The 137,376-nt window shown below is 51.2% G+C and overlaps 10 protein-coding genes and 1 pseudogene across 15 annotated transcripts; 10 read left to right on the forward strand and 1 right to left on the reverse strand.

Annotated features, from left to right (window-relative positions):
- The first annotated feature begins 7,583 nt into the window (after positions 1–7,583).
- On the forward strand, positions 7,584–11,382 carry LOC146758197 (uncharacterized). Its single transcript, XM_085517391.1, has 6 exons — positions 7,584–7,634; positions 7,937–8,540; positions 8,741–8,826; positions 9,321–9,445; positions 9,908–10,019; positions 10,220–11,382. Exons 2-6 carry the CDS (start codon positions 8,211–8,213, stop codon positions 10,953–10,955), a joined length of 1,389 nt encoding a protein of 462 aa, XP_085373517.1. The 5' UTR covers positions 7,584–7,634; positions 7,937–8,210; the 3' UTR covers positions 10,956–11,382.
- A 941-nt stretch (positions 11,383–12,323) lies between these two features.
- Positions 12,324–21,274, forward strand: LOC146758198 (uncharacterized). 4 transcript variants are annotated; one of them, XM_085517392.1, is made up of 5 exons: positions 13,582–14,702; positions 18,093–19,949; positions 20,326–20,479; positions 20,673–20,890; positions 21,091–21,274. In XM_085517392.1, exons 2-5 carry the CDS (start codon positions 19,926–19,928, stop codon positions 21,118–21,120), a joined length of 426 nt encoding a protein of 141 aa, XP_085373518.1. In that variant the 5' UTR covers positions 13,582–14,702; positions 18,093–19,925; the 3' UTR covers positions 21,121–21,274. The 4 variants fall into 4 exon arrangements, 2 of the variants coding, with proteins under 2 accessions (XP_085373518.1, XP_085373519.1); XM_085517393.1 differs by lacking the exon at positions 13,582–14,702 and having other exon boundaries at positions 17,152–18,276; positions 19,831–19,949; XR_014934939.1 differs by lacking the exons at positions 20,673–20,890; positions 21,091–21,274 and adding an exon at positions 12,324–13,550 and having other exon boundaries at positions 14,565–14,702; positions 18,093–18,276; positions 20,326–20,411.
- Positions 21,275–24,739: 3,465 nt separating this feature from the next.
- Positions 24,740–28,853, forward strand: LOC146758199 (uncharacterized). Its single transcript, XM_085517395.1, has 8 exons — positions 24,740–24,887; positions 25,044–25,105; positions 25,408–25,561; positions 25,755–26,011; positions 26,212–26,297; positions 26,792–26,916; positions 27,379–27,490; positions 27,691–28,853. Exons 1-8 carry the CDS (start codon positions 24,785–24,787, stop codon positions 28,424–28,426), a joined length of 1,635 nt encoding a protein of 544 aa, XP_085373521.1. The 5' UTR covers positions 24,740–24,784; the 3' UTR covers positions 28,427–28,853.
- A 432-nt stretch (positions 28,854–29,285) lies between these two features.
- LOC146758200 (uncharacterized) lies at positions 29,286–34,552 on the forward strand. The gene is made up of 2 exons (XM_085517394.1): positions 29,286–31,021; positions 32,036–34,552. The coding sequence occupies exon 1, from the start codon at positions 30,521–30,523 to the stop codon at positions 30,935–30,937; it is 417 nt and encodes a 138-aa protein (XP_085373520.1). The 5' UTR covers positions 29,286–30,520; the 3' UTR covers positions 30,938–31,021; positions 32,036–34,552.
- Positions 34,553–42,666: 8,114 nt separating this feature from the next.
- Positions 42,667–50,952, forward strand: LOC146758201 (uncharacterized). The gene is made up of 5 exons (XM_085517396.1): positions 42,667–43,045; positions 46,425–48,281; positions 48,658–48,811; positions 49,005–49,222; positions 49,423–50,952. The coding sequence occupies exons 2-5, from the start codon at positions 48,258–48,260 to the stop codon at positions 49,450–49,452; spliced, it is 426 nt and encodes a 141-aa protein (XP_085373522.1). The 5' UTR covers positions 42,667–43,045; positions 46,425–48,257; the 3' UTR covers positions 49,453–50,952.
- Positions 50,953–53,391: 2,439 nt separating this feature from the next.
- On the forward strand, positions 53,392–57,190 carry LOC146758202 (uncharacterized). Its single transcript, XM_085517397.1, has 6 exons — positions 53,392–53,442; positions 53,745–54,348; positions 54,549–54,634; positions 55,129–55,253; positions 55,716–55,827; positions 56,028–57,190. The coding sequence occupies exons 2-6, from the start codon at positions 54,019–54,021 to the stop codon at positions 56,761–56,763; spliced, it is 1,389 nt and encodes a 462-aa protein (XP_085373523.1). The 5' UTR covers positions 53,392–53,442; positions 53,745–54,018; the 3' UTR covers positions 56,764–57,190.
- A 575-nt stretch (positions 57,191–57,765) lies between these two features.
- LOC146758203 (uncharacterized) lies at positions 57,766–67,514 on the forward strand. 3 transcript variants are annotated; one of them, XM_085517399.1, is made up of 7 exons: positions 57,766–59,358; positions 60,373–60,510; positions 63,902–64,085; positions 65,640–65,758; positions 66,132–66,285; positions 66,479–66,696; positions 66,897–67,514. In XM_085517399.1, the coding sequence occupies exons 4-7, from the start codon at positions 65,735–65,737 to the stop codon at positions 66,924–66,926; spliced, it is 426 nt and encodes a 141-aa protein (XP_085373525.1). In that variant the 5' UTR covers positions 57,766–59,358; positions 60,373–60,510; positions 63,902–64,085; positions 65,640–65,734; the 3' UTR covers positions 66,927–67,514. The 3 variants fall into 3 exon arrangements, 2 of the variants coding, with proteins under 2 accessions (XP_085373525.1, XP_085373524.1); XM_085517398.1 differs by lacking the exon at positions 57,766–59,358 and having other exon boundaries at positions 59,385–60,510; XR_014934940.1 differs by lacking the exons at positions 57,766–59,358; positions 60,373–60,510; positions 65,640–65,758; positions 66,479–66,696; positions 66,897–67,514 and having other exon boundaries at positions 60,678–64,085; positions 66,132–66,217.
- A 3,087-nt stretch (positions 67,515–70,601) lies between these two features.
- On the forward strand, positions 70,602–74,665 carry LOC146758204 (uncharacterized). Its single transcript, XM_085517400.1, has 8 exons — positions 70,602–70,705; positions 70,862–70,923; positions 71,220–71,373; positions 71,567–71,823; positions 72,024–72,109; positions 72,604–72,728; positions 73,191–73,302; positions 73,503–74,665. The coding sequence occupies exons 1-8, from the start codon at positions 70,603–70,605 to the stop codon at positions 74,236–74,238; spliced, it is 1,635 nt and encodes a 544-aa protein (XP_085373526.1). The 5' UTR covers position 70,602; the 3' UTR covers positions 74,239–74,665.
- A 1,661-nt stretch (positions 74,666–76,326) lies between these two features.
- LOC146758205 (uncharacterized) lies at positions 76,327–84,236 on the forward strand. The gene is made up of 3 exons (XM_085517275.1): positions 76,327–76,519; positions 80,151–80,705; positions 81,720–84,236. The coding sequence occupies exons 1-2, from the start codon at positions 76,327–76,329 to the stop codon at positions 80,702–80,704; spliced, it is 747 nt and encodes a 248-aa protein (XP_085373401.1). The 3' UTR covers position 80,705; positions 81,720–84,236.
- A 24,643-nt stretch (positions 84,237–108,879) lies between these two features.
- Positions 108,880–109,992, forward strand: LOC107307342 (olfactory receptor 14J1-like). The gene has a single exon (XM_015850841.3). The coding sequence runs from the start codon at positions 108,880–108,882 to the stop codon at positions 109,813–109,815; it is 936 nt and encodes a 311-aa protein (XP_015706327.2). The 3' UTR covers positions 109,816–109,992.
- Positions 109,993–115,559: 5,567 nt separating this feature from the next.
- LOC146758206 (syncytin-1-like) lies at positions 115,560–118,687 on the reverse strand (annotated as a pseudogene).
- Between the last annotated feature and the right edge of the window lie 18,689 nt (positions 118,688–137,376).

The following is a 137,376-nucleotide window of genomic DNA, read 5'->3' on the forward strand; positions in this document are numbered from 1 at the left end:
CTTTCACTGCCCCACCACCCCGTGTGGCTTCCCCCCATCCCAGCAGATCCCCCTCACATCACTTCTGTACCTTCACAAGTTTTCTTTTTCTGGCTTTCTCATTCACCCCTACACGCCAACGGAACATTGCACCAACATTCTGCAACCATTCATGTGGGCTCTTATCCAACCAGAGCCGCCATCCATTCTTTCTTCTCCTCGAGGTGTCCTTGGTTCTTGTGCTGTTTATCTTGCTCCGCAGCTGCTGCTCCGTGCAGTCCTTCTTGTGTTCCCACAGTAAGGACTGCCAGGAAAGAAACCATTTGCCAAACCTCTGCGCCACAGACTGCCAAGGAACTCCATACGTTCCCAGGAATGGCAGGAGGGTGCTGACTATGGATACACGGCTACGGACTCCAGACAGCCTGATGAAATGAGTACGGGATGGCCATGGTGCCTGAGGGCGGTGGCTGCTCTGATGCTCGATATTCAAAAAGCCCATAAATCTACACTGGGCCAAAGGATCCCGGTTTTAATATCTCCTACATTGTTGACTGTATTGGAGGCAAAGCGGGACATTGGCTCTCACCCCAAAGAAATAATTGTTCCTAATATTGTCAACCCAGTATCTTTCCTTAGCAGACCTCATGGAGAATCAGTATTACGTGACTGCTTTGAAACAACTGAAGCTGCACGTTGCTGCCGGTCCGTCGGACCTGAAGGATGAACCCTTAGAAGATGCAGAAGTTCCTGGTTTCCCGACAGCTGCAGTTTTGTGAGACAAGGAGGCTGCAAGGCAGGATATGCAGTAACTGTTACTGAGCAGGTAATGGAAGCACTACCATCAGCTGTGGGGACTTCCCCTCAGAAGGCTGGAATAACTGCCTTGACAAGAGCCTTAATTATATCGACCGATGCTAATTATGTCTTTGGGGTGCCACACGCTCATAGTGCCATCTGAAAATGGCAAGGATTGCTCACACACAAGGAAAACAGTATGATGTAAATCTACCAATGGTTATTATACGCTGTAAAGGACATCAGAAAGGCAACACTGTACAGGAAATAGGGAATAAGATGATGGGTCAGGTGGCAGAACAGGCAGTTGAAGAAGGTTTCAGTTCCAGACGGTAAACTTAAAATCTCTGAACCTGAGTCAAAACCTGTAAAATATTCTAAAGAGGACAGGAGTGCAATTAATGATTTAAAAGGGAAGAGAGCAAGCTGAAAGGTGGGTGCATGCCCAGATGGTCGCATTCTTCTGCCCCTTAGTATTTTATGGACACTGGTTATAAGGGAAGGTAAGGGGATACACTGGGCAAATGGACTCTACAAAGTACGATCCCAGTGCCAGGAACAGGGCACAAGTGGGCCTAATGGGAAAGGGTACCTTCCAGGGCAACAGTGGCAAATTGAGTTCTCAGAGCTACCAAGAAAAGGGGGGTATCGCTGTATGTTGGTACCTTTTTTAGTGGCCGGAGGCTTCCCTTGTAGAACTGTTCAGGCACGTGCAGTCATTAAAGTATTTTGACAGGAGATGATTCCAAGATGCTGAGGAACTACTTGGTCTGTCAAGGAAAGTGCTCCATGGAAAGTTAAACATAAAGAAATGACGAGTCGGTCACTAATTTGCTTTGCAGTGTAATTAGTAGCTTTCCAAAAACATAATACTTCCTTGATTGCTGGGTCTGTACACGATTACCAAAGGCAGGGACGGAAGCACCGTGATCTGGGACCCTGTGACTAAATTCATCTGCTCAGTACAGATATAAAAGCGGTCAAAGGGAGTCCATTTACTGAGGGGCAGGTGCCATATTAAACAGTGGCCGCTATGAAGGGAAGTAATAAGACTCTGATTAATGGGCATGAGTATCAAAACGGAAGTAATAGAATGAGCAAGTGTTGTTCGGGTAAAGGCTTTGGGTGGCTGTGGGGAGATGGGAGAGCTCAAACTCCCACCTGGCATAGTGAGGACTATGTGGAGCCAGTATAAAAATGCAAGGTGGGCTAAGAAGGGTGAATAAGCCATTGGTAAGGTGTAATACGGGATGCCATAGCTTTGTGAGAGCTCTTATCCTGGTCTTAAAAGTAGCACCGCTGTGAAGGGCTATAGTGAGCGTCTCTGCAGCTTGAGAAATGCCTGAGAATGCAGGTGCCCTGTGGGCAGTCCAAGAGGAGATATCCCCTTTATCCAAAGTTGTATTGCAACGTGAAGTAGGCAGGCATAACACTGATTGGGGAATGGCTTTCTCTGGACTATGGGATAAATTACTAGTTGCCAATTTTAGGATGGTTCAAACAGCTTTTCTTAGTTTGCATCACCTTGCTACTCTTGTGTTCGACTTGTGTGGGAAGGTGGTGCTCTTTGTGTCTGTGCCAGGATGCCATAAGGGAATACGAGGTATGGGAGAGGCGTGAGCTAAGAGAAAAGGTGGAGAGCGGGGCTTATTTCAGAACACATCAAGAAAGAATCAAATGATCCAGCAGGTGGAAGTCCTGGTAGGTGAAAGAAAAGGGGGGAACTGAAGGGTGATAGAAGGGCCCCACAGTGAGGGAGAGAAAGAAAGTGTCACAGAAACTGGGACAGGGGAGTGGAAAGATGGTTTCTGTCAAAGTTGTTAGAAGAATGGGGAGTGCAGACAGTGAGTGTGGAAAAACAAGGGGGATGAAGGCCATAAAGATAAGGGTGGAACAGCCCGAGAACAGTGGAGTGATTAGATGTCCACAGGGCAGCTGGAACCATTTTGGAGGGTGCCCCTCCTGCAGGGTTGAAAGTTTACAGCAAGGAAGATGACAAGGCTTAGTGAGGAAGATGATGAGCCTTCATCCAGCCAGCCCGTAATGCTTCCGCCTTTCCTTTCTCTTCCACTCGCAGGGGGTCTGGATTCCCACCTTTGGCTCCTTTGACACCATCTCCAAGGACATCGGTACTGAGGACAGGACAGTGACTCTGTGCTGGCCCGTGTTTCACCTGGCCAGCAACCTCATAGCTATGCACCACCTCAAGGCCCGCAGGGGGTCCCTGCCAGGTAGGAGGGGGGATTAAATCTCTGCTGGCTTCGTGGACAGGGCAAACAGGGCCACCGCCTCCCTTCTCAGAAGCAGACCTCCCCTTCTGGGGAGCCTGTCCAAACGCGGGGCCGTTCTGGATGATGTCCCTTAGAAGCAGTTCTAGGTGGAACAGCAACCGTATCATCAACCCTGTATCTGGTATTTTCTCAGCCCCCAGGAAGGTGGAGCACCTGAAGTACAGCCAGGTAGCTACAGCTGCTTTTGTGAGCTGGCAGACAGCGCAGTCGTGCATCCAAAGCACGGTGTTGCTGCTCTCCGGCCGCCTGCAAAATGGGGAGAACGTGGCCATGGTCCTGAAGGACGTCGGAGTGCTCCTCATTGACGGGCTGACGTTCCAAATGAAGTTCTATTCACAGCATTGCCAACAGGTGAGGCTGGAGGCTGTGGGCTGAGATGTGCGTGGGGGTGACCGAACGAGAGCCCATTCCCTAACGCTAAAGTGTCGCTGCTTGTTTGTGGGCATCTGAGAGTGCTGGGATGGGGACGGCAGGATCCCCCCAGTTCACAGGGCTGGCCCCTCTCCACATCTCAGCCACTCAGGTGGACCTCTCCTGCTCTGTCCTTTCAGTGTTCTGCCACCCATCCGGGCAGTGCCTGAAGCCCCAGAGCAGCCAATGAGCTGCCAGCTGCAGGGCCTGGAGGGAACAGAGAGCCGAGAAGAGCTGGGCCGAACAAGATGCATCAAGTTCCTCGATGAAGAAGGAGGACCAGAGGAAGCCCAGCGTGAGGGTGCGCTGCCCGAGCTGCAGGAAGCCAAGGCCTCATGCAGCCAAGAGCCAGCATCGTCCTCTGGGTCCACGTCCAGCCTATCCACGGAGATCCCAGGCAAACCATCCATGCTGGCGCTTTGGGCATTCGAGTCAGTGAAACTTCTCAGGCAGAGGGCTAAGAAGATCAGCGAAGCGCAGGAGCAACCAAAGTAAATGGCAGCAGCAACATCTTGTGGTGAGACCTGCCTGCCCGAGCAGTCCTCCCACAGCAGATCTAGATTGCTGCCACCCATAACGGAAAAAACAGGGTCTCCCACTGAAAAGGCGGCAGCAGAAACATCTCACGTAGATCCCAGCCTGCCCAAGGAGCCCTCTGTTGTCAGATCTGGGTTGCTGCCACCCATTAAGGAAGGAGCGGGGTCTCCCGCTGAAGAGATGGCAGGAGCGGCTTCTCATGGCGAGACCAGCCATGAGTCCCCCGCCATCACATGCACATTTCTGCCACCCATAAGGAAAGAAACAGGGTCTCCCAGGAGTCAGACTCCAAATACCACAGCCCCACTCCGCAGGAAGGGCACACATTCCCACGCTGATGTGGGTGTGTTGTGCCCAGGACAGTCAGAGCTCCACTAGAGGCTGCAAAACAGCTGCTGAGTCCCACTTATTCCATTGAGACCCATTTGTGTCATTCCTGCATGCCACCTCCTTGAAGAAAATCAAAGGAACAAGGAGACTGAGTGTGGACTCTTCCAAGACCTCTTGCCTCTTTAGGAGCAAAACCCTATAGCTGGAAGTGTTCGAGGCAAGGGGTAAAGAATGGCATGGCTTAGTAATATTGCTATTCTATAGCAACATTATTGCTATACCTATATTATTATAAATCTATATATCTGTATCTATTATATCTATCTATATCTATATCTATTATATATCTATATTAACTATATAATGTTGTATTCTCTTTCTATTCTACAGCACTACATCATAGCTAATATAAACATCTAAATACAAATAAACAATAATCAAAACACAATATGCACGTGTGTCTGTATACATATATATAGCCAGAGTTACTGACTGCACTGCCCTAGAATCAAATTCCCTTACGGTACACATCGAACATCCCGCCTAAGCCCAAGCCCAACCCCAAGCCTACGCCTACGCTATTCCTAACTTCTCCCTTGTTCTGCTTTCCAAGCCCCTGGATTGGCACACTGCTTTTTGGCCTGGCAGGGCACCTGGCAGGCTGGATTTTGGCCTTGGAGGTCTTCCTTTGCAATGTGCTATGGGGAAGGGAAGGGGATCCAGTATGTTTAGTGCAGAGTCGGGGAGATTGTGAACCTGAAGTACTCAGCCAATGAGGAACTGGGGGAGAAAGTGATCAGCTTGGAGTAACTGGGCCTAAAAGTTGCAACGCTGCTTTCTGCATGCTCTCCTGCTTGAAGGGGACCTGCCGTTGCAATTGCCAATCAATTGCCATCCTGATAAGTGATCTAGATATTTCTTCACTGGGCACCAGAGGGCAGCACTGGTCATCAGAGCCTCATTATCTGACTCAGTTCTTTCTGGGGTGCCACGTAGCCACAAGAATTTTTTCTTGAGACCTAATATGGTGTTTAGAGGACAGTACTGCATGATGGGATACTGCATATGTTTCAAGCCGCCCAGCGGTTGCCTCCACCATGGTAAGCACATAATGATCGGGACAGGCTGGATGGCTGGGCTGAACCCATTGGGATGAGGTTCAACAAGACCAAGAGCCGGATCCTGCGCTTTGACCACATCATCCCCAGGCAAATCTTCAGGTGTGGGGCAGAGTGGCTGGAAGGCTGCGTAGAGGACCTGGACCTGGGGGCAGTGATCGATGCTTGGCTGAACTTGAGCCATTGGTGTGCCCAGCAGGCCAAGAAGGCCAACAGCATCCTGGCTTGTATCAGAAACAGCATTGGCAGCAGGAGCGGGGCAGTGATTGTCCCCTTATACTCATCTCTGATGAGGCCGCACCTCCCGTGCTGTGTCCACTTTTGGGCCCCTCACTGCAAGGAAGACATCACAACCTTGGAGCGTGTCCAGAGGAAATGACTGTGGTCATCTGAAGGCTTTGTTGGTTGTCAGAGGGCTCCACTGGTTGTCAGAGATGTTCATTGACCATCAGAAGGCTTCAGTGATCGAGAAGGGGTGTCACTGGTCATCAGAGGGCTTCGTTGGTCATCGGGAGATTGGAGGTGTCTGTGGGAGGGGATATGCGGACTTTGGGTAATGGGGTTGGGGCTCTGACACAAGAGGCATAAAGCAGACCCAAAGGAGGGCCAAGTGTCTGCAATAAGAGAGCGGCTAAAAGGAGGGTGACGTGGTCACACTGTGTCCATGCAGAGGTGGATCAAAGTGTAACAGGTTTGGGAGGAACTGTATGGAGGCGCTGAGAGAGAGCAGAGGGAGGTTATTGGGGCTGCTTGGCAGCATGAGGAGCTCCATCCTTTAGGACTTTGGAGCAGGTGATGCGACAGGGTGGGGAAGGCCACAGGGGTGCAGGACATGGTGTGCATGGCATGGAGCTGGGGAAGGCTCCCGGCACTTTGAGGTGGCCACAGCCAGGCAAGGACAGATCCCAGCTGTCCCTGCTGAGCATGAGAACAAGGACACAGACACGCAGCGTGTAGCTTTGCTGAGGGATTTATTGATCATCATGGGATGTCACTGATTATCAGGGTCTTCACTGGGCACCAGAGGATGTCAGAGGGCAGCACTGGCAAGGAGGAGCCTTGTCCCTGCAGGGTTTGTCCCCAGGGACTCAGGGCAGGAGAAGGACTGGCAGCAGCCAAGAGACCCAGGGCAGGACGTTGAGTCCCCTGGGGACAGAAGCCACAGCCCCTGTCCCACCTTAATGATGAATCTGGGCCATCCATAGGGCCTGCCCCCTCCAGATCCGTTCCTCTGCACAGCTTCATGGAGTGCAAGGGAAGGGCTGGAGGTGACAGTGCCCAGGTCCCCTGGAACAGGCCACAGACAGTCATCAATTAATGCCATCATGACTATGCCATCAATTAATTCCCAGCCCCTGATGCCCGGTCCTCAGGGCTGCGGAGACACCCAGCGTCCCCCAAGTGCCCTGTGGTGCAGGGGCCCATTGTGAGCGCTAGAACAACGTGGCCAAGTCACGGTCCTGTAGCCTGCTCAGCCCCAACTGCCCCCCATTGCCTCCTTCCCCTGCCCATTGCCCACCAATATCAGGAGGGAGCCCAACAACAGCCCCCGCGGTGTCCCCAAGGCCCATGGAACTGAGAGAACAGCCACACATCCCAGCCCCGTCCTCGCCCCAGGGTCACCCCTCAACTCACAGCTCCAGGAGAGGGAGAAAGCAGAGATGGGTCAGCACTGTCAGGCGGGGCAGGCAGCAGTGCCAGCATCATAATGGGCAGCTGGCCATGATGTCACCACGTTGCCGTGGTGACGTTTGTGACACGGCCACCCTGGAGGGGGGTGAAGGCAGAGCACGGAGGAGGGTCCTGCATCCTGAAGGAGCATCTGGTACAGAGCAGACGCATCTGAAGGATGAGCTCCAGCATGGCCGGTGCCGAGAAGGAGCAACCCGGGATGAGTGAGAACGGCCCCAGGGCGGGCCTTGCCTCTGGACAAACATGCGCTAATACCAAAGGTACACGGGCCCGCAGCCACCACGGGAGCGGTGCTGCAGCCAGTCTTGGGATGGAGATGGCACTTTACATCTGCCACCTCCCTCCTGCCCAGCAGTGGGAGGGGTGCCGGGAAGCGGCAGGTGCAGAGTGTGACCTGCTTTTCCTTTGATCTGCAGAGCGAGTTGCGGTCTGGGATGCGGTGGCCGCCTTGGTACACGAGAGTCTCCTGGTGCACAAGGTGCGTTTGTTGGCTGCCGGGTTCCTCCTCGCCCTGTCCGGCTCAGCCTGGACTTCCTCTGAGTCTTCCCCTGCACACACAGCAGGAAGCTTACCCCGTGTTTCCCTGCTGAGCTGCATTTGGGAGGGAGGGCGAGGGGAAGGAGAGGGCTGTGCAGCCCCAAAGCCGTCCCCGCTGCCCTGGCTTGTGCCTCTGAACAGCAGGAGGGGGCTCCTGAGATCTGTCCCCGCAAAGGACCACCTCCAGCTCTTCCTCCAGCCAGCCCGTAACGCGTCCTCCCTCTCTTCCTCCTCCACTCGCAGGGGGTCTGGATTCCCACCTTCGGCACCTTTGACATCATCTCCAGGGAGATCAGGATGGAGGACGGGACTGTGACCCTGTGCTGGCCCGTGTTTCACCTGGCCAGCAACCTCATAGCTATGCACCACCTCAAGGCCCGCAGGGGGTCCCTGCCAGGTAGGAGGGGGGATTAAACCCTTGCTGGCTTCGTGGACAGGGCAAACAGGGCCACCGCCTCCCTTCTCAGAAGCAGACCTCCCCTTCTGGGGAGCCTGTCCAAACGCGGGGCCAATCTGGATGATGTCCCTTAGAAGCAGTTCTAGGTGGAACAGCAACCGTATCATCAACCCTGTATCTGGTATTTTCTCAGTCGAAAGGAAGGTGGAGCCCCTGCACTGCAGCCAGGTGGCTGCAGCCGCCTCTGTGAGCTGGCAGACAGTGAAGTCGTGCATCCAAAGCACGGTGTCGCTGCTCTCCAGTTGCCTGCAGAATGGGGAGAACGTGGCCATGGTCCTGAAGGATGTCGGAGTGCTCCTTATTGACGGGCTGACTTTCCAAATGAAGTTCTATTATGACTTCCTGGAGAAGCTGTTGGGGAAAGAGAACTTCAGGGGAGCCGTTCGCAAGGTGAGCCGTAGGTTTCTCCATAGCCTGGGCAGTACCATCAGCCTCACTCAGCCCGCACACGGCTCACCAGGACCTGGGCAGCTGCTCGAGCTGTGCAGGTGTGGCGGTGCTGTCAGCTCTCCCTGCCTCGGGCTCCTCGTGTCCCCAGTGCCTCAGCCATGACCAGGACATCCCACAACCTCCCTGTTCCTCCCTTGCAGGCCCCCTCGCTGATGGACATGGGGGTGTCCCGTGTGAAACCAGTGGCTTCCCTGGTGTTCTCAAAATGCCTTGTCGTCTTACCCAAGTGAGTATTTTTCTGCTGCTTGATGCAGCTGCTCAGCTCTCATTCTGTAGCGCTTGTGCCTCGTGTCCGTCAGTGTCCTGCCCAGGAGGATGTGCCAGAGAATCACAGAACGATTGGAGCAGGAAGGAACCCGAAAAGGGCACCCGGTCCCACTGCCCTGCGGACAACAGGGACACCTGCCTCCAAATGAGGTTGCTCTGAGGCTGGTCCAGCCAGGCCTTGAATGCCTATCCAGGCACCCAGCACCTCTCTGGGCAAGACATCCCAGTGCCTCGCCACCCTCCAGCTAAAACCTTCTTCCTCCCATCCCAGCCAGTCTTCCCTCTTTCTGCCTGAAACTGTTTCCCCTCCTCCTATCCCAAGTGACCGTGCTAGCGGCTTTAGAAAGCCTTCATGCGGCATGAAAATGTGCCTGTGAGCAGACAAGCAGAGAGAGCAGCAAGGATTGCTGTTGCACTGCGTCACACCGCTCACTGCCTTCTCCTCGCTTACAGGTTCCAAATGGAGTTGGTCCCCAAACTGCCGCCCCTGATACAGCGCAAGTCCTCTGGGAGCTTGTCTGGGTCACAGAAGTCAACAAAAGAAGAGACTTTGCCACCTCTTACTGGGGCCAAGAAAGGTGAAGTGGCTTCCAGCTCTTTTCCACAGCACGGGCAATCAACTGGTGGTGGGCAGACCCTTGCTGACCTTCATCCCAGGGCTCTCACTTGCATCAAACCTTCCTGCTGGCTCAGCACGGCCTTTTCCCCTTAGGTTGTGGTTGGCCTGTCCAAAAGGAAGGTGCTGTGTGTGACGTACCCCCATCCCTGGCTATGGCAGGAGGATGTGGGGATCTCAGGCCCTGCCCTCCCGCAGTGGAAGGACAGGGACCTCAAAAGTCACCCTGCCACCTTCTTGTCACCAGCCAGCTCCTCTTTCCCAAAGCCAGCGTCCCTCCTGCAGCCCAAAACAGAGCTGAACTGCAGAGAGGGGGAGTAGAGACAGAGATGGTTTCAGGGCGGGTTCTGGGAACAGGCCTGAGTGCTGCTTGTGAGCGAGCCAAAGGCTTGACGGTGAATCTCCTCTTCCTTCCCAACTGCAGTGAGATTTGACAACACTCCAACATATATTAGACGCCTGAGCACTGCAACTGTTGATGGAGAGCAGTTGCGAAGGATAAAGAACAGACTGCGGAGGGAGAGCATTGCCAACAGGTGAGGCTGGAGGCTGTGGGCTGGGATGTGCGTGGGGGTGACCCAACGAGAGCCCATTCCCTAACGCCAAAGGGTCGCTGCTTGTTTGTGGGCGCCCGAGAGTGCTGGGATGGGGACGCCAGGATCCCCCCAGTTCACAGGGCTGGCCCCTCTCCACATCTCAGCCACTCAGGCGGACCTCTCCCGCTCTGTCCTTTCAGTGTTCTGCCACCCATCCGGGCAGTGCCTGAAGCCCCAGAGCAGCCAATGAGCTGCCAGCTGCAGGGCCTGGAGGGAACAGAGAGCCGAGAAGGGCTGGGCCGAACAAGACGCATCAAGTTCCTCGATGAAGAAGGAGGAGCAGAGGAAGCCCAGCGTGAGGGTGCGCTGCCCAAGCTGCAGGAAGCCAAGGCCTCGTGCAGCCAAGAGCCAGCATCGTCCTCTGGGTCCGCGTCCAGCCTATCCTCAGAGACCCCAGGCAAACCATCCACGCTGGCGCTTCGGGCATGCGACTCGGTGAAACTTCTCAGGAAAAGGGCTAAGAAGATCAGCAAAGCGCAGGAGCAACCAAAGGAAATGGCAGCAGCAACATCTTGTGGTGAGACCTGCCTGCCCGAGCAGTCCTCCCACAGCAGATCTAGATTGCTGCCACCCATAACGGAAAAAACAGGGTCTCCCACTGAAAAGGTGGCAGCGGAAACATCTCACGTAGATCCCAGCCTGCCCAAGGAGCCCTCTGTTGTCAGATCTGGGTTGCTGCCACCCATTAAGGAAGGAGCGGGGTCTCCCGCTGAAGAGATGGCAGGAGCGGCTTCTCATGGCGAGACCAGCCATGAGTCCCCCGCCATCACATCCGCATTTCTGCCACCCATAAGGAAAGAAACAGGGTCTCCCAGGAGTCAGTCTCCAAATACCAAAGCCCCACTCCGCAGGAAGGGCACACCCTACCCACGCTGATGTGGGTGTGTTGTGCCCAGGACAGTCAGAGCTCCACTAGAGGCTGCAAAACAGCTGCTGAGTCCCACTTGTGCCATTGAGACCCATTTGTGTCATTCCTGCATGCCACCTCCTTGAAGAAAATCAAAGGAACAAGGAGACTGAGTGTGGACTCTTCCAAGACCCCTTGCCTCTTTAGGAGCAAAACCCTATAGCTGGAAGTGTTCGAGGCAAGGGGTAAAGAATGGCATGGCTTAGTAATATTGCTATTCTATAGCAACATTGTTGCTATACCTATATTATTATAAATCTCTCTATATATCTATATCTATTATATCTATCTATCTATATCAATTATATATCTTTATAATATTGTATTCTCTTGTTATTCTACATCACATCATACTTAATATAAACATCTAAATACAAATAAACAATCAAAACACAATATGCACATGTGTCTGTATACATATATATAGCCCGAGTTACCGACTGCACTGCCATTTGTGCCGTGTCACAGCCCCCCAGCTCCCACAAAGCGGGGAAGCAGGGGCAGCCGGGCCTGCTGTGCAGATACATAGGCAGGCATACAGATACCTCACATGGCATCGTGGCTCCTCTGCCTTGTTTGGTTCCTGGCAGGTTTGTTTTCAGACAGGCACTCAGCCAAGCCTCTACACCCAGAGCAGCCTTTACATCTGGCAGCCGGTCACAAGTGGTGTCCCCAGGGCTCGGCACTGGGGACGCTCCTAATGAACGCCTTGATCAGGGATCTCGGCCAGGGCATTGAGTGCGCCCTCAGTAAGTTCACAGACAGCACCGAGCTGGGAGGGAGTGCTGATCTGCTGGAGAGGAGAAAGGTGCTGCAGATGCAGCTGGAGAGACTGCATTGGTTCCGTGGTTGGGCTGCAGTTGGACTGCAGGACCTCGAAGCTCTTCCCCAACCTGAGCAATTTTAGGATTCCATGATTCCAAACGCATCACTGATCCAAATGCATTCCATGATCACAGAATCACAGAATCACCCGGGTTGGAAGGGACCTCAAGGATCATGTAGTTCCAACCCCCCTGCCTAGCAGGGCCACCAAACATACACATTTACTAGATCAGGTTGCCCAGGGCCCTGTCCAACCTGGTCTTGAACACCTCCAAGGACGGGGCATCCACAACCTCACTGGGCAGCCTGTTCCAGGACCTAACCACCCTTCTAGTAAAGAACTTTTCCCTAACATCCAACCTAAATCTTCCCTCCTTCAACTTAAAACCATTTCCCCTAGTCCTGCTATTATCAGCCCTTTCGAAGAGTTTACTCCCCTCCTGGGAGTAAGTTCCCTTCAGGTACTGAAAGGCTGCAATGAGGTCACCCCGCAACCTTCTCTTCTCCAGGCTGAACAAACCCAACTCCCTCAGCCTGTCCTCATAGGGGAGGTGCTCCAGCCCCCTGATCATCTTTGTGGCCCTCCTCTGGACCCTTTCCAAAATCTCCATATCTTTTTTGTACTGAGGGCTCCACACCTGGACACAGTACTCCAGATGGGGCCTCACAAGAGCAGAGTAGAGAGGGACGATCACCTCCCTATCCCTGCTGACCACCCCTCTCCTGATGGAGCCCAGGATCCCATTTGCTTTTCGGGCTGCCAGAGCGCACTGCTGGCTCATGTTAAGTTTCTCATCTATCAGGACCCCTAGGTCTTTTTCGGGGAGATTGTGATCCTGAAGTACTCAGCCAATGAGGAACTGGGGGAGAAAGTGATCAGCTTGGAGTAACTGGGCCTAAAAGTTGCAACGCTGCTTTCTGCATGCTCTCCTGCTTGAAGGGGACCTGCCGTTGCCGTTGCAATTGCCAATCAATTGCCATCCTGATAAGTGATCTAGATATTTCTTCACTGGGCACCAGAGGGCAGCACTGGTCATCAGAGCCCCATTATCTGACTCAGTTCTTTCTGGGGTGCCATGTAGCCACAAGAATTTTTTCTTGAGACCTAATATGGTGTTTAGAGGACAGTACTGCATGATGGGATACTGCATATGTTTCAAGCCGCCCAGCGGTTGCCTCCACCGTGGTAAGCACATAATGATCGGGACAGGCTGGATGGCTGGGCTGAACCCATTGGGATGAGGTTCAACAAGACCAAGAGCCGGATCCTGCGCTTTGACCACATCATCCCCAGGCAAATCTTCAGGTGTGGGGCAGAGTGGCTGAGGCTCCGCGCGCGGGAGCAGCCGTCATCTTGTGGCTCGGGGCCGCCTGGCTGTTACTTCATTCGGCTGAAGCCGCTGCCGCAGCCAGGGCCGCCCTTCACGGCAGCGCCGCTGCAGCCGCTGCGCGCCGGAGCTGTCCGGGCAGCACCGAGACGGAACCGCGGCACGACGGGAGCGGTGCTGAGGACGGCGGCGCCGGAGGTGTGCGGGAGGTCGGGTCCGGGCCAGGGCGAGGAACCGTGCGCGGCCCGAAGCGGCCCGCCCTGCCCTGCCCTCCCCTCCGGCGTGGGATGCGGGGATTTGGAGCGGTTGAAGGACTCGGGGCCTTAACGGCCGCAGCGCTGCTGCCCGCATCCGGGCGGTGCCCCCCCCCCGAGGCGTCCAGCGCTGCTCCCGGTGCCCCCCGGGGCTGAGGTGGGCTGTGGGTGTAGGGGGCAGTGAGGGAGGAGTGGGGGCACTGGGGGAGTTTAGGAGGCTGTGGGAGGACTATGGGGTAATATGGGGCTGTAGGGAGAGTGTAGGGTAATGTGGGGCTGTGGGGGGCAGTGGGATGGATATATAGGTGAATAGTGGGGGATATGGGGTTGTAGTGGGCTGTGTGGGGATACCAAGGGATATGAGGAAATGGGTAGGTGTGAGGGGAATGTGTGGTCTGCCGGTGGCTGTAGGGGGATATGGGGATGTAGGTAGCTGTTGTGGGAATATAGAAAGGTGTGAGGGGGCTGTCAGGAGAGATCTGGGGCTATAGGGAGCACTGAGGATGCTGAAGAGGGATATAGGGCTGTGCGGGGCTTATAGAGGAGGATCTGGGGCTGTAGGGTGCTAGGGGGGCTTCAGGGGTAGATGTAGGTGTATATGGGACTATGGGGAGCTTCCTAGTGGCCACAGGGGGGCTATGGGGTTCTAGAAAGTTGTGTGGAACTAATGAAGTGGTATAGGAGGCTATGGGACAGCGGGGGCTCTGGGGAGGATATAGGGGACTGTGGAGGGGGTCCAGGGCTGATTCTGTGCTTTGGGGGGCTACAGGGGATCATGGGGCTGTAGGGAGCTGGGGGGCTGGGGTGCTCTGTAGGGCTGTGGGGGAGCTCTAAGGTTCTAAGTGGGGCCTGTAGGGTGCTCTGGGTAGGCTATAGGAGGATTATGGGGGATACGTGTCTCTAGGGGGCTGTGGGTGGGCAGTAAGAAGATTCTAGTGGGATACAGGGCTATAGGGGATGTATGGGGCTATAGGGTGGGTTGTAGGGGCATGTGGGGTCAAGAAGGCTCTCCCTCGCTTCCCCATTCCCTTTGCCCCTCCCTTCCCCCTTCCATAGCAGAGTGGGTGAAATGCTAGCTCTGAAGTTTGAATCAGAATTGGAATTGTATTGGACTAGAATATGACAGTTTTGTGGTCTTGGATCTGAACTGTGTTTTCTTCTGGGGCTTCAGGTCCAGGTACTGTTTAATAATGGCTTTGGAGAAGGTTTCAGCGTCCAGTCTCCTGCTCAGGAAGAAAGAAGGAGGTTTCTGGAGGACTTGCTGACGAGTGGAGCTGCTGCTGAACCTCCCCTTCCAAGAAGGCAGCAGGTGAGGCCGTGGTGCATCTCAGCCATTCCATAGTGCAAGGTAGCAGTGATTCAGGCTGTGCTTTGCTCTGATTCTCCAGCAGCACTTGTGCTTGTATGTGAGCAGCAGGCGGCCGCTAAGGTTGTGTGCTGGCTGCAGGCTGGGCAGGCACGGGAAGCACTGCCTGCAGCAGCACCAGCTGAGCCGAGGTACCAATGGGCTGGACTGGAAGCACTGAGGTTTTGGGGGCCTGATGCACAGAGGGAGGCCAATAAAGAGACCACGAGTCCATGAGTATTTAAGGCACAAAGGAAGGCTTAGAGGGGTGATGGAGAACACGTCTGGAGGCACAGATGCCTGCAAGCTGCTCTGGAAGCATAGAGGGAGGCCTGAAGGCCTAGAGGTTGCCCAGGAGGCTTAGAGGCCTTCAGGTAAAATAGCCTGGAGAGAGGCTAAGAGCCTGGCCAAGAGGCCTTGCAGCTTAGTAGTCCTGAGGCCAAACTGAGGCATGGAGGCCAAGAAAGAGGGAGTCTAGATGAGCAGAGGCCAAGAGGAACTGGAGGTCAAGTGCCCTCCAACCTCAGGGTCTGGACAGCTACAGCCCAAGAAGGCTGATGGCCTTGAAGTTGGACTGGAGATCTTGAGACGGTCTTTGCTCCCCCTCCAGCTGGTTGTGAAGAGCCCTTCCGTTGTGGAGAGGGCTGCGGGTTGAGTTCAGCATCTCCTGATGTGTCACAGAGATCCAGGGCTTTCAAGAAGCTGCTTCTTTAAAGTGCTTTGGATGGTGGATGTTCCTAGACAGAGCGCTTGTCTCCTCCAAGCTCTGAAGCCCAAGGTTTGTTCTGCAGGTCCCGCTGATGGCACAGGCATCAAACAGCCCAGAGCTCGTGGCTGGGGAGAGGCTGCGTATTGTGTTGTGAAGGGAGAACTGGAGGAGGGCTTTGAGCAGCGCTGTGCAGGAATGCAAGCAGCTGGTAAGAGAGAGGAGGTGTGTGTGCTGAGAGCAAGGGCTGTACGGCTCATCTCTGGGTGCTGACAGGGAATGCAGGCAGAGCTCTTTGCTCTCTGTTCTTTCCTGCAAGTCTGCGGCCCTTCAGAGCGTGCTGAGTTTGGGCAGCACGATGACAAGCCAAGGGTGGCAGCAGGAGATGCAGCACAGCCCTCTCCAGCAGCCAGGTGCATTTGTTCCTCTTGCTGCTTCTTAAGAAGGTGTGTTGAGCTTCCACAGTTGGTGCCATGGTAGCCTGTTTTGAAGGCTTTTAAGCTCTTCCTCTGATGCTCGCATCTTAAGACAGCGAAGGACTTCCCTGGCTGTGTAGGAATGGTTCCTGTACAAGGGCCTGGCTGTCTGTGTCTGTTCCAGATGCTGAAGGGGATGGTGATGTGAGTGCAATGATGGAGCTGGCTTTTGAATGGCAATTGCACCCGGCTGATGTGCAGCTCTTTCTGACACAGGCAGGAGACGGGTGGTGGGACTACAGCTCCTCTGGCAGTTTTGCAGCAAAGCTGTTAAGTAGAAGATAGGGATTTCTTTACTAGGAGAGTGGTGAGGTCTTGGAACAGGCTGCCCAGGGACATTGTGGATGCCCCATCCCTGGAGGTGTCCAAGGCCAGACTGGATGGGGCCCTGGGTAACCTGATCTAGTAAACATGGAAGTTTGGTGGCCCTGCCAGGCAGGGGGGTTGGAGCTTCATGATCTTTGACGCCCCTTCCAACCTGGGTCATTCTGTGGTTCTCTGACTCTGTGATTTGAAAGAAGAAGAACTCAGCTATGTTTCCTGTTCTTCCCCTGGCTATCCCCTGGCCTCGGCCCAGATTACCATTGCATTGCAGTAGGTGTTCCTTCCATCCCCGTGGCTGCCCCTTGCTTTCCAGAAGGTTGCCCTTTCTTTCCCACGACAGCCCGCCCATAATTCCCTGAATGCCCCAATACCCGTCAGTATTTCCCATCCAAGAACCTGTAGCCACCCCGCAACCCCCACAGAGCCCCAGAACCCTTCCAGGACTTCCTCAGACCCAGTACGCCTTCCCCATTGCTAGCCTGACAGGACCCCCATCACCATTCAAGGACTCCCAGAGCCCTGCTGGGGCCCCTCTTCACCCCCGTATCCTTCCAGATCCCATCCAGCAGCACGGTGCTGGGACAGGAGGGGCTGCTGCAGGAGGGGAATGCAGTGCTGGAAAAGGTGTAGGGCACAGATGTGGCGTAGGGGGCCCGGGGGCATGTAGAGAGTGGTTTGGGGTGAGAATGGGGGATGTGGGTCAGTGTTGGAGTGCATGTATTGAGTTCTTCCTGAGAGGAAATTGGGGTTCCCTGTGGCCCAAAGGTGGAGCCCTGATCTATCACCACACATGACCCCATAACCCCATATAACTCCACGTGACCCCAAGGCTCCACATGACCCATAACCCCATAAGCCCAGATGAGGCTGTGGACAGTGCTGGGTCTGTTCCTGGGTCATTCAGGGGTACTGTAGAGTGGCTCTGGGGTTGCTGTAGAACAGCACTCTCTATATGCCCTAGACCCTCATCTCGCCCACATCCTGGGGGCAAGATGGAAGTCTAAGGGGCTATGGGGGAGTCCCGTGTGCAGGACAGATTCATCACCTGCTGCCCCACAGCAGCCCCCAGAGCCATCCTAGTGCAGCCCTGGAACAGCCCCATCACTGCCCACGGCCCGTGGCCAGCAGCAGTTCCAGCACCAGCACTGTGTTGGGTAAAGGCAGCTCCTAGGTGTGGCTCTGCCCCACAGCTTCCCCAGAGTGCCCCTTAGCCTTCCCGTAGGCATCCTTTCACTGCCCCACCACCCCGTGTGGCTTCCCCCCATCCCAGCAGATCCCCCTCACATCACTTCTGTACCTTCACAAGTTTTCTTTTTCTGGCTTTCTCATTCACCCCTACACGCCAACGGAACATTGCACCAACATTCTGCAACCATTCATGTGGGCTCTTATCCAACCAGAGCCGCCATCCATTCTTTCTTCTCCTCGAGGTGTCCTTGGTTCTTGTGCTGTTTATCTTGCTCCGCAGCTGCTGCTCCGTGCAGTCCTTCTTGTGTTCCCACAGTAAGGACTGCCAGGAAAGAAACCATTTGCCAAACCTCTGCGCCACAGACTGCCAAGGAACTCCATACGTTCCCAGGAATGGCAGGAGGGTGCTGACTATGGATACACGGCTACGGACTCCAGACAGCCTGATGAAATGAGTACGGGATGGCCATGGTGCCTGAGGGCGGTGGCTGCTCTGATGCTCGATATTCAAAAAGCCCATAAATCTACACTGGGCCAAAGGATCCCGGTTTTAATATCTCCTACATTGTTGACTGTATTGGAGGCAAAGCGGGACATTGGCTCTCACCCCAAAGAAATAATTGTTCCTAATATTGTCAACCCAGTATCTTTCCTTAGCAGACCTCATGGAGAATCAGTATTACGTGACTGCTTTGAAACAACTGAAGCTGCACGTTGCTGCCGGTCCGTCGGACCTGAAGGATGAACCCTTAGAAGATGCAGAAGTTCCTGGTTTCCCGACAGCTGCAGTTTTGTGAGACAAGGAGGCTGCAAGGCAGGATATGCAGTAACTGTTACTGAGCAGGTAATGGAAGCACTACCATCAGCTGTGGGGACTTCCCCTCAGAAGGCTGGAATAACTGCCTTGACAAGAGCCTTAATTATATCGACCGATGCTAATTATGTCTTTGGGGTGCCACACGCTCATAGTGCCATCTGAAAATGGCAAGGATTGCTCACACACAAGGAAAACAGTATGATGTAAATCTACCAATGGTTATTATACGCTGTAAAGGACATCAGAAAGGCAACACTGTACAGGAAATAGGGAATAAGATGATGGGTCAGGTGGCAGAACAGGCAGTTGAAGAAGGTTTCAGTTCCAGACGGTAAACTTAAAATCTCTGAACCTGAGTCAAAACCTGTAAAATATTCTAAAGAGGACAGGAGTGCAATTAATGATTTAAAAGGGAAGAGAGCAAGCTGAAAGGTGGGTGCATGCCCAGATGGTCGCATTCTTCTGCCCCTTAGTATTTTATGGACACTGGTTATAAGGGAAGGTAAGGGGATACACTGGGCAAATGGACTCTACAAAGTACGATCCCAGTGCCAGGAACAGGGCACAAGTGGGCCTAATGGGAAAGGGTACCTTCCAGGGCAACAGTGGCAAATTGAGTTCTCAGAGCTACCAAGAAAAGGGGGGTATCGCTGTATGTTGGTACCTTTTTTAGTGGCCGGAGGCTTCCCTTGTAGAACTGTTCAGGCACGTGCAGTCATTAAAGTATTTTGACAGGAGATGATTCCAAGATGCTGAGGAACTACTTGGTCTGTCAAGGAAAGTGCTCCATGGAAAGTTAAACATAAAGAAATGACGAGTCGGTCACTAATTTGCTTTGCAGTGTAATTAGTAGCTTTCCAAAAACATAATACTTCCTTGATTGCTGGGTCTGTACACGATTACCAAAGGCAGGGACGGAAGCACCGTGATCTGGGACCCTGTGACTAAATTCATCTGCTCAGTACAGATATAAAAGCGGTCAAAGGGAGTCCATTTACTGAGGGGCAGGTGCCATATTAAACAGTGGCCGCTATGAAGGGAAGTAATAAGACTCTGATTAATGGGCATGAGTATCAAAACGGAAGTAATAGAATGAGCAAGTGTTGTTCGGGTAAAGGCTTTGGGTGGCTGTGGGGAGATGGGAGAGCTCAAACTCCCACCTGGCATAGTGAGGACTATGTGGAGCCAGTATAAAAATGCAAGGTGGGCTAAGAAGGGTGAATAAGCCATTGGTAAGGTGTAATACGGGATGCCATAGCTTTGTGAGAGCTCTTATCCTGGTCTTAAAAGTAGCACCGCTGTGAAGGGCTATAGTGAGCGTCTCTGCAGCTTGAGAAATGCCTGAGAATGCAGGTGCCCTGTGGGCAGTCCAAGAGGAGATATCCCCTTTATCCAAAGTTGTATTGCAACGTGAAGTAGGCAGGCATAACACTGATTGGGGAATGGCTTTCTCTGGACTATGGGATAAATTACTAGTTGCCAATTTTAGGATGGTTCAAACAGCTTTTCTTAGTTTGCATCACCTTGCTACTCTTGTGTTCGACTTGTGTGGGAAGGTGGTGCTCTTTGTGTCTGTGCCAGGATGCCATAAGGGAATACGAGGTATGGGAGAGGCGTGAGCTAAGAGAAAAGGTGGAGAGCGGGGCTTATTTCAGAACACATCAAGAAAGAATCAAATGATCCAGCAGGTGGAAGTCCTGGTAGGTGAAAGAAAAGGGGGGAACTGAAGGGTGATAGAAGGGCCCCACAGTGAGGGAGAGAAAGAAAGTGTCACAGAAACTGGGACAGGGGAGTGGAAAGATGGTTTCTGTCAAAGTTGTTAGAAGAATGGGGAGTGCAGACAGTGAGTGTGGAAAAACAAGGGGGATGAAGGCCATAAAGATAAGGGTGGAACAGCCCGAGAACAGTGGAGTGATTAGATGTCCACAGGGCAGCTGGAACCATTTTGGAGGGTGCCCCTCCTGCAGGGTTGAAAGTTTACAGCAAGGAAGATGACAAGGCTTAGTGAGGAAGATGATGAGCCTTCATCCAGCCAGCCCGTAATGCTTCCGCCTTTCCTTTCTCTTCCACTCGCAGGGGGTCTGGATTCCCACCTTTGGCTCCTTTGACACCATCTCCAAGGACATCGGTACTGAGGACAGGACAGTGACTCTGTGCTGGCCCGTGTTTCACCTGGCCAGCAACCTCATAGCTATGCACCACCTCAAGGCCCGCAGGGGGTCCCTGCCAGGTAGGAGGGGGGATTAAATCTCTGCTGGCTTCGTGGACAGGGCAAACAGGGCCACCGCCTCCCTTCTCAGAAGCAGACCTCCCCTTCTGGGGAGCCTGTCCAAACGCGGGGCCGTTCTGGATGATGTCCCTTAGAAGCAGTTCTAGGTGGAACAGCAACCGTATCATCAACCCTGTATCTGGTATTTTCTCAGCCCCCAGGAAGGTGGAGCACCTGAAGTACAGCCAGGTAGCTACAGCTGCTTTTGTGAGCTGGCAGACAGCCCAGTCGTGCATCCAAAGCACGGTGTTGCTGCTCTCCGGCCGCCTGCAAAATGGGGAGAACGTGGCCATGGTCCTGAAGGACGTCGGAGTGCTCCTCATTGACGGGCTGACGTTCCAAATGAAGTTCTATTCACAGCATTGCCAACAGGTGAGGCTGGAGGCTGTGGGCTGAGATGTGCGTGGGGGTGACCGAACGAGAGCCCATTCCCTAACGCTAAAGTGTCGCTGCTTGTTTGTGGGCATCTGAGAGTGCTGGGATGGGGACGGCAGGATCCCCCCAGTTCACAGGGCTGGCCCCTCTCCACATCTCAGCCACTCAGGTGGACCTCTCCTGCTCTGTCCTTTCAGTGTTCTGCCACCCATCCGGGCAGTGCCTGAAGCCCCAGAGCAGCCAATGAGCTGCCAGCTGCAGGGCCTGGAGGGAACAGAGAGCCGAGAAGAGCTGGGCCGAACAAGATGCATCAAGTTCCTCGATGAAGAAGGAGGACCAGAGGAAGCCCAGCGTGAGGGTGCGCTGCCCGAGCTGCAGGAAGCCAAGGCCTCATGTAGCCAAGAGCCAGCATCGTCCTCTGGGTCCACGTCCAGCCTATCCACGGAGATCCCAGGCAAACCATCCATGCTGGCGCTTTGGGCATTCGAGTCAGTGAAACTTCTCAGGCAGAGGGCTAAGAAGATCAGCGAAGCGCAGGAGCAACCAAAGTAAATGGCAGCAGCAACATCTTGTGGTGAGACCTGCCTGCCCGAGCAGTCCTCCCACAGCAGATCTAGATTGCTGCCACCCATAACGGAAAAAACAGGGTCTCCCACTGAAAAGGCGGCAGCAGAAACATCTCACGTAGATCCCAGCCTGCCCAAGGAGCCCTCTGTTGTCAGATCTGGGTTGCTGCCACCCATTAAGGAAGGAGCGGGGTCTCCCGCTGAAGAGATGGCAGGAGCGGCTTCTCATGGCGAGACCAGCCATGAGTCCCCCGCCATCACATGCACATTTCTGCCACCCATAAGGAAAGAAACAGGGTCTCCCAGGAGTCAGTCTCCAAATACCACAGCCCCACTCCGCAGGAAGGGCACACATTCCCACGCTGATGTGGGTGTGTTGTGCCCAGGACAGTCAGAGCTCCACTAGAGGCTGCAAAACAGCTGCTGAGTCCCACTTGTGCCATTGAGACCCATTTGTGTCATTCCTGCATGCCACCTCCTTGAAGAAAATCAAAGGAACAAGGAGACTGAGTGTGGACTCTTCCAAGACCTCTTGCCTCTTTAGGAGCAAAACCCTATAGCTGGAAGTGTTCGAGGCAAGGGGTAAAGAATGGCATGGCTTAGTAATATTGCTATTCTATAGCAACATTATTGCTATACCTATATTATTATAAATCTATATATCTGTATCTATTATATCTATCTATATCTATATCTATTATATATCTATATTAACTATATAATGTTGTATTCTCTTTCTATTCTACAGCACTACATCATAGCTAATATAAACATCTAAATACAAATAAACAATAATCAAAACACAATATGCACGTGTGTCTGTATACATATATATAGCCAGAGTTACTGACTGCACTGCCCTAGAATCAAATTCCCTTACGGTACACATCGAACATCCCGCCTAAGCCCAAGCCCAACCCCAAGCCTACGCCTACGCTATTCCTAACTTCTCCCTTGTTCTGCTTTCCAAGCCCCTGGATTGGCACACTGCTTTTTGGCCTGGCAGGGCACCTGGCAGGCTGGATTTTGGCCTTGGAGGTCTTCCTTTGCAATGTGCTATGGGGAAGGGAAGGGGATCCAGTATGTTTAGTGCAGAGTCGGGGAGATTGTGAACCTGAAGTACTCAGCCAATGAGGAACTGGGGGAGAAAGTGATCAGCTTGGAGTAACTGGGCCTAAAAGTTGCAACGCTGCTTTCTGCATGCTCTCCTGCTTGAAGGGGACCTGCCGTTGCAATTGCCAATCAATTGCCATCCTGATAAGTGATCTAGATATTTCTTCACTGGGCACCAGAGGGCAGCACTGGTCATCAGAGCCTCATTATCTGACTCAGTTCTTTCTGGGGTGCCACGTAGCCACAAGAATTTTTTCTTGAGACCTAATATGGTGTTTAGAGGACAGTACTGCATGATGGGATACTGCATATGTTTCAAGCCGCCCAGCGGTTGCCTCCACCATGGTAAGCACATAATGATCGGGACAGGCTGGATGGCTGGGCTGAACCCATTGGGATGAGGTTCAACAAGACCAAGAGCCGGATCCTGCGCTTTGACCACATCATCCCCAGGCAAATCTTCAGGTGTGGGGCAGAGTGGCTGGAAGGCTGCGTAGAGGACCTGGACCTGGGGGCAGTGATCGATGCTTGGCTGAACTTGAGCCATTGGTGTGCCCAGCAGGCCAAGAAGGCCAACAGCATCCTGGCTTGTATCAGAAACAGCATTGGCAGCAGGAGCGGGGCAGTGATTGTCCCCTTATACTCATCTCTGATGAGGCCGCACCTCCCGTGCTGTGTCCACTTTTGGGCCCCTCACTGCAAGGAAGACATCACAACCTTGGAGCGTGTCCAGAGGAAATGACTGTGGTCATCTGAAGGCTTTGTTGGTTGTCAGAGGGCTCCACTGGTTGTCAGAGATGTTCATTGACCATCAGAAGGCTTCAGTGATCGAGAAGGGGTGTCACTGGTCATCAGAGGGCTTCGTTGGTCATCGGGAGATTGGAGGTGTCTGTGGGAGGGGATATGCGGACTTTGGGTAATGGGGTTGGGGCTCTGACACAAGAGGCATAAAGCAGACCCAAAGGAGGGCCAAGTGTCTGCAATAAGAGAGCGGCTAAAAGGAGGGTGACGTGGTCACACTGTGTCCATGCAGAGGTGGATCAAAGTGTAACAGGTTTGGGAGGAACTGTATGGAGGCGCTGAGAGAGAGCAGAGGGAGGTTATTGGGGCTGCTTGGCAGCATGAGGAGCTCCATCCTTTAGGACTTTGGAGCAGGTGATGCGACAGGGTGGGGAAGGCCACAGGGGTGCAGGACATGGTGTGCATGGCATGGAGCTGGGGAAGGCTCCCGGCACTTTGAGGTGGCCACAGCCAGGCAAGGAGAGATCCCAGCTGTCCCTGCTGAGCATGAGAACAAGGACACAGACACGCAGCGTGTAGCTTTGCTGAGGGATTTATTGATCATCATGGGATGTCACTGATTATCAGGGTCTTCACTGGGCACCAGAGGATGTCAGAGGGCAGCACTGGCAAGGAGGAGCCTTGTCCCTGCAGGGTTTGTCCCCAGGGACTGAGGGCAGGAGAAGGACTGGCAGCAGCCAAGAGACCCAGGGCAGGACGTTGAGTCCCCTGGGGACAGAAGCCACAGCCCCTGTCCCACCTTAATGATGAATCTGGGCCATCCATAGGGCCTGCCCCCTCCAGATCCGTTCCTCTGCACAGCTTCATGGAGTGCAAGGGAAGGGCTGGAGGTGACAGTGCCCAGGTCCCCTGGAACAGGCCACAGACAGTCATCAATTAATGCCATCATGACTATGCCATCAATTAATTCCCAGCCCCTGATGCCCGGTCCTCAGGGCTGCGGAGACACCCAGCGTCCCCCAAGTGCCCTGTGGTGCAGGGGCCCATTGTGAGCGCTAGAACAACGTGGCCAAGTCACGGTCCTGTAGCCTGCTCAGCCCCAACTGCCCCCCATTGCCTCCTTCCCCTGCCCATTGCCCACCAATATCAGGAGGGAGCCCAACAACAGCCCCCGCGGTGTCCCCAAGGCCCATGGAACTGAGAGAACAGCCACACATCCCAGCCCCGTCCTCGCCCCAGGGTCACCCCTCAACTCACAGCTCCAGGAGAGGGAGAAAGCAGAGATGGGTCAGCACTGTCAGGCGGGGCAGGCAGCAGTGCCAGCATCATAATGGGCAGCTGGCCATGATGTCACCACGTTGCCGTGGTGACGTTTGTGACACGGCCACCCTGGAGGGGGGTGAAGGCAGAGCACGGAGGAGGGTCCTGCATCCTGAAGGAGCATCTGGTACAGAGCAGACGCATCTGAAGGATGAGCTCCAGCATGGCCGGTGCCGAGAAGGAGCAACCCGGGATGAGTGAGAACGGCCCCAGGGCGGGCCTTGCCTCTGGACAAACATGCGCTAATACCAAAGGTACACGGGCCCGCAGCCACCACGGGAGCGGTGCTGCAGCCAGTCTTGGGATGGAGATGGCACTTTACATCTGCCACCTCCCTCCTGCCCAGCAGTGGGAGGGGTGCCGGGAAGCGGCAGGTGCAGAGTGTGACCTGCTTTTCCTTTGATCTGCAGAGCGAGTTGCCGTCTGGGATGCGGTGGCCGCCTTGGTACACGAGAGTCTCCTGGTGCACAAGGTGCGTTTGTTGGCTGCCGGGTTCCTCCTCGCCCTGTCCGGCTCAGCCTGGACTTCCTCTGAGTCTTCCCCTGCACACACAGCAGGAAGCTTACCCCGTGTTTCCCTGCTGAGCTGCATTTGGGAGGGAGGGCGAGGGGAAGGAGAGGGCTGTGCAGCCCCAAAGCCGTCCCCGCTGCCCTGGCTTGTGCCTCTGAACAGCAGGAGGGGGCTCCTGAGATCTGTCCCCGCAAAGGACCACCTCCAGCTCATCCTCCAGCCAGCCCGTAACGCGTCCTCCCTCTCTTCCTCCTCCACTCGCAGGGGGTCTGGATTCCCACCTTCGGCACCTTTGACATCATCTCCAGGGAGATCAGGATGGAGGACGGGACTGTGACCCTGTGCTGGCCCGTGTTTCACCTGGCCAGCAACCTCATAGCTATGCACCACCTCAAGGCCCGCAGGGGGTCCCTGCCAGGTAGGAGGGGGGATTAAACCCTTGCTGGCTTCGTGGACAGGGCAAACAGGGCCACCGCCTCCCTTCTCAGAAGCAGACCTCCCCTTCTGGGGAGCCTGTCCAAACGCGGGGCCAATCTGGATGATGTCCCTTAGAAGCAGTTCTAGGTGGAACAGCAACCGTATCATCAACCCTGTATCTGGTATTTTCTCAGTCGAAAGGAAGGTGGAGCCCCTGCACTGCAGCCAGGTGGCTGCAGCCGCCTCTGTGAGCTGGCAGACAGTGAAGTCGTGCATCCAAAGCACGGTGTCGCTGCTCTCCAGTTGCCTGCAGAATGGGGAGAACGTGGCCATGGTCCTGAAGGATGTCGGAGTGCTCCTTATTGACGGGCTGACTTTCCAAATGAAGTTCTATTATGACTTCCTGGAGAAGCTGTTGGGGAAAGAGAACTTCAGGGGAGCCGTTCGCAAGGTGAGCCGTAGGTTTCTCCATAGCCTGGGCAGTACCATCAGCCTCACTCAGCCCGCACACGGCTCACCAGGACCTGGGCAGCTGCTCGAGCTGTGCAGGTGTGGCGGTGCTGTCAGCTCTCCCTGCCTCGGGCTCCTCGTGTCCCCAGTGCCTCAGCCATGACCAGGACATCCCACAACCTCCCTGTTCCTCCCTTGCAGGCCCCCTCGCTGATGGACATGGGGGTGTCCCGTGTGAAACCAGTGGCTTCCCTGGTGTTCTCAAAATGCCTTGTCGTCTTACCCAAGTGAGTATTTTTCTGCTGCTTGATGCAGCTGCTCAGCTCTCATTCTGTAGCGCTTGTGCCTCGTGTCCGTCAGTGTCCTGCCCAGGAGGATGTGCCAGAGAATCACAGAACGATTGGAGCAGGAAGGAACCCGAAAAGGGCACCCGGTCCCACTGCCCTGCGGACAACAGGGACACCTGCCTCCAAATGAGGTTGCTCTGAGGCTGGTCCAGCCAGGCCTTGAATGCCTATCCAGGCACCCAGCACCTCTCTGGGCAAGACATCCCAGTGCCTCGCCACCCTCCAGCTAAAACCTTCTTCCTCCCATCCCAGCCAGTCTTCCCTCTTTCTGCCTGAAACTGTTTCCCCTCCTCCTATCCCAAGTGACCGTGCTAGCGGCTTTAGAAAGCCTTCATGCGGCATGAAAATGTGCCTGTGAGCAGACAAGCAGAGAGAGCAGCAAGGATTGCTGTTGCACTGCGTCACACCGCTCACTGCCTTCTCCTCGCTTACAGGTTCCAAATGGAGTTGGTCCCCAAACTGCCGCCCCTGATACAGCGCAAGTCCTCTGGGAGCTTGTCTGGGTCACAGAAGTCAACAAAAGAAGAGACTTTGCCACCTCTTACTGGGGCCAAGAAAGGTGAAGTGGCTTCCAGCTCTTTTCCACAGCACGGGCAATCAACTGGTGGTGGGCAGACCCTTGCTGACCTTCATCCCAGGGCTCTCACTTGCATCAAACCTTCCTGCTGGCTCAGCACGGCCTTTTCCCCTTAGGTTGTGGTTGGCCTGTCCAAAAGGAAGGTGCTGTGTGTGACGTACCCCCATCCCTGGCTATGGCAGGAGGATGTGGGGATCTCAGGCCCTGCCCTCCCGCAGTGGAAGGACAGGGACCTCAAAAGTCACCCTGCCACCTTCTTGTCACCAGCCAGCTCCTCTTTCCCAAAGCCAGCGTCCCTCCTGCAGCCCAAAACAGAGCTGAACTGCAGAGAGGGGGAGTAGAGACAGAGATGGTTTCAGGGCGGGTTCTGGGAACAGGCCTGAGTGCTGCTTGTGAGCGAGCCAAAGGCTTGACGGTGAATCTCCTCTTCCTTCCCAACTGCAGTGAGATTTGACAACACTCCAACATATATTAGACGCCTGAGCACTGCAACTGTTGATGGAGAGCAGTTGCGAAGGATAAAGAACAGACTGCGGAGGGAGAGCATTGCCAACAGGTGAGGCTGGAGGCTGTGGGCTGGGATGTGCGTGGGGGTGACCCAACGAGAGCCCATTCCCTAACGCCAAAGGGTCGCTGCTTGTTTGTGGGCGCCCGAGAGTGCTGGGATGGGGACGCCAGGATCCCCCCAGTTCACAGGGCTGGCCCCTCTCCACATCTCAGCCACTCAGGCGGACCTCTCCCGCTCTGTCCTTTCAGTGTTCTGCCACCCATCCGGGCAGTGCCTGAAGCCCCAGAGCAGCCAATGAGCTGCCAGCTGCAGGGCCTGGAGGGAACAGAGAGCCGAGAAGGGCTGGGCCGAACAAGACGCATCAAGTTCCTCGATGAAGAAGGAGGAGCAGAGGAAGCCCAGCGTGAGGGTGCGCTGCCCAAGCTGCAGGAAGCCAAGGCCTCGTGCAGCCAAGAGCCAGCATCGTCCTCTGGGTCCGCGTCCAGCCTATCCTCAGAGACCCCAGGCAAACCATCCACGCTGGCGCTTCGGGCATGCGACTCGGTGAAACTTCTCAGGAAAAGGGCTAAGAAGATCAGCAAAGCGCAGGAGCAACCAAAGGAAATGGCAGCAGCAACATCTTGTGGTGAGACCTGCCTGCCCGAGCAGTCCTCCCACAGCAGATCTAGATTGCTGCCACCCATAACGGAAAAAACAGGGTCTCCCACTGAAAAGGTGGCAGCGGAAACATCTCACGTAGATCCCAGCCTGCCCAAGGAGCCCTCTGTTGTCAGATCTGGGTTGCTGCCACCCATTAAGGAAGGAGCGGGGTCTCCCGCTGAAGAGATGGCAGGAGCGGCTTCTCATGGCGAGACCAGCCATGAGTCCCCCGCCATCACATCCGCATTTCTGCCACCCATAAGGAAAGAAACAGGGTCTCCCAGGAGTCAGTCTCCAAATACCAAAGCCCCACTCCGCAGGAAGGGCACACCCTACCCACGCTGATGTGGGTGTGTTGTGCCCAGGACAGTCAGAGCTCCACTAGAGGCTGCAAAACAGCTGCTGAGTCCCACTTGTGCCATTGAGACCCATTTGTGTCATTCCTGCATGCCACCTCCTTGAAGAAAATCAAAGGAACAAGGAGACTGAGTGTGGACTCTTCCAAGACCCCTTGCCTCTTTAGGAGCAAAACCCTATAGCTGGAAGTGTTCGAGGCAAGGGGTAAAGAATGGCATGGCTTAGTAATATTGCTATTCTATAGCAACATTGTTGCTATACCTATATTATTATAAATCTCTCTATATATCTATATCTATTATATCTATCTATCTATATCAATTATATATCTTTATAATATTGTATTCTCTTGTTATTCTACATCACATCATACTTAATATAAACATCTAAATACAAATAAACAATCAAAACACAATATGCACATGTGTCTGTATACATATATATAGCCCGAGTTACCGACTGCACTGCCATTTGTGCCGTGTCACAGCCCCCCAGCTCCCACAAAGCGGGGAAGCAGGGGCAGCCGGGCCTGCTGTGCAGATACATAGGCAGGCATACAGATACCTCACATGGCATCGTGGCTCCTCTGCCTTGTTTGGTTCCTGGCAGGTTTGTTTTCAGACAGGCACTCAGCCAAGCCTCTACACCCAGAGCAGCCTTTACATCTGGCAGCCGGTCACAAGTGGTGTCCCCAGGGCTCGGCACTGGGGACGCTCCTAATGAACGCCTTGATCAGGGATCTCGGCCAGGGCATTGAGTGCGCCCTCAGTAAGTTCACAGACAGCACCGAGCTGGGAGGGAGTGCTGATCTGCTGGAGAGGAGAAAGGTGCTGCAGATGCAGCTGGAGAGACTGCATTGGTTCCGTGGTTGGGCTGCAGTTGGACTGCAGGACCTCGAAGCTCTTCCCCAACCTGAGCAATTTTAGGATTCCATGATTCCAAACGCATCACTGATCCAAATGCATTCCATGATCACAGAATCACAGAATCACCCGGGTTGGAAGGGACCTCAAGGATCATGTAGTTCCAACCCCCCTGCCTAGCAGGGCCACCAAACATACACATTTACTAGATCAGGTTGCCCAGGGCCCTGTCCAGCCTGGTCTTGAACACCTCCAAGGACGGGGCATCCACAACCTCACTGGGCAGCCTGTTCCAGGACCTAACCACCCTTCTAGTAAAGAACTTTTCCCTAACATCCAACCTAAATCTTCCCTCCTTCAACTTAAAACCATTTCCCCTAGTCCTGCTATTATCAGCCCTTTCGAAGAGTTTACTCCCCTCCTGGGAGTAAGTTCCCTTCAGGTACTGAAAGGCTGCAATGAGGTCACCCCGCAACCTTCTCTTCTCCAGGCTGAACAAACCCAACTCCCTCAGCCTGTCCTCATAGGGGAGGTGCTCCAGCCCCCTGATCATCTTTGTGGCCCTCCTCTGGACCCTTTCCAAAATCTCCATATCTTTTTTGTACTGAGGGCTCCACACCTGGACACAGTACTCCAGATGGGGCCTCACAAGAGCAGAGTAGAGAGGGACGATCACCTCCCTATCCCTGCTGACCACCCCTCTCCTGATGGAGCCCAGGATCCCATTTGCTTTTCGGGCTGCCAGAGTGCACTGCTGGCTCATGTTAAGTTTCTCATCTATCAGGACCCCTAGGTCTTTTTCGGGGAGATTGTGATCCTGAAGTACTCAGCCAATGAGGAACTGGGGGAGAAAGTGATCAGCTTGGAGTAACTGGGCCTAAAAGTTGCAACGCTGCTTTCTGCATGCTCTCCTGCTTGAAGGGGACCTGCCGTTGCCGTTGCAATTGCCAATCAATTGCCATCCTGATAAGTGATCTAGATATTTCTTCACTGGGCACCAGAGGGCAGCACTGGTCATCAGAGCCCCATTATCTGACTCAGTTCTTTCTGGGGTGCCATGTAGCCACAAGAATTTTTTCTTGAGACCTAATATGGTGTTTAGAGGACAGTACTGCATGATGGGATACTGCATATGTTTCAAGCCGCCCAGCGGTTGCCTCCACCGTGGTAAGCACATAATGATCGGGACAGGCTGGATGGCTGGGCTGAACCCATTGGGATGAGGTTCAACAAGACCAAGAGCCGGATCCTGCGCTTTGACCACATCATCCCCAGGCAAATCTTCAGGTGTGGGGCAGAGTGGCTGAGGCTCCGCGCGCGGGAGCAGCCGTCATCTTGTGGCTCGGGGCCGCCTGGCTGTTACTTCATTCGGCTGAAGCCGCTGCCGCAGCCAGGGCCGCCCTTCACGGCAGCGCCGCTGCAGCCGCTGCGCGCCGGAGCTGTCCGGGCAGCACCGAGACGGAACCGCGGCACGACGGGAGCGGTGCTGAGGACGGCGGCGCCGGAGGTGTGCGGGAGGTCGGGTCCGGGCCAGGGCGAGGAACCGTGCGCGGCCCGAAGCGGCCCGCCCTGCCCTGCCCTCCCCTCCGGCGTGGGATGCGGGGATTTGGAGCGGTTGAAGGACTCGGGGCCTTAACGGCCGCAGCGCTGCTGCCCGCATCCGGGCGGTGCCCCCCCCCCGAGGCGTCCAGCGCTGCTCCCGGTGCCCCCCGGGGCTGAGGTGGGCTGTGGGTGTAGGGGGCAGTGAGGGAGGAGTGGGGGCACTGGGGGAGTTTAGGAGGCTGTGGGAGGACTATGGGGTAATATGGGGCTGTAGGGAGAGTGTAGGGTAATGTGGGGCTGTGGGGGGCAGTGGGATGGATATATAGGTGAATAGTGGGGGATATGGGGTTGTAGTGGGCTGTGTGGGGATACCAAGGGATATGAGGAAATGGGTAGGTGTGAGGGGAATGTGTGGTCTGCCGGTGGCTGTAGGGGGATATGGGGATGTAGGTAGCTGTTGTGGGAATATAGAAAGGTGTGAGGGGGCTGTCAGGAGAGATCTGGGGCTATAGGGAGCACTGAGGATGCTGAAGAGGGATATAGGGCTGTGCGGGGCTTATAGAGGAGGATCTGGGGCTGTAGGGTGCTAGGGGGGCTTCAGGGGTAGATGTAGGTGTATATGGGACTATGGGGAGCTTCCTAGTGGCCACAGGGGGGCTATGGGGTTCTAGAAAGTTGTGTGGAACTAATGAAGTGGTATAGGAGGCTATGGGACAGCGGGGGCTCTGGGGAGGATATAGGGGACTGTGGAGGGGGTCCAGGGCTGATTCTGTGCTTTGGGGGGCTACAGGGGATCATGGGGCTGTAGGGAGCTGGGGGGCTGGGGTGCTCTGTAGGGCTGTGGGGGAGCTCTAAGGTTCTAAGTGGGTCCTGTAGGGTGCTCTGGGTAGGCTATAGGAGGATTATGGGGGATACGTGTCTCTAGGGGGCTGTGGGTGGGCAGTAAGAAGATTCTAGTGGGATACAGGGCTATAGGGGATGTATGGGGCTATAGGGTGGGTTGTAGGGGCATGTGGGGTCAAGAAGGCTCTCCCTCGCTTCCCCATTCCCTTTGCCCCTCCCTTCCCCCTTCCATAGCAGAGTGGGTGAAATGCTAGCTCTGAAGTTTGAATCAGAATTGGAATTGTATTGGACTAGAATATGACAGTTTTGTGGTCTTGGATCTGAACTGTGTTTTCTTCTGGGGCTTCAGGTCCAGGTACTGTTTAATAATGGCTTTGGAGAAGGTTTCAGCGTCCAGTCTCCTGCTCAGGAAGAAAGAAGGAGGTTTCTGGAGGACTTGCTGACGAGTGGAGCTGCTGCTGAACCTCCCCTTCCAAGAAGGCAGCAGGTGAGGCCGTGGTGCATCTCAGCCATTCCATAGTGCAAGGTAGCAGTGATTCAGGCTGTGCTTTGCTCTGATTCTCCAGCAGCACTTGTGCTTGTATGTGAGCAGCAGGCGGCTGCTAAGGTTGTGTGCTGGCTGCAGGCTGGGCAGGCACGGGAAGCACTGCCTGCAGCAGCACCAGCTGAGCCGAGGTACCAATGGGCTGGACTGGAAGCACTGAGGTTTTGGGGGCCTGATGCACAGAGGGAGGCCAATAAAGAGACCACGAGTCCATGAGTATTTAAGGCACAAAGGAAGGCTTAGAGGGGTGATGGAGAACACGTCTGGAGGCACAGATGCCTGCAAGCTGCTCTGGAAGCATAGAGGGAGGCCTGAAGGCCTAGAGGTTGCCCAGGAGGCTTAGAGGCCTTCAGGTAAAATAGCCTGGAGAGAGGCTAAGAGCCTGGCCAAGAGGCCTTGCAGCTTAGTAGTCCTGAGGCCAAACTGAGGCATGGAGGCCAAGAAAGAGGGAGTCTAGATGAGCAGAGGCCAAGAGGAACTGGAGGTCAAGTGCCCTCCAACCTCAGGGTCTGGACAGCTACAGCCCAAGAAGGCTGATGGCCTTGAAGTTGGACTGGAGATCTTGAGACGGTCTTTGCTCCCCCTCCAGCTGGTTGTGAAGAGCCCTTCCGTTGTGGAGAGGGCTGCGGGTTGAGTTCAGCATCTCCTGATGTGTCACAGAGATCCAGGGCTTTCAAGAAGCTGCTTCTTTAAAGTGCTTTGGATGGTGGATGTTCCTAGACAGAGCGCTTGTCTCCTCCAAGCTCTGAAGCCCAAGGTTTGTTCTGCAGGTCCCGCTGATGGCACAGGCATCAAACAGCCCAGAGCTCGTGGCTGGGGAGAGGCTGCGTATTGTGTTGTGAAGGGAGAACTGGAGGAGGGCTTTGAGCAGCGCTGTGCAGGAATGCAAGCAGCTGGTAAGAGAGAGGAGGTGTGTGTGCTGAGAGCAAGGGCTGTACGGCTCATCTCTGGGTGCTGACAGGGAATGCAGGCAGAGCTCTTTGCTCTCTGTTCTTTCCTGCAAGTCTGCGGCCCTTCAGAGCGTGCTGAGTTTGGGCAGCACGATGACAAGCCAAGGGTGGCAGCAGGAGATGCAGCACAGCCCTCTCCAGCAGCCAGGTGCATTTGTTCCTCTTGCTGCTTCTTAAGAAGGTGTGTTGAGCTTCCACAGTTGGTGCCATGGTAGCCTGTTTTGAAGGCTTTTAAGCTCTTCCTCTGATGCTCGCATCTTAAGACAGCGAAGGACTTCCCTGGCTGTGTAGGAATGGTTCCTGTACAAGGGCCTGGCTGTCTGTGTCTGTTCCAGATGCTGAAGGGGATGGTGATGTGAGTGCAATGATGGAGCTGGCTTTTGAATGGCAATTGCACCCGGCTGATGTGCAGCTCTTTCTGACACAGGCAGGAGACGGGTGGTGGGACTACAGCTCCTCTGGCAGTTTTGCAGCAAAGCTGTTAAGTAGAAGATAGGGATTTCTTTACTAGGAGAGTGGTGAGGTCTTGGAACAGGCTGCCCAGGGACATTGTGGATGCCCCATCCCTGGAGGTGTCCAAGGCCAGACTGGATGGGGCCCTGGGTAACCTGATCTAGTAAACATGGAAGTTTGGTGGCCCTGCCAGGCAGGGGGGTTGGAGCTTCATGATCTTTGATGCCCCTTCCAACCTGGGTCATTCTGTGGTTCTCTGACTCTGTGATTTGAAAGAAGAAGAACTCAGCTATGTTTCCTGTTCTTCCCCTGGCTATCCCCTGGCCTCGGCCCAGATTACCATTGCATTGCAGTAGGTGTTCCTTCCATCCCCGTGGCTGCCCCTTGCTTTCCAGAAGGTTGCCCTTTCTTTCCCACGACAGCCCGCCCATAATTCCCTGAATGCCCCAATACCCGTCAGTATTTCCCATCCAAGAACCTGTAGCCACCCCGCAACCCCCACAGAGCCCCAGAACCCTTCCAGGACTTCCTCAGACCCAGTACGCCTTCCCCATTGCTAGCCTGACAGGACCCCCATCACCATTCAAGGACTCCCAGAGCCCTGCTGGGGCCCCTCTTCACCCCCGTATCCTTCCAGATCCCATCCAGCAGCACGGTGCTGGGACAGGAGGGGCTGCTGCAGGAGGGGAATGCAGTGCTGGAAAAGGTGTAGGGCACAGATGTGGCGTAGGGGGCCCGGGGGCATGTAGAGAGTGGTTTGGGGTGAGAATGGGGGATGTGGGTCAGTGTTGGAGTGCATGTATTGAGTTCTTCCTGAGAGGAAATTGGGGTTCCCTGTGGCCCAAAGGTGGAGCCCTGATCTATCACCACACATGACCCCATAACCCCATATAACTCCACGTGACCCCAAGGCTCCACATGACCCATAACCCCATAAGCCCAGATGAGGCTGTGGACAGTGCTGGGTCTGTTCCTGGGTCATTCAGGGGGTACTGTAGAGTGGCTCTGGGGTTGCTGTAGAACAGCACTCTCTATATGCCCTAGACCCTCATCTCGCCCACATCCTGGGGGCAAGATGGAAGTCTAAGGGGCTATGGGGGAGTCCCGTGTGCAGGACAGATTCATCACCTGCTGCCCCACAGCAGCCCCCAGAGCCATCCTAGTGCAGCCCTGGAACAGCCCCATCACTGCCCACGGCCCGTGGCCAGCAGCAGTTCCAGCACCAGCACTGTGTTGGGTAAAGGCAGCTCCTAGGTGTGGCTCTGCCCCACAGCTTCCCCAGAGTGCCCCTTAGCCTTCCCGTAGGCATCCTTTCACTGCCCCACCACCCCGTGTGGCTTCCCCCCATCCCAGCAGATCCCCCTCACATCACTTCTGTACCTTCACAAGTTTTCTTTTTCTGGCTTTCTCATTCACCCCTACACGCCAACGGAACATTGCACCAACATTCTGCAACCATTCATGTGGGCTCTTATCCAACCAGAGCCGCCATCCATTCTTTCTTCTCCTCGAGGTGTCCTTGGTTCTTGTGCTGTTTATCTTGCTCCGCAGCTGCTGCTCCGTGCAGTCCTTCTTGTGTTCCCACAGTAAGGACTGCCAGGAAAGAAACCATTTGCCAAACCTCTGCGCCACAGACTGCCAAGGAACTCCATACGTTCCCAGGAATGGCAGGAGGGTGCTGACTATGGATACACGGCTACGGACTCCAGACAGCCTGATGAAATGAGTACGGGATGGCCATGGTGCCTGAGGGCGGTGGCTGCTCTGATGCTCGATATTCAAAAAGCCCATAAATCTACACTGGGCCAAAGGATCCCGGTTTTAATATCTCCTACATTGTTGACTGTATTGGAGGCAAAGCGGGACATTGGCTCTCACCCCAAAGAAATAATTGTTCCTAATATTGTCAACCCAGTATCTTTCCTTAGCAGACCTCATGGAGAATCAGTATTACGTGACTGCTTTGAAACAACTGAAGCTGCACGTTGCTGCCGGTCCGTCGGACCTGAAGGATGAACCCTTAGAAGATGCAGAAGTTCCTGGTTTCCCGACAGCTGCAGTTTTGTGAGACAAGGAGGCTGCAAGGCAGGATATGCAGTAACTGTTACTGAGCAGGTAATGGAAGCACTACCATCAGCTGTGGGGACTTCCCCTCAGAAGGCTGGAATAACTGCCTTGACAAGAGCCTTAATTATATCGACCGATGCTAATTATGTCTTTGGGGTGCCACACGCTCATAGTGCCATCTGAAAATGGCAAGGATTGCTCACACACAAGGAAAACAGTATGATGTAAATCTACCAATGGTTATTATACGCTGTAAAGGACATCAGAAAGGCAACACTGTACAGGAAATAGGGAATAAGATGATGGGTCAGGTGGCAGAACAGGCAGTTGAAGAAGGTTTCAGTTCCAGACGGTAAACTTAAAATCTCTGAACCTGAGTCAAAACCTGTAAAATATTCTAAAGAGGACAGGAGTGCAATTAATGATTTAAAAGGGAAGAGAGCAAGCTGAAAGGTGGGTGCATGCCCAGATGGTCGCATTCTTCTGCCCCTTAGTATTTTATGGACACTGGTTATAAGGGAAGGTAAGGGGATACACTGGGCAAATGGACTCTACAAAGTACGATCCCAGTGCCAGGAACAGGGCACAAGTGGGCCTAATGGGAAAGGGTACCTTCCAGGGCAACAGTGGCAAATTGAGTTCTCAGAGCTACCAAGAAAAGGGGGGTATCGCTGTATGTTGGTACCTTTTTTAGTGGCCGGAGGCTTCCCTTGTAGAACTGTTCAGGCACGTGCAGTCATTAAAGTATTTTGACAGGAGATGATTCCAAGATGCTGAGGAACTACTTGGTCTGTCAAGGAAAGTGCTCCATGGAAAGTTAAACATAAAGAAATGACGAGTCGGTCACTAATTTGCTTTGCAGTGTAATTAGTAGCTTTCCAAAAACATAATACTTCCTTGATTGCTGGGTCTGTACACGATTACCAAAGGCAGGGACGGAAGCACCGTGATCTGGGATCCTGTGACTAAATTCATCTGCTCAGTACAGATATAAAAGCGGTCAAAGGGAGTCCATTTACTGAGGGGCAGGTGCCATATTAAACAGTGGCCGCTATGAAGGGAAGTAATAAGACTCTGATTAATGGGCATGAGTATCAAAACGGAAGTAATAGAATGAGCAAGTGTTGTTCGGGTAAAGGCTTTGGGTGGCTGTGGGGAGATGGGAGAGCTCAAACTCCCACCTGGCATAGTGAGGACTATGTGGAGCCAGTATAAAAATGCAAGGTGGGCTAAGAAGGGTGAATAAGCCATTGGTAAGGTGTAATACGGGATGCCATAGCTTTGTGAGAGCTCTTATCCTGGTCTTAAAAGTAGCACCGCTGTGAAGGGCTATAGTGAGCGTCTCTGCAGCTTGAGAAATGCCTGAGAATGCAGGTGCCCTGTGGGCAGTCCAAGAGGAGATATCCCCTTTATCCAAAGTTGTATTGCAACGTGAAGTAGGCAGGCATAACACTGATTGGGGAATGGCTTTCTCTGGACTATGGGATAAATTACTAGTTGCCAATTTTAGGATGGTTCAAACAGCTTTTCTTAGTTTGCATCACCTTGCTACTCTTGTGTTCGACTTGTGTGGGAAGGTGGTGCTCTTTGTGTCTGTGCCAGGATGCCATAAGGGAATACGAGGTATGGGAGAGGCGTGAGCTAAGAGAAAAGGTGGAGAGCGGGGCTTATTTCAGAACACATCAAGAAAGAATCAAATGATCCAGCAGGTGGAAGTCCTGGTAGGTGAAAGAAAAGGGGGGAACTGAAGGGTGATAGAAGGGCCCCAAAGTGAGGGAGAGAAAGAAAGTGTCACAGAAACTGGGACAGGGGAGTGGAAAGATGGTTTCTGTCAAAGTTGTTAGAAGAATGGGGAGTGCAGACAGTGAGTGTGGAAAAACAAGGGGGATGAAGGCCATAAAGATAAGGGTGGAACAGCCCGAGAACAGTGGAGTGATTAGATGTCCACAGGGCAGCTGGAACCATTTTGGAGGGTGCCCCTCCTGCAGGGTTGAAAGTTTACAGCAAGGAAGATGACAAGGCTTAGTGAGGAAGATGATGAGCCTTCATCCAGCCAGCCCGTAATGCTTCCGCCTTTCCTTTCTCTTCCACTCGCAGGGGGTCTGGATTCCAACCTTTGGCTCCTTTGACACCATCTCCAAGGACATCGGTACTGAGGACAGGACAGTGACTCTGTGCTGGCCCGTGTTTCACCTGGCCAGCAACCTCATAGCTATGCACCACCTCAAGGCCCGCAGGGGGTCCCTGCCAGGTAGGAGGGGGGATTAAATCTCTGCTGGCTTCGTGGACAGGGCAAACAGGGCCACCGCCTCCCTTCTCAGAAGCAGACCTCCCCTTCTGGGGAGCCTGTCCAAACGCGGGGCCGTTCTGGATGATGTCCCTTAGAAGCAGTTCTAGGTGGAACAGCAACCGTATCATCAACCCTGTATCTGGTATTTTCTCAGCCCCCAGGAAGGTGGAGCACCTGAAGTACAGCCAGGTAGCTACAGCTGCTTTTGTGAGCTGGCAGACAGCGCAGTCGTGCATCCAAAGCACGGTGTTGCTGCTCTCTGGCCGCCTGCAAAATGGGGAGAACGTGGCCATGGTCCTGAAGGACGTCGGAGTGCTCCTCATTGACGGGCTGACGTTCCAAATGAAGTTCTATTCACAGCATTGCCAACAGGTGAGGCTGGAGGCTGTGGGCTGAGATGTGCGTGGGGGTGACCAAACGAGAGCCCATTCCCTAATGCTAAAGTGTCGCTGCTTGTTTGTGGGCATCTGAGAGTGCTGGGATGGGGACGGCAGGATCCCCCCAGTTCACAGGGCTGGCCCCTCTCCACATCTCAGCCACTCAGGTGGACCTCTCCTGCTCTGTCCTTTCAGTGTTCTGCCACCCATCCGGGCAGTGCCTGAAGCCCCAGAGCAGCCAATGAGCTGCCAGCTGCAGGGCCTGGAGGGAACAGAGAGCCGAGAAGAGCTGGGCCGAACAAGATGCATCAAGTTCCTCGATGAAGAAGGAGGACCAGAGGAAGCCCAGCGTGAGGGTGCGCTGCCCAAGCTGCAGGAAGCCAAGGCCTCGTGCAGCCAAGAGCCAGCATCGTCCTCTGGGTCCGCGTCCAGCCTATCCTCAGAGACCCCAGGCAAACCATCCATGCTGGCGCTTCGGGCATGCGACTCGGTGAAACTTCTCAGGAAAAGGGCTAAGAAGATCAGCGAAGCGCAGGAGCAACCAAAGGAAATGGCAGCAGCAACATCTTGTGGTGAGACCTGCCTGCCCGAGCAGTCCTCCCACAGCAGATCTAGATTGCTGCCACCCATAACGGAAAAAACAGGGTCTCCCACTGAAAAGGTGGCAGCGGAAACATCTCACGTAGATCCCAGCCTGCCCAAGGAGCCCTCTGTTGTCAGATCTGGGTTGCTGCCACCCATTAAGGAAGGAGCGGGGTCTCCCGCTGAAGAGATGGCAGGAGCGGCTTCTCATGGCGAGACCAGCCATGAGTCCCCCGCCATCACATCCGCATTTCTGCCACCCATAAGGAAAGAAACAGGGTCTCCCAGGAGTCAGTCTCCAAATACCAAAGCCCCACTCCGCAGGAAGGGCACACCCTACCCACGCTGATGTGGGTGTGTTGTGCCCAGGACAGTCAGAGCTCCACTAGAGGCTGCAAAACAGCTGCTGAGTCCCACTTGTGCCATTGAGACCCATTTGTGTCATTCCTGCATGCCACCTCCTTGAAGAAAATCAAAGGAACAAGGAGACTGAGTGTGGACTCTTCCAAGACCCCTTGCCTCTTTAGGAGCAAAACCCTATAGCTGGAAGTGTTCGAGGCAAGGGGTAAAGAATGGCATGGCTTAGTAATATTGCTATTCTATAGCAACATTGTTGCTATACCTATATTATTATAAATCTCTCTATATATCTATATCTATTATATCTATCTATCTATATCAATTATATATCTTTATAATATTGTATTCTCTTGTTATTCTACATCACATCATACTTAATATAAACATCTAAATACAAATAAACAATCAAAACACAATATGCACATGTGTCTGTATACATATATATAGCCCGAGTTACCGACTGCACTGCCATTTGTGCCGTGTCACAGCCCCCCAGCTCCCACAAAGCGGGGAAGCAGGGGCAGCCGGGCCTGCTGTGCAGATACATAGGCAGGCATACAGATACCTCACATGGCATCGTGGCTCCTCTGCCTTGTTTGGTTCCTGGCAGGTTTGTTTTCAGACAGGCACTCAGCCAAGCCTCTACACCCAGAGCAGCCTTTACATCTGGCAGCCGGTCACAAGTGGTGTCCCCAGGGCTCGGCACTGGGGACGCTCCTAATGAACGCCTTGATCAGGGATCTCGGCCAGGGCATTGAGTGCGCCCTCAGTAAGTTCACAGACAGCACCGAGCTGGGAGGGAGTGCTGATCTGCTGGAGAGGAGAAAGGTGCTGCAGATGCAGCTGGAGAGACTGCATTGGTTCCGTGGTTGGGCTGCAGTTGGACTGCAGGACCTCGAAGCTCTTCCCCAACCTGAGCAATTTTAGGATTCCATGATTCCAAACGCATCACTGATCCAAATGCATTCCATGATCACAGAATCACAGAATCACCCGGGTTGGAAGGGACCTCAAGGATCATGTAGTTCCAACCCCCCTGCCTAGCAGGGCCACCAAACATACACATTTACTAGATCAGGTTGCCCAGGGCCCTGTCCAGCCTGGTCTTGAACACCTCCAAGGACGGGGCATCCACAACCTCACTGGGCAGCCTGTTCCAGGACCTAACCACCCTTCTAGTAAAGAACTTTTCCCTAACATCCAACCTAAATCTTCCCTCCTTCAACTTAAAACCATTTCCCCTAGTCCTGCTATTATCAGCCCTTTCGAAGAGTTTACTCCCCTCCTGGGAGTAAGTTCCCTTCAGGTACTGAAAGGCTGCAATGAGGTCACCCCGCAACCTTCTCTTCTCCAGGCTGAACAAACCCAACTCCCTCAGCCTGTCCTCATAGGGGAGGTGCTCCAGCCCCCTGATCATCTTTGTGGCCCTCCTCTGGACCCTTTCCAAAATCTCCATATCTTTTTTGTACTGAGGGCTCCACACCTGGACACAGTACTCCAGATGGGGCCTCACAAGAGCAGAGTAGAGAGGGACGATCACCTCCCTATCCCTGCTGACCACCCCTCTCCTGATGGAGCCCAGGATCCCATTTGCTTTTCGGGCTGCCAGAGTGCACTGCTGGCTCATGTTAAGTTTCTCATCTATCAGGACCCCTAGGTCTTTTTCGGGGAGATTGTGATCCTGAAGTACTCAGCCAATGAGGAACTGGGGGAGAAAGTGATCAGCTTGGAGTAACTGGGCCTAAAAGTTGCAACGCTGCTTTCTGCATGCTCTCCTGCTTGAAGGGGACCTGCCGTTGCCGTTGCAATTGCCAATCAATTGCCATCCTGATAAGTGATCTAGATATTTCTTCACTGGGCACCAGAGGGCAGCACTGGTCATCAGAGCCCCATTATCTGACTCAGTTCTTTCTGGGGTGCCATGTAGCCACAAGAATTTTTTCTTGAGACCTAATATGGTGTTTAGAGGACAGTACTGCATGATGGGATACTGCATATGTTTCAAGCCGCCCAGCGGTTGCCTCCACCGTGGTAAGCACATAATGATCGGGACAGGCTGGATGGCTGGGCTGAACCCATTGGGATGAGGTTCAACAAGACCAAGAGCCGGATCCTGCGCTTTGACCACATCATCCCCAGGCAAATCTTCAGGTGTGGGGCAGAGTGGCTGAGGCTCCGCGCGCGGGAGCAGCCGTCATCTTGTGGCTCGGGGCCGCCTGGCTGTTACTTCATTCGGCTGAAGCCGCTGCCGCAGCCAGGGCCGCCCTTCACGGCAGCGCCGCTGCAGCCGCTGCGCGCCGGAGCTGTCCGGGCAGCACCGAGACGGAACCGCGGCACGACGGGAGCGGTGCTGAGGACGGCGGCGCCGGAGGTGTGCGGGAGGTCGGGTCCGGGCCAGGGCGAGGAACCGTGCGCGGCCCGAAGCGGCCCGCCCTGCCCTGCCCTCCCCTCCGGCGTGGGATGCGGGGATTTGGAGCGGTTGAAGGACTCGGGGCCTTAACGGCCGCAGCGCTGCTGCCCGCATCCGGGCGGTGCCCCCCCCCCGAGGCGTCCAGCGCTGCTCCCGGTGCCCCCCGGGGCTGAGGTGGGCTGTGGGTGTAGGGGGCAGTGAGGGAGGAGTGGGGGCACTGGGGGAGTTTAGGAGGCTGTGGGAGGACTATGGGGTAATATGGGGCTGTAGGGAGAGTGTAGGGTAATGTGGGGCTGTGGGGGGCAGTGGGATGGATATATAGGTGAATAGTGGGGGATATGGGGTTGTAGTGGGCTGTGTGGGGATACCAAGGGATATGAGGAAATGGGTAGGTGTGAGGGGAATGTGTGGTCTGCCGGTGGCTGTAGGGGGATATGGGGATGTAGGTAGCTGTTGTGGGAATATAGAAAGGTGTGAGGGGGCTGTCAGGAGAGATCTGGGGCTATAGGGAGCACTGAGGATGCTGAAGAGGGATATAGGGCTGTGCGGGGCTTATAGAGGAGGATCTGGGGCTGTAGGGTGCTAGGGGGGCTTCAGGGGTAGATGTAGGTGTATATGGGACTATGGGGAGCTTCCTAGTGGCCACAGGGGGGCTATGGGGTTCTAGAAAGTTGTGTGGAACTAATGAAGTGGTATAGGAGGCTATGGGACAGCGGGGGCTCTGGGGAGGATATAGGGGACTGTGGAGGGGGTCCAGGGCTGATTCTGTGCTTTGGGGGGCTACAGGGGATCATGGGGCTGTAGGGAGCTGGGGGGCTGGGGTGCTCTGTAGGGCTGTGGGGGAGCTCTAAGGTTCTAAGTGGGTCCTGTAGGGTGCTCTGGGTAGGCTATAGGAGGATTATGGGGGATACGTGTCTCTAGGGGGCTGTGGGTGGGCAGTAAGAAGATTCTAGTGGGATACAGGGCTATAGGGGATGTATGGGGCTATAGGGTGGGTTGTAGGGGCATGTGGGGTCAAGAAGGCTCTCCCTCGCTTCCCCATTCCCTTTGCCCCTCCCTTCCCCCTTCCATAGCAGAGTGGGTGAAATGCTAGCTCTGAAGTTTGAATCAGAATTGGAATTGTATTGGACTAGAATATGACAGTTTTGTGGTCTTGGATCTGAACTGTGTTTTCTTCTGGGGCTTCAGGTCCAGGTACTGTTTAATAATGGCTTTGGAGAAGGTTTCAGCGTCCAGTCTCCTGCTCAGGAAGAAAGAAGGAGGTTTCTGGAGGACTTGCTGACGAGTGGAGCTGCTGCTGAACCTCCCCTTCCAAGAAGGCAGCAGGTGAGGCCGTGGTGCATCTCAGCCATTCCATAGTGCAAGGTAGCAGTGATTCAGGCTGTGCTTTGCTCTGATTCTCCAGCAGCACTTGTGCTTGTATGTGAGCAGCAGGCGGCCGCTAAGGTTGTGTGCTGGCTGCAGGCTGGGCAGGCACGGGAAGCACTGCCTGCAGCAGCACCAGCTGAGCCGAGGTACCAATGGGCTGGACTGGAAGCACTGAGGTTTTGGGGGCCTGATGCACAGAGGGAGGCCAATAAAGAGACCACGAGTCCATGAGTATTTAAGGCACAAAGGAAGGCTTAGAGGGGTGATGGAGAACACGTCTGGAGGCACAGATGCCTGCAAGCTGCTCTGGAAGCATAGAGGGAGGCCTGAAGGCCTAGAGGTTGCCCAGGAGGCTTAGAGGCCTTCAGGTAAAATAGCCTGGAGAGAGGCTAAGAGTCCTTGCAGCTTAGTAGTCCTGAGGCCAAACTGAGGCATGGAGGCCAAGAAAGAGGGAGTCTAGATGAGCAGAGGCCAAGAGGAACTGGAGGTCAAGTGCCCTCCAACCTCAGGGTCTGGACAGCTACAGCCCAAGAAGGCTGATGGCCTTGAAGTTGGACTGGAGATCTTGAGACGGTCTTTGCTCCCCCTCCAGCTGGTTGTGAAGAGCCCTTCCGTTGTGGAGAGGGCTGCGGGTTGAGTTCAGCATCTCCTGATGTGTCACAGAGATCCAGGGCTTTCAAGAAGCTGCTTCTTTAAAGTGCTTTGGATGGTGGATGTTCCTAGACAGAGCGCTTGTCTCCTCCAAGCTCTGAAGCCCAAGGTTTGTTCTGCAGGTCCCGCTGATGGCACAGGCATCAAACAGCCCAGAGCTCGTGGCTGGGGAGAGGCTGCGTATTGTGTTGTGAAGGGAGAACTGGAGGAGGGCTTTGAGCAGCGCTGTGCAGGAATGCAAGCAGCTGGTAAGAGAGAGGAGGTGTGTGTGCTGAGAGCAAGGGCTGTACGGCTCATCTCTGGGTGCTGACAGGGAATGCAGGCAGAGCTCTTTGCTCTCTGTTCTTTCCTGCAAGTCTGCGGCCCTTCAGAGCGTGCTGAGTTTGGGCAGCACGATGACAAGCCAAGGGTGGCAGCAGGAGATGCAGCACAGCCCTCTCCAGCAGCCAGGTGCATTTGTTCCTCTTGCTGCTTCTTAAGAAGGTGTGTTGAGCTTCCACAGTTGGTGCCATGGTAGCCTGTTTTGAAGGCTTTTAAGCTCTTCCTCTGATGCTCGCATCTTAAGACAGCGAAGGACTTCCCTGGCTGTGTAGGAATGGTTCCTGTACAAGGGCCTGGCTGTCTGTGTCTGTTCCAGATGCTGAAGGGGATGGTGATGTGAGTGCAATGATGGAGCTGGCTTTTGAATGGCAATTGCACCCGGCTGATGTGCAGCTCTTTCTGACACAGGCAGGAGACGGGTGGTGGGACTACAGCTCCTCTGGCAGTTTTGCAGCAAAGCTGTTAAGTAGAAGATAGGGATTTCTTTACTAGGAGAGTGGTGAGGTCTTGGAACAGGCTGCCCAGGGACATTGTGGATGCCCCATCCCTGGAGGTGTCCAAGGCCAGACTGGATGGGGCCCTGGGTAACCTGATCTAGTAAACATGGAAGTTTGGTGGCCCTGCCAGGCAGGGGGGTTGGAGCTTCATGATCTTTGATGCCCCTTCCAACCTGGGTCATTCTGTGGTTCTCTGACTCTGTGATTTGAAAGAAGAAGAACTCAGCTATGTTTCCTGTTCTTCCCCTGGCTATCCCCTGGCCTCGGCCCAGATTACCATTGCACTGCAGTAGGTGTTCCTTCCATCCCCGTGGCTGCCCCTTGCTTTCCAGAAGGTTGCCCTTTCTTTCCCACGACAGCCCGCCCATAATTCCCTGAATGCCCCAATACCCGTCAGTATTTCCCATCCAAGAACCTGTAGCCACCCCGCAACCCCCACAGAGCCCCAGAACCCTTCCAGGACTTCCTCAGACCCAGTACGCCTTCCCCATTGCTAGCCTGACAGGACCCCCATCACCATTCAAGGACTCCCAGAGCCCTGCTGGGGCCCCTCTTCACCCCCGTATCCTTCCAGATCCCATCCAGCAGCACGGTGCTGGGACAGGAGGGGCTGCTGCAGGAGGGGAATGCAGTGCTGGAAAAGGTGTAGGGCACAGATGTGGCGTAGGGGGCCCGGGGGCATGTAGAGAGTGGTTTGGGGTGAGAATGGGGGATGTGGGTCAGTGTTGGAGTGCATGTATTGAGTTCTTCCTGAGAGGAAATTGGGGTTCCCTGTGGCCCAAAGGTGGAGCCCTGATCTATCACCACACATGACCCCATAACCCCATATAACTCCACGTGACCCCAAGGCTCCACATGACCCATAACCCCATAAGCCCAGATGAGGCTGTGGACAGTGCTGGGTCTGTTCCTGGGTCATTCAGGGGGTACTGTAGAGTGGCTCTGGGGTTGCTGTAGAACAGCACTCTCTATATGCCCTAGACCCTCATCTCGCCCACATCCTGGGGGCAAGATGGAAGTCTAAGGGGCTATGGGGGAGTCCCGTGTGCAGGACAGATTCATCACCTGCTGCCCCACAGCAGCCCCCAGAGCCATCCTAGTGCAGCCCTGGAACAGCCCCATCACTGCCCACGGCCCGTGGCCAGCAGCAGTTCCAGCACCAGCACTGTGTTGGGTAAAGGCAGCTCCTAGGTGTGGCTCTGCCCCACAGCTTCCCCAGAGTGCCCCTTAGCCTTCCCGTAGGCATCCTTTCACTGCCCCACCACCCCGTGTGGCTTCCCCCCATCCCAGCAGATCCCCCTCACATCACTTCTGTACCTTCACAAGTTTTCTTTTTCTGGCTTTCTCATTCACCCCTACACGCCAACGGAACATTGCACCAACATTCTGCAACCATTCATGTGGGCTCTTATCCAACCAGAGCCGCCATCCATTCTTTCTTCTCCTCGAGGTGTCCTTGGTTCTTGTGCTGTTTATCTTGCTCCGCAGCTGCTGCTCCGTGCAGTCCTTCTTGTGTTCCCACAGTAAGGACTGCCAGGAAAGAAACCATTTGCCAAACCTCTGCGCCACAGACTGCCAAGGAACTCCATACGTTCCCAGGAATGGCAGGAGGGTGCTGACTATGGATACACGGCTACGGACTCCAGACAGCCTGATGAAATGAGTACGGGATGGCCATGGTGCCTGAGGGCGGTGGCTGCTCTGATGCTCGATATTCAAAAAGCCCATAAATCTACACTGGGCCAAAGGATCCCGGTTTTAATATCTCCTACATTGTTGACTGTATTGGAGGCAAAGCGGGACATTGGCTCTCACCCCAAAGAAATAATTGTTCCTAATATTGTCAACCCAGTATCTTTCCTTAGCAGACCTCATGGAGAATCAGTATTACGTGACTGCTTTGAAACAACTGAAGCTGCACGTTGCTGCCGGTCCGTCGGACCTGAAGGATGAACCCTTAGAAGATGCAGAAGTTCCTGGTTTCCCGACAGCTGCAGTTTTGTGAGACAAGGAGGCTGCAAGGCAGGATATGCAGTAACTGTTACTGAGCAGGTAATGGAAGCACTACCATCAGCTGTGGGGACTTCCCCTCAGAAGGCTGGAATAACTGCCTTGACAAGAGCCTTAATTATATCGACCGATGCTAATTATGTCTTTGGGGTGCCACACGCTCATAGTGCCATCTGAAAATGGCAAGGATTGCTCACACACAAGGAAAACAGTATGATGTAAATCTACCAATGGTTATTATACGCTGTAAAGGACATCAGAAAGGCAACACTGTACAGGAAATAGGGAATAAGATGATGGGTCAGGTGGCAGAACAGGCAGTTGAAGAAGGTTTCAGTTCCAGACGGTAAACTTAAAATCTCTGAACCTGAGTCAAAACCTGTAAAATATTCTAAAGAGGACAGGAGTGCAATTAATGATTTAAAAGGGAAGAGAGCAAGCTGAAAGGTGGGTGCATGCCCAGATGGTCGCATTCTTCTGCCCCTTAGTATTTTATGGACACTGGTTATAAGGGAAGGTAAGGGGATACACTGGGCAAATGGACTCTACAAAGTACGATCCCAGTGCCAGGAACAGGGCACAAGAGGGCCTAATGGGAAAGGGTACCTTCCAGGGCAACAGTGGCAAATTGAGTTCTCAGAGCTACCAAGAAAAGGGGGGTATCGCTGTATGTTGGTACCTTTTTTAGTGGCCGGAGGCTTCCCTTGTAGAACTGTTCAGGCACGTGCAGTCATTAAAGTATTTTGACAGGAGATGATTCCAAGATGCTGAGGAACTACTTGGTCTGTCAAGGAAAGTGCTCCATGGAAAGTTAAACATAAAGAAATGACGAGTCGGTCACTAATTTGCTTTGCAGTGTAATTAGTAGCTTTCCAAAAACATAATACTTCCTTGATTGCTGGGTCTGTACACGATTACCAAAGGCAGGGACGGAAGCACCGTGATCTGGGATCCTGTGACTAAATTCATCTGCTCAGTACAGATATAAAAGCGGTCAAAGGGAGTCCATTTACTGAGGGGCAGGTGCCATATTAAACAGTGGCCGCTATGAAGGGAAGTAATAAGACTCTGATTAATGGGCATGAGTATCAAAACGGAAGTAATAGAATGAGCAAGTGTTGTTCGGGTAAAGGCTTTGGGTGGCTGTGGGGAGATGGGAGAGCTCAAACTCCCACCTGGCATAGTGAGGACTATGTGGAGCCAGTATAAAAATGCAAGGTGGGCTAAGAAGGGTGAATAAGCCATTGGTAAGGTGTAATACGGGATGCCATAGCTTTGTGAGAGCTCTTATCCTGGTCTTAAAAGTAGCACCGCTGTGAAGGGCTATAGTGAGCGTCTCTGCAGCTTGAGAAATGCCTGAGAATGCAGGTGCCCTGTGGGCAGTCCAAGAGGAGGTATCCCCTTTATCCAAAGTTGTATTGCAACGTGAAGTAGGCAGGCATAACACTGATTGGGGAATGGCTTTCTCTGGACTATGGGATAAATTACTAGTTGCCAATTTTAGGATGGTTCAAACAGCTTTTCTTAGTTTGCATCACCTTGCTACTCTTGTGTTCGACTTGTGTGGGAAGGTGGTGCTCTTTGTGTCTGTGCCAGGATGCCATAAGGGAATACGAGGTATGGGAGAGGCGTGAGCTAAGAGAAAAGGTGGAGAGCGGGGCTTATTTCAGAACACATCAAGAAAGAATCAAATGATCCAGCAGGTGGAAGTCCTGGTAGGTGAAAGAAAAGGGGGGAACTGAAGGGTGATAGAAGGGCCCCACAGTGAGGGAGAGAAAGAAAGTGTCACAGAAACTGGGACAGGGGAGTGGAAAGATGGTTTCTGTCAAAGTTGTTAGAAGAATGGGGAGTGCAGACAGTGAGTGTGGAAAAACAAGGGGGATGAAGGCCATAAAGATAAGGGTGGAACAGCCCGAGAACAGTGGAGTGATTAGATGTCCACAGGGCAGCTGGAACCATTTTGGAGGGTGCCCCTCCTGCAGGGTTGAAAGTTTACAGCAAGGAAGATGACAAGGCTTAGTGAGGAAGATGATGAGCCTTCATCCAGCCAGCCCGTAATGCTTCCGCCTTTCCTTTCTCTTCCACTCGCAGGGGGTCTGGATTCCCACCTTTGGCTCCTTTGACACCATCTCCAAGGACATCGGTACTGAGGACAGGACAGTGACTCTGTGCTGGCCCGTGTTTCACCTGGCCAGCAACCTCATAGCTATGCACCACCTCAAGGCCCGCAGGGGGTCCCTGCCAGGTAGGAGGGGGGATTAAATCTCTGCTGGCTTCGTGGACAGGGCAAACAGGGCCACCGCCTCCCTTCTCAGAAGCAGACCTCCCCTTCTGGGGAGCCTGTCCAAACGCGGGGCCGTTCTGGATGATGTCCCTTAGAAGCAGTTCTAGGTGGAACAGCAACCGTATCATCAACCCTGTATCTGGTATTTTCTCAGCCCCCAGGAAGGTGGAGCACCTGAAGTACAGCCAGGTAGCTACAGCTGCTTTTGTGAGCTGGCAGACAGCGCAGTCGTGCATCCAAAGCACGGTGTTGCTGCTCTCCGGCCGCCTGCAAAATGGGGAGAACGTGGCCATGGTCCTGAAGGACGTCGGAGTGCTCCTCATTGACGGGCTGACGTTCCAAATGAAGTTCTATTCACAGCATTGCCAACAGGTGAGGCTGGAGGCTGTGGGCTGAGATGTGCGTGGGGGTGACCGAACGAGAGCCCATTCCCTAACGCTAAAGTGTCGCTGCTTGTTTGTGGGCATCTGAGAGTGCTGGGATGGGGACGGCAGGATCCCCCCAGTTCACAGGGCTGGCCCCTCTCCACATCTCAGCCACTCAGGTGGACCTCTCCTGCTCTCTCCTTTCAGTGTTCTGCCACCCATCCGGGCAGTGCCTGAAGCCCCAGAGCAGCCAATGAGCTGCCAGCTGCAGGGCCTGGAGGGAACAGAGAGCCGAGAAGAGCTGGGCCGAACAAGATGCATCAAGTTCCTCGATGAAGAAGTAGGTCCAGAGGAAGCCCAGCGTGAGGGTGCGCTGCCCGAGCTGCAGGAAGCCAAGGCCTCATGCAGCCAAGAGCCAGCATCGTCCTCTGGGTCCACGTCCAGCCTATCCACGGAGATCCCAGGCAAACCATCCATGCTGGCGCTTTGGGCATTCGAGTCAGTGAAACTTCTCAGGCAGAGGGCGAAGAAGATCAGCAAAGCGCAGGAGCAACCAAAGTAAATGGCAGCAGCAACATCTTGTGGTGAGACCTGCCTGCCCGAGCAGTCCTCCCACAGCAGATCTAGATTGCTGCCACCCATAACGGAAAAAACAGGGTCTCCCACTGAAAAGGCGGCAGCAGAAACATCTCACATAGATCCCAGCCTGCCCAAGGAGCCCTCTGTTGTCAGATCTGGGTTGCTGCCACCCATTAAGGAAGGAGCGGGGTCTCCCGCTGAAGAGATGGCAGGAGCGGCTTCTCATGGCGAGACCAGCCATGAGTCCCCCGCCATCACATGCACATTTCTGCCACCCATAAGGAAAGAAACAGGGTCTCCCAGGAGTCAGACTCCAAATACCACAGCCCCACTCCGCAGGAAGGGCACACATTCCCACGCTGATGTGGGTGTGTTGTGCCCAGGACAGTCAGAGCTCCACTAGAGGCTGCAAAACAGCTGCTGAGTCCCACTTATTCCATTGAGACCCATTTGTGTCATTCCTGCATGCCACCTCCTTGAAGAAAATCAAAGGAACAAGGAGACTGAGTGTGGACTCTTCCAAGACCTCTTGCCTCTTTAGGAGCAAAACCCTATAGCTGGAAGTGTTCGAGGCAAGGGGTAAAGAATGGCATGGCTTAGTAATATTGCTATTCTATAGCAACATTATTGCTATACCTATATTATTATAAATCTATATATCTGTATCTATTATATCTATCTATATCTATATCTATTATATATCTATATTAACTATATAATGTTGTATTCTCTTTCTATTCTACAGCACTACATCATAGCTAATATAAACATCTAAATACAAATAAACAATAATCAAAACACAATATGCACGTGTGTCTGTATACATATATATAGCCAGAGTTACTGACTGCACTGCCCTAGAATCAAATTCCCTTACGGTACACATCGAACATCCCGCCTAAGCCCAAGCCCAACCCCAAGCCTACGCCTACGCTATTCCTAACTTCTCCCTTGTTCTGCTTTCCAAGCCCCTGGATTGGCACACTGCTTTTTGGCCTGGCAGGGCACCTGGCAGGCTGGATTTTGGCCTTGGAGGTCTTCCTTTGCAATGTGCTATGGGGAAGGGAAGGGAAGGGGATCCAGTATGTTTAGTGCAGAGTCGGGGAGATTGTGAACCTGAAGTACTCAGCCAATGAGGAACTGGGGGAGAAAGTGATCAGCTTGGAGTAACTGGGCCTAAAAGTTGCAACGCTGCTTTCTGCATGCTCTCCTGCTTGAAGGGGACCTGCCGTTGCAATTGCCAATCAATTGCCATCCTGATAAGTGATCTAGATATTTCTTCACTGGGCACCAGAGGGCAGCACTGGTCATCAGAGCCCCATTATCTGACTCAGTTCTTTCTGGGGTTCCACGTAGCCACAAGAATTTTTTCTTGAGACCTAATATGGTGTTTAGAGGACAGTACTGCATGATGGGATACTGCATATGTTTCAAGCCGCCCAGCGGTTGCCTCCACCGTGGTAAGCACATAATGATCGGGACAGGCTGGATGGCTGGGCTGAACCCATTGGGATAAGGTTCAACAAGACCAAGAGCCGGATCCTGCGCTTTGACCACATCATCCCCAGGCAAATCTTCAGGTGTGGGGCAGAGTGGCTGGAAGGCTGCGTAGAGGACCTGGACCTGGGGGCAGTGATCGATGCTTGGCTGAACTTGAGCCATTGGTGTGCCCAGCAGGCCAAGAAGGCCAACAGCATCCTGGCTTGTATCAGAAACAGCATTGGCAGCAGGAGCGGGGCAGTGATTGTCCCCTTATACTCATCTCTGATGAGGCCGCACCTCCCGTGCTGTGTCCACTTTTGGGCCCCTCACTGCAAGGAAGACATCACAACCTTGGAGCGTGTCCAGAGGAAATGACTGTGGTCATCTGAAGGCTTTGTTGGTTGTCGGAGGGCTCCACTGGTTGTCAGAGATGTTCATTGACCATCAGAAGGCTTCAGTGATCGAGAAGGGGTGTCACTGGTCATCAGAGGGCTTCGTTGGTCATCGGGAGATTGGAGGTGTCTGTGGGAGGGGATATGCGGACTTTGGGTAATGGGGTTGGGGCTCTGACACAAGAGGCATAAAGCAGACCCAAAGGAGGGCCAAGTGTCTGCAATAAGAGAGCGGCTAAAAGGAGGGTGACGTGGTCACACTGTGTCCATGCAGAGGTGGATCAAAGTGTAACAGGTTTGGGAGGAACTGTATGGAGGCGCTGAGAGAGAGCAGAGGGAGGTTATTGGGGCTGCTTGGCAGCATGAGGAGCTCCATCCTTTAGGACTTTGGAGCAGGTGATGCGACAGGGTGGGGAAGGCCACAGGGGTGCAGGACATGGTGTGCATGGCATGGAGCTGGGGAAGGCTCCCGGCACTTTGAGGTGGCCACAGCCAGGCAAGGAGAGATCCCAGCTGTCCCTGCTGAGCATGAGAACAAGGACACAGACACGCAGCGTGTAGCTTTGCTGAGGGATTTATTGATCATCATGGGATGTCACTGATTATCAGGGTCTTCACTGGGCACCAGAGGATGTCAGAGGGCAGCACTGGCAAGGAGGAGCCTTGTCCCTGCAGGGTTTGTCCCCAGGGACTCAGGGCAGGAGAAGGTCTGGCAGCAGCCAAGAGACCCAGGGCAGGACGTTGAGTCCCCTGGGGACAGAAGCCACAGCCCCTGTCCCACCTTAATGATGAATCTGGGCCATCCATAGGGCCTGCCCCCTCCAGATCCGTTCCTCTGCACAGCTTCATGGAGTGCAAGGGAAGGGCTGGAGGTGACAGTGCCCAGGTCCCCTGGAACAGGCCACAGACAGTCATCAATTAATGCCATCATGACTATGCCATCAATTAATTCCCAGCCCCTGATGCCCGGTCCTCAGGGCTGCGGAGACACCCAGCGTCCCCCAAGTGCCCTGTGGTGCAGGGGCCCATTGTGAGCGCTAGAACAACGTGGCCAAGTCACGGTCCTGTAGCCTGCTCAGCCCCAACTGCCCCCCATTGCCTCCTTCCCCTGCCCATTGCCCACCAATATCAGGAGGGAGCCCAACAGCAGCCCCCGCGGTGTCCCCAAGGCCCATGGAACTGAGAGAACAGCCACACATCCCAGCCCCGTCCTCGCCCCAGGGTCACCCCTCAACTCACAGCTCCAGGAGAGGGAGAAAGCAGAGATGGGTCAGCACTGTCAGGCGGGGCAGGCAGCAGTGCCAGCATCATAATGGGCAGCTGGCCATGATGTCACCACGTTGCCGTGGTGACGTTTGTGACACGGCCACCCTGGAGGGGGGTGAAGGCAGAGCACGGAGGAGGGTCCTGCATCCTGAAGGAGCATCTGGTACAGAGCAGACGCATCTGAAGGATGAGCTCCAGCATGGCCGGTGCCGAGAAGGAGCAACCCGGGATGAGTGAGAACGGCCCCAGGGCGGGCCTTGCCTCTGGACAAACATGCGCTAATACCAAAGGTACACGGGCCCGCAGCCACCACGGGAGCGGTGCTGCAGCCAGTCTTGGGATGGAGATGGCACTTTACATGTGCCACCTCCCTCCTGCCCAGCAGTGGGAGGGGTGCCGGGAAGCGGCAGGTGCAGAGTGTGACCTGCTTTTCCTTTGATCTGCAGAGCGAGTTGCGGTCTGGGATGCGGTGGCCGCCTTGGTACACGAGAGTCTCCTGGTGCACAAGGTGCGTTTGTTGGCTGCCGGGTTCCTCCTCGCCCTGTCCGGCTCAGCCTGGACTTCCTCCGAGTCTTCCCCTGCACACACAGCAGGAAGCTTACCCCGTGTTTCCCTGCTGAGCTGCATTTGGGAGGGAGGGCGAGGGGAAGGAGAGGGCTGTGCAGCCCCAAAGCCGTCCCCGCTGCCCTGGCTTGTGCCTCTGAACAGCAGGAGGGGGCTCCTGAGATCTGTCCCCACAAAGGACCACCTCCAGCTCTTCCTCCAGCCAGCCCTTAACGCGTCCTCCCTCTCTTCCTCCTCCACTCGCAGGGGGTCTGGATTCCCACCTTCGGCACCTTTGACATCATCTCCAGGGAGATCAGGATGGAGGACGGGACTGTGACCCTGTGCTGGCCCGTGTTTCACCTGGCCAGCAACCTCATAGCTATGCACCACCTCAAGGCCCGCAGGGGGTCCCTGCCAGGTAGGAGGGGGGATTAAACCCTTGCTGGCTTCGTGGACAGGGCAAACAGGGCCACCGCCTCCCTTCTCAGAAGCAGACCTCCCCTTCTGGGGAGCCTGTCCAAACGCGGGGCCAATCTGGATGATGTCCCTTAGAAGCAGTTCTAGGTGGAACAGCAACCGTATCATCAACCCTGTATCTGGTATTTTCTCAGTCGAAAGGAAGGTGGAGCCCCTGCACTGCAGCCAGGTGGCTGCAGCCGCCTCTGTGAGCTGGCAGACAGTGAAGTCGTGCATCCAAAGCACGGTGTCGCTGCTCTCCAGTTGCCTGCAGAATGGGGAGAACGTGGCCATGGTCCTGAAGGATGTCGGAGTGCTCCTTATTGACGGGCTGACTTTCCAAATGAAGTTCTATTATGACTTCCTGGAGAAGCTGTTGGGGAAAGAGAACTTCAGGGGAGCCGTTCGCAAGGTGAGCCGTAGGTTTCTCCATAGCCTGGGCAGTACCATCAGCCTCACTCAGCCCGCACACGGCTCACCAGGACCTGGGCAGCTGCTCGAGCTGTGCAGGTGCGGCGGTGCTGTCAGCTCTCCCTGCCTCGGGCTCCTCGTGTCCCCAGTGCCTCAGCCATGACCAGGACATCCCATAACCTCCCTGTTCCTCCCTTGCAGGCCCCCTCGCTGATGGACATGGGGGTGTCCCGTGTGAAACCAGTGGCTTCCCTGGTGTTCTCAAAATGCCTTGTCGTCTTACCCAAGTGAGTATTTTTCTGCTGCTTGATGCAGCTGCTCAGCTCTCATTCTGTAGCGCTTGTGCCTCGTGTCCGTCAGTGTCCTGCCCAGGAGGATGTGCCAGAGAATCACAGAACGATTGGAGCAGGAAGGAACCCGAAAAGGGCACCCGGTCCCACTGCCCTGCGGACAACAGGGACACCTGCCTCCAAATGAGGTTGCTCTGAGGCTGGTCCAGCCAGGCCTTGAATGCCTATCCAGGCACCCAGCACCTCTCTGGGCAAGACATCCCAGTGCCTCGCCACCCTCCAGCTAAAACCTTCTTCCTCCCATCCCAGCCAGTCTTCCCTCTTTCTGCCTGAAACTGTTTCCCCTCCTCCTATCCCAAGTGACCGTGCTAGCGGCTTTAGAAAGCCTTCATGCGGCATGAAAATGTGCCTGTGAGCAGACAAGCAGAGAGAGCAGCAAGGATTGCTGTTGCACTGCGTCACACCGCTCACTGCCTTCTCCTCGCTTACAGGTTCCAAATGGAGCTGGTCCCCAAACTGCCGCCCCTGATACAGCGCAAGTCCTCTGGGAGCTTGTCTGGGTCACAGAAGTCAACAAAAGAAGAGACTTTGCCACCTCTTACTGGGGCCAAGAAAGGTGAAGTGGCTTCCAGCTCTTTTCCACAGCACGGGCAATCAACTGGTGGTGGGCAGACCCTTGCTGACCTTCATCCCAGGGCTCTCACTTGCATCAAACCTTCCTGCTGGCTCAGCACGGCCTTTTCCCCTTAGGTTGTGGTTGGCCTGTCCAAAAGGAAGGTGCTGTGTGTGACGTACCCCCATCCCTGGCTATGGCAGGAGGATGTGGGGATCTCAGGCCCTGCCCTCCCGCAGTGGAAGGACAGGGACCTCAAAAGTCACCCTGCCACCTTCTTGTCACCAGCCAGCTCCTCTTTCCCAAAGCCAGCGTCCCTCCTGCAGCCCAAAACAGAGCTGAACTGCAGAGAGGGGGAGTAGAGACAGAGATGGTTTCAGGGCGGGTTCTGGGAACAGGCCTGAGTGCTGCTTGTGAGCGAGCCAAAGGCTTGACGGTGAATCTCCTCTTCCTTCCCAACTGCAGTGAGATTTGACAACACTCCAACATATATTAGACGCCTGAGCACTGCAACTGTTGATGGAGAGCAGTTGCGAAGGATAAAGAACAGACTGCGGAGGGAGAGCATTGCCAACAGGTGAGGCTGGAGGCTGTGGGCTGGGATGTGCGTGGGGGTGACCCAACGAGAGCCCATTCCCTAACGCCAAAGGGTCGCTGCTTGTTTGTGGGCGCCCGAGAGTGCTGGGATGGGGACGCCAGGATCCCCCCAGTTCACAGGGCTGGCCCCTCTCCACATCTCAGCCACTCAGGCGGACCTCTCCCGCTCTGTCCTTTCAGTGTTCTGCCACCCATCCGGGCAGTGCCTGAAGCCCCAGAGCAGCCAATGAGCTGCCAGCTGCAGGGCCTGGAGGGAACAGAGAGCCGAGAAGGGCTGGGCCGAACAAGACGCATCAAGTTCCTCGATGAAGAAGGAGGAGCAGAGGAAGCCCAGCGTGAGGGTGCGCTGCCCAAGCTGCAGGAAGCCAAGGCCTCGTGCAGCCAAGAGCCAGCATCGTCCTCTGGGTCCGCGTCCAGCCTATCCTCAGAGACCCCAGGCAAACCATCCACGCTGGCGCTTCGGGCATGCGACTCGGTGAAACTTCTCAGGAAAAGGGCTAAGAAGATCAGCAAAGCGCAGGAGCAACCAAAGGAAATGGCAGCAGCAACATCTTGTGGTGAGACCTGCCTGCCCGAGCAGTCCTCCCACAGCAGATCTAGATTGCTGCCACCCATAACGGAAAAAACAGGGTCTCCCACTGAAAAGGTGGCAGCGGAAACATCTCACGTAGATCCCAGCCTGCCCAAGGAGCCCTCTGTTGTCAGATCTGGGTTGCTGCCACCCATTAAGGAAGGAGCGGGGTCTCCCGCTGAAGAGATGGCAAGAGCGGCTTCTCATGGCGAGACCAGCCATGAGTCCCCCGCCATCACATCCGCATTTCTGCCACCCATAAGGAAAGAAACAGGGTCTCCCAGGAGTCAGTCTCCAAATACCAAAGCCCCACTCCGCAGGAAGGGCACACCCTACCCACGCTGATGTGGGTGTGTTGTGCCCAGGACAGTCAGAGCTCCACTAGAGGCTGCAAAACAGCTGCTGAGTCCCACTTGTGCCATTGAGACCCATTTGTGTCATTCCTGCATGCCACCTCCTTGAAGAAAATCAAAGGAACAAGGAGACTGAGTGTGGACTCTTCCAAGACCCCTTGCCTCTTTAGGAGCAAAACCCTATAGCTGGAAGTGTTCGAGGCAAGGGGTAAAGAATGGCATGGCTTAGTAATATTGCTATTCTATAGCAACATTGTTGCTATACCTATATTATTATAAATCTCTCTATATATCTATATCTATTATATCTATCTATCTATATCAATTATATATCTTTATAATATTGTATTCTCTTGTTATTCTACATCACATCATACTTAATATAAACATCTAAATACAAATAAACAATCAAAACACAATATGCACATGTGTCTGTATACATATATATAGCCCGAGTTACCGACTGCACTGCCATTTGTGCCGTGTCACAGCCCCCCAGCTCCCACAAAGCGGGGAAGCAGGGGCAGCCGGGCCTGCTGTGCAGATACATAGGCAGGCATACAGATACCTCACATGGCATCGTGGCTCCTCTGCCTTGTTTGGTTCCTGGCAGGTTTGTTTTCAGACAGGCACTCAGCCAAGCCTCTACACCCAGAGCAGCCTTTACATCTGGCAGCCGGTCACAAGTGGTGTCCCCAGGGCTCGGCACTGGGGACGCTCCTAATGAACGCCTTGATCAGGGATCTCGGCCAGGGCATTGAGTGCGCCCTCAGTAAGTTCACAGACAGCACCGAGCTGGGAGGGAGTGCTGATCTGCTGGAGAGGAGAAAGGTGCTGCAGATGCAGCTGGAGAGACTGCATTGGTTCCGTGGTTGGGCTGCAGTTGGACTGCAGGACCTCGAAGCTCTTCCCCAACCTGAGCAATTTTAGGATTCCATGATTCCAAATGCATCACTGATCCAAATGCATTCCATGATCACAGAATCACAGAATCACCCGGGTTGGAAGGGACCTCAAGGATCATGTAGTTCCAACCCCCCTGCCTAGCAGGGCCACCAAACATACACATTTACTAGATCAGGTTGCCCAGGGCCCTGTCCAACCTGGTCTTGAACACCTCCAAGGACGGGGCATCCACAACCTCACTGGGCAGCCTGTTCCAGGACCTAACCACCCTTCTAGTAAAGAACTTTCCCCTAACATCCAACCTAAATCTTCCCTCCTTCAACTTAAAACCATTTCCCCTAGTCCTGCTATTATCAGCCCTTTCGAAGAGTTTACTCCCCTCCTGGGAGTAAGTTCCCTTCAGGTACTGAAAGGCTGCAATGAGGTCACCCCGCAACCTTCTCTTCTCCAGGCTGAACAAACCCAACTCCCTCAGCCTGTCCTCATAGGGGAGGTGCTCCAGCCCCCTGATCATCTTTGTGGCCCTCCTCTGGACCCTTTCCAAAATCTCCATATCTTTTTTGTACTGAGGGCTCCACACCTGGACACAGTACTCCAGATGGGGCCTCACAAGAGCAGAGTAGAGAGGGACGATCACCTCCCTATCCCTGCTGACCACCCCTCTCCTGATGGAGCCCAGGATCCCATTTGCTTTTCGGGCTGCCAGAGTGCACTGCTGGCTCATGTTAAGTTTCTCATCTATCAGGACCCCTAGGTCTTTTTCGGGGAGATTGTGATCCTGAAGTACTCAGCCAATGAGGAACTGGGGGAGAAAGTGATCAGCTTGGAGTAACTGGGCCTAAAAGTTGCAACGCTGCTTTCTGCATGCTCTCCTGCTTGAAGGGGACCTGCCGTTGCCGTTGCAATTGCCAATCAATTGCCATCCTGATAAGTGATCTAGATATTTCTTCACTGGGCACCAGAGGGCAGCACTGGTCATCAGAGCCCCATTATCTGACTCAGTTCTTTCTGGGGTGCCATGTAGCCACAAGAATTTTTTCTTGAGACCTAATATGGTGTTTAGAGGACAGTACTGCATGATGGGATACTGCATATGTTTCAAGCCGCCCAGCGGTTGCCTCCACCGTGGTAAGCACATAATGATCGGGACAGGCTGGATGGCTGGGCTGAACCCATTGGGATGAGGTTCAACAAGACCAAGAGCCGGATCCTGCGCTTTGACCACATCATCCCCAGGCAAATCTTCAGGTGTGGGGCAGAGTGGCTGAGGCTCCGCGCGCGGGAGCAGCCGTCATCTTGTGGCTCGGGGCCGCCTGGCTGTTACTTCATTCGGCTGAAGCCGCTGCCGCAGCCAGGGCCGCCCTTCACGGCAGCGCCGCTGCAGCCGCTGCGCGCCGGAGCTGTCCGGGCAGCACCGAGACGGAACCGCGGCACGACGGGAGCGGTGCTGAGGACGGCGGCGCCGGAGGTGTGCGGGAGGTCGGGTCCGGGCCAGGGCGAGGAACCGTGCGCGGCCCGAAGCGGCCCGCCCTGCCCTGCCCTCCCCTCCGGCGTGGGATGCGGGGATTTGGAGCGGTTGAAGGACTCGGGGCCTTAACGGCCGCAGCGCTGCTGCCCGCATCCGGGCGGTGCCCCCCCCCCGAGGCGTCCAGCGCTGCTCCCGGTGCCCCCCGGGGCTGAGGTGGGCTGTGGGTGTAGGGGGCAGTGAGGGAGGAGTGGGGGCACTGGGGGAGTTTAGGAGGCTGTGGGAGGACTATGGGGTAATATGGGGCTGTAGGGAGAGTGTAGGGTAATGTGGGGCTGTGGGGGGCAGTGGGATGGATATATAGGTGAATAGTGGGGGATATGGGGTTGTAGTGGGCTGTGTGGGGATACCAAGGGATATGAGGAAATGGGTAGGTGTGAGGGGAATGTGTGGTCTGCCGGTGGCTGTAGGGGGATATGGGGATGTAGGTAGCTGTTGTGGGAATATAGAAAGGTGTGAGGGGGCTGTCAGGAGAGATCTGGGGCTATAGGGAGCACTGAGGATGCTGAAGAGGGATATAGGGCTGTGCGGGGCTTATAGAGGAGGATCTGGGGCTGTAGGGTGCTAGGGGGGCTTCAGGGGTAGATGTAGGTGTATATGGGACTATGGGGAGCTTCCTAGTGGCCACAGGGGGGCTATGGGGTTCTAGAAAGTTGTGTGGAACTAATGAAGTGGTATAGGAGGCTATGGGACAGCGGGGGCTCTGGGGAGGATATAGGGGACTGTGGAGGGGGTCCAGGGCTGATTCTGTGCTTTGGGGGGCTACAGGGGATCATGGGGCTGTAGGGAGCTGGGGGGCTGGGGTGCTCTGTAGGGCTGTGGGGGAGCTCTAAGGTTCTAAGTGGGGCCTGTAGGGTGCTCTGGGTAGGCTATAGGAGGATTATGGGGGATACGTGTCTCTAGGGGGCTGTGGGTGGGCAGTAAGAAGATTCTAGTGGGATACAGGGCTATAGGGGATGTATGGGGCTATAGGGTGGGTTGTAGGGGCATGTGGGGTCAAGAAGGCTCTCCCTCGCTTCCCCATTCCCTTTGCCCCTCCCTTCCCCCTTCCATAGCAGAGTGGGTGAAATGCTAGCTCTGAAGTTTGAATCAGAATTGGAATTGTATTGGACTAGAATATGACAGTTTTGTGGTCTTGGATCTGAACTGTGTTTTCTTCTGGGGCTTCAGGTCCAGGTACTGTTTAATAATGGCTTTGGAGAAGGTTTCAGCGTCCAGTCTCCTGCTCAGGAAGAAAGAAGGAGGTTTCTGGAGGACTTGCTGACGAGTGGAGCTGCTGCTGAACCTCCCCTTCCAAGAAGGCAGCAGGTGAGGCCGTGGTGCATCTCAGCCATTCCATAGTGCAAGGTAGCAGTGATTCAGGCTGTGCTTTGCTCTGATTCTCCAGCAGCACTTGTGCTTGTATGTGAGCAGCAGGCGGCCGCTAAGGTTGTGTGCTGGCTGCAGGCTGGGCAGGCACGGGAAGCACTGCCTGCAGCAGCACCAGCTGAACCGAGGTACCAATGGGCTGGACTGGAAGCACTGAGGTTTTGGGGGCCTGATGCACAGAGGGAGGCCAATAAAGAGACCACGAGTCCATGAGTATTTAAGGCACAAAGGAAGGCTTAGAGGGGTGATGGAGAACACGTCTGGAGGCACAGATGCCTGCAAGCTGCTCTGGAAGCATAGAGGGAGGCCTGAAGGCCTAGAGGTTGCCCAGGAGGCTTAGAGGCCTTCAGGTAAAATAGCCTGGAGAGAGGCTAAGAGCCTGGCCAAGAGGCCTTGCAGCTTAGTAGTCCTGAGGCCAAACTGAGGCATGGAGGCCAAGAAAGAGGGAGTCTAGATGAGCAGAGGCCAAGAGGAACTGGAGGTCAAGTGCCCTCCAACCTCAGGGTCTGGACAGCTACAGCCCAAGAAGGCTGATGGCCTTGAAGTTGGACTGGAGATCTTGAGACGGTCTTTGCTCCCCCTCCAGCTGGTTGTGAAGAGCCCTTCCGTTGTGGAGAGGGCTGCGGGTTGAGTTCAGCATCTCCTGATGTGTCACAGAGATCCAGGGCTTTCAAGAAGCTGCTTCTTTAAAGTGCTTTGGATGGTGGATGTTCCTAGACAGAGCGCTTGTCTCCTCCAAGCTCTGAAGCCCAAGGTTTGTTCTGCAGGTCCCGCTGATGGCACAGGCATCAAACAGCCCAGAGCTCGTGGCTGGGGAGAGGCTGCGTATTGTGTTGTGAAGGGAGAACTGGAGGAGGGCTTTGAGCAGTGCTGTGCAGGAATGCAAGCAGCTGGTACGAGAGAGGAGGTGTGTGTGCTGAGAGCAAGGGCTGTACGGCTCATCTCTGGGTGCTGACAGGGAATGCAGGCAGAGCTCTTTGCTCTCTGTTCTTTCCTGCAAGTCTGCGGCCCTTCAGAGCGTGCTGAGTTTGGGCAGCACGATGACAAGCCAAGGGTGGCAGCAGGAGATGCAGCACAGCCCTCTCCAGCAGCCAGGTGCATTTGTTCCTCTTGCTGCTTCTTAAGAAGGTGTGTTGAGCTTCCACAGTTGGTGCCATGGTAGCCTGTTTTGAAGGCTTTTAAGCTCTTCCTCTGATGCTCGCATCTTAAGACAGCGAAGGACTTCCCTGGCTGTGTAGGAATGGTTCCTGTACAAGGGCCTGGCTGTCTGTGTCTGTTCCAGATGCTGAAGGGGATGGTGATGTGAGTGCAATGATGGAGCTGGCTTTTGAATGGCAATTGCACCCGGCTGATGTGCAGCTCTTTCTGACACAGGCAGGAGACGGGTGGTGGGACTACAGCTCCTCTGGCAGTTTTGCAGCAAAGCTGTTAAGTAGAAGATAGGGATTTCTTTACTAGGAGAGTGGTGAGGTCTTGGAACAGGCTGCCCAGGGACATTGTGGATGCCCCATCCCTGGAGGTGTCCAAGGCCAGACTGGATGGGGCCCTGGGTAACCTGATCTAGTAAACATGGAAGTTTGGTGGCCCTGCCAGGCAGGGGGGTTGGAGCTTCATGATCTTTGATGCCCCTTCCAACCTGGGTCATTCTGTGGTTCTCTGACTCTGTGATTTGAAAGAAGAAGAACTCAGCTATGTTTCCTGTTCTTCCCCTGGCTATCCCCTGGCCTCGGCCCAGATTACCATTGCATTGCAGTAGGTGTTCCTTCCATCCCCGTGGCTGCCCCTTGCTTTCCAGAAGGTTGCCCTTTCTTTCCCACGACAGCCCGCCCATAATTCCCTGAATGCCCCAATACCCGTCAGTATTTCCCATCCAAGAACCTGTAGCCACCCCGCAACCCCCACAGAGCCCCAGAACCCTTCCAGGACTTCCTCAGACCCAGTACGCCTTCCCCATTGCTAGCCTGACAGGACCCCCATCACCATTCAAGGACTCCCAGAGCCCTGCTGGGGCCCCTCTTCACCCCCGTATCCTTCCAGATCCCATCCAGCAGCACGGTGCTGGGACAGGAGGGGCTGCTGCAGGAGGGGAATGCAGTGCTGGAAAAGGTGTAGGGCACAGATGTGGCGTAGGGGGCCCGGGGGCATGTAGAGAGTGGTTTGGGGTGAGAATGGGGGATGTGGGTCAGTGTTGGAGTGCATGTATTGAGTTCTTCCTGAGAGGAAATTGGGGTTCCCTGTGGCCCAAAGGTGGAGCCCTGATCTATCACCACACATGACCCCATAACCCCATATAACTCCACGTGACCCCAAGGCTCCACATGACCCATAACCCCATAAGCCCAGATGAGGCTGTGGACAGTGCTGGGTCTGTTCCTGGGTCATTCAGGGGGTACTGTAGAGTGGCTCTGGGGTTGCTGTAGAACAGCACTCTCTATATGCCCTAGACCCTCATCTCGCCCACATCCTGGGGGCAAGATGGAAGTCTAAGGGGCTATGGGGGAGTCCCGTGTGCAGGACAGATTCATCACCTGCTGCCCCACAGCAGCCCCCAGAGCCATCCTAGTGCAGCCCTGGAACAGCCCCATCACTGCCCACGGCCCGTGGCCAGCAGCAGTTCCAGAACCAGCACTGTGTTGGGTAAAGGCAGCTCCTAGGTGTGGCTCTGCCCCACAGCTTCCCCAGAGTGCCCCTTAGCCTTCCCGTAGGCATCCTTTCACTGCCCCACCACCCCGTGTGGCTTCCCCCCATCCCAGCAGATCCCCCTCACATCACTTCTGTACCTTCACAAGTTTTCTTTTTCTGGCTTTCTCATTCACCCCTACACGCCAACGGAACATTGCACCAACATTCTGCAACCATTCATGTGGGCTCTTATCCAACCAGAGCCGCCATCCATTCTTTCTTCTCCTCGAGGTGTCCTTGGTTCTTGTGCTGTTTATCTTGCTCCGCAGCTGCTGCTCCGTGCAGTCCTTCTTGTGTTCCCACAGTAAGGACTGCCAGGAAAGAAACCATTTGCCAAACCTCTGCGCCACAGACTGCCAAGGAACTCCATACGTTCCCAGGAATGGCAGGAGGGTGCTGACTATGGATACACGGCTACGGACTCCAGACAGCCTGATGAAATGAGTACGGGATGGCCATGGTGCCTGAGGGCGGTGGCTGCTCTGATGCTCGATATTCAAAAAGCCCATAAATCTACACTGGGCCAAAGGATCCCGGTTTTAATATCTCCTACATTGTTGACTGTATTGGAGGCAAAGCGGGACATTGGCTCTCACCCCAAAGAAATAATTGTTCCTAATATTGTCAACCCAGTATCTTTCCTTAGCAGACCTCATGGAGAATCAGTATTACGTGACTGCTTTGAAACAACTGAAGCTGCACGTTGCTGCCGGTCCGTCGGACCTGAAGGATGAACCCTTAGAAGATGCAGAAGTTCCTGGTTTCCCGACAGCTGCAGTTTTGTGAGACAAGGAGGCTGCAAGGCAGGATATGCAGTAACTGTTACTGAGCAGGTAATGGAAGCACTACCATCAGCTGTGGGGACTTCCCCTCAGAAGGCTGGAATAACTGCCTTGACAAGAGCCTTAATTATATCGACCGATGCTAATTATGTCTTTGGGGTGCCACACGCTCATAGTGCCATCTGAAAATGGCAAGGATTGCTCACACACAAGGAAAACAGTATGATGTAAATCTACCAATGGTTATTATACGCTGTAAAGGACATCAGAAAGGCAACACTGTACAGGAAATAGGGAATAAGATGATGGGTCAGGTGGCAGAACAGGCAGTTGAAGAAGGTTTCAGTTCCAGACGGTAAACTTAAAATCTCTGAACCTGAGTCAAAACCTGTAAAATATTCTAAAGAGGACAGGAGTGCAATTAATGATTTAAAAGGGAAGAGAGCAAGCTGAAAGGTGGGTGCATGCCCAGATGGTCGCATTCTTCTGCCCCTTAGTATTTTATGGACACTGGTTATAAGGGAAGGTAAGGGGATACACTGGGCAAATGGACTCTACAAAGTACGATCCCAGTGCCAGGAACAGGGCACAAGTGGGCCTAATGGGAAAGGGTACCTTCCAGGGAAACAGTGGCAAATTGAGTTCTCAGAGCTACCAAGAAAAGGGGGGTATCGCTGTATGTTGGTACCTTTTTTAGTGGCCGGAGGCTTCCCTTGTAGAACTGTTCAGGCACGTGCAGTCATTAAAGTATTTTGACAGGAGATGATTCCAAGATGCTGAGGAACTACTTGGTCTGTCAAGGAAAGTGCTCCATGGAAAGTTAAACATAAAGAAATGATGAGTCGGTCACTAATTTGCTTTGCAGTGTAATTAGTAGCTTTCCAAAAACATAATACTTCCTTGATTGCTGGGTCTGTACACGATTACCAAAGGCAGGGACGGAAGCACCGTGATCTGGGATCCTGTGACTAAATTCATCTGCTCAGTACAGATATAAAAGCGGCCAAAGGGAGTCCATTTACTGAGGGGCAGGTGCCATATTAAACAGTGGCCGCTATGAAGGGAAGTAATAAGACTCTGATTAATGGGCATGAGTATCAAAACGGAAGTAATAGAATGAGCAAGTGTTGTTCGGGTAAAGGCTTTGGGTGGCTGTGGGGAGATGGGAGAGCTCAAACTCCCACCTGGCATAGTGAGGACTATGTGGAGCCAGTATAAAAATGCAAGGTGGGCTAAGAAGGGTGAATAAGCCATTGGTAAGGTGTAATACGGGATGCCATAGCTTTGTGAGAGCTCTTATCCTGGTCTTAAAAGTAGCACCGCTGTGAAGGGCTATAGTGAGCGTCTCTGCAGCTTGAGAAATGCCTGAGAATGCAGGTGCCCTGTGGGCAGTCCAAGAGGAGGTATCCCCTTTATCCAAAGTTGTATTGCAACGTGAAGTAGGCAGGCATAACACTGATTGGGGAATGGCTTTCTCTGGACTATGGGATAAATTACTAGTTGCCAATTTTAGGATGGTTCAAACAGCTTTTCTTAGTTTGCATCACCTTGCTACTCTTGTGTTCGACTTGTGTGGGAAGGTGGTGCTCTTTGTGTCTGTGCCAGGATGCCATAAGGGAATACGAGGTATGGGAGAGGCGTGAGCTAAGAGAAAAGGTGGAGAGCGGGGCTTATTTCAGAACACATCAAGAAAGAATCAAATGATCCAGCAGGTGGAAGTCCTGGTAGGTGAAAGAAAAGGGGGGAACTGAAGGGTGATAGAAGGGCCCCACAGTGAGGGAGAGAAAGAAAGTGTCACAGAAACTGGGACAGGGGAGTGGAAAGATGGTTTCTGTCAAAGTTGTTAGAAGAATGGGGAGTGCAGACAGTGAGTGTGGAAAACCAAGGGGGATGAAGGCCATAAAGATAAGGGTGGAACAGCCCGAGAACAGTGGGGTGATTAGATGTCCACAGGGCAGCTGGAACCAGTTTGGAGGGTGCCCCTCCTGCAGGGTTGAAAGTTTACAGCAAGGAAGATGACAAGGCTTAGTGAGGAAGATGATGAGCCTTCATCCCAGCCCGTAATGCTTCCGCCTTTCCTTTCTCTTCCACTCGCAGGGGGTCTGGATTCCCACCTTTGGCTCCTTTGACACCATCTCCAAGGACATCGGTACTGAGGACAGGACAGTGACTCTGTGCTGGCCCGTGTTTCACCTGGCCAGCAACCTCATAGCTATGCACCACCTCAAGGCCCGCAGGGAGTCGCTGCCAGGTAGGAGGGGGGATTAAATCTCTGCTGGCTTCGTGGACAGGGCAAACAGGGCCACTGCCTCCCTTCTCAGAAGCAGACCTCCCCTTCTGGGGAGCCTGTCCAAACGTGGGGCCGTTCTGGATGATGTCCCTTAGAAGCAGTTCTAGGTGGAACAGCAACCGTATCATCAACCCTGTATCTGGTATTTTCTCAGCCCCCAGGAAGGTGGAGCACCTGAAGTACAGCCAGGTAGCTACAGCTGCTTTTGTGAGCTGGCAGACAGCGCAGTCGTGCATCCAAAGCACGGTGTTGCTGCTCTCCGTCCGCCTGCAAAATGGGGAGAACGTGGCCATGGTCCTGAAGGACGTCGGAGTGCTCCTCATTGACGGGCTGACGTTCCAAATGAAGTTCTATTCACAGCATTGCCAACAGGTGAGGCTGGAGGCTGTGGGCTGAGATGTGCGTGGGGGTGACCAAACGAGAGCCCATTCCCTAACGCTAAAGTGTCGCTGCTTGTTTGTGGGCATCTGAGAGTGCTGGGATGGGGACGGCAGGATCCCCCCAGTTCACAGGGCTGGCCCCTCTCCACATCTCAGCCACTCAGGTGGACCTCTCCTGCTCTGTCCTTTCAGTGTTCTGCCACCCATCCGGGCAGTGCCTGAAGCCCCAGAGCAGCCAATGAGCTGCCAGCTGCAGGGCCTGGAGGGAACAGAGAGCCGAGAAGAGCTGGGCCGAACAAGATGCATCAAGTTCCTCGATGAAGAAGGAGGAGCAGAGGAAGCCCAGCGTGAGGGTGCGCTGCCCGAGCTGCAGGAAGCCAAGGCCTCATGCAGCCAAGAGCCAGCATCGTCCTCTGGGTCCACGTCTAGCCTATCCACGGAGATCCCAGGCAAACCATCCATGCTGGCGCTTTGGGCATTCGAGTCAGTGAAACTTCTCAGGCAGAGGGCTAAGAAGATCAGCGAAGCGCAGGAGCAACCAAAGTAAATGGCAGCAGCAACATCTTGTGGTGAGACCTGCCTGCCCGAGCAGTCCTCCCACAGCAGATCTAGATTGCTGCCACCCATAACGGAAAAAACAGGGTCTCCCACTGAAAAGGCGGCAGCGGAAACATCTCACGTAGATCCCAGCCTGCCCAAGGAGCCCTTTGTTGTCAGATCTGGGTTGCTGCCACCCATTAAGGAAGGAGCGGGGTCTCCCGCTGAAGAGATGGCAGGAGCGGCTTCTCATGGCGAGACCAGCCATGAGTCCCCCGCCATCACATCCACATTTCTGCCACCCATAAGGAAAGAAACAGGGTCTCCCAGGAGTCAGTCTCCAAATACCACAGCCCCACTCCGCAGGAAGGGCACACCATTCCCACGCTGATGTGGGTGTGTTGTGCCCAGGACAGTCAGAGCTCCACTAGAGGCTGCAAAACAGCTGCTGAGTCCCACTTATGCCATTGAGACCCATTTGTGTCATTCCTGCATGCCACCTCCTGGAAGAAAATCAAAGGAACAAGGAGACTGAGTGTGGACTCTTCCAAGACCCCTTGCCTCTTTAGGAGCAAAACCCTATAGCTGGAAGTGTTCGAGGCAAGGGGTAAAGAATGGCATGGCTTAGTAATATTGCTATTCTATAGCAACATTATTGCTATACCTATATTATTATAAATCTATATATCTGTATCTATTATATCTATCTATATCTATATCTATTATATATCTATATTAACTATATAATGTTGTATTCTCTTGCTATTCTACAGCACTACATCATAGCTAATATAAACATCTAAATACAAATAAACAATAATCAAAACACAATATGCACGTGTGTCTGTATACATATATATAGCCAGAGTTACTGACTGCACTGCCCTAGAATCAAATTCCCTTACGGTACACATCGAACATCCCGCCTAAGCCCAAGCCCAACCCCAAGCCTACGCCTACGCTATTCCTAACTTCTCCCTTGTTCTGCTTTCCAAGCCCCTGGATTGGCATACTGCTTTTTGGCCTGGCAGGGCACCTGGCAGGCTGGATTTTGGCCTTGGAGGTCTTCCTTTGCAATGTGCTATGGGGAAGGGAAGGGAAGGGGATCCAGTATGTTTAGTGCAGAGTCGGGGAGATTGTGATCCTGAAGTACTCAGCCAATGAGGAACTGGGGGAGAAAGTGATCAGCTTGGAGTAACTGGGCCTAAAAGTTGCAACGCTGCTTTCTGCATGCTCTCCTGCTTGAAGGGGACCTGCCGTTGCCGTTGCAATTGCCAATCAATTGCCATCCTGATAAGTGATCTAGATATTTCTTCACTGGGCACCAGAGGGCAGCACTGGTCATCAGAGCCCCATTATCTGACTCAGTTCTTTCTGGGGTGCCACGTAGCCACAAGAATTTTTTCTTGAGACCTAATATGGTGTTTAGAGGACAGTACTGCATGATGGGATACTGCATATGTTTCAAGCCGCCCAGCGGTTGCCTCCACCGTGGTAAGCACATAATGATCGGGACAGGCTGGATGGCTGGGCTGAACCCATTGGGATGAGGTTCAACAAGACCAAGAGCCGGATCCTGCGCTTTGACCACATCATCCCCAGGCAAATCTTCAGGTGTGGGGCAGAGTGGCTGGAAGGCTGCGTAGAGGACCTGGACCTGGGGGCAGTGATCGATGCTTGGCTGAACTTGAGCCATTGGTGTGCCCAGCAGGCCAAGAAGGCCAACAGCATCCTGGCTTGTATTAGAAACAGCATTGGCAGCAGGAGCGGGGCAGTGATTGTCCCCTTATACTCATCTCTGATGAGGCCGCACCTCCCGTGCTGTGTCCACTTTTGGGCCCCTCACTGCAAGGAAGACATCACAACCTTGGAGCGTGTCCAGAGGAAATGACTGTGGTCATCTGAAGGCTTTGTTGGTTGTCAGAGGGCTCCACTGGTTGTCAGAGATGTTCATTGACCATCAGAAGGCTTCAGTGATCGAGAAGGGGTGTCACTGGTCATCAGAGGGCTTCGTTGGTCATCGGGAGATTGGAGGTGTCTGTGGGAGGGGATATGCGGACTTTGGGTAATGGGGTTGGGGCTCTGACACAAGAGGCATAAAGCAGACCCAAAGGAGGGCCAAGTGTCTGCAATAAGAGAGCGGCTAAAAGGAGGGTGACGTGGTCACACTGTGTCCATGCAGAGGTGGATCAAAGTGTAACAGGTTTGGGAGGAACTGTATGGAGGCGCTGAGAGAGAGCAGAGGGAGGTTATTGGGGCTGCTTGGCAGCATGAGGAGCTCCATCCTTTAGGACTTTGGAGCAGGTGATGCGACAGGGTGGGGAAGGCCACAGGGGTGCAGGACATGGTGTGCATGGCATGGAGCTGGGGAAGGCTCCCGGCACTTTGAGGTGGCCACAGCCAGGCAAGGAGAGATCCCAGCTGTCCCTGCTGAGCATGAGAACAAGGACACAGACACGCAGCGTGTAGCTTTGCTGAGGGATTTATTGATCATCATGGGATGTCACTGATTATCAGGGTCTTCACTGGGCACCAGAGGATGTCAGAGGGCAGCACTGGCAAGGAGGAGCCTTGTCCCTGCAGGGTTTGTCCCCAGGGACTCAGGGCAGGAGAAGGTCTGGCAGCAGCCAAGAGACCCAGGGCAGGACGTTGAGTCCCCTGGGGACAGAAGCCACAGCCCCTGTCCCACCTTAATGATGAATCTGGGCCATCCATAGGGCCTGCCCCCTCCAGATCCGTTCCTCTGCACAGCTTCATGGAGTGCAAGGGAAGGGCTGGAGGTGACAGTGCCCAGGTCCCCTGGAACAGGCCACAGACAGTCATCAATTAATGCCATCATGACTATGCCATCAATTAATTCCCAGCCCCTGATGCCCGGTCCTCAGGGCTGCGGAGACACCCAGCGTCCCCCAAGTGCCCTGTGGTGCAGGGGCCCATTGTGAGCGCTAGAACAACGTGGCCAAGTCACGGTCCTGTAGCCTGCTCAGCCCCAACTGCCCCCCATTGCCTCCTTCCCCTGCCCATTGCCCACCAATATCAGGAGGGAGCCCAACAGCAGCCCCCGCGGTGTCCCCAAGGCCCATGGAACTGAGAGAACAGCCACACATCCCAGCCCCGTCCTCGCCCCAGGGTCACCCCTCAACTCACAGCTCCAGGAGAGGGAGAAAGCAGAGATGGGTCAGCACTGTCAGGCGGGGCAGGCAGCAGTGCCAGCATCATAATGGGCAGCTGGCCATGATGTCACCACGTTGCCGTGGTGACGTTTGTGACACGGCCACCCTGGAGGGGGGTGAAGGCAGAGCACGGAGGAGGGTCCTGCATCCTGAAGGAGCATCTGGTACAGAGCAGATGCATCTGAAGGATGAGCTCCAGCATGGCCGGTGCCGAGAAGGAGCAACCCGGGATGAGTGAGAACGGCCCCAGGGCGGGCCTTGCCTCTGGACAAACATGCGCTAATACCAAAGGTACACGGGCCCGCAGCCACCACGGGAGCGGTGCTGCAGCCAGTCTTGGGATGGAGATGGCACTTTACATCTGCCACCTCCCTCCTGCCCAGCAGTGGGAGGGGTGCCGGGAAGCGGCAGGTGCAGAGTGTGACCTGCTTTTCCTTTGATCTGCAGAGCGAGTTGCCGTCTGGGATGCGGTGGCCGCCTTGGTACACGAGAGTCTCCTGGTGCACAAGGTGCGTTTGTTGGCTGCCGGGTTCCTCCTCGCCCTGTCCAGCTCAGCCTGGACTTCCTCTGAGTCTTCCCCTGCACACACAGCAGGAAGCTTACCCCGTGTTTCCCTGCTGAGCTGCATTTGGGAGGGAGGGCGAGGGGAAGGAGAGGGCTGTGCAGCCCCAAAGCCGTCCCCGCTGCCCTGGCTTGTGCCTCTGAACAGCAGGAGGGGGCTCCTGAGATCTGTCCCCGCAAAGGACCACCTCCAGCTCTTCCTCCAGCCAGCCCGTAACGCGTCCTCCCTCTCTTCCACTCGCAGGGGGTCTGGATTCCCACCTTCGGCACCTTTGACATCATCTCCAGGGAGATCAGGATGGAGGACGGGACTGTGACCCTGTGCTGGCCCGTGTTTCACCTGGCCAGCAACCTCATAGCTATGCACCACCTCAAGGCCCGCAGGGGGTCCCTGCCAGGTAGGAGGGGGGATTAAACCCTTGCTGGCTTCGTGGACAGGGCAAACAGGGCCACCGCCTCCCTTCTCAGAAGCAGACCTCCCCTTCTGGGGAGCCTGTCCAAACGCGGGGCCAATCTGGATGATGTCCCTTAGAAGCAGTTCTAGGTGGAACAGCAACCGTATCATCAACCCTGTATCTGGTATTTTCTCAGTCGAAAGGAAGGTGGAGCCCCTGCACTGCAGCCAGGTGGCTGCAGCCGCCTCTGTGAGCTGGCAGACAGTGAAGTCGTGCATCCAAAGCACGGTGTCGCTGCTCTCCAGTTGCCTGCAGAATGGGGAGAACGTGGCCATGGTCCTGAAGGATGTCGGAGTGCTCCTTATTGACGGGCTGACTTTCCAAATGAAGTTCTATTATGACTTCCTGGAGAAGCTGTTGGGGAAAGAGAACTTCAGGGGAGCCGTTCGCAAGGTGAGCCGTAGGTTTCTCCATAGCCTGGGCAGTACCATCAGCCTCACTCAGCCCGCACACGGCTCACCAGGACCTGGGCAGCTGCTCGAGCTGTGCGGGTGTGGCGGTGCTGTCAGCTCTCCCTGCCTCGGGCTCCTCGTGTCCCCAGTGCCTCAGCCATGACCAGGACATCCCACAACCTCCCTGTTCCTCCCTTGCAGGCCCCCTCGCTGATGGACATGGGGGTGTCCCGTGTGAAACCAGTGGCTTCCCTGGTGTTCTCAAAATGCCTTGTCGTCTTACCCAAGTGAGTATTTTTCTGCTGCTTGATGCAGCTGCTCAGCTCTCATTCTGTAGCGCTTGTGCCTCGTGTCCGTCAGTGTCCTGCCCAGGAGGATGTGCCAGAGAATCACAGAACGATTGGAGCAGGAAGGAACCCGAAAAGGGCACCCGGTCCCACTGCCCTGCGGACAACAGGGACACCTGCCTCCAAATGAGGTTGCTCTGAGGCTGGTCCAGCCAGGCCTTGAATGCCTATCCAGGCACCCAGCACCTCTCTGGGCAAGACATACCAGTGCCTCGCCACCCTCCAGCTAAAACCTTCTTCCTCCCATCCCAGCCAGTCTTCCCTCTTTCTGCCTGAAACTGTTTCCCCTCCTCCTATCCCAAGTGACCGTGCTAGCGGCTTTAGAAAGCCTTCATGCGGCATGAAAACGTGCCTGTGAGCAGACAAGCAGAGAGAGCAGCAAGGATTGCTGTTGCACTGCGTCACACCGCTCACTGCCTTCTCCTCGCTTACAGGTTCCAAATGGAGTTGGTCCCCAAACTGCCGCCCCTGATACAGCGCAAGTCCTCCGGGAGCTTGTCTGGGTCACAGAAGTCAACAAAAGAAGAGACTTTGCCACCTCTTACTGGGGCCAAGAAAGGTGAAGTGGCTTCCAGCTCCTTTCCACAGCACGGGCAATCAACTGGTGGTGGGCAGACCCTTGCTGACCTTCATCCCAGGGCTCTCACTTGCATCAAACCTTCCTGCTGGCTCAGCACGGCCTTTTCCCCTTAGGTTGTGGTTGGCCTGTCCAAAAGGAAGGTGCTGTGTGTGACGTACCCCCATCCCTGGCTATGGCAGGAGGATGTGGGGATCTCAGGCCCTGCCCTCCCGCAGTGGAAGGACAGGGACCTCAAAAGTCACCCTGCCACCTTCTTGTCACCAGCCAGCTCCTCTTTCCCAAAGCCAGCGTCCCTCCTGCAGCCCAAAACAGAGCTGAACTGCAGAGAGGGGGAGTAGAGACAGAGATGGTTTCAGGGCGGGTTCTGGGAACAGGCCTGAGTGCTGCATGTGAGCGAGCCAAAGGCTTGACGGTGAATCTCCTCTTCCTTCCCAACTGCAGTGAGATTTGACAACACTCCAACATATATTAGACGCCTGAGCACTGCAACTGTTGATGGAGAGCAGTTGCGAAGGATAAAGAACAGACTGCGGAGGGAGAGCATTGCCAACAGGTGAGGCTGGAGGCTGTGGGCTGGGATGTGCGTGGGGGTGACCCAACGAGAGCCCATTCCCTAACGCCAAAGGGTCGCTGCTTGTTTGTGGGCGCCCGAGAGTGCTGGGATGGGGACGCCAGGATCCCCCCAGTTCACAGGGCTGGCCCCTCTCCACATCTCAGCCACTCAGGCGGACCTCTCCCGCTCTGTCCTTTCAGTGTTCTGCCACCCATCCGGGCAGTGCCTGAAGCCCCAGAGCAGCCAATGAGCTGCCAGCTGCAGGGCCTGGAGGGAACAGAGAGCCGAGAAGGGCTGGGCCGAACAAGACGCATCAAGTTCCTCGATGAAGAAGGAGGAGCAGAGGAAGCCCAGCGTGAGGGTGCGCTGCCCAAGCTGCAGGAAGCCAAGGCCTCGTGCAGCCAAGAGCCAGCATCGTCCTCTGGGTCCGCGTCCAGCCTATCCTCAGAGACCCCAGGCAAACCATCCACGCTGGCGCTTCGGGCATGCGACTCGGTGAAACTTCTCAGGAAAAGGGCTAAGAAGATCAGCAAAGCGCAGGAGCAACCAAAGGAAATGGCAGCAGCAACATCTTGTGGTGAGACCTGCCTGCCCGAGCAGTCCTCCCACAGCAGATCTAGATTGCTGCCACCCATAACGGAAAAAACAGGGTCTCCCACTGAAAAGGTGGCAGCGGAAACATCTCACGTAGATCCCAGCCTGCCCAAGGAGCCCTCTGTTGTCAGATCTGGGTTGCTGCCACCCATTAAGGAAGGAGCGGGGTCTCCCGCTGAAGAGATGGCAGGAGCGGCTTCTCATGGCGAGACCAGCCATGAGTCCCCCGCCATCACATCCGCATTTCTGCCACCCATAAGGAAAGAAACAGGGTCTCCCAGGAGTCAGTCTCCAAATACCAAAGCCCCACTCCGCAGGAAGGGCACACCCTACCCACGCTGATGTGGGTGTGTTGTGCCCAGGACAGTCAGAGCTCCACTAGAGGCTGCAAAACAGCTGCTGAGTCCCACTTGTGCCATTGAGACCCATTTGTGTCATTCCTGCATGCCACCTCCTTGAAGAAAATCAAAGGAACAAGGAGACTGAGTGTGGACTCTTCCAAGACCCCTTGCCTCTTTAGGAGCAAAACCCTATAGCTGGAAGTGTTCGAGGCAAGGGGTAAAGAATGGCATGGCTTAGTAATATTGCTATTCTATAGCAACATTGTTGCTATACCTATATTATTATAAATCTCTCTATATATCTATATCTATTATATCTATCTATCTATATCAATTATATATCTTTATAATATTGTATTCTCTTGTTATTCTACATCACATCATACTTAATATAAACATCTAAATACAAATAAACAATCAAAACACAATATGCACATGTGTCTGTATACATATATATAGCCCGAGTTACCGACTGCACTGCCATTTGTGCCGTGTCACAGCCCCCCAGCTCCCACAAAGCGGGGAAGCAGGGGCAGCCGGGCCTGCTGTGCAGATACATAGGCAGGCATACAGATACCTCACATGGCATCGTGGCTCCTCTGCCTTGTTTGGTTCCTGGCAGGTTTGTTTTCAGACAGGCACTCAGCCAAGCCTCTACACCCAGAGCAGCCTTTACATCTGGCAGCCGGTCACAAGTGGTGTCCCCAGGGCTCGGCACTGGGGACGCTCCTAATGAACGCCTTGATCAGGGATCTCGGCCAGGGCATTGAGTGCGCCCTCAGTAAGTTCACAGACAGCACCGAGCTGGGAGGGAGTGCTGATCTGCTGGAGAGGAGAAAGGTGCTGCAGATGCAGCTGGAGAGACTGCATTGGTTCCGTGGTTGGGCTGCAGTTGGACTGCAGGACCTCGAAGCTCTTCCCCAACCTGAGCAATTTTAGGATTCCATGATTCCAAACGCATCACTGATCCAAATGCATTCCATGATCACAGAATCACAGAATCACCCGGGTTGGAAGGGACCTCAAGGATCATGTAGTTCCAACCCCCCTGCCTAGCAGGGCCACCAAACATACACATTTACTAGATCAGGTTGCCCAGGGCCCTGTCCAACCTGGTCTTGAACACCTCCAAGGACGGGGCATCCACAACCTCACTGGGCAGCCTGTTCCAGGACCTAACCACCCTTCTAGTAAAGAACTTCCCCCTAACATCCAACGTAAATCTTCCCTCTTTTAACTTAAAACCATTTCCCCTAGTCCTGCTATTATCAGCCCTTTCGAAGAGTTTACTCCCCTCCTGGGAGTAAGTTCCCTTCAGGTACTGAAAGGCTGCAATGAGGTCACCCCGCAACCTTCTCTTCTCCAGGCTGAACAAACCCAACTCCCTCAGCCTGTCCTCATAGGGGAGGTGCTCCAGCCCCCTGATCATCTTTGTGGCCCTCCTCTGGACCCTTTCCAAAATCTCCATATCTTTTTTGTACTGAGGGCTCCACACCTGGACACAGTACTCCAGATGGGGCCTCACAAGAGCAGAGTAGAGAGGGACGATCACCTCCCTATCCTTGCTGACCACCCCTCTCCTGATGGAGCCCAGGATCCCATTTGCTTTTCGGGCTGCCAGAGCGCACTGCTGGCTCATGTTAATTTTCTCATCTATCAGGACCCCTAGGTCTTTTTCGTGGAGATTGTGATCCTGAAGTACTCAGCCAATGAGGAACTGGGGGAGAAAGTGATCAGCTTGGAGTAACTGGGCCTAAAAGTTGCAACGCTGCTTTCTGCATGCTCTCCTGCTTGAAGGGGACCTGCCGTTGCAATTGCCAATCAATTGCCATCCTGATAAGTGATCTAGATATTTCTTCACTGGGCACCAGAGGGCAGCACTGGTCATCAGAGCCCCATTATCTGACTCAGTTCTTTCTGGGGTGCCACGTAGCCACAAGAATTTTTTCTTGAGACCTAATATGGTGTTTAGAGGACAGTACTGCATGATGGGATACTGCATATGTTTCAAGCCGCCCAGCGGTTGCCTCCACCGTGGTAAGCACATAATGATCGGGACAGGCTGGATGGCTGGGCTGAACCCATTGGGATGAGGTTCAACAAGACCAAGAGCCGGATCCTGCGCTTTGACCACATCATCCCCAGGCAAATCTTCAGGTGTGGGGCAGAGTGGCTGGAAGGCTGCGTAGAGGACCTGGACCTGGGGGCAGTGATCGATGCTTGGCTGAACTTGAGCCATTGGTGTGCCCAGCAGGCCAAGAAGGCCAACAGCATCCTGGCTTGTATCAGAAACAGCATTGGCAGCAGGAGCGGGGCAGTGATTGTCCCCTTATACTCATCTCTGGTGAGGCCGCACCTCCCGTGCTGTGTCCACTTTTGGGCCCCTCACTGCAAGGAAGACATCACAACCTTGGAGCGTGTCCAGAGGAAATGACTGTGGTCATCTGAAGGCTTTGTTGGTTGTCGGAGGGCTCCACTGGTTGTCAGAGATGTTCATTGACCATCAGAAGGCTTCAGTGATCGAGAAGGGGTGTCACTGGTCATCAGAGGGCTTCGTTGGTCATCGGGAGATTGGAGGTGTCTGTGGGAGGGGATATGCGGACTTTGGGTAATGGGGTTGGGGCTCTGACACAAGAGGCATAAAGCAGACCCAAAGGAGGGCCAAGTGTCTGCAATAAGAGAGCGGCTAAAAGGAGGGTGACGTGGTCACACTGTGTCCATGCAGAGGTGGATCAAAGTGTAACAGGTTTGGGAGGAACTGTATGGAGGCGCTGAGAGAGAGCAGAGGGAGGTTATTGGGGCTGCTTGGCAGCATGAGGAGCTCCATCCTTTAGGACTTTGGAGCAGGTGATGCGACAGGGTGGGGAAGGCCACAGGGGTGCAGGACATGGTGTGCATGGCATGGAGCTGGGGAAGGCTCCCGGCACTTTGAGGTGGCCACAGCCAGGCAAGGACAGATCCCAGCTGTCCCTGCTGAGCATGAGAACAAGGACACAGACACGCAGCGTGTAGCTTTGCTGAGGGATTTATTGATCATCATGGGATGTCACTGATTATCAGGGTCTTCACTGGGCACCAGAGGATGTCAGAGGGCAGCACTGGCAAGGAGGAGCCTTGTCCCTGCAGGGTTTGTCCCCAGGGACTCAGGGCAGGAGAAGGACTGGCAGCAGCCAAGAGACCCAGGGCAGGACGTTGAGTCCCCTGGGGACAGAAGCCACAGCCCCTGTCCCACCTTAATGATGAATCTGGGCCATCCATAGGGCCTGCCCCCTCCAGATCCGTTCCTCTGCACAGCTTCATGGAGTGCAAGGGAAGGGCTGGAGGTGACAGTGCCCAGGTCCCCTGGAACAGGCCACAGACAGTCCCCTCCATGCCATTAATTAATTCCCAGCCCCTGATGCCCGGTCCTCAGGGCTGCGGAGACACTCAGCGTCCCCCAAGTGCCCTGTGGTGCAGGGGCCCATTGTGAGCGCTAGAACAACGTGGCCAAGTCACGGTCCTGTAGCCTGCTCAGCCCCAACTGCCCCCCATTGCCTAGCAGGGCCACCAAACATACACATTTACTAGATCAGGTTGCCCAGGGCCCTGTCCAACCTGGTCTTGAACACCTCCAAGGACGGGGCATCAACAGCCTCCCTGGGCAGCCTGTTCCAGGGCCTAACCACTCTCCTAGTGAAGAACTTCCCCCTAACATCCAACGTAAATCTTCCCTCTTTTAACTTAAAACCATTTCCCCTAGTCCTGCTGTTGTCAGCCCTTTTGAAGAGTTTAGTCCCCTCCTGCGAGTAAGTTCCCATCAGGTATTGAAAGGCTGCAATGAGGTCACCCCGCAGCCTTCTCTCCTCCAGGCTGAACAAGCCCAACTCCCTCAGCCTGTCCTCATAGGGGAGGTGCTCCAGCCCCCTGATCATCTTCCTGGCCTTCCTCTGGACCCTTTCCAAAATCTCCATGTCTTTCTTGTACTGAGGGCTCCACACCTGGACACAGTACTCCAGATGGGGCCTCACAAGAGCAGAGTAGAGAGGGACAATCACCTCCCTATCCCTGCTGACCACCCCTCTTCTGACAGAGCCCAGGATCCCATTTGCTTTTCGAGCTGCCAGAGTGCACTGTTGGCTCATGTTGAGTCTTTCGTCCATCAGGACCCCCAGGTCCTTCTCTGCCGAGCTGCTCTCAAGGACCACTCCTCCCAGCCTGTACAGGTGCCTGGGGTTCTTCCAGCCCAAGTGCAAAACCTTGCACTTTGCTGTGTTGAACCTCATTAGGTTGACCTGAGCCCAGCTTTCCAGCCTGTTGAGGTCCCTCTGAATGGCATCCCTTCCTTCCACCGTATCGACCGCACCACTCAGCTTGGTGTCGTCAGCAAACTTGCTGAGGGTGCACTCCATTCCCTCATCGATGTCATTAATAAAGATGTTAAAGAGCACCGGTCCCAAGACAAACCCTTGAGGGACACCGCTTGTTACCGGCCTCCACCTGGACATAGAGCCATTGACCACCACTCTCTGTCTGCGGCCTTTCAACCAATTGCTTATCCATCGAGTTGTCCACCCATCAAACCCACTTCCCTCCAATTTGGAGATGAGGATGTGGTGGGGGACCATGTCAAAGGCCTTGCTCAGGTCCAGGTAAATGACATCGGTCGCCTTCCCTTGGTCCACCAACGCTGTCACTCCATCATAGAAGGCCACAAGATTAGTTAAGCATGACCTTCCCCTGGTGAAGCCATGCTGGCTGTCTCAGATCACATGCTCATTCTTTATGTGATCGAGCATGTTGTTCAGGAGGATCTGTTTCATCACCTTCCCAGGCATGGAGGTGAGACTCACCGGCCTGTAGTTCCCCGGGTCCTCCCTGCTCCCCTTCTTGTATATGGGAGTGATGTGACCCTTCCTCCAATCGTCTGGGACCTCACCTGACAGCCACGACTTCTCAAATATGATGGAGAGCGGCTCGGCAACAACCTCAGCCAGCTCCTTCAGGACCCTGGGATGCACGCCATCTGGCCCCATAGACTTGTACTCATTCAGTCTAAGGAGGCACTCTCGGACTTGCTCTACCCTTACAGTGGGGAGGGATTTACCTCCTTGGTCCCCACATAGAGGTTTGGGGATGCAGGGCTTAGGGACGTGAAAAAGACTAGAATCCTGGCCACCAGTGAAGACCGAGGTGAAGAACTCATTCAGCACCTCAGCCTTCTCTTCATCTGTTGAAGCCAGTTCTCCTTTTAAACTTACCAAAGTAGGTACGCCCGTTTTGGCCTGTCTCTTATGGCCAATGTACCTGAAGGAGGTTTTCTTATTGTTTTTCACGTCCCTTGCCAAGTTCAGTTCTGCCTGCGCCTTGGCTTTCCTGATCCCACGTCTGCAAGTTCGGACGGCATCCCTGTATTCTTCCCAGGTGACACAGCCTTGTTTCCAGAGCTTGTACACCCCTTTCTTCACCCTCAGTTCTCTCAGCAGATCCTTGCTGAGCCATGGCGGTTTCCCACCTTGCCTGCCCACTTTCTTATTCAGGGGAATGGAGACCTCTTGTGCTTCCAGGAGGGCATCCTTGAAGAGCAGCCCAAGTCCATCCCATATCTACAGCCCAGCCCATATATATTCCATTTCCGATATCCCATCCCGTATCCATCGCACATCCATATCCCCACAGCCCACATCCCAATCCCAATCCCAAACCTCACAGCCAAATCCCACTTCCAATGCCCCAATCCCAATTCCAAGTCCCTCATCTCTAATCCATCTCCCACCTGTCCATCCCAATCCCTCATTCCTTATCCCGATCCCAATCCCACATCCCGTCCACGGTAAAAACAGAACGCATCCCAAGCCCCGCCCCCGCCCCACCCCGCCGCCGGTCTCTGATTGGCCAGCGGCAGTTTCGACCTGCCCCCGGCCTCTCATTGGTCAGCGGCAGCTCCGACCCGCCCCCGGCCTCCCATTGGCCAGCGTCAGCTCCGTTCCGCCCCCACCTTCTCATTGGTCAGCGGCAGCGCCGACGAGTATCGCTGTCTCATTGGTCAGCGGCAGTGCCGCCGGCTCCGATTGGCTGAGGCTCCGCGCGCGGGAGCAGCCGTCATCTTGTGGCTCGGGGCCGCCTGGCTGTTACTTCATTCGGCTGAAGCCGCTGCCGCAGCCAGGGCCGCCCTTCACGGCAGCGCCGCTGCAGCCGCTGCGCGCCGGAGCTGTCCGGGCAGCACCGAGACGGAACCGCGGCACGACGGGAGCGGTGCTGAGGACGGCGGCGCCGGAGGTGTGCGGGAGGTCGGGTCCGGGCCAGGGCGAGGAACCGTGCGCGGCCCGAAGCGGCCCGCCCTGCCCTGCCCTCCCCTCCGGCGTGGGATGCGGGGATTTGGAGCGGTTGAAGGACTCGGGGCCTTAACGGCCGCAGCGCTGCTGCCCGCATCCGGGCGGTGCCCCCCCCCCGAGGCGTCCAGCGCTGCTCCCGGTGCCCCCCGGGGCTGAGGTGGGCTGTGGGTGTAGGGGGCAGTGAGGGAGGAGTGGGGGCACTGGGGGAGTTTAGGAGGCTGTGGGAGGACTATGGGGTAATATGGGGCTGTAGGGAGAGTGTAGGGTAATGTGGGGCTGTGGGGGGCAGTGGGATGGATATATAGGTGAATAGTGGGGGATATGGGGTTGTAGTGGGCTGTGTGGGGATACCAAGGGATATGAGGAAATGGGTAGGTGTGAGGGGAATGTGTGGTCTGCCGGTGGCTGTAGGGGGATATGGGGATGTAGGTAGCTGTTGTGGGAATATAGAAAGGTGTGAGGGGGCTGTCAGGAGAGATCTGGGGCTATAGGGAGCACTGAGGATGCTGAAGAGGGATATAGGGCTGTGCGGGGCTTATAGAGGAGGATCTGGGGCTGTAGGGTGCTAGGGGGGCTTCAGGGGTAGATGTAGGTGTATATGGGACTATGGGGAGCTTCCTAGTGGCCACAGGGGGGCTATGGGGTTCTAGAAAGTTGTGTGGAACTAATGAAGTGGTATAGGAGGCTATGGGACAGCGGGGGCTCTGGGGAGGATATAGGGGACTGTGGAGGGGGTCCAGGGCTGATTCTGTGCTTTGGGGGGCTACAGGGGATCATGGGGCTGTAGGGAGCTGGGGGGCTGGGGTGCTCTGTAGGGCTGTGGGGGAGCTCTAAGGTTCTAAGTGGGGCCTGTAGGGTGCTCTGGGTAGGCTATAGGAGGATTATGGGGGATACGTGTCTCTAGGGGGCTGTGGGTGGGCAGTAAGAAGATTCTAGTGGGATACAGGGCTATAGGGGATGTATGGGGCTATAGGGTGGGTTGTAGGGGCATGTGGGGTCAAGAAGGCTCTCCCTCGCTTCCCCATTCCCTTTGCCCCTCCCTTCCCCCTTCCATAGCAGAGTGGGTGAAATGCTAGCTCTGAAGTTTGAATCAGAATTGGAATTGTATTGGACTAGAATATGACAGTTTTGTGGTCTTGGATCTGAACTGTGTTTTCTTCTGGGGCTTCAGGTCCAGGTACTGTTTAATAATGGCTTTGGAGAAGGTTTCAGCGTCCAGTCTCCTGCTCAGGAAGAAAGAAGGAGGTTTCTGGAGGACTTGCTGACGAGTGGAGCTGCTGCTGAACCTCCCCTTCCAAGAAGGCAGCAGGTGAGGCCGTGGTGCATCTCAGCCATTCCATAGTGCAAGGTAGCAGTGATTCAGGCTGTGCTTTGCTCTGATTCTCCAGCAGCACTTGTGCTTGTATGTGAGCAGCAGGCGGCCGCTAAGGTTGTGTGCTGGCTGCAGGCTGGGCAGGCACGGGAAGCACTGCCTGCAGCAGCACCAGCTGAGCCGAGGTACCAATGGGCTGGACTGGAAGCACTGAGGTTTTGGGGGCCTGATGCACAGAGGGAGGCCAATAAAGAGACCACGAGTCCATGAGTATTTAAGGCACAAAGGAAGGCTTAGAGGGGTGATGGAGAACACGTCTGGAGGCACAGATGCCTGCAAGCTGCTCTGGAAGCATAGAGGGAGGCCTGAAGGCCTAGAGGTTGCCCAGGAGGCTTAGAGGCCTTCAGGTAAAATAGCCTGGAGAGAGGCTAAGAGCCTGGCCAAGAGGCCTTGCAGCTTAGTAGTCCTGAGGCCAAACTGAGGCATGGAGGCCAAGAAAGAGGGAGTCTAGATGAGCAGAGGCCAAGAGGAACTGGAGGTCAAGTGCCCTCCAACCTCAGGGTCTGGACAGCTACAGCCCAAGAAGGCTGATGGCCTTGAAGTTGGACTGGAGATCTTGAGACGGTCTTTGCTCCCCCTCCAGCTGGTTGTGAAGAGCCCTTCCGTTGTGGAGAGGGCTGCGGGTTGAGTTCAGCATCTCCTGATGTGTCACAGAGATCCAGGGCTTTCAAGAAGCTGCTTCTTTAAAGTGCTTTGGATGGTGGATGTTCCTAGACAGAGCGCTTGTCTCCTCCAAGCTCTGAAGCCCAAGGTTTGTTCTGCAGGTCCCGCTGATGGCACAGGCATCAAACAGCCCAGAGCTCGTGGCTGGGGAGAGGCTGCGTATTGTGTTGTGAAGGGAGAACTGGAGGAGGGCTTTGAGCAGCGCTGTGCAGGAATGCAAGCAGCTGGTAAGAGAGAGGAGGTGTGTGTGCTGAGAGCAAGGGCTGTACGGCTCATCTCTGGGTGCTGACAGGGAATGCAGGCAGAGCTCTTTGCTCTCTGTTCTTTCCTGCAAGTCTGCGGCCCTTCAGAGCGTGCTGAGTTTGGGCAGCACGATGACAAGCCAAGGGTGGCAGCAGGAGATGCAGCACAGCCCTCTCCAGCAGCCAGGTGCATTTGTTCCTCTTGCTGCTTCTTAAGAAGGTGTGTTGAGCTTCCACAGTTGGTGCCATGGTAGCCTGTTTTGAAGGCTTTTAAGCTCTTCCTCTGATGCTCGCATCTTAAGACAGCGAAGGACTTCCCTGGCTGTGTAGGAATGGTTCCTGTACAAGGGCCTGGCTGTCTGTGTCTGTTCCAGATGCTGAAGGGGATGGTGATGTGAGTGCAATGATGGAGCTGGCTTTTGAATGGCAATTGCACCCGGCTGATGTGCAGCTCTTTCTGACACAGGCAGGAGACGGGTGGTGGGACTACAGCTCCTCTGGCAGTTTTGCAGCAAAGCTGTTAAGTAGAAGATAGGGATTTCTTTACTAGGAGAGTGGTGAGGTCTTGGAACAGGCTGCCCAGGGACATTGTGGATGCCCCATCCCTGGAGGTGTCCAAGGCCAGACTGGATGGGGCCCTGGGTAACCTGATCTAGTAAACATGGAAGTTTGGTGGCCCTGCCAGGCAGGGGGGTTGGAGCTTCATGATCTTTGATGCCCCTTCCAACCTGGGTCATTCTGTGGTTCTCTGACTCTGTGATTTGAAAGAAGAAGAACTCAGCTATGTTTCCTGTTCTTCCCCTGGCTATCCCCTGGCCTCGGCCCAGATTACCATTGCATTGCAGTAGGTGTTCCTTCCATCCCCGTGGCTGCCCCTTGCTTTCCAGAAGGTTGCCCTTTCTTTCCCACGACAGCCCGCCCATAATTCCCTGAATGCCCCAATACCCGTCAGTATTTCCCATCCAAGAACCTGTAGCCACCCCGCAACCCCCACAGAGCCCCAGAACCCTTCCAGGACTTCCTCAGACCCAGTACGCCTTCCCCATTGCTAGCCTGACAGGACCCCCATCACCATTCAAGGACTCCCAGAGCCCTGCTGGGGCCCCTCTTCACCCCCGTATCCTTCCAGATCCCATCCAGCAGCACGGTGCTGGGACAGGAGGGGCTGCTGCAGGAGGGGAATGCAGTGCTGGAAAAGGTGTAGGGCACAGATGTGGCGTAGGGGGCCCGGGGGCATGTAGAGAGTGGTTTGGGGTGAGAATGGGGGATGTGGGTCAGTGTTGGAGTGCATGTATTGAGTTCTTCCTGAGAGGAAATTGGGGTTCCCTGTGGCCCAAAGGTGGAGCCCTGATCTATCACCACACATGACCCCATAACCCCATATAACTCCACGTGACCCCAAGGCTCCACATGACCCATAACCCCATAAGCCCAGATGAGGCTGTGGACAGTGCTGGGTCTGTTCCTGGGTCATTCAGGGGGTACTGTAGAGTGGCTCTGGGGTTGCTGTAGAACAGCACTCTCTATATGCCCTAGACCCTCATCTCGCCCACATCCTGGGGGCAAGATGGAAGTCTAAGGGGCTATGGGGGAGTCCCGTGTGCAGGACAGATTCATCACCTGCTGCCCCACAGCAGCCCCCAGAGCCATCCTAGTGCAGCCCTGGAACAGCCCCATCACTGCCCACGGCCCGTGGCCAGCAGCAGTTCCAGCACCAGCACTGTGTTGGGTAAAGGCAGCTCCTAGGTGTGGCTCTGCCCCACAGCTTCCCCAGAGTGCCCCTTAGCCTTCCCGTAGGCATCCTTTCACTGCCCCACCACCCCGTGTGGCTTCCCCCCATCCCAGCAGATCCCCCTCACATCACTTCTGTACCTTCACAAGTTTTCTTTTTCTGGCTTTCTCATTCACCCCTACACGCCAACGGAACATTGCACCAACATTCTGCAACCATTCATGTGGGCTCTTATCCAACCAGAGCCGCCATCCATTCTTTCTTCTCCTCGAGGTGTCCTTGGTTCTTGTGCTGTTTATCTTGCTCCGCAGCTGCTGCTCCGTGCAGTCCTTCTTGTGTTCCCACAGTAAGGACTGCCAGGAAAGAAACCATTTGCCAAACCTCTGCGCCACAGACTGCCAAGGAACTCCATACGTTCCCAGGAATGGCAGGAGGGTGCTGACTATGGATACACGGCTACGGACTCCAGACAGCCTGATGAAATGAGTACGGGATGGCCATGGTGCCTGAGGGCGGTGGCTGCTCTGATGCTCGATATTCAAAAAGCCCATAAATCTACACTGGGCCAAAGGATCCCGGTTTTAATATCTCCTACATTGTTGACTGTATTGGAGGCAAAGCGGGACATTGGCTCTCACCCCAAAGAAATAATTGTTCCTAATATTGTCAACCCAGTATCTTTCCTTAGCAGACCTCATGGAGAATCAGTATTACGTGACTGCTTTGAAACAACTGAAGCTGCACGTTGCTGCCGGTCCGTCGGACCTGAAGGATGAACCCTTAGAAGATGCAGAAGTTCCTGGTTTCCCGACAGCTGCAGTTTTGTGAGACAAGGAGGCTGCAAGGCAGGATATGCAGTAACTGTTACTGAGCAGGTAATGGAAGCACTACCATCAGCTGTGGGGACTTCCCCTCAGAAGGCTGGAATAACTGCCTTGACAAGAGCCTTAATTATATCGACCGATGCTAATTATGTCTTTGGGGTGCCACACGCTCATAGTGCCATCTGAAAATGGCAAGGATTGCTCACACACAAGGAAAACAGTATGATGTAAATCTACCAATGGTTATTATACGCTGTAAAGGACATCAGAAAGGCAACACTGTACAGGAAATAGGGAATAAGATGATGGGTCAGGTGGCAGAACAGGCAGTTGAAGAAGGTTTCAGTTCCAGACGGTAAACTTAAAATCTCTGAACCTGAGTCAAAACCTGTAAAATATTCTAAAGAGGACAGGAGTGCAATTAATGATTTAAAAGGGAAGAGAGCAAGCTGAAAGGTGGGTGCATGCCCAGATGGTCGCATTCTTCTGCCCCTTAGTATTTTATGGACACTGGTTATAAGGGAAGGTAAGGGGATACACTGGGCAAATGGACTCTACAAAGTACGATCCCAGTGCCAGGAACAGGGCACAAGTGGGCCTAATGGGAAAGGGTACCTTCCAGGGCAACAGTGGCAAATTGAGTTCTCAGAGCTACCAAGATAAGGGGGGTATTGCTGTATGTTGGTACCTTTTTTAGTGGCCGGAGGCTTCCCTTGTAGAACTGTTCAGGCACGTGCAGTCATTAAAGTATTTTGACAGGAGATGATTCCAAGATGCTGAGGAACTACTTGGTCTGTCAAGGAAAGTGCTCCATGGAAAGTTAAACTCATAAAGAAATGACGAGTCGGTCACTAATTTGCTTTGCAGTGTAATTAGTAGCTTTCCAAAAACATAATACTTCCTTGATTGCTGGGTCTGTACACGATTACCAAAGGCAGGGACGGAAGCACCGTGATCTGGGATCCTGTGACTAAATTCATCTGCTCAGTACAGATATAAAAGCGGTCAAAGGGAGTCCATTTACTGAGGGGCAGGTGCCATATTAAACAGTGGCCGCTATGAAGGGAAGTAATAAGACTCTGATTAATGGGCATGAGTATCAAAACGGAAGTAATAGAATGAGCAAGTGTTGTTCGGGTAAAGGCTTTGGGTGGCTGTGGGGAGATGGGAGAGCTCAAACTCCCACCTGGCATAGTGAGGACTATGTGGAGCCAGTATAAAAATGCAAGGTGGGCTAAGAAGGGTGAATAAGCCATTGGTAAGGTGTAATACGGGATGCCATAGCTTTGTGAGAGCTCTTATCCTGGTCTTAAAAGTAGCACCGCTGTGAAGGGCTATAGTGAGCGTCTCTGCAGCTTGAGAAATGCCTGAGAATGCAGGTGCCCTGTGGGCAGTCCAAGAGGAGGTATCCCCTTTATCCAAAGTTGTATTGCAACGTGAAGTAGGCAGGCATAACACTGATTGGGGAATGGCTTTCTCTGGACTACGGGTTAAATTACTAGTTGCCAATTTTAGGATGGTCCAAACAGCTTTTCTTAGTCTGCATCACCTTGCTACTCTTGTGTTTGACTTGTGTGGGAAGGTGATGCTCTTTGTGTCTGTGCCAGGATACCATAAGGGAATACAAGGTATGGGAGAGGCGTGAGCTAAGAGAAAAGGAGGAGAGCGGGGCTGCCATGGTTTTGTAATTTTGTAACAATGAGTATGTCAATGATTTCTCGGAAATTTGATGAATATATATACACTTGCTCTATAACTTTGTAACGCTCCTGTCCATTGGTGTGCATGATTGGAGGAATTATCCCCCATGTGCCGAGCACTGAATAAACACGTACCTGCTTTATAACCTATCTGTTTATAGAGTCTGATTTCCGCATGTCACACGCATCGCCTCTGGGTGCCTGCAGCGCCGCGAGCTTGTCATGTGTTTCGGACGGTAGCATGGGGTACTGCGTATGTTTCAAGCCACCCAGTGGTTGCCTCCACCATGGTGAGTACATAACGCTTACCATTGCGAGATCGTGGCAAGGTGATATAATCAACCTACCATGCCTCTCCATATTTATACTTTTGCCATCGCCCTTCCCTCCAAAACGGTTTCATCCTTTTGGCTTGTTTAATTATAGCTCATATGGATAACCTGAGCAATAGCGTCCGTAGTTCAGTCCACCCCTCGGTCTCTGGCCCACTTATATGTTGCATCCCTTCCTTGATGACCTGAAGTCTCGTGGGCCCACCGAGCTAGGAATAATTCACCCTTGTTCTGCCAGTCCAAGTCTATTTGAGCCACCTCAGTTTTGGCAGCTCTATCAACCTGATGGTTATTCTTATGTTCTTCAGTAGCCTTACTTTTAGGCACATGAGCATCTACATGGTGCACCTTCACAACAATGTTCCTTATTCGGGCAGCAATGTCTTTCCACAGTTCAGCAGCCCAAACAGGTTTACCCTTTCGTTGCCAATTATCATTTTCCCACTGTTGCAACCACCCCCATAAGGCATTTGCCACCATCCATGAATCAGTATAAAGATGAAGCATTGGCCACCTCTCCCATTCAGCCACATCTAAAGCTAGCTGAACAGCCTTTACCTCTGCGAATTGACTTGATTCTCCTTTACCTTCAGTGGCCTCTGCAACTTGTCGTGTGGGGCTCCATACAGCAGCTTTCCATCTGCGATGCTTCCCTACAATACGACATGATCCGTCTGTGAATAGGGCAAATTTCTTTTCGTTTTCTGGTAGCTCATTGTATGGTGGTGCCTCTTTAGCACGTGATACCTCTTCTGTAGGTGGTGTTTCAATTTTTTTACTCTCAGGCCAGTCCACGATCACTTCTAGAATTCCAGGACGGCTGAGTTTTCCCATTCGAGCTCGTTGAGTAATTAATGAAATCCACTTACTCCAAGTGGCATCAGTAGCATGATGGGTGGAGGGAACCTGTCCTTTAAACATCCAGTTTATTACTGGCAAGCGAGGTGCTAGAAGAAGCTGAACCTCTGTCCCAGCTACTTCAGAAGCAGCCCGAACCCCCTCATACACGGCTAAGATCTCCTTCTCAGTCGGAGTGTAGCGCTCCTCAGACCCCTTCTATGATCGACTCCAAAATCCCAAGGGTCAGCCTCGGGTCTCTCCTGAGGCTCTTTGCCACAAACTCCAGGTGGGACCTTTCTCTCCAGCAGCAGTGTAGAGGATGTTCTTCACATCCTGTCCCATCCGTACTGGCCCCAAGGCCACGGCACGGGCTATTTCTTGTTTTATCTGCTCAAAAGCCTGCTGCTGCTCAGGACCCCATGAGAAATTATTCTTCTTCTGTGTTACCTGATAGAGGGGGCTCACTATGTGGCTGTAGTTTGGGACATGCATTCTCCAAAAGCCCACTACTCCCAGAAAAGATTGGGTCTCTGTCTTGACCGGGGGCGGAGACATAGTAGTGATTTTGTCAATCACATCTGCTGGGATGTGATGATGTCCATCTTGCCATTTTATACCTAAGAACTGGATTTCCTGGGCAGGCCCCTTCACCTTGCCGCGCTTAATGGCAAAACCAGCTTGTAAAAGAATTTGGATTATCTGTTTCCCTTTCTTGAAAACCTCTGCTGCTGTATGGCCCCACACTACAATATAATCAATATACTGCAAGTGCTCAGGAGCATTACCCTGTTCCAAGACAGCTTGGATCAATCCATGGCAAATTGTTGGGATGTGCTTCCACCCTTTAGGTAAATGGTTCCAGGTATACTGAATACCTCTCCAGGTAAAAGCAAACTGTGGCCTACATTTTGCAGCCAATGGGATGGAAAAGAAGGCATTAGCAATGTCAATGGTGGCATACCACCTAGCTTCTTTTGACTTGAATTCATACTGGAGTTCTAGCATGTCTGGTACAGCAGCACTTAATGGAGGTGTGACTTCATTCAGGCCACGGTAATCTACCGTCAGCCTCCATTCCCCGCTGGTTTTACGCACTGGCCATATGGGGCTGATAAAAGGCGAGTGAGTTTTGCTGATCACTTCCCGAATCTCTAATTGGCGAATTAGCTTGTGAATGGGGAGCAATGAGTCCCTATTGGTGCTGTACTGCCGTCTGTGAACCACTTTGGTGGCAATTGGTACCTCTTGGTCTTTTACCAGGAGCAACCCCACAGCAGAAGGATCATCTGACAGACCAGGTAAAGTTGACAGCTGCTTAACACCGTTTGTGTTAACAGCAGCTATCCCAAAGGCCCATCGATACCCCTTGGGATCCTTAAAATATCCCATCCTAAGGTAATCGATTCCCAGTATACATGGAGCCTCTGGACCAGTCACAATAGGGTGTCTCTGCCAGTTTTTACCAGTGAGGCTTATTTCGGCCTCCAACATAGTCAATTCTTGGGAACCCCCAGTCACTCCATGGATATATATTAGTTGTGTCCCTTGGTGACTTGAGGGCATTAGGGTGCATTGTGCACCAGTGTCCACCAAGGCTTTATATTTCTGTGGTTGAGATGTGCCAGGCCACTTAATCCACACAGTCCAGTATACTGTACTGTCCCTTTCCCCCCCCTGGCTGGGGGCGGGGCCCCTCTATTGTTTACCTCGGTGGCTTGCAGCAACTGGAACTTCCCCCTTTTGGAAGAGTTCTCCTTGGTGGTTGTTTTGCATTATAATTCTTTCACTCGTGCCTGAAGTGCAGAAGTGGATGAATTATGCCACCTCTTTATATCCTCCTCATGATTACTCAGGAAATACAACAAAGCAAAATGTATGGTCTTATCGTTGTCATTTGCTTGAATACGAGGTGTCTTATTGTTGTCATTTGCTTGAATACGAGGACGTCTCTTTTTTATGGTTGAGATTTTTGATGATACAGGTCGAGGGGAACTCATGGTATTTAGCTTTATCAATAGGCGATCGTGGAAATCCTGGTCTCCATCATCCGGTACCACTGTGGATTCATCTACATCAGGCACATTAGCCAGTTTGTCAATAATATCACTTTGTGTTCCCTCCACTTTGTCTAACCATTCCACTATTTTTTCCCCTATTTTGACAGTGGCTGAAGTGTAAAGCTTAACTTCTGTAGCGCTTATAAATAATTCAAGTTCCTGAAGTCTGCTAATTAGTTCATTCACAAGGGGTTTCCTTTCCCCTTTGCCATATACTAATGCAAGTGCACTGGCATGCTTTTCTGGAGCTGCTTTTGTAAAGTCACGCCACATTTGTCGTGGAACATGGACTGCTTCAGGATCATGTAATTGGTTTGGATCGTTATGATTGAACTGGGGGCTGTATAGCATTTCCACCAGAGCACTTTCTCTCAAAAATTGGATACCTTTCTCTGTATCAGTCCATTTCTTTTTCTCAGGCTCCAAGTCCCATTTAAAGGGGAATCTATCTCTTACCGCTATCAACATCCGCTTCCAGAGGGTGTAGGACCGATTTTGGCATGTGCCAATACCTCTGTCCACACGTGAGTACCTGGAAATGCTACCCAGTTGGCTAGCTTCACTGCCATCGAGCCACGCACTGTTGGCACCATTGTCCCAGCATCAAAGTAACCAAGTGACCATATGTTCTTTTGGCTGACGTGTGAAATCCTTTCTTAGATCTCGAATTTCACTCAGTTTAAAAGATCGATCAATAATGGTCGTAATACTTTGCTCGCCTTTTGCTCTATCAAGATTCCCAGGTGTTGATGGTGGCAACTGTGTTGATGAAGCTGTCCCATCTAGAATTTTGGACTCGAGAAATTCTTGTAAAGAAAATCTAGCTTTTGGCTCCTCTTCTTCTTCTGACTCTGACTCTTGTATTATTTCCTCCAGGTAACGCTCCTTCTTTTTCCTCTCTCCTAACTTCCTCTGCTCCTCTAACTTCTTCTGCTCCTCCAGCATTTTCTTATGCTCTTCAAACATCCTCTTATGCTCCTCCAGCTTCCTCTGGTCTTCTGACTCCCCCTGCTCTCCTGAGTCCCCCTGCTCTCCTAACTCCCTCCGCTCTTCCAGCTCCTTCTGCATTTTCTCTAACTGAGTTGAAACTCGTTTTGTCTTTCGCCCTCTTACAGGGGCAACCAACATTGTGTCTGGTGTCCCCGATGGTTCGTCCAATTGGACTACATGTGCCCCCGGTGGCTGTTCGGATTGGACTACATGTGCTCCCGGTGGCTGGTCAGATTGGACTACATGCGCCCCCAGTGGCTGGTCAAATTGGACTACATGTGCCCCCAGTGGCTGGTCAAATTGGACTATATGTGCCCCTGGTAGTTGGTTAAATACATTCAGTTCACCCCGGAGAGCACATAGCTGTTTTCAGAGAGTGTTCCGCTCGAACTGGATGGCAACGAACTCAGTCTGGAGGCTGTTGTACTTCCACTGGAGGTTGTCGCGCTCGGATCAGAGGGTTTTACACTCGAACCAGACGGTGTTATTCTGTCTAGAGACTGTTGTGCTTGTTCTGGAGGGCATTGTGCTCTGACTGGAGAGTGTCATACTTGGACTGGAAGGTGTCACTCTCAGATTGGAGGGCGTTGTGCTTGGGCTGGAGGGTGTCATGCTCGGACCGGAGGGCACTGTGCTCGGACTGGAGAGTGTCATGCTCGGACCGGAGGGCGCTGTGCTCGGACTGGAGAGTGTTGAGTTTGGATTGCAGGGAGCTTTTCTCATTTCGGAGAGCCTCTCCCTCATACCAAAAGGTGTCTCTTTGATATAGGAGATCTTTTCTCTCAGCTTCAAAAGCTTTTTCTCTCTCTACCTTCTCAGCCCAAAGTCTTTCTCCCTCAGCTCTAAGACTCTCTTTCTCATACCAGAATGGGTCTCATTGGTACAGGAGATCTTTTCTCTCAGCTTCAAAAGCTTTTTCTCTCTCTACCTTCTCAGCCCTAAGTCTTTCTCCCTCAGCTCTAAGACTCTCCTTCTCATACCAGAATGAGTCTCGTTGATACAGGAGGTCTTTTCTCTCAGCTCTAAGACTCTCATTGTCGGCCCTGAGACTCTCAGCTTCAAAAACTTCCCTCTCAGGAATGGTATTGAATAAGGCCCAATAAGCATTAGCTAGGCCCCAGATCATTTGTGCCTCCTGAGATCTGCCTGAGCTACAACATTCCTGCCTCAAATATGCGATCAAACTCTCGGGATTCTTCAGTTGTTCAGGAGTAAAGCTCCATGACACTGAAGATGTCTGTCCTTTGAGAATCTCTCCAAAGCCTCTCCACACTCCCTGCCACTCAGTATTCTCTGGTTCTAGGGAAGACTTCCTCCGGATTTTATAAATCCAGATACTAAGTGAGATTATTAAAATAATTAACAGTAAGATCAGGAAGATTAAGAGTGTGGCCCACTGATCATTCAAAAACTGCATAAAGGATGCATAGAAAGAAGGAGGAGCACGCTCAAAAATCACCATTTCTGTATAATTAGTTGCATTAGTTGCTCCCTCTGGAGCTGTATGCAGATACGAAGTAAGCATTGCTAACCATGCTTTCAATCCATTATACATTCTTATAGCTCCATAGGAAAAAGTGGCTAGCTTAAACATGATCCTATATGTTTGGAGCATCTCAAAAAAGGAACCAATGGCACGCAGTCCCTTGTAAAGCTGTTACTAGAGAAAACATTTTTATTTTTTTTTTCCTTCAATAGAAATAATAGAGAGAAAAAGAAAAAAAAAAAAAGTAAAAAAAGCAAAGCTCAGCAGTGTTTACAAAATAAACTGGAGTATTGGCAGTCCGCCTGGACTTTCAAGGTCAAGCTCACAGGTGCAGAATCGCAAACCTAAGATAGCTCCTTAAGAGAAAAAAAACACTTGTAGCTCTGTTAAAAGCTAAAAGAGCAACAGAAGAAAACACAGAAAGACAGCAACTCAATTTGCCCGCACTCTCCACCAAAATCAATCACGGTTTAAACTAAAAATCCACCTGCATCCATGACAGGGGCCGTGGGCCCCGAAGGGGCCCTAGGCCGAAAGGAAAAAGTTAATTAGGAAAAGAAAACAGCAGCAACGATCTAAGGAGGCACACTTATTTACTAAATTACTATATTGAAATACAGGATAACACAATATAATACAATATAATTGAAAGTTGAGCTAACGAATCAAGCAAAATAGGAGAGAGAATGAGTCCAGAAACCGAGAGGCCTACTGTAAATCTAGGCGAAACGGTGAAGGCTCCCACACACTCCCCTGAACGCCAGAACTCAAAAGACGTCAGTCTAGCCTGCGACAGAGTTAATATAGTGTCCAGGTCCTGTGACCTCGTGTTGTTCTCTGGGAGATGTAGTCTTCTTCTGTAAGTTGCAGATTCAGTAAAATTATTCATGCTTTATATGATGTTATGATGTGGAATACTGATAGCAAAATTACAAAATTATTAAACCATGACAACTGTGTAGAGGAAATGGACCTGGGGGTATTGATTGATGCTCGGCTGAACATGAGCCGACAGTGTGCCTGAGTGGCCAATAAGGCCAAGGGCATCCGGGCTTGCATCAGAAACTGTGTTCCCAGCAGGAGCAGAGAGGTGATTGTTCCTCTGTACTCAGCTCTGGTGAGGTCACACCTCGAGTACTGTGTCCAGTTTTGGGCCCCTCACTTCAAGAAAGACATTGAGGCCCTGGAATGTGTTCAGAGGAGGGCAACAAAGCTGGTGAGGGGTCTGGAGCACAGGGCTTATGAGGAGAGGCTGAAGGAGCTGGGAATGTTCAGCCTGGAGAAGAGGAGGCTCAGGGGAGACCTCATTGCTCTCTATAACTTCCTGAAGGGAGGATGTAGTTAGCTGGGGGTCGGCCTCTTTCATGTCATTAGTGATAGAACCAGAGGGAATGGCTTCAAGCTACCGCAGGGGAGATTCAAGCTGGACATTAGGAAATATTACTTCTCAAACAGGGTGGTCAGGCACTGGAATGGACTGCCCAGGAAGGTGGTGGAGTCACTGACCCTGGGGGTGTTCAAGGAACGACTGGATGTTGTGTTGAGGGACATGGTTTAGTGAGAGCTATTGGTAATAGGTGAAATATTGGACTGGATGATCTTTTAGGTCTTTTACAAACTTGGTGATTCTATGACATGGTGTAAGGAATCTTCTTTGGCAGGGGGGTTGGACTTGGTAATCTCTGGAGTGTAGTACGGAGCCAAGGCCATGGTCAGTGGAGGGTTCAAGGTGCTGGGAGGGAACAGAGTGAGGAACAGATGCCTTAAAGTGGCCAAAGGGTCGTTCCGTGCCATCTGACAGCAAGCAGGAGGAGTACTGGAAGGGGTGGGAGTTCATCTAGCTCTCTTCTGCTGCCTAGGGGCCAGCTGGGCATCAGTGTGGTAGTGCTGTGCAAGTGCTTGTGCATCAATTGTTATGTACTATTCCATATAAATAGATATGAAGTGGTAACTATTACACCTCTCCTTTTATCTCTCTTAGTAAATAGCTTTATTTAATCACACGAGTTGTACTTGTTTTTTCACCCAGTTCTGTTCCCCTTCCCACTGGGAATGGGCAGTGCACAAGCACTGTGTGCTGCTGAGCCACATGTTGGGTTTAACAACCACAATCATTTTGGTGCCCAATGTGAGGCTCCAAGGGTTGAGATAACAGCACATCTGTCCAGAGTGAGATAACACAGGGCTCTGTGGGAGCTGGAGAATTGCTGGCCATGATGCTGATTGTTTCTCTATTTGTGGAGCTCATTGAGCCTTCTCATGATGCTGCACTGCACAGCTCCTTGCTTGTTGCTTGTTTTCCCTGCTGAATTGTTTGTCATCTCTAGGGGCTGGATTAGAGTATTTATTTTGCTATGCTGTTTGACCTTGGTTTATATCATGATAAAACAGGCAGCTGACAAAATTAAGTTTTGTGCACATTCAGCTCAGTGGTCATCTTTGGGTTTTGGAATCTATATTGTATAGCTTCTATATTTCTTCATTGGTGATCTTGATGAGGGCATTGAGTGCACTCTCAGTAAGTTTGCAGACAACACCAAGTTGGTAGGGAGTGTTCATCTGCCTGAGGGGAGAAGGGCACTACAGAAGGACGTGGATAGCTTGTTGAGTCTTCTCATGAAGCTGCATTGCACAGCTCCTTGCTTGCCGCTTCTTTTCCTTGCTGCATTATTTGTCAACTCTGAAGGCTGGATTAGGGTATTTATTTTGCTATGCTGTTTGACCTTAGTTTGTATCACGATAAAATTGGGAGCTGACAAAGCAAAATTTTGTGCATATTGAGCTCTGCGGTCATCTTTGGGTTTTAGAAGTACTATTGTTGGTATGATTAGGAATTACACATTTTACATAGTCTCCTCTGGGAGCCCAGGGGTGTTCAAGGAGTGACTGGATGTTGTGTTGAGGGACATGGTTTAGTGGGAGCTATTGGTAATAGGTGAACGGTTGGACTGGATGATCTTTTAGGTCTTTTCCAACCTTGGTGTTTCTATGATTCTATGACTGAGGTTAAACAGATATTCAGGAATATCAGTGAGAGATCTGCCCCAAGGTGAGACAGCTCTGCATGGCAGGGGGTGTGGGATGGTCTGGGCAGCTTCCTGGAGTGGTGGGCACCCCCAGGTGTTTGGAACTTCATCTCTGAGCAACTGCAGGATCCTGTGAAACTGGTAGAATATTGGGGGCAGGTCTGCAGTGGCCCTGGTAATCCCAAACAGGCACAAATGGCTGCAGTGTGCCAGATCTAGGGAGCTGGATCTGCTGACAGTGCTGCAGCCTCTGCAACTCTTGGTACAGACCCTGCAGCAGCTCCAAGGTTTTGCTGCATGCCTTGTGGTTGCTCCAAGCTCTGGGACAGATCCCGCTGTCACTCCACCCCTCATAATGAGCTCTGCAGTCACTCCTGCTACAGGTCCTGTAGGGGTTCCAAGTATTGCAATAAGAAAATGAAACAAATTCCACCCAAGGGAGGTGCACTGTGCCAGGAGGTACAGCCTTGTGGTCGCTCCAACCCCTCCAATGAGCCCAGTGGCTGCTCCAACATAATCACATGTCCTGTAGTAGTTCCAGCTCTGGCAATGAACTCTGAGGTCCTTCAGCTCCTGCAACAGCCTGACAGTCACTTCAGCTCCTACAGTGAACCCTGTGGCTGTTAAAACCCCTGCAACTAGTCCTGGACTTGCAAACATATAAACATAGGGCTTAATTCAAATATGATTGCAACTGCATATGTTTTATATGTGTGAAAATATACTAAATATATATTTATAAATTCATTTGTCATAATTATTATCCTTTTCTTTTTATCTTTATCTCAACCCATAAACCTTAAACCACAGCACTGTCCTGAGTTGCTTACTGATCTCCATGGGACTATTCCATCTGATCTGGTCACACACTGAAGAGCACCAAAAGATCTCGAGGACTTCTAAGGGAGCAGCTCCTGAGGTATATTCCTTACACCAGTTTTGGAAGAGGCCTCCAGTTCTCTGGTGCTGCTCTGAAGGGACCCTCATGTTATGGCAGTGCCAGCAAGGAGACCTGCTCTGACACAGCCATTCCTATTGCTGCCTACTGAATGCAGCCCTGGATTGCTGCTGTAGAGACCACAGGACTGTTGTGAGACACACAGGACCTTCATGCCTGCACAAATGAGAGGACATGAGAGCACTGCAGCACTGGAAAGAGAGAAGGAATGAAAAGAGCACGTTGTGCTGCTGTCCGTGGCTGTACCTCCCCCTGGCCATGACAAAGTAGGAAGAGAGAAAAGCTAAGGAAAAGTCTCCTTTGAAAGCATTTTAGGAATCCCTTAACCTATTCAGGGAATGTGCTTCTGGGTTTACATGAGCTATTGGAGTGAGAAAATGGAAATTAGTAAAGTGAAATAAATTTTTATTTAAAACTTCAGTAACTTTTTTTTTTTTTTTTTTTTTTTTTTTTTGTGGGTTGCTATATCACACACAATCAGACAATCAAAGATGCATAAAACATGAAGAAGCATCACTGGAAATCATGTGAGGAGGACGTGCACTTTATTGAAGATGGAATAGTGTGTATTGCAACATCTTCCTGAGAGCGTGCTTGATCTCCCTGTTCCTCATGCTGTAGATAAAAGGGTTCAGTGTTGCAGGAACCACTGAGTACAGAAGTGCCACTGTCAGGTCCAGGAGTGGGGAGGAAATGGACGGGGGCTTCTGGTAGGCAAAAGAAGCAGTGCTGAGAAACAGGGAGACCACGGCCAGGTGAGGGAGGAACATGGAGAAGGCTTTGTGCCATCCCTGCTCAGAGGGCATCCTCAGCACAGCAAGGAAGATCTGCACATACGACACAACGATGAAAACAAAACAGCCAAAGAATAAACTGGCACTAAAAATGAGAAACACAACTTCCCTGAGGTAAGAGGCTGAGCAGGAGAGCTTGAGGATCTGGGGAATTTCACAGAAAAACTGGTTGACAACATTCCCTTGACAGAGAGGCAGTGAAAACGTACTGGCAGTGTGCAGAAGAGAGAGGAGAACCCCAGTGCCCCAGGCAGCTGCTGCCATGGTGGCACAAGCTCTGTTGTCCATCAAGGTCCTGTAGTGCAGGGGCTTGCAGATGGCAACGTAGCGGTCATAGGACATGATGGTGAGAAGGGAATACTCTGCTGAGGCAAAGAAGACAAAGCAAAAGATCTGTGCAGCACATCCTGCATAGGAGATGGCCCTGGTGTCCCAGAGGGCGTAGGCCATGGCTTTGGGGAGAGTGGTGGAGATGCAGCCCAGGTCGAGGAGGGCCAGGTTGAGGAGGAAGAAGTACATGGGGGTGTGCAGGCGGTGGTCGCAGGCTACGGCTGTGCTGATGAGGCCGTTGCCCAGGAGGGCAGCCAGGTAGATGCCCAGGAAGAGCCAGAAGTGCAGGAGCTGCAGCTGCCGCGTGTCTGCCAGCGGCAGCAGGAGGAACTTGCTGATGGAGATGCTGTTGGGCATCTGCAGATCCTGAGCTTGGAGTCCTGCTCAGAGTGCAGAAGATAATGACAATTCCAGACCATTCTCTGAGACACTCCTCCTGCTGTACTATAAATTTTTCCTTTCCCTTGGGAAAATGATTATTCAGCTCCACAACTTTTATTTATTTTCATGACCTTCAGCATCTCTTAAGGAGTAGAAGATTAGGGAGCTCTTTCTTTCTTCTCATTTCATAATTGTATTCCAGCCTCCTGGATATTTTCCTCTTTACCGCAGCTGCTCTTAAGACCCCAACCTCAGCCTCTGTGCACTTTTAATTGTCTCAGAGATATCAGCCTGTTAACAGGACAAGTGAACTATTAATGTCTGCAGAAAGCAACTGTAACTGAAACAGACTGCATCCTTTTAGGAAGGAGAGGCTGAAAGAACAACCTGTGTCACTCTGGATGGACTGAAGAAATATTTGGGAGTATCAGAGCTGTGTTCAAAGTTGACAACCCATTTAGATATCTACCACCAATCCTCTTTCCTTCCCTAAGAACAGGAAATGGAAAACCCCTGCCTTGGCTCTCCTGTTGCAAAGGCCCCTAGGAAACATACAGTTGTGCAGTGGAGCTGTGATCCCTTTGCCCCAGGCAGCAGCTGTGGCAGCACAAGCTCTGCTGGGGGGCTCCTTCCCCCCACACGTCTCCCCGCAGCACCCTGGGCAGCTCCCCGGGCAGGCTGCCTTCAGAGCTGTGCTCTGACGCTGCATCACGGAAGCCCTCAGCTGGAGCAGAAGGATTTTAATACAGTAAAGAAACATGCAGTGCCTTCAGCCAGATCTGCTACGTGATGTTCTAGTTTAAGTTAACCCTCTATGAAAAGCAGCTGCATGGTCTGCAGTGAGACTTACCTTGTCATTGTCTGTGAGTGAGCTCACAGCCCGCTCACACCGTACATATCCTGCAGTCTCTCTCCCCTTTCCCCTTTCTCTCCTCTCCTTCTGTCACCTGCAGGCTGTGCTGTGCACAAGAGCTGCTCCTGGGCACAGCTGTCTCTCTGCAGCACTGCCCACTTTTTATAAGCTCACAGTGTCCCAGGAGCTCAGCCCAGCTCAGCAGCAGTTGATGTCATTTTTATCCTTCTCATTCATCTCCCCTGACATGTCCCTGAGTCCTCATGGCCAACAGCCAGGATGTTTACTTCTGTGGTTTTGCACTAATGCAAACTCCAACATGAAATAAGCCAGTAATCTTGGTACAGCTGCAGGCCTGAGCTCCTGTTTGGAACACAGGGACACAGTTGAATGGCTTCCACAATGGCACTGTAGCGCAAGGGGGATACCAGAGTCTTTAGGATGGATGGGCAAGGAGACAAGGAAGGGCGACTGTCATCTGTGAGAGTGCACTGAGGTCTGCCTGGGGATGGAAGAGCAGCCAGGTCAGAGCTACTGGAAATGACAAACAGAGGAGACTGAAAGTGTCTGTTCCCAGCTTCCTGATTAGGGAGAGCAAGTGGAAGATGCCCTCTGCAGACAGATGGGAGTCTCATGTTGTCAGGCCCTTGTCCCTTTTGGGAGCCTTTTTCACTCCAGTATCTGCTGCAGGGACAGCACAGCAGGGCATATGCCATCCAGCAGATCCATGGATAGCACCGATGGCAGCTTCTTGACCAAGCCATGGAGGAACCAAAGAGGAGAGGTTCTCTGCTGGATCTCATAATCTCAGGCATGGAAGGTCTGGTGGGAATTGTGAAAGTCAAAGTGGCATCAGGCCATGTGCATTCTTTTCTTTCCATTTCTTTTCTTTTCTTTTCTTTTCTTTTCTTTTCTTTTCTTTTCTTTTCTTTTCTTTTCTTTTCTTTTCTTTTCTTTTCTTTTCTTTTCTTTTCTTTTCTTTTCTTTTCTTTTCTTTTCTTTTCTTTTCTTTTCTTTTCTTTTCTTTTCTTTTCTTTTCTTTTCTTTTCTCTTCTTTTCTTCTCTTTTCTTTTCTTTTCTTTTCTTTTCTTTTCTTTTCTTTTCTTTTCTTTTCTTTTCTTTTCTTTTCTTTTCTTTTCTTTTCTTTTCTTTTCTTTTCTCTCTTCTCTTCTCTTCTCTTCTCTTCTCTTCTCTTCTCTTCTCTTCTCTTCTCTTCTCTTCTCTTCTCTTCTCTTCTCTTCTCTTCTCTTCTCTTCTCTTCTCTTCTCTTCTCTTCTCTTCTTTATTTTTCTTTTTCTGAAACTACGATTGTCAGGGGTTACTTAGATTTACCTATGCCCGTGACAGGGCAAGCCACCCTGTAGGGGCCCCCCCCCACCTGGGACCCGGAAAGGAGGGGGAAAAGGGCAATGGGATAAAAACAGTGGCAATCTAAGGAGGAAAAAACCTTATTTTACTAAATATGATATCGAAATACAAGATAACACAATATAATATAATTGAGGCTAACAAATCAAACAAACAGAGAGGGAGAGAGTCCCCGAAAACCGAGAGGCCTACTGTGAACTCTAGGCGACACGGCTGGAACGCTTCCCACTCTCCGAGAAGTTCAAGAGAAGAAGGAGGGCACTCCAGCCTGGGAACGAGATTATATAGCGTCCTGGTCCCGTGACTTATCATTACCCCTGTTGTTCTCTGGGATATGTAGTCTTCTTCTGTGGTCTGCACATTCACTAGAAGTATCCATACTTTACATGATGTTATGATGTGGAATACCGATAGCAAAATTACAAAATTACAAAACCATGACATTCCACCCCTTATTCTACATTATTACATCATGGTTAATATATATACATATATATACATTTATGTAAAATTATGATAGCTAAATAGTAGAATTGCATGTAACATAACTAAATGTACAATTATAATAACTAAAATACACTACACATGCAAACATATATATATAGATACATAAAATTATTGACTGCACTCCCCCAGCATCAAATTCCCTTGTGGTACACATTGAACATCCCCATCCTTCTGCATTACCTACCAAGTGCACCCAGGTCCCTGGGCAAAGACAGTTCCACGGATAGGTTTGCCCTTTCCAGAAGCTGGAAGGACCCAAACAGCTTTTCCCAACATGTTCTTTACATGTACAACAGGGACCTTATCTCCTTCTATAGTGTGTAGGGGGATAGATTGACTAGGACCATCACGATTGACAGATCCTCTAGTATTGACCAACCAAGTGGCTTCTGCCAGATTCTTCTCCCAGTGCTTAAATGTTCCACCACCCCTTGCTTTCAACATAGTTTTCAACAACCCATTATATCGTTCAATTTTACCAGAAGCTGGTGCATGGTAGGGAATATGCTAAATCCACTCAATGCCATGATCTTTGGCCCAAGTATTTATAAGAGAATTTTTGAAATGTGTCCCATTATCAGATTCAATTCTTTCTGGGGTGCCATGTTGCCATAGGACTTGTTTCTCAAGACCTAATATGGTGTTTCGAGCAGTAGCATGGGGTACTGCGTATGTTTCAAGCCACCCAGTGGTTGCCCCTACCATGGTGAGTACATAACACTTACCACCGCGAGATCGTGGCAAGGTGATATAATCAACCTGCCACGCCTCCCCATATTTATACTTTTGCCATCGCCCTTCCACCCAGAAAGGTTTCATCCTTTTGGCTTGTTTAATTACGGCACATGTTTCACAGTCATGAATAATCTGCGCAATAGCGTCCATGCTTAAGTCCACCCCTCGGTCTCTGGCCCACTTATATGTCGCGTCTCTTCCTTGATGACCTGAGCTCTCATGAGCCCATCAAGCCAGAAATAATTTGCCCTTATTCTGCCAGTCCAAGTCGATTTAAGCCACCTCAATTCTGGCAGCATTATCTACCTGATGGTTGTTTTGTTTTTCTTCAGTAGCCCGACTTTTGGGTACATGTGCATCCACATGACGCACCTTTACAACCATACTCTTTGTTCAGGTAGCAATGTCCTTCCATAATTCAGCGGCCCAAACAGATTTACCCATCCGTTGCCAGTTATTTTGTTCCCACCGCTGTAACCACCCCCATAAGGCATTTGCCACCATCCATGAGTCAGTATAAAGATACAGCATTGGCCACCTCTCCCATTCAGCAACATCTAAGGCCAGCTGGACAGCTTTGACCTCTGCAAACTGACTTGATTCTCCCTTACCTTCAGTGTCCTCTGCAACCTGTCGTGTGGGGCTCCACACAGCAGCTTTCCATTTGCAATGCTTCCCTACAATGCGACATGATCCGTCAGTGAATAGGTCATATTTCTTTTCATTTTCTGGTAATTCGTTGTATGGTGGGGCCTCTTTAGCACGTGATACCTCTTCTGCTGGTGATGTTCCAAACCTTTTATCTTCAGGCCAGTCCATGATTACCTCTAGGATTCCTGGACGATTGAGATTTCTCATTCGCGCTCGCTGTGTAATCAGCGTAATCCACTTGCTCCAGGTGACATTGGTAGCATGATGGGTGGTGGGAACCTGTCCTTTGAACATCCAGTTCAGCACTGGCAGTCGAGGTGCCAGAAGGAGCTGTGTTTCAGTCCCAACTACTTCGGAAGCAGCTCGAACCCCCTCATACACGGCTAAGATCTCCTTCTCAGTTGGAGTGTAGCACTCTTCAGACCCCTTCTATAATCGACTCCAGAATCCCAGGGGTCGGCCTCGGGTCTCTCCTGAGGCTCTTTGCCACAAACTCCAAGTGAGGCCTTTCTCTCCAGCAGCAGTATAGAGGATGTTCTTTACATCCTGTCCAGTCCGTACTGGCCCCAGGGCTACAGCACGTGCTATCTCTTGTTTAATCTGCTCAAAAGCCTGCTGCTGCTCAGGGCCCCATGCAAAATCATTCTTCTTCCGCGTCACCTGATAAAGGGGGCTTACAATGAGGCTGTAGTTTGGAATGTGCATCCTCCAAAAGCCCACTGCACCCAGGAAAGATTGTGTCTCTTTCTTGCTAGTTGGTGGAGACATGGCAGTGATTTTGTCGATCACATCTGTTTGGATGTGACGATGTCCATCCTGACACTTTATACCTAAGAACTGAATTTCCTGGGCAGGTCCTTTTACTTTGCTTCGCTTAGTAGCAAAGCCGGCTTGTAGAAGAATTTGGATTATCTGCTCTCCTTTTGTGAAAACCTCTTCTGCTGTATCAGATAGCCAGGAAGGCCAACAGTCCCCTGGAGTGCATCAAGCAAGTTATTGCCATCTGGGTGAGGGAAAGGATTGTCCCTCTCAGCTTTGCACTGCTGCAACCTCACCTGGAGCACTGGGTGCTCTTCTGGGCACCACAGAACATAAAGGACATCAAACTATGGGACAGTGTGCACAGGAGGGCACTGGAACTGAGAGATCTGAAGTTCAGAGTTTCATTGGGATTGACTGCTTGCTCAGACTGGGCCCTTCTCAAACCCCACATCTTGTGATGACACACAGGGCCCACATGGGACATGAACTTCACAGCATCCTTGCACCCCATACAGAGCCTGGGATCTTCTGTCCCATTGTCTCTCATTTAACATCATACAGACCTCCATCCCACTGCCTCAGTAAGGGTCCTGAGGTAACATGAGAGACCAGATCTCCATGCCAAGGGTCTGGGGATCAGAGCTTGGCATGTCTATTTTGTAAGGCAAAGGAGGGGTTGCTTAGCATCAGAGCCACCATGCCAGTGCCTTTGCTTAACAGTAGTATTGGCTTTCAATTATCTGCTCTAACTAGTCCCTTGGGAATCTTGCTTGTTATTGTTCCTCAGTGGGCCCATGAATACTCCAAGAAACTTCACTGTTACTTATGACTTTGACTTGTTGAGCACTCTGTGCAAACTTCTCTCTGCACTGGAGATTGAAGGACTCAGCATCAAATGTGCCCTGGGGCCCATTATAAACTAAAGAGTCTCTTGTGCCTTGTGCCTTCCTGTTCTCTTCTTCAGGTTTTCAGAACTTGTTCAGCAAAATGGAGAGATATCTGGAGAGCTTAAAAAGGAAGAATCCGGCAGACATTTATTGTCTATTTATTTATAGTTGGGTTTATACAAGAAGTTAAAGAAGCACTTTGCAACTGATATCAATCCAGGATGTTCCCAATGAGTTCTATTCTGTTTCTGTGTGGACAAAGTTCCTCCTCAACCTCGCCACCCCATTTATTCTCACATTGGTCCCATGGGACTTGCATCCCTTTTCCTCACATCACTCTTCTCCTCTGCATTCACCTGCTCAGTATTAAACCACCTTTGCACCAGCTGCCACTGGCTTTCCACAGAGAAACAGCTGCACATGGAAAAGGAAAGATTTCTCTTTATTTCTGGCCAACAATGCGAAGGAAAGGTGATGCAATTGAATGAATAGTGAAACACACTGATCAACTGCATGCCATGCCCAAGCTGCATCTATTGAGGCTTGTCTATCACAGGGAATATTTGTACAATAAATGAGTTAGACAGAGATAGGATGGGATAGATCAAATCACAGTGAAGGAGTTGACAACAGAGTTCATAAGACTAGAGGTACTGAGAAAATTCCAGTAATCTCCCTGGGGTATAGCAGTGGTAGATTCCAAGCTTTAGTCAGAGGGCATTGGAACAGGCAACGCTGTTTGCGAACCCTGAACATGAAGGCATCTGTGTCCTGCAAACACAGTTCTTGAAAGCATTGTAATTAAAATGGGATAACAAAACAAAACAAAAATAAAAACAAAAAACAAACAAAAAAAAAACAACAGAAAATTCCATCAAAGTCTCATATACACTACTCAAAATACAACAGGACTTGTGAAAATATTACATTTGAGAGGGATTAACACATTTTCATTGATTTCTATCTTTGTCATCAATACTTGTTTCAGTTTTACTGACATTTATGAACATCTTTTAAGCTTACGACCACAAAATACATAAAAATTAAAAAAAAAATTTTTAAAAAATTAAAGCATGAAAAAAGAGAGAAAGAGAAAAAGAAAAAAAATGAAAGAGAAAGAGAAGGAGAAGGCAAAGGCAAAGCATAAGGCAAAGGCAAAGGCAAAGGCAAAGGCAAAGGAAAAGGAAAAGGAAAAGGAAAAGGAAAACAAAAACGAAAACGAAAAGGAAAATGAAAAGGAAAGAGGAAAAAATCAACATACAAAAAGAAAAAGAAAGAGAAAAATAAAAAATAAAAAGGGATAGATAGAATCATGGTGAATGAGTTGACAACACAGTTCATCAGTCTTTAGCGAGATGAAGCAAATTTTAGTCATCCTCCTAAAAGTCAGAAATCAGACAGATAATTGGGAAGTATCTGACTGATAAAGAGCATGGGATGGGGAAATCTGGCAGGCTGTGGCAGGAGCGTGTGTCTAAATGGCCTGCTGAAAACATGTCCTTAACCACGGCCATTTATTTAGGAGAGCTGGAGACACCTGGAGGATGAGGGACATCAAATAGGCAGCAGGGAAGAGCAGCGACAACGCCAGGATTTAGTCTCAGGGCATAGGCACTGGCACCTCTGTCTGTGTCGGTGAACCTGAAGGCGTTTGTGTCCAGCAAACACAGTTCTGGAAAACACTGTTCTTTCAGAAAAAGAATTAACGAAGAAAAAAAAAAAAAAAAAAAAGACATCAAATCACCTCAAAGATTCATATATACAACTTAAAATGGAACAAGATTCATGAGAATTTCTCATGTTGAGAAGGGTTAACACATTTTCATTGATTTTGCTCTTTGTCTTCAATTTTTTATCTCAATTTGATTGACACTAATGAATATCTTTTAAGCTTACGACCTCAAAATAAATAAATAAATAAATAAATAAATAAATAAATAAATAAATAGCGATCCATTTGTGTCATGCACATGGCCTGATGCCACTTTGACTTTCACAATTCCCATCAGACCTTCCATGCCTGAGATTATGAGATCCAGCAGAGAACCTCTCCTCTTTGGTTCCTCCATGGCTTGGTCAAGAAGCTGCCATCGGTGCTATCCATGGATCTGCTGGATGGCATATGCCCTGCTGTGCTGTCCCTGCAGCAGATACTGGAGTGAAAAAGGCTCCCAAAAGGGACAAGGGCCTGACAACATGAGACTCCCATCTGTCTGCAGAGGGCATCTTCCACTTGCTCTCCCTAATCAGGAAGCTGGGAACAGACACTTTCAGTCTCCTCTGTTTGTCATTTCCAGTAGCTCTGACCTGGCTGCTCTTCCATCCCCAGGCAGACCTCAGTGCACTCTCACAGATGACAGTCGCCCTTCCTTGTCTCCTTGCCCATCCATCCTAAAGACTCTGGTATCCCCCTTGCGCTACAGTGCCATTGTGGAAGCCATTCAACTGTGTCCCTGTGTTCCAAACAGGAGCTCAGGCCTGCAGCTGTACCAAGATTACTGGCTTATTTCATGTTGGAGTTTGCATTAGTGCAAAACCACAGAAGTAAACATCCTAATTGGAAAGCATCATTGACAGAGCCAGACTGGATAGGTCATCTATGGTGTTAGGGTGCAGAAGGTGGCACAGAGGCATTAGACCAATCGTGGGTCTTGGAGTTGACGTAGCAGCAAGGACACTCCTTGTGCATGGATTTCCTGAAGGCCCCGTTCTGCATTTGCAGCTGCATGTGAGTGTGGTGGAAAAGAACTGACATGACACTAGGCTGCTTCTGATGCCATTCACTTGAGAGCCCACAGAAAACCAAGCTTTTTTCTGTTGAAGAATAAAGATGTTTGATAGCTTTGTTTGCCTTGAGCTTCAGAAGATGCAGCAGATGGAGAAAAGAGAAAGATCTGGCTCTTTTTTTTGTGAGCTCATCCATTTAGTCAGGTGAGTAACTCTGCATGCTCCATGGAGATGGGTGGTAAACACACTTTGAGGTGCCATAAATGCTGGGTTCTGTTATCATTTAGGATGGTCAAGAATACCTCTGCACCCTCTCTGCCCAGCAGCTTATGCTCAGGATGGAGGTGTCTATCTCAGCTATTTCCCACACAGTTTACAAGCACTATCACACATCCAGGAGGACCCCAGACATTTTGGGCATTATGCAGTGTCTGCGTGAGAGCAAGTGACTCCCTGCTGAAGGACCGAGGACTCAGAGCAGGAGCTCACATGCAGGAAACTCCTTGGGCACATCTGAGCTGAAAAAGAGGAATCCCATCTCCTGTGAGTCCAAGAGGAGCTGAATCCCATTTCAGCCCCAGGGTTTGTATTTGGAATGAGTTGCCTACAGTGCCTCAGCTGGATCACAGCCCTGATCCAACCCCCCCTTTCCTTGTCTGTGTGCCCTTTTTTTTTCATTGAACACTCTCTGGTAAGACCCCCCATATGTCTGGAATAAGTCACTGACCACTGGATGGTTAATTCATCAGATTTCAAAGCACAGTCATGATGCTGTTGTCTTTCAGGAGCTGTTGGCCATGAAGATACAGGGACATGTAAGGGGCCACAAGTGGGAAGAATAAAAATGACATCATCTGCTGCTGAGCTGGGCTGGGCTCCTGGGACACAGGGAGGTCATAAAAGTGGGCAGTGCTGTAGACAGTCAGCTGTGCCCAGGAGCAGCTCTTCGGCAAAGCACAGCCTGCAGCTGACAGAAGAGAGGAGAGAAATTGGAGAGAGCTTACAGGATGTGTGAAGTCTGTGAGATCACTGAAGGAGCACTGATCACAGACCACAACACGGTAAGTCTCTTGCAGTAGGTAATGTAACTGCTTTTAATAGAGGGTTATGTTAATGTGGGGCATCTCATAGAAGACATGGACGCAGGCACTGCATGTTACTTTATTGTGGAAAAAGCCTTCTACTTTAACTGAGGGCTTCTGTGCTGCAGCGTCAGAGCACAGCCCTGAGGGCTGCGTGTCCCAGCATGGCTGCAGGCTGTGCAGCCGGGGCTGCAGGCGGGTGCCCAGGGCTGTCCTGCAGAGCAGGGTCCCTGCTGTGACCCAGGGTCTGTGTCCCGGGTACGGGACTCTGCCGCCTGCCAGTCTCAGCACTCAGCCTGCCCGGGGAGCTGCCCAGGGTGCTGCGGGAAGACATGTGGTGTGGGGGGAAGGAGCCCCCCAGCAGGGCATGTGCTGCCACAGCTGCTGCCTGGGGCAGGGGGATCACAACTCCACTGCACAACTGATTGTTTCTGAGGGCCCTTTTCAGGAGGAGAGCAAAGGCAGGGAATTTCCATTTCCTGTTCAGAGGGAAGGCAAAAAGTATTGGAGGCAGAAATCTAAAAGGGGCAGTCAAATTTAAACACAGCTCTGAGATTGCTGAATGTTTTTTCAGTTTACTGCTTGTTTAGTGAGCAGTCACACATGATGTGCTTTCAGGTTCTCCTCTCTCAAGGGATGGTATTAGTTGAAATCGCATCATTTTCTGTTTACCTGAATAATGCACTTATCCTGCAAACAGGCAGGTTTCTCTTACAGATACTGAAAGACACAGAGGTTAGGTCTGGGTTCTTTAAGAGCAGTGGAGGTAAAGTTATGAGACATGAAACTGATGAAAATATCCAGGGAGATGGGGTTAGATTAGAATAGGAAAGGAAGGTTAAAGCTCCATATGCTTCTTCTGCTTATGGAACGTTGAACTTCATGAAATTAAATGCAAGTTGTGGAACTAAATGAACATTGTTATAGGAGAATTAAAACATTTCATAGTATCGTAGTAGGAATGGCTCTGAGAATGGTCTTTACTTGTCATTATCTTCTGATACTGGACTCCAAAGCCAAGAACAACAGCAGATGTCCAACAGCAGCTCCATCAGTGAGTTCCTCCTGCTGCCGTTGGCAGACACGCGGCAGCTGCAGCTCCTGCACTTCTGGCTCTTCCTGGGCATCTACCTGGCTGCCCTCCTGGGCAACGGCCTCATCAGCACAGCCGTAGCATGCGACCGCAGCCTGCACACCCCCATGTACTTCTTCCTCCTCAACCTGGCACTCCTTGACCTGGGATGCATCTCCACCACTCTCCCCAAAGCCATGGCCAACGCCCTCTGGGACACCAGGGCCATCTCCTATGCAGGATGTGTTGCACAGCTCTTTTTCTTTGTCTTCTTCATCTCAGCAGAGTATTTCCTTCTCACCATCATGTCCTATGACCGCTACGTTGCCATCTGCAAGCCCCTGTACTACGGGACTCTGATGGACAGCACAGCTTGTGCCACCATGGCAGCAGCTGCCTGGGGTGCTGGGGTTCTGAGTTCCTTGCTGCACACTGCCAGTACGTTTTCACTGCCTCTCTGCCATGGGAATGTTGTAAACCAGTTTTTCTGTGAAATCCCCCAGATCCTCAAGCTCTCCTGCTCAGCCTCCTACCTCAGGGAAGTTGTAATTATCATTTTTAGTCTAAGTTTAGCCTTTGGGTGCTTTGTTTTCATAGTTGTGACCTATGTGCAAATCTTCATGGCCGTGCTAAGGATGCCCTCTGAGCAGGGAAGGAATAAAGCCTTCTCCACGTGCCTCCCTCACCTGGCCGTGGTCTCCCTGTTTCTCAGCACTGCCTTTTTTGCCTATCTGAAGCCCCTCTCCACTTCTTCCCCACTTCTGGATCTGACAGTGGCACTTCTGTACTCAGTGGTTCCTCCAACACTGAACCCTATTATCTACAGCATGAGGAACAGGGAGATCAGGCATGCTCTCAGGAAGGTGTTACAATATGAACTATTCCAGCTTCCATAGTGAGTACATTTTCACCACACAATTCTCTGTGATGGTTCTTTCTGTTTTAGGGTATTTAGATTTTTTGATTGCTTATGATAGAGTAACCTGCAAAAAATGTTGCACTTTATTTCACTACTTCTTTCCAATAATATTTCCATTTTCTCAGTCTAAGAGCTCATGAAAACATGGAACCAGATTTCCTGAATAGTTTATGAGATAAATAAAAAGCTTTAAAAATAGACTTTTCCTTAGCTCTTCTCTCTTCCTACCTATGTGTGTCTGGGGGAGGTACAACCATGGACAGCTGTACAATGTGCTGTTTTCTTTGCTGCTCTCTATACACTGCCACAGTGCTCTCAAGCCCTTGCATTTGTGCAGGCCTGAAGTTCTTGTGTGTCTCACAACAGTCCGGTTGTCTCAACAGCTGCACTCCATGCATGGAGTAACAGGATAGCAGTCAGTAGTCAGTAATGTGAACAGCTCTGTCAAGGTTAGTCTTTTTTTTTGGCCCTGTCAATGGAGTTATCTAGATCAATCTATGTCCATGACAGGGGGGCAGTAGGCCTGTGGACCCCCTTGTCCCCAACAGATGGGAAGGGAAAAGGGAAAGGGGTAGGGAAATGGGAGCTGGGCTCAAGGAAACAAACAGAGCAGCATCAATGACATAAAAAGGAAAACTTATTTACTAAATATGATATGTGGAATACCAAAAGGAATAATTAGAAAACCATGACATTCCACCTCTTATTCTACATCACTACATCATGCTTAGAAAACATATCTATATACAAATGAACAATAATTAAAATGCATTAAACACACAGGTCTATATACATATATATACATAGAATTACTGACTGCACTCCCCCAACATCAGATTCCCTTGTGGTACACACTGAACATCACCATAGTTCTGCACCACCCGCCAGGTGCACCCAGGTCCCTGGGCACAAACAGTTCCAAGGAGAGGTTTGCCCTTTCCAGAGGCTGGAAGGACCCAAACAGCTTTTTCCAGCATGTTCTTTACATGTACAACAGGGACCTTATCTCCTTCTATACTGTGTAGGGGGCTGGATTGACTAGGACCATCACGATTGACAGATCCTCTAGTATTGACCAACCAAGTGGCTTCTGCCAAATGCTTCTCCCTGTGTTTAAGTGTTCCACCACCCACTGCTTTCAACATAGTTTTCAACAACCCATAGTATCATTCAGTTTTACCAGAAGTTGGTTCATGGTATGGGTTATGATAAATCCACTCAATGCCATAATCTTTGCCCAAGTATTTATGAGGAATTTTTTGAAATGTGTCCCATGATCAGACTCAGTTTACTCTGGGTTGCCATGTCACCACAAGACTCATTTCTAAAGACCCGATATGGTGTTTAGAGTGGTAGCATGGGGTACTGCATATGTTTCAAGCCACCCAGTGGTTGCCTCCATCATGGTGAGTACATAACACTTACCACTGAGAGATCGTGGCAAGGTGATATAATCAATCTGCCACGCCTCCCCATATTTATACTTTTGCCAATGCTGTTGCCTCGGGTCTCTCCTGAGGCTCTTTGCCACAAACTCCAAGTGGGACCTTTCTCTCCAGCAGCAGTGTAGAGGATGTTCTTTACATCCTGTCCCATTTGTATTGGCCCCAGGGCCACGGCATGGGCTATCTTCTATTAAGTCTGTTCAAAAGCCTGCTGCGGCTTGGGGCCTCGTGTATAATCATTTTTCTTCTACAGTACCTGAAAAAGGGGGCTCACTATGGGTCTGTAGTTTGGAACATGCATTCTCCAAAAGCCCAATATGCCCAGATAAGACCGTGCCTCTTTCTTGTAAGTGTGTGGAGACAAGACGGTGATTTTGTCGATCACATCTGTAGGGATGTGACTACGTCCATCTTGCCACTTTATAGCTAGGAACTGAAATTCCTGTCAGGTTATTTCACTTTGCTTTGCTTTATAGCAAAACCAACTTTTAGAAGAATTTGGATAATTTGCTCTCGTTTTGTGAATGCTTCTTCTGCTGTTGCCCCACACAACTACATCATGAATGTACTGCAGGTGCTCAGGAGCAACACCCCGTTCTAGTACAGTTTGCACCAACTCATGGCAAATGTTTGGGCTGTGTTTCCACCCACTAGCTAGAAAGAAACACGGTCTTTTCTGGGTGAAGTTTGCTTTTGGAGAATGCATTTATTTTATCTTTTTTTTTTTTTACAAAATCCATAACAGAGAGCTTGTCAGAGATGTTCGGTAACCATCAGAAGGCTTCACTGATCAAGAGAGGGTGTCACTGGTCATCAGTTAGGAGATATGACGTGTCCATGGGAGGGGATATGCAGACCTTGCTCTGGGTAATAGGGTAGGGGGTAGGGGCACTGACGCAAGGGGACTAAAGCAGACCCAAAGGAGGGACAAGTGGCTGCAATAAGAAGGGGGATAAAAAGATGTTGATGTAGTCACATGTGTCCATGCAGAGGTGGACCAAATGGTGAAGGGTTTAGAAGGAACTGTATGGAGGAGTTGAGAGAGAGCAGAGGGTGAGTAATGGGGCTGCATGGCATCAAGAGGAGCTCCTCCTTTAGGATTTTGGAGCAGATAATGAGAGAGGGTGGGGAAGCCCAAAGGTATGCAGGACATGGTGTGCATGGCATGGAGCTAGGGAAGCCTCCCAGCACTTTGAGGTGGCCACTGCCAGTCAGTGGCCAAGGCATGGCACTTTAGCCTGCTCAGACCCAACTGCCCCCTATTGCCTCCTTCCCCTGCCCATTACCAACCCACATCTGGAGGGAGCCCAACATAAGCCTTGGGGCTGCAGGGGTGTTCCCAAGTCCCAGGGAAACTGAGAGAATAACAACACAACCCAGCCCCATCCTAGCACCAGAATCACCCAAGTCACCCATCCAGGAAGAGCAACAGCAACAGGTGGTGGCACCTGGGGAAGAAAAGCCATGGGGAAGCCATGAGGGAACTGTGAGTCTGGGGGATCATAGGGTGATCCCATCCAAGCAGCCTGGTTGGTCCCAGGGCTGCCCCCACCCCCATGGCTGCCAAGGTCTGTGTGTGCCTCAGCCCATGGAGGAGCCCAGGGCTGGGGTTGGACATAGGGACAGGGCAGGGGATTGGGGGACCAAAAGGAGTGGAATAGAGGTGCCAACAGACTTGAGGGTGCCAAATAGAGAGAAGTAGGGATCTCAAAGAGAGGAGAATAAGGGAAAATGAAACACAGAGGGTTGGGGATCTAAAGAGATGAGAATTAGGTTGCTGAAGAAAGGAGATCTGCTGGTGCCAAAAGGATGGGATATGGGGTTCCAAAGAGAGCATTTTGAGCCACCAAGAGATGGGATTTAGGGGACCCAGAGAAAAGATGAGTAGAGTGCAAAAGGAAGCAATTTGGATGTGCCATGTAGAGGGGTGGCCTCTTCCAGGCAGGAACAGACCCCATCTGCTCCTGCATAGCTCCCTGCAAGGCCGCCCTTGGGCACAATCAGAGTGGCTGCCTGGGCACTCACCACAGCAACTTCCAAGTTGCACAAGTGGCTGTGAAGAGAGGCACAGGAGAGAGTGAGAGAGACATGCAGTGGGGACCCCTATGGCCAATAACCTCCAGCCTCAGCCCACAACCCCCACAGATGCTTCACCTGAGCTTCCACTGTGCAGCACAGGTAAGCAAGGAGTATCATGAGGCTGAGCACAGCTGCCTTCACATTCCTCTGTGATCCAGGAGCTGGAGAGGCTGAAAGAAACAAGGTCTGCATTTATCCTCCCACAGCCCTTCATACTCCCCAAGTGCCCATGGGCTTGGCAGTCGCCCTTGGCATGGACTGAGCCCAGCCAGACCTCTCAGGGAGAGAAATGACCTCTCAGGCCATCCAGCTGTTAACTCAGATAAGATCTGCTTCAATAGTAATGCCGCCTCTTGTATTACCTGGGCTGTAACATCAGAAGCGGATGTAGGAGATGTGGCTGTAGAGGTTGAATCTTCCCACCAACATTCCATTACGTGTTGCTGCCGTGTGAAAGATGGCAGCACAGTGGTAGCCTGACAGAATGGCATATGACAATGAAGTGCACATGAAGCAATGGTGTGCCATTGAATTCCTCCAAGTGGAAAAAATGGCACTTGTTGATATTCACCAATTTTTGTTGAATGTTTCTGGAGACCGAACAGTGGATGTGAGCAGAGTGAGGCAATGGGAGGTGTGTTTCAGCAGTGGTAACAGTGGGTCACCATTGCCGGTGCAGACGGTAATGTGCACAGCACATAGGCTCCTCTTCCCTCCCCTCAGTCTCTCATCTCTGTTCTCCAGGCTTCTCCCAACCTGCTCACGTCAGTCATTTCATTAATGGCAGCTTTCTATCTACCAGCCAATGCTCCAAGAATGGCTCCTGTAGGCAATGGGTAACTTTTATCAGACCTTTGTGCAGAATTCCTCTACCACAAACCATTCTGGAGGCAGTGAACACCTCTGTGTACAAAATTAAAAAAAGCCCTGAAGGAAGCTTGGAAACTTCAGACATGATAACCCATATCCAAGAACGTGTCCTTCTCAGAATCTCACAGGGAATGAGGAAGAGGGGACCTGACAACCAACGTGCAAACCAGCTGCTGCTGCTGGCCTCTGAGAGGCACTGACAGATGTGAGCCTGGAAGCACAGACCCCAGCCAGGAGCCCAGGGATGTCCTGTCAGCTGTTGCAGGCTGAAGTCAGCACACAGTTTGATGATCAGCCATGGGCTTCCTGCTGGACTGTACGTTTCTGAGAACATCCAACCCCAGCAGATGCAGAAATGTCTCACAAGAAGGAGGACAGACGGAGTAACTGCATGTCCTTTATTCTGTTAGGATTTACAGAGAGCTTGGTTCATTATGTACAGTGTGTCTGGGCTACACTACAAAGGTACAAACTGAAGAGGAATTAATTTGAATAATAACATTTCAGTGAAAAGCATTACAGTGTTTTAAAATAAGAATAAGATTTAATACACTATGCTTATAAAAACTGATCAAAACAAAACAAAGAGTCTGCATCAGTAAAAAGCTGCATTATATGTCATGAATTCCAAAAGATGGGCACTTCAATGTTTTTGAAACACATCTGGTTATCACTTTCCTCACTGCATCCTTAACTTCCTGGTTCCTCATGCTGTAGATGATGGGGTTCAGTGCTGGAGGCACCACTGAGTACAGAACTGCCACCATCAGGTCCATGGATGGGGAGAAATCAGACGGGGGCTTCAGATAGGCAAAAAAGGCAGTGCTGAGAAAGAGGGAGACCATGGCCAGGTTTGGGAGGTACGTGGAGAAGGCTTTGTGCCGTCCCTGCTCAGAGGGCATCCTCAGCATGACCATGAAGATCTGCAAATAGGACACAACTATGAAAACAAAACACCCAAAGAATAAACAGGAATTAAAAATGATAACCACAACTTCCCTGAGGTAGGATGCTGAGCAGGAGAGCTTGAGGATCTGGGGGATTTCACAGAAAAACTGGTTCACAACGTTCCCATGGCAGAGAGGCAGTGAAAACGTACTGGCAGTGTGCAGCAGGGAATTGAGTACCCCAGCGCCCCAGGCAGCTGCTGCCATGGTGGCACAAGCTGTGCTGTCCATCAAGGTCCCATAGTGCAGGGGCTTGCAGATGGCAACGTAGTGGTCATAGAACATGATCATGAGAAAGGCATACTCTGCTGACATGAAAAATAAAAACAACCAAAAAACCAAAAAAACAACAAACAAAAAAAAAACCTGTGCAGCACATCCTGCGTAGGAGATGGCCCTGGTGCCCCAGATGACACTTTATGTCATGATCTGAATGTCTGAGATGGAATGCAGAATTGTTGCAGAAAGGAACCAGATCGAGACTTGAACTCGTGGGTACTCCAGGGTTGATTTTGTTAACAAGCTCAGTGCTCAGGTGAAACATGCATACAGAGCTTGGGTCACTCCTAGTGAATGACCATCAAGCTTTACAGACGTCCTATATTTATATGATTAGGTAAACATTACATCATTTATGTTATTCATTTCTTGTGATTAATCAATGTATCTTCAGTCTTTCTTTCTCGCTGTGTTTCATCCTAGGCCCAGGCTTCATGCTTCACGTGTTACCCTTCTTTTGAACTTGTCCAAAAATTCATTATCTTCTTTCATCCGAGCCATCCGAGCTAGACGAGTCCATTCCATCTGTCTTATGGTTAAACTATACATTTTAACTTATTAACTACTAAATAGCAATGTCAGCACTATTATTGTCTACCTCTGCTGTTTCATAACTTCACAATACTCTAACACCCCTACATGGGTCATGGTTCAGGGCTATACAGGGGATACACGAGTAGCATATTTGTTGAGAAATTTACCATTTTCCCTAACAGTCCCCCCTTTTCTAATTGCTACTTTCCCAAGTATTTTATTGATATCTACCAAAAACTATCTTAGGTGGTGGTGGTGCCTTTACAGCTAAAGCAGACCCCATTCGCATACAGCACTGTATTAGTACATAAACAATAACAATCAGAACAATCGCAACAGTTATAATCAAGATAATTTTCTTAGCAATATTAGAAAGATTTGGCAACCAGGATGTCAGCCAATGCCATGTTTCAGAAAAACCCCATCAAGTATCGTCCTTTTGTATTTCTTGCATCGTCTTATTTACTTCCCATATTTTTCCAACATCAGTTAATAATTCTCCAGTTTGATCAACATACATACAGCGACTAGCATTCAATACAGTACATACTCCCCCTTGCAAAGCCAAAAGCATATCTAGTGCCATTCTATTTTGCAAAACTACTTTAGATAAGTTTGTAAGCTCGCCTTGTATAGTTAGTAAGCCATAAGCCGTAGCATTAGCTAACTTCTCCACCTCCCCTGACACATTCAGTATTGCTCTTTCCAGTTCACTAACACCTAAACCAGGTATAAACCAACGCACAAATGCATGGAATCCTGTCAGTCGTTCAATTAAAGGATTTAAAATAGTTCTTTTAGTACGTCCATAAAAAGACCTATGCCATAATGTTCCATTTATTTCTCTGGGAATGATCTCCATATTGGGTACAACTAGGCCTAAAGTGTATCTTCCTCGCCACTTTTTGGGTAAAATTCTGTACGCATGTTCTCTGCACAGCCAATAGGCTCCTGGGAGACTCAAAATTAATTGATTTCTGTTTTTAACAGCAGCGAGATTATCACATCGTAAAGTCCAATTCCCCAAATAGGTTCCAGTAGAATCACGATTTTCAACACAATGAATATAAATATTGTTCTCCAATCGTGTATGAGCCAATGATAAAGCATGGGTGGTAAAATTACTTCTTAATATTGTTGTATTCCAAATATGACCAATAGTAGTATTAACATGGATAGGGATACCAATCAAATTTACTCCATGTGCTACTGATCTAGGTAAGGCTGAACAAATCCAACAATCACTGACATTTAGATTCTGGGCAAACTATTGCATTATTGATACATGAGAATTATCTGTCCAATAGCGATAGTGGCCTAATTCATAAGAGACATGTGGCCGTAAAGACCTTCGGTGTCTCATCTGCTGAGCATATCTACCTGTGTCATGCCAGGACATAGGTCTCCATTTAACCTCTTGCCAATGTGTATGAACTAATTTAAACCCGTCGCGAGGGCACGCAATGGAGAATTTATGACAGCACGAATTGTTGAAGCCGGGGAGCATACCCACGCACCAGATTCCAGTACCACTGCTTGGTTCTCTAAAATTAATATTATGGTTAGCCCATACTACTCGGAGCCGAGAAGGAGGTACTCTGGGGGTATGAAGGATAAGAAAATCGTGCTCTAATGCCAAAACTAAAATTAGCTCGAGTAATACTGGGGATATACCATCGAAATGTGCCAAAAGGGGTTTGGACATTGCTGAGTCGTAATAAGTCAGTATTTCTTTCTCCTTCTATGATGAATTCACGCTGAATCGTAGAAACCTCTTTCGTTTTCAGAGTTACCTGATGTCCAGTCAAAATGACACGATAGGAGAATTCATACTGATACCGATGTCCGGAGGCTATGCAGACGAGGAAGAAAAGGATGCAGAGACCTTTTTCACATGAGTATGATGGATCCATGCCTCTTTAACCTTGACCTTAATAGCATAAAGAGAAGTTAACAACACACAATAGGGCCCTTCCCATTTGGGCTCCATTTTATGTTTCTGTTTAAACACTTTCACCATTACCATATCTCCTGGAATAATATCATGTACTTTAACATCTCTTGGTAATCCTTGATACCAATAAGCATATTGCTGAATTCGCTTAAAAGAATCTTGTAAATACAACAAATATTGAGTAATATTCTCTTCCCCTTCCAAAAGTGCAGTTTTTGCTGAGACATACATTCCTGGTACTGCCACTACTCTCCCAAATAAAACCTCAGCTGGACTAACTTTTAGAGGCACCCTAGGGGATGTTCTCAAATCCCATAAGACTAAAGGTAATGCATCTGGCCATTTGAGTCCTGTATGTGACATTACTTTGCCTAATCTATCTTTAATAGTCCTATTCATTCTCTCTACCTTTCCGGACGACTGTGGATGATACGGTGTATGCGCCGCCATAGTAATTCCCAGTGTCTTTGACAATTCTGCCATCATTGAGGAAACAAAATGTGTTCCCCTGTCTGAGTCTATTTCTTCTGGAACTCCGTACCTTGGAATTGAGTCTCGTAACAGAATTTTAATCACAGTTTTTGTATCATTCTTTCGTGTAGGAAACGCTTCCACCCAGCCAGACAAATGATCCACAATAACTAACATATATTTAAATCCCAATACAGGTGGCATTTCAGCAAAGTCAATTTGAAGTTTCTGAAAAGGATATTCAGCTGGAGGTCTCTTCCCTTCTTCCATCCTGGGTCTGGTTATCCCATACTTTTGACATATTTCACATCCTGCAGCAATTTGTCTTGCTGCCGCATATACTCCCGGTGCTATCCATAAACGATCAATCTGATTTGCAATATTTTCTGGACCGCCATGGCTTCTATTATGATACCACCTTACCAAAGTTAGCAAATATTTATGTGGTAACATAGGTTTATCACCAATCATCCAAATCCCATCTTTATGAACAGCTCCCATACTCATCCACACTTCCAGTTCCTCTTTATTCATTTCTGTATAAAGTGTCTTAGGGTCCAATAGCAGTGGTATAGTTCGTACAGTCATAATAGGAACACTAAAATTAGGGTGCACAGCAGCTGCTCTAGCTGTTGGTTTCCCTTTGCTAACGCATGTTTTTTAGAGCTGTGTGCAGGTATGTAAACTACAGCAATCTCTCATGGTTCTTGTATAGCCAGTAATAGGTCATGTATTAGCTCACTGTGAGCTATTATTTTTCCTGCAGAGGTCAGAAAGCCTAGCTCTCTCCAGAGCATGCCAATAGCATGACAAATTCCGAAAGCATACTTTGAGTCTGTGTATATATTTACCTTCTTGCTGCGTGCTAATCGTGCCGCTCTACAGAGCGCAATAAGTTCTGTTCCTTGTGCTCCCAACCGGCTTGGGAGAGATTCTGCTAGTAGAACAGTCGTCTCAGTTGTTACAACAAATCTAGTGTATCGCTTTCCTGCAATGTAATAACTAGAACCGTCAGTAAACTAGTTTAACTCAGGCTCTGTTCATGTTTCATCTTTTAAGTCATCCCTCGGTCGTGAGACTGAGTGAATCACCAGCACACAATCATGTTTATTTTGTTCTCCAGTTGAATCAGGGAGTAAGGTGGCTGGATTCAAAGGTTTTGATCGTTCTAAAGTGATATTATCAGCCAGGAGCAAAATGACTTCGTAGCGGTGAGTGCGCTGTGGAGAAAGGGATTTTTCTGCATACCTTTTAAGCAAGATTTCTACTTCATGTGGAACCTTTACAACCAGCGGATGTCCCAAGACAATGGTCCGGACTTTCTCGGTAAGTTCTGCCGCTGCAGCCACAGCCCGAATGCAATAGGGAGTTCCCCTCACAACAGGATCTAATGACTGTGAGTAATAGGCGACAGGCCGCTCATAAGGTCCAAATTTTTGAGCTAAAACTCCTTTTGCAATTCCTCTTGATTCAGTAACATATAAGGTAAACGGCTTACCATAGTCGGGCAGTCCCAAAGACGGGGCGGAAACCAGCACCTGTTTAATAGCCTGGAAAGCTTTCTGCATTTCATCAGTCCATGGAATCGGTTCGATGGCCTGATCCTTAGTAGCTTCTTGTAAAGGTTTAACAATTTCACTATACCCTATAATCCATGGTCGGCAAAATCAAGCCTGTCCTAGAAATACCCTCATCTGTTTCTTTGTGATTGGCCTAGTGTCACAGTTTGAATGAAAAAATCCACCTGCGTCCATGACAGGGGGCCGTGGTCCCCACAGGGGTCCTAGGCCGAAAGAAAAAAGTTAATTAGGAAAAGAAAACAGCGGCAACAATCTAAGGAGGCACACTTATTTACTAAATACTATATCGAAATACAGGATAACACAATATAATACAATATAATTGAAAAATTGAGTTAACGAATCAAGCAAAATAGGAAAGAGAATGAGTCCCGTAACCGAGAGGCCTACTGTGAAATCTAGGCGAAACAGGAAGGCTCCCACACACTCCCCTGAACGCCAGAACTCGAAAGACGACAGTCTAGCCTGTGACCGAGTTAATATAGTGTCCAGGTCCCGTGACCTATCGTGTTGTTCTCTGGGAGATGTAGTCTTCTTCTGTAAGTTGCAGATTCAGTAAAATTATTCATGCTTTATATGATGTTATGATGTGGAATACTGATACCAAAATTACAAAATTATTAAACCATGACATTCCACCCCTTATTCTACATCATTAGATTATGTTTATACATACATACACACTCATAAGTATAGTTATTGATAATCAGCAACCTTATTTTCTCAACAATTTATATTTATTCCATACAAATCCCTAAGTTGAGAACAAAACTCTATAACCTAACCTACTATTTATTAATTTTGAGAAAATGGCAAAACTGCCAGAAAAAGGAAAACATGTCAGCGGTGGAGGAGAAAGGCAGCGCTAGTAGGGTGTCCCCCATATCAAGGTGCACTCATCCTTTCCCAGTCACCACAGCAGATTTCCTTTTGACTTATAATTCTTTCCATGTGTGCTCTACACATGCATGGCCAGTGCACGATACAGAGTCCAGATGGAAAACTTGCTTACATAATGCTTAATTAAGGTATACAGAAAAAAGTGTATCCTTAACATTAATCCATTCTATCTTAAGTCCTGTACCTAATTGAACATTCGTCAAATATTTTATGAGTCTCTACCTATATATCTACAAGAAAACATTGGCTGCACTCCCCCAACATCAAATTCCCTTGTGGTACACATTGGACATTCCCATTTTTGTCCATCACCTACCACGTGCACCCAGGTCCCTGGGCAAAGACAGTACCCCGGAGAGGTTTGCCCTTTCCAGATGCTGGAAGGACCCAAACTGTTTTTCCGAACACACTCTTTATGTGTACTACAGGAACCTTATCTCCCTCCATGGTACGTAGGGAGCTGGATTGGTTAGGACCATTACGATTACTAGATCTTCGAGTGTTGACCAACCAGGTGGCTTCTGCTAAATGGTTCTCTCAATTTTTATATGTTCCGCCACCCATTGCTTTCAACATAGTTTTCAACAACCCATTGAATCGGTCAATCTTACCAGAAGCTGGTGCATGATAGGGAATATGGTAAATCCGCTCAATGCCGTGATTTTTGGCCCAAGTGGTTACAAGAGAATTTTTAAAATTCAGGTAGATAATGCTGCCAGAATTGAGGTGGCTTAAATCGACTTGGACTGGCAGAATAAGGGCAAATTATTTCTAGCTCGATGGGCTCATGAGACCTCAGGTCATCAAGGAAGAGACGCGACATATAAGTGGGCCAGAGACCGAGGGGTGGACTTAACCATGGACGCTATTGCGCAGATTATTCATGATTGTGAAACATGTGCCATAATTAAACAAGCCAAAAGGATGAAACCTCTCTGGGAGGAAGGGCGGTGGCAAAAGTATAAATATGGGGAGGCGTGGCAGGTTGATTATATCACCTTGCCACGATCTCGCAGTGGTAAGTGTTATGTACTCACCATGGTAGAGGCAACCACTGGGTGGCTTGAAACATACGCAGTACCGCATGCTACTGCTTGAAACACCATATTAGGTCTTGAGAAACAAGTCCTATGGCAACATGGAACCCCAGAAAGAATTGAATCTGATAATGGGACACATTTCAAAAATTCCCTTATAAATACTTGGGCCAATCATGGCATTCAGTGGATTTATCATATTCCCTACCATGCACCAGCTTCTGGTAAAATTGAACAATATAATGGGTTGTTGAACCCATCTGTGAACCACTTTGGTGGCAATTGGTACCTCTTGGTCTTTTACCTGGAGCAACCCCACAGCAGAAGGATCATCTGACAGACCAGGTAAAGTTGACAGCTGCTTAACACCGTTTGTGTTAACAGCAGCTATCCCAAAGGCCCATCGATACCCCTTGGGATCCTTAAAATATCCCATCCTAAGGTAATCGATTCCCAGTATACATGGAGTCTCTGGACCAGTCACAATAGGGTGTCTCTGCCAGTTTTTACCAGTGAGGCTTATTTCAGCCTCCAACATAGTCAATTCTTGGGAACCCCCAGTCACTCCATGGATATATATTGGTTGTGTCCCTTGGTGACTTGAGGGCATTAGGGCGCATTGTGCACCAGTGTCCACCAAGGCTTTATATTTCTGTGGTTGAGATGTGCCAGGCCACTTAATCCACACAGTCCAGTATACTCTACTGTCCCTTTCCCCCCCCTGGCTAGCAATGATCTAAGGAGGCACACTTATTTACTAAATACTATATCGAAATACAGGATAACAAAATATAATACAATATAATTGAAAATTGAGCTAACGAATCAAGCAAAATAGGAGAGAGAATGAGTCCCGTAACCGAGAAGCCTACTGTGAATCTAGGCGAAATGGTGAAGCCTCCCACACACTCCCCTGAATGCCAGAACTCGAAAGACCTCAGTCTAGCCTGCAACCAAGTTAATATAGAGTCCAGGTCCTGTGACCTATTGTGTTGTTCTCTGGGAGATGTAGTCTTCCTCTGTAACTTGAAGATTCAGTAAAATTATTCATGCTTTATATGATGTTATGATGTGGAATACTGATAGCAAAATTACAAAATTATTAAACCATGACACAACGGGATCTTTCCAGAGCATGGAGCAACTGCAGGACATGTGGCAAAAACATGGAACTGCTGCAGGATCTGTGCCAGGGGTTGCAGAGGCTGCAGCATTGTCAGCAGATCCAGCTCTCTGGATCTGGCACACTGCAGTCATTTGTGTTTCTTGGGGGTTACTAGGGCCACAGCAGACCTGCCCCCAATATTCTACTAGTTTCTCAGGATCCTGCAGTTGCTCGGAGATGAAGTTCCTAAGCCCTGGGGGTGCCCACCACTCCAGGCAGCTGCCCAGACCATCCCACGCACCCTGCCATGCAGAGCCTTCTCACCTTGAAACAGATCTCTCACTGATATTCCTGAATAATGTTTAACCTCAGTCACAGAATCATAGAATCACCAAGGTTGGAAAAGGCCTAAAAGATCATCCAGTCCAACCATTCACCTATTACCAATAGCTCTCACTAAACCATGTCCCTCAACAAAGTGTCCAGCCACTCCTTGAATACCCCTGGGCTCCCAGAGGAGACTATGTAAAATGTGAAATTCCTAATTATATTGATAATATTACTACCAAAACCCAAAGATGATCACAGAGCTGAATGTGCACAAAACTTCACTTCGTCTGCTGCCAATTTTATCGTTATACAAACCAAGGTCAAACAGCATAGCAAAATAAATACCCTAATCCAACATCCAGAGTTGACAAATAATGCAGCAGAGAAAACAAGCAGTAAGCAACAAGTTGTGCAATGCAGCATCATAACAAGGCTATAAAAGCTCTACAAATAGGGAAACTATCAGCATCATGGCCTGCAATTCTCCAGCTCCCACAAAGCCCTGGGTTATCTTGCCCTGAACAGATGTGCTGTTATCTCAACCATTGGAGCCTCTCATCAGGCACCCAAATGATGGTGGCTGTTGAATCCAACATGTGGCTCAGCAGCACACAGAGCTTTGTGTACTGCCCCATTCCCAGTGGGATGGGGAAGAGAATTGGGAAAAAAAGTACAACTTGTGGGTTGTAACAAAGCAATTTACTAAGAGAGATCAAAGGAGAGGAGTAATAGTTATCACTATATATCTGTTGATATGGAATTGTATGTAACAACTGATGCACAAGCACTTGCTCAGCACCACCAGACTGATGCCCAGCTGGGCCCTGTGCAGTGAAGAGACTGAGATGAACTCCCACCCCTTTCAATACAATTTCTGCGTACTGTCAGGTGGTACAAAATGTCCCTTTGGCCACTTCCAGTCAGCTGTGCATAGTCTGTTCCCTCCCAGCTCCTTGAGCACTCCACTGACCATGGCCTTGGCTCTGTACAATGCTGCTTAGCAGCAGCTGTAAACACCAGAGTGTTATCAACATTGTTTTCCTCTTAGAAACAAAACACCGCACCATAGCAGGCAGTCTGAAGAAAACAATTCCATCCCAGCTGTAACTCTGATTCCTGCTTGTCCTCCTCCTCTTGTTCTTCCTGACCAGGAAGCAAGGAACACAATCTGCTGCTCTCCTCTCTGAGCCCTTTCCATCAGTTCTCAGCTGGCTCCTCTGCCATCCCCAGGCAGAGCTCAGTGTACTCTCACAGACAGCAGCAGCCTTTCCTAATCGTCCTTGGCCATCTGTCATAAAGAATCGATATCTGTTCTGCTACAGTTCAGAGGTGAGAACCATCCCACCATGTCCCTGAGAGCCAAACATGACCCTAGGCCCGCAAAGGCACAGAGATTTGGAGTGCACTGAGTGAATGTTTGTGGTCCTCTCATTAGTGTAAAGACTCTTCAGAAAGCATCCACTTCCAGAAGCATGTGTTGATTTAGACTGTCTGGGCCTTGCATCTACACTGTGGTACTGATGTTCAGGGCTTTGCTCAGAAGCAGAAGCCTGCATGAAAGGAAATGCTCTGTGGTTTTCTCTTGAGTTGTCCCGTTTATTTCTCATGCTACCTGCAGTGGTCTACAGGCACTTTAGGGCAGCAGCAGGTTGGGGTTACCCCCAGTGGGTACACAGTAAGATTTAGGACGGGGTATTGGCAGTAAGACCTCCTCTGAGGAATCCTCACACGATCCTATAAAACAACTCAGAGGCTTTCCCTGCAATCTCCAACAGCAACATCATCCCTCAGCCCTTCTCTGTCACATCCAATTCCCCTCCCTTCCCCCTTTGGACCTGGTTTAAAGCCCTTTAATCAATCAGTGCAGGAGCATTTCAGATGGAGTCACGGAGGAGGCAGACTGCCATTCTTGGGGTGGCCATTTTCCCAGGAGGGCATGGAAGGAGGTTTTTGTCCCATCTGGGACATCTCCAAGAATAGAGAATTCTACCATTTCATGGCCACTCTGCCCAAAACAGTCCCCAACCTTCTAAACTCCTACCAGTCCTTCACTGTTAGTGAAGAGCAGGTCTAGCAAGGAACCACCCCTGGTAGGACTTCATACCAGCTGCATAAGGAAACTGTCTTCCATACAATCTAGAAACCTCTTGGACTGCTTCCTCTGCTCTTTATTATATTCCCAGCATATATCAGGGAAGTTGAAGTCTCCCAAGAAAATGAGTGCTGGCGATCATGCGACTTCAGTAAGCTGCTCATAGAATGCCTCACCCATCAATTCATCTTCTTTAGGCAGTCTATAAGAGACCTTTAGCAAGATGTCACACCTACAGGCCTTTCCCCTGATCCTTACAAACATGCACTCGTCTTGATGGTTCTGAAGCCCAAGCTCTTCAACATCAAAACTCTCTTTAATATAAAGGGTCACACCACCACCCTTCCTTCCTCATCTATCCCTTCTGAAGAGCTTGTAACCATCCATCACAGCACTTCAGTCATGGCAGTGGTCCCACCATGGGTCGGTAATAGTAACTAGGTCATGGTTTGTCAGATGCACAGTTGCTTCCAGCTCCTCCTGCTTGTTGACCAAGCTATGTGCGTTGGTGCAGTCTCACTTCAGCTGAGGCATCTGCCTCTCTCCCAGCTCAAGCAGCATTCCCCTAGGCTCATCTCTGGTGAGCCCTGTTTTGTCCCCTCCCCCATCGTAGCTAGTTTGAAGCTCTTTCGATAAGCCCCGCTACTTTCTGTGCTAGGATTCGTTTCCCCCTTTGAGACAGTTGGGTTCCATTCATGGATAACAGGTCACAGGCCAAGTAAACTGCCCTGTAATCAAAGAAACCAAAGTTTCTGGCTCAATACCAGTCTGTGAGACAATTGTTCATTGCTTTGCTTTCCAAGCCTGCTCTGTGTCCCTCACTGCCCCTGAAGGTATGGAACAAAAAAATCATTTGATCTCCCACTCTGTGAACTAAATGGCCTAAATTCCTGAAATTTCTTTTCATACTTTGTAGTCTTATCTAAGAAATTTCATCACTGCCCACCTAAACTATGAGTAGTGGAAAATAAGCAGTGGACCTAACCAGCATTGGGAGTTTCCTCATTATGTCCTTGACCTGAAGCCAGGAAGGCAGCAGACTTCCTGACGGCTTGGGTCCAGTCTGCATATGGGGCCCTCTATTCCTCTGAGAAGGGAATCACCCACCACGACCACCCTTTTTTCTTTCATGGCAGAGGAAGTCACAAGGCTTGGTAGTGACTGCCTTGTATTAGGCTCTCTCCTAGGCAGATCCTCCATTGCCTCCCCATTCTTATCTCCTTCAGATTTCAGAGTGTCAAAACTGTTGCTTAAAGGGAGCAGGGGTAGAGGGCTAGGCAGGCATGGGGGGGCTCCTGTGACGTCGAGTTGGGACTCTCTTCCACCCCTCCTCATCAGTCAGGTCTGTCCGACTGTGATAGGGCAGGGAGTCAACCACTTTTCTGGGGGTATCTGCCTGGCAGCCTTATCTTGGGGATGCCAGCAAGTCACTCCACCAGCCCATCTCCAGATCACACTCCCTGATGGTAAATTGTGAGTAAAACCTTGAATAAAGTGAGAGTTCACCTATCGAAAAGTATGAGTAGAAACCTGTATTGATGTGAGGGTAAACCCAGAGTAAACCCAGGATCCCATCCATCGGGCATGCACAGCCTCTAAGGGCAACTTTTTCCAGTGATGCTGTGTAAAAAAATAGGTTCCTCACATCTAACCTATGTCTCCCCTTTTTAATTTAAATCCATTTCCATTTGTCCTGTTATCATCTAACCATCCCATCCTTATTCTAGCGTTAGGTATCTCACCCTCAGATGGAAACCCTGGGGCAGAATTGGGAAATTTTCAAAGAACCACGGGAGCTGCAAGTTCACCTAGCTGAGCTCAGATGCGCACAGTGATGTGTCTGTGTGTGAGTCCCTCATCTGAATCCTTGGTTTTTATTCCACAGCGACTGCACTGCTCATACACAGACTCAGTGATGCCCAAGGTGCCTTGGGTGATCCTAGTTTTGTGCTAGTGCTTGTAAACTGTGACGGAAAATCTATGAGATAGACATCTCCTTCTGGAGCATCAACTGAAGGACAGAAGGGAGGTATTCTTGGCCATCCTAAATACCACCACAGCCTCGTGCTTAGGGCAACCAGTGTGTATTTGCACCTGTCCCCATGGAGTACGTAGTGATATTCAGCTTACCGAAAGAATGTGCAGCGTTTGAGGTACGGACTCAGATGTGAATGATCCAAATCGTTTATTACAAGTTCTCACATCCCTTATATACCTTCACAAGTTGTTATTTTCTAACTTTCCCATTCACCCTTACAACTTTCCCAAACACCTTACATGTCAACAAAGCATTCTACAAAACACTTTTCAACTGTCCATGCAGGCACATATCCAATCAGAGCTGTGAGACTCTCCTTCTCCTTGCAGAGGTGTCCTTGGTTCTCATGCTGTTTATCTTGCTCCACAGCTGCTGCTCTGAACAGCTTTTCTTGTATTCCCCCAAGAATGAGCTCAGAACAGAAGAGGCAGATCTTCCTCTCTGCTCCATCTGTGACATACTCCAGTGTTCAAGGCATTGCAAAGCTATGGCACATCTACGTTCTTGCACTGATGACACTTTAGTATGATCTGGGCTCGCATTTAAATGGCATCTAATTAATCTAGGGTCACACCAGTTGACAGGAAGCTGGCAAATGTTGTCTCATTGTAAGGAAGAGCAAGATGACACAGGCAATTATGGACCTGTCAGTCTCACAACAGTGCCTGGTAAAAATATGGAGAAAATGATGGTGGGAGTAATGGGAAAACACCTGAAGGACAATTCTGTCATTGGTCACAGACAACACAATATCCCAAGGGGAAGGTCCTATTTAATTTCAAGTCTTTTTATGACACCTTTATCCATTGAGCTGAACAAGGGAAGGCAGTTGATGTAAACCTTGAGGATTTCAGTAGAGCTTTTGATATAATTTCTCCAGCACCGTTCTGGACAGAAATTCCTGAATACAGCTACATAGAAACAGAACGCAGTGTGTTGTAATTCAAGAAGAATTTTACAGAGCAGCAGCCATGGATTGAGATAAGAAGTTCACAGAGCAGCAGCTGCGGAGCAGGATAAACAGCATGAGAACCAAGGACACCTCTAGGAAAAGAATGAATGGCTCGTGGCTTTGAAGGGGGCTTATAGGGTTGTTAATGCAGTAGCTTTCCTCCAATTAGTGTGTGTGATTTTTGGACGCCCTTGTCTGTCTCCTATAAAAGTATGGCTTTTCGGGCAATAAATTGACACAGCTATATGTAACCATATTGGTGTTTGTTTGTCCCAGCACACTGGCATTTTGCCTTTCAGGTTCACCAGCAGTGGTGGGTGAGCAGTTGGCCAGTAAGTCTGCCCCAAAGGATTATAGTCAGTGGGTTCCATCAGGCTGGTAGATGGTCACTATCAGAGTTCCCCAGGGTTCCATTTCAGGGCCAGTTTCCTTTCATGTTTATGCAGATGACTTGCATGCAGGACTAGAAGTAGTTCTGAGCAAGTTTGCTGATGATACCAGGTGAGGAGGTGCTGTTGCCTCCACTGAGGGTGGAGAGGACTTGCAGAGAGATGTGGACAAGTCAGAGAAGTGGGTACCAGTTGGTACTAAGCACCAAGTGCATAACGCATAACAAGAACAAGTGCCTGATTGTGCATCTGGGTATGGGCAACATTCGACATACACACTGGACTGGATATGGGACACATAAGAGAGGTCTGACTGAAAAGGATTGGGGGTCCTTCTCAACATAAAATTGGTAGTGAGTCAGCAGTGTGCCCAGGCAGCCAGGAAGGCCAACGGTCGCCTGGTACGCATAAAGCAATTTATTGCCAGCTGTGTGAGGGAAAGAGTTGTCCCTCTTTGCTCTGCATTGCTACAGTCTCACCTGGAGCACTGGGTGCACTTCTGGTCACTGCAGAAGGACATAAAACTATGGGAGATTGTGCACAGGAGGGCAGTGGAACTGAGAGATCTGAAGTCCAGAGTTTCACTGGGAGTGACTGCTTGTTCAGACAGGGCCCTTCTCACATCCTACATCCTGCGATGAGTCACAGGGTACATGTGGGACATGAACTTGACAGTATCCTTGCACCACATGAAGAGCCTGGGATCTTCCATTCCCATGTCTTTCACTTAACATCATATAGACTTCCAACTCACTGCCCCAGGAAGTGCCCTGAGCCAACATGAGAAACAGGATCTCCCTACCACTGGTCTTGCAATCAGGGCTTGACCTGTCTGCTTCGTAAGGCAAAGGAGAGGTTTCATAGCATGCCAGTGCCTTTGCCTGCCTCTAGTCATGGCTTACAATTATCTGCTCTAACTAGTGCTTTGAGAAGCTTACTTGATAATGGCCCTCAGTGGGCCCATTAGTACTCCAAGAAACTTCACTGTTACTTCTGACTTTGTCTTGTTAAGCACTTTGTGCAAACTTCTCTCTGCACTGGAGGTTGATGGACTCAGCAGCAAATACGCCCTGGGACCCATTCTAACCTAAAGAACCTCTTGTGCCTTGTGCCTTCCTGTTATCTATTTCAGGTTATCAGAACTTGTTCAGCAAAACAGAGAGATATCTGGAGAGAGCTTAAAGAGAAAGAATCCAGCAGACATTTACTGTTTATTTGTTTATAGTTCTGTTTAAATAAGGTATGAATGCAGCACTGTAAAACTACTTGTGAACATCTGAGCTGAACCAGAGGAATCCCAGCTCCTTTGTTTCTGTGGGGAGCTGCATCCCATTTCAGCCCCAGGATTTCTAACTGGGGATGAGTTACCTGCACTGTCTCCTCTGGATCACAGAGTGCCCTGCACAGGGGAAGTCCAGCCCTCCTTATCCTTATCTGGGTGCAATTTTTGATTCATCAAACACTCTCTGGTAGGATTCATCTCATGTTAAAAATTGACTGGTGGATAATGGAGCAGATTTCAAAGAACAGTTATGATACTGTTGCCTTTCAGGAGCTGATGGCCATGAGGACACAGGGACATGTCAGGGGAGATGAGTGGGAAGGATAAAAATGACATCATCTGCTGCTCAGCTGGGCCACGCTCCTGGGACACAGGGAGCTCATAAAAGTGGATGGTGCTGTAGAGAGACAGCTGTGCCCAGGAGCAGCTCTTGTGCACAGCACAGCCTGCAGCTGACAGAAGGAGAGGAGAGAAAGTGGAGAGAGCTTACAGGATGTGTACAGTGTGAGCGGGCTGTGAGATCACTGCAGGAATATTGCTCACAGACCATGACACAGTAAGACCCTTGCAGTAGGTAATGCAGCTGCTTTTAACTGAGGGTTAACTAAATCTGGGACATTCCATAGATGACATGGCTGCAAGCAGTGCATGTTTCTTTACTGTGGAAAAAGACTTCGACTCCAGCTGAGGGCTTCTGTACTGCAGCATCAGAGCACAGCCCTGAGGGCTGTCTGTCCCAGCACAGCTGCAGGCTGCGTGTCTGGGGCTGCAGGTGGGTGCCCAGGGCTGTCCTGCAGAGCAGGGTCCCTGCTGTGCCCCAGGGGCTGTGTGCCGGGTATGGGACTCTGCCGCCTGCCAGGCTCAGCACTCAGCCTGTCTGGGGAGCTTCCCAGGGCGCTGTGGGGAGACGTGTTGGGGGAAGGAGCCCCCCAGCAGGGCTTGTGCTGCCACAGCTGCTGCCTGGGGCAGGGGATCACAGCACCACTGCACAACTGAATGTTTCTGAGGATGCTTTGCCAGAGGAGAGCCAAGGCAGGGGGTTTCAATTTCCTGTTCTGGGGGAACACAGTAAGGATCGGAGGCAGAAATGTAAAAGGGGCTGTCACAGCTCTGAGAATTTTTCTTCAATCAATTGCTTGTTTTGAGAACAGTCACACATGATGTGCTCTCAGTCTCCCATTTCCTGAAGGATGGAACCAATTGAAAATATCCGCATTTTCAGTAGAAATGAATAGTTCACTTAACCTGCAAAAAGGCAGTTTTTTAGAATTCACATTTGAATGGCACAGAGGCTGTTTTTGGGGCTCTAAGAGCAGTTGGGTTAAAGATATGAGACATGAAGCACATGAAAATATCCAGGGAGGCGGGATAAGAAAAGAAGAGGAAGGTTAGAGCTCCATATGATGCTTCTGCTTAAGGAATGCTGAACTACATGAAATTAAATGCAAGTAATGGTGCTAAATGTACACTGTTGTAGGAGAATGAAAATATTTTATATTATAGCAGGAGGAGTGTCTCTGAGAATGGTCTGGACTTGTCGTTATCTTCTGCACTCTGAACAGGACTCCAAGCCCAGGAACAACAGCAGATGCCCAACAGCAGCTCCATCAGTGAGTTCCTCCTGCTGCCGTTGGCAGACACGCGGCAGCTGCAGCTCCTGCACTTCTGGCTCTTCCTGAGCATCTACCTGGCTGCCCTCCTGGGCAACGGCCTCATCAGCACAGCCGTAGCCTGCGACCGGCGCCTGCACACCCCCATGTACTTCTTCCTCCTCAACCTGGCACTCCTTGACCTGGGCTGCATCTCCACCACTCTCCCCAAAGCCATGGCCAATGCCCTCTGGGACACCAGGGCCATCTCCTACACAGGATGTGCTGCACAGCTCTTCTTCTTTTCCTTCTTCATGTCAGCAGAGTATTCCCTTCTCACCATCATGTCCTATGACCGCTACGTTGCCATCTGCAAGCCCCTGCACTACGGGACTCTGATGGACAGCAGAGCTTGTGCCACCATGGCAGCAGCTGCCTGGGGCACTGGGGTTCTCTATTCCCTGCTGCACACTGCCAGTACGTTTTCACTGCCTATCTGCCAAGGCAATGTTGTCAACCAGTTTTTCTGTGAAATCCCCCAGATCCTCAAGCTCTCCTGCTCAGAATCAAATCTCAGGGAAGTTGTGTTTCTCATTTTTGGTTCCATTTTAGCCTTTGGCTGCTTTGTTTTCATAGTGGTGTCCTATGCGCAGATCTTCGTGGCCGTGCTGAGGATGCCCTCTGAGCACGGACAGCACAAAGCCTTCTCCACATGCCTCCCTCACCTGGCCGTGGTCTTCATGTTTCTCAGCACTGCCTTTTTTGCCCACCTGAAGCCCCCATCCATTTCCTCCCCACTCCTGGATCTGACAGTGGCACTTCTGTACGCAGTGGTTCCTCCAACACTGAACCCTATTATCTACAGCATGAGGAACAGGGAGATCAAGCACGCTCTCAGGAAGGTGTTGCAATATGCACTATTCCAACTTCCATAAAATGCACAGCTTCCTCATAGGATTCCCAGTGATGGTTCATTATGTTCTATGCATCTTTGGTTTTTTGATTATGTGAGATATAGGAATAAAAAAAAAAAAAAAAAGTTATCGAACTTATAAATAAAAATGAATTTAAATTCTTTCCTACCTAATTTCCATTTTGTCACTTTAGGAGCTCATGTAAACATGTAACCAGATTCCCTGAATATGTTATAAGATACCTAAAAAGGTTTTAAAATAGACATTTGCTTTGCTTTTCTTTCTTTCTACATTGTCTGGATTTGGGACGTACAGCCGCAAACAGCAGCTCAACGTTTTCATTTCTGATCTCTTTACACTGCCATAGTGCTCTCAAGTCCTCTCATTTGTGCAGGCTTAAGGTCTGGTTTTTCTCACAACATTCCTGTTGTCTCTACAGCAGCACTCCGGGACAACAGTCAGTAGCCAGCAATATGAACGACTGCGTCAGTGCTGGTCTCCTTGCTGTCACTGCCATAACAAGAGGGCCCCTTTGGAGCAGGTCCAGAGAACTGGAGGCCTCTTCCAAAGCCGGTGTAAGGAATATACCTCAGGAGCTGCTCCCTGAGAAGACTTCAAGATATTCTGGTGCATTTCACTGACAGGCAGGGATAGTTTCAGAAGTCCCAAGGAGATCTGTAAGGGACTCAAGGCAGTGCTGAGGATTAGAATCTGTGGTTTAAGGTCAAGATAAAAAGAAAACGATCCTAAATATGATAAATGCATATATACATATCTTATATATATAGTATATTTTCACATATATATAATATAGGCAGTTGCTAACATATGTGCATGTACTAATACATATACATATGATACATAGATGATAATAGTTTATATGCATATGTGTTTGCAATTCTAGGACCTGTTGCAGGGGTGCAATGTGTCCCTTGTGGCACACATTGAACATCCCCATCCTTCTGCATTACCCACCAAGTGCACCCAGGTCCCTGGGCAAAGACAGTTCCACGGATAGGTTTGCCCTTTCCAGAAGCTGGAAGGACCCAAACAGCTTTTCCCAACATGTTCTTTACATGTATAACAGGGACCTTATCTCCTTCTACAGTGTGTAGGGGGCTAGATTGACTAGGACCATCACGATTGACAGATCCTCTAGTATTGACCAGCCAAGTGGCTTCTGCCAGATTCTTCTCCCAGTGCTTAAATGTTCCACCACCCATTGCTTTCAACATAGTTTTCAACAACCCATTATATCGTTCAATTTTACCAGAAGCTGGTGCATGGTAGGGAATATGATAAATCCACTCAATGCCATGATCTTTGGCCCAAGTATTTACAAGAGAATTTTTGAAATGTGTCCCATTATCAGATTCAATTCTTTCTGGGGTGCCATGTCGCCACAGGACTTGTTTCTCAAGACCTAATATGGTGTTTCGAGCAGTTGCATGGGGTACTGCGTATGTTTCAAGCCACCCAGTGGTTGCCTCTACCATAGTGAGTACATAACACTTACCACTGCGAGATCGTGGCAAGGTGATATAATCAACCTGCCACGCCTCCCCATATTTATACTTTTGCCATCGCCCTTCCTCCCAGAGAGGTTTCATCCTTCTGGCTTGTTTAATTATGGCACATGTTTCACAATCATGAATAACCTGCGCAATAGCGTCCATGGTTAAGTCCACCCCTCGGTCTCTGGCCCACTTATATGTTGCGTCTCTTCCTTGATGGCCTGAGGTCTCATGAGCCCATCGAGCTAGAAATAATTCGCCCTTATTCTGCCAATCCAAGTCGATTTGAGCCACCTCAATTCTAGCAGCTTTATCTACCTGATGGTTGTTTTGTTGTTCTTCAGTAGCCCGACTTTTGGGCACATGTGCATCCACATGACGCACCTTTACAACCATATTCTTTGTTCGGGAAGCAATGTCCTTCCATAGTTCAGCGGCCCAAACAGATTTTCCCCTCCGTTGCCAGTTATTTTGTTCCCACCGCTGTAACCACCCCCATAAGGCATTTGCCACCATCCATGAGTCAGTATAAAGATACAGCATTGGCCACCTCTCCCGTTCAGCAACATCTAAGGCCAGCTGGACAGCTTTTACCTCTGCAAACTGACTTGATTCTCCCTTACCTTCAGTGGCCTCTGCAACCTGTCGTGTGGGGCTCCACACAGCAGCTTTCCATTTGCGATGCTTCCCTACAATGCGACATGATCCGTCAGTGAATAGGTCATATTTCTTTTCATTTTCTGGTAATTCGTTGTATGGTGGGGCCTCTTTAGCACGTGATACCTCTTCTGCTGGTGATGTTCCAAACTTTTTATCTTCAGGCCAGTCCATGATTACCTCTAGGATTCCTGGACGATTGAGGTTTCCCATTCGCGCTCGCTGTGTAATCAACGTAATCCACTTGCTCCAGGTGACATCGGTAGCATGATGGGTGGAGGGAACCTGTCCTTTGAACATCCAGTTCAGCACTGGCAGTCGAGGTGCCAAAAGGAGCTGTGTTTCAGTCCCGACTACTTCGGAAGCAGCCCGAACCCCCTCATACGCGGCTAAGATCTCCTTCTCAGTTGGAGTGTAGCACTCTTCAGACCCCTTATATGATCGACTCCAGAATCCCAGGGGTCGGCCTCGGGTCTCTCCTGAGGCTCTTTGCCACAAACTCCAAGTGGGGCCTTTCTCTCCAGCAGCAGTGTAGAGGATGTTCTTTACATCCTGTCCAGTCCGTACTGGCCCCAGGGCTACAGCACGGGCTATCTCTTGTTTAATCTGTTCAAAAGCCTGCTGCTGCTCAGGGCCCCATGCAAAATCATTCTTCTTCCGCGTTACCTGATAAAGGGGGCTTACAATGAGGCTGTAGTTTGGAATGTGCATCCTCCAAAAGCCTACTGCACCCAGGAAAGATTGTGTCTCTTTCTTGCTAGTTGGTGGAGACATGGCAGTGATTTTGTCGATCACATCTGCTGGGATGTGACGACGTCCATCCTGCCACTTTATACCTAAGAACTGAATTTCCTGGGCAGGTCCTTTTACTTTGCTTCGCTTAATAGCAAAGCCAGCTTGTAGAAGAATCCGGATTATCTGCTCTCCTTTTGTGAAAACTTCTTCTGCTGTATCGCCCCACACAACAATGTCATCAATGTACTGCAGGTGTTCAGGAGCACCACCCTGTTCCAGTACAGTTTGGACCAACCCATGGCAAATGGTTGGGCTGTGTTTCCACCCCTGGGGCAAACGGTTCCAAGTATACTGAATGCCCCTCCAGGTGAAGGCAAACTGTGGCTTGCATTCTGCGGCCAAAGGAATAGAAAAGAAGGCATTGGCAATGTCAATGGTGGCATACCATTTGGCTGCTTTTGACTCCAGCTCGTACTGGAGTTCCAACATGTCCGGCACAGCAGCGCTCAATGGGGGTGTGACCTCATTCAGGCCACGGTAGTCTACTGTCAGCCTCCATTCTCCACTGGCTTTACGCACTGGCCATATGGGACTGTTAAAAGGTGAGTGAGTTTTACTGATCACTCCCTGATTCTCCAACTGGCGAATCAAATCATGAATGGGGAGCAAGGAATCCCTGTTGGTGCGATACTGCCGCCTGTGCACTGTCTTTGTAGCAACCGGTACCTGCTGCTCTTTTACTCGTAGCAGCCCCACAACAGACGGGTCCTCTGACAGGCCAGGCAAAACAGACAGCTGCTTAATGTTGTCCATGTCTACAGCAGCTATCCCAAAGGCCCATCGATACCCCTTAGGATCCTTGAAATGCCCCCTTCTGAGGTAATCAATACCCAGTATACATGGAGCCCCTGGGCCAGTCACAATAGGATGTTTTTGCCAGTCTTTGCCAGTGAGGCTTATTTCAGCCTCCAGCACAGTCAATTCTTGAGAGCCCCCAGTCACTCCAGAAATATGGATTGATTCTGTCCCTTCATGACTGGAGGGCATTAGGGTGCACTGTGCACCGGTATCCACCAGCGCCTTATATTCCTGTGGTTCTGATGTGCCAGGCCATCGAATCCACACAGTCCAATAAACTCTATTATCCCTTTCCCTCCCCTGACTGAGGGCAGGGCCCCTCTATTGGTTACCTGTGATGACTGGAGCAACTCCACTGGTGGTTGGTATGTCTAGCAGTTCTTTCTACCGTGCTCGTAGTGCAGAAGTAGGCTGATCATGCCACTTCCTCATGTCTTCTCCACGGTCACGTAGGTAGCGCCACATGGAAACACGCGGTGCAGTCGTACTGTTGTTCTTTGCTCGAGCTGGGAAGCGTGTGCGTTTAACAGCTGAGACTTTTGATGATGCAGGTGGGGAGTAGGACTGGACTAGTTTGATCAGATCCTTCATTAGACCTGGTGGCCCGTACGAGGATTGACCTTCATCAGTTGTTTCTGATACTATTACAGGATCATTACAATTAGTTGATGGAAACAATTTCTTGCACATTTCATCTACTCGGTTTTCTAGCCGTGAGATGGCAGAAACTGCGGCATGCAGTTGGGGGAGCTGCTGATCGATGGTTTGAAGCATTATAATCAGCTCAACAACTCGGGGCCATCTGTCCACGAATCCTTTAGATCCTGATACCAATGACTGTGCAATTCTCTCTGGTGCTGTACTTGTGATTTTCTGCCACATGTCAGGATCGGCCCTCACTCTCTCAGGGTCAAGTTCGCTTGGGTCAGGGCTGTACAACATTTTCGCCATGGCCAATTCCCTCAGGCGCTGAATACCTTTTTGGAC

The sequence above is a fragment of the Coturnix japonica genome, chromosome 16, assembly GCF_054131305.1.
Source record: "Coturnix japonica strain WE chromosome 16, WE-NBRP24, whole genome shotgun sequence".
NCBI classification, from domain to species: Eukaryota; Metazoa; Chordata; class Aves; order Galliformes; family Phasianidae; genus Coturnix; species Coturnix japonica.

What these genes read in the sequence shown, in the direction of transcription:
- LOC146758199 (XM_085517395.1), top strand. Translation starts at nt 24,785, where the DNA reads ATGAGCTCCAGCATGGCCGGTGCCGAGAAGGAGCAACCCGGGATGAGT. An exon ending in AGAGTCTCCTGGTGCACAAG is followed by an intron (nt 25,106 to 25,407) that starts GTGCGTTTGTTG and finishes CTCCACTCGCAG; the next exon opens with GGGGTCTGGATTCCCACCTT. An exon ending in AGGGAGAGCATTGCCAACAG is followed by an intron (nt 27,491 to 27,690) that starts GTGAGGCTGGAG and finishes CTGTCCTTTCAG; the next exon opens with TGTTCTGCCACCCATCCGGG.
- LOC146758202 (XM_085517397.1), top strand. Translation starts at nt 54,019, where the DNA reads ATGATGTCCCTTAGAAGCAGTTCTAGGTGGAACAGCAACCGTATCATC. An exon ending in TGCCTTGTCGTCTTACCCAA is followed by an intron (nt 54,635 to 55,128) that starts GTGAGTATTTTT and finishes CCTCGCTTACAG; the next exon opens with GTTCCAAATGGAGCTGGTCC. An exon ending in TCTTACTGGGGCCAAGAAAG is followed by an intron (nt 55,254 to 55,715) that starts GTGAAGTGGCTT and finishes TCCCAACTGCAG; the next exon opens with TGAGATTTGACAACACTCCA.
- LOC146758204 (XM_085517400.1), top strand. Translation starts at nt 70,603, where the DNA reads ATGAGCTCCAGCATGGCCGGTGCCGAGAAGGAGCAACCCGGGATGAGT. An exon ending in AACATGCGCTAATACCAAAG is followed by an intron (nt 70,706 to 70,861) that starts GTACACGGGCCC and finishes TTTGATCTGCAG; the next exon opens with AGCGAGTTGCCGTCTGGGAT. An exon ending in TGCCTTGTCGTCTTACCCAA is followed by an intron (nt 72,110 to 72,603) that starts GTGAGTATTTTT and finishes CCTCGCTTACAG; the next exon opens with GTTCCAAATGGAGTTGGTCC.
- LOC107307342 (XM_015850841.3), top strand. Translation starts at nt 108,880, where the DNA reads ATGTCCAACAGCAGCTCCATCAGTGAGTTCCTCCTGCTGCCGTTGGCA.
- LOC146758198 (XM_085517392.1), top strand. Translation starts at nt 19,926, where the DNA reads ATGATCCAGCAGGTGGAAGTCCTG. An exon ending in CCGCAGGGGGTCCCTGCCAG is followed by an intron (nt 20,480 to 20,672) that starts GTAGGAGGGGGG and finishes GTATTTTCTCAG; the next exon opens with CCCCCAGGAAGGTGGAGCAC. An exon ending in ATTCACAGCATTGCCAACAG is followed by an intron (nt 20,891 to 21,090) that starts GTGAGGCTGGAG and finishes CTGTCCTTTCAG; the next exon opens with TGTTCTGCCACCCATCCGGG.
- LOC146758205 (XM_085517275.1), top strand. Translation starts at nt 76,327, where the DNA reads ATGAGGTTCAACAAGACCAAGAGCCGGATCCTGCGCTTTGACCACATC. An exon ending in GGCCAACAGCATCCTGGCTT is followed by an intron (nt 76,520 to 80,150) that starts GTATCAGAAACA and finishes CTCATTGGTCAG; the next exon opens with CGGCAGCTCCGACCCGCCCC.
- LOC146758203 (XM_085517399.1), top strand. Translation starts at nt 65,735, where the DNA reads ATGATCCAGCAGGTGGAAGTCCTG. An exon ending in TCCAGCAGGTGGAAGTCCTG is followed by an intron (nt 65,759 to 66,131) that starts GTAGGTGAAAGA and finishes TTCCACTCGCAG; the next exon opens with GGGGTCTGGATTCCCACCTT. An exon ending in ATTCACAGCATTGCCAACAG is followed by an intron (nt 66,697 to 66,896) that starts GTGAGGCTGGAG and finishes CTGTCCTTTCAG; the next exon opens with TGTTCTGCCACCCATCCGGG.
- LOC146758197 (XM_085517391.1), top strand. Translation starts at nt 8,211, where the DNA reads ATGATGTCCCTTAGAAGCAGTTCTAGGTGGAACAGCAACCGTATCATC. An exon ending in TCAGGGGAGCCGTTCGCAAG is followed by an intron (nt 8,541 to 8,740) that starts GTGAGCCGTAGG and finishes CCTCCCTTGCAG; the next exon opens with GCCCCCTCGCTGATGGACAT. An exon ending in TGCCTTGTCGTCTTACCCAA is followed by an intron (nt 8,827 to 9,320) that starts GTGAGTATTTTT and finishes CCTCGCTTACAG; the next exon opens with GTTCCAAATGGAGTTGGTCC.
- LOC146758200 (XM_085517394.1), top strand. Translation starts at nt 30,521, where the DNA reads ATGAGGTTCAACAAGACCAAGAGCCGGATCCTGCGCTTTGACCACATC.
- LOC146758201 (XM_085517396.1), top strand. Translation starts at nt 48,258, where the DNA reads ATGATCCAGCAGGTGGAAGTCCTG. An exon ending in TCCAGCAGGTGGAAGTCCTG is followed by an intron (nt 48,282 to 48,657) that starts GTAGGTGAAAGA and finishes TTCCACTCGCAG; the next exon opens with GGGGTCTGGATTCCCACCTT. An exon ending in CCGCAGGGGGTCCCTGCCAG is followed by an intron (nt 48,812 to 49,004) that starts GTAGGAGGGGGG and finishes GTATTTTCTCAG; the next exon opens with CCCCCAGGAAGGTGGAGCAC.